At 37.3% G+C, this 144,179-nt stretch overlaps 1 protein-coding gene across 3 annotated transcripts; it reads left to right on the top strand.

The window, feature by feature from the left end:
• The first annotated feature begins 27,145 nt into the window (after positions 1-27,145).
• On the top strand, positions 27,146-107,834 carry MAP9 (microtubule associated protein 9). 3 transcript variants are annotated; one of them, XM_027866949.1, is made up of 15 exons: positions 27,146-27,369; positions 30,649-30,817; positions 32,009-32,093; positions 33,078-33,392; positions 38,900-39,132; positions 43,648-43,759; positions 45,712-45,926; positions 54,087-54,142; positions 55,822-55,939; positions 59,889-59,978; positions 62,302-62,460; positions 62,646-62,791; positions 63,903-64,035; positions 104,648-104,699; positions 107,703-107,834. In XM_027866949.1, exons 2-15 carry the CDS (start codon positions 30,743-30,745, stop codon positions 107,708-107,710), a joined length of 1,797 nt encoding a protein of 598 aa, XP_027722750.1. In that variant the 5' UTR covers positions 27,146-27,369; positions 30,649-30,742; the 3' UTR covers positions 107,711-107,834. The 3 variants fall into 3 exon arrangements, with proteins under 3 accessions (XP_027722750.1, XP_027722748.1, XP_027722747.1); XM_027866947.1 differs by lacking the exons at positions 104,648-104,699; positions 107,703-107,834 and adding an exon at positions 79,390-81,410 and having other exon boundaries at positions 30,654-30,817; XM_027866946.1 differs by lacking the exons at positions 104,648-104,699; positions 107,703-107,834 and adding an exon at positions 79,390-81,410.
• Positions 107,835-144,179: the final 36,345 nt, after the last annotated feature.

The following is a 144,179-nucleotide window of genomic DNA, read 5'->3' as shown; positions in this document are numbered from 1 at the left end:
ATAGCAGGTATTGTCTCCATTACACATATGAAGAAACTGAGGTTCATATGTGGTTCAATAATTTCTCTAAGCTGAAAATGGAACTCAGGCTTTCTGCCTCCAAATCCAGCATTCTCTTCAACACAACCTTCAATCAGTTTAATCAGATTATCAATCTGTCCAGTCATTTAATCAGAATTTCAGCACAGTTAGCAAAGGAGGATCTCAGGACATTCACAAAGACTTTTTTTAAGAAGATTTATCTCTTTTTATAATTCACGTTTCACTTTTCCTTTTGAAAGCTGCTAATTCCTTACCCTCTAAGATACCTTTACACCTAATCTGCAAATATTTTATAGATACCTTTCTATATACGGGGTATCTCCCCACTGGAATGTGAACTCACTCCAAGTCAGAGGCTATTTTTGCTTTATCTTTGTATCCTCAGCACTTAGCACGGTGCCTTATCCATGGTGGGTGCTGAGTAAATGCACATTAACTGATTGATGGCAATAATCATATTGAACAGAAATATAAAGCATCTTTTTTTTTTTGTAGAGAGTTGGACTTTCATGGTACTGATAAAATCCCTGATTCCTGCCTCCCCCTGCCCCAAGGATACCCACTTTGGTATCCTTTCCTCTTTCAGAAACTTTGAGAATCGATCTCAATACAATTCAATGTATTAACAGAATTTTATCACTTCCAGCAAGGATGTGGGGACAGGGGAGAAGGAAAACAGTCCTAGTTCTCAAGGAACTCACATTCTAATGGAGGAGACAATATGACTATAACTATGTGCAAACAAGATACATAGAAAATGAATTGAAGATAATCAATAGAAAGAAGGCACTGCTATTGGGATAAGGAAAGGCTTCTCATAGAAGGTGAGATCTTAGCTGGGATTTGAAGGAAACCAAGGAAGGAGGGGTGGTGCTGGACGGAGGGCTGGGCATTCAGTCAAGAATTCTTATCTTCCTGAATTCAAATCTAGCTTCAGACACTTAGTAGCCATGTGACCCTGGGCAAGTCACTTAACCCTGTTTGCTTCAATTCCCTCGGTCATAAAATGAGCTGGAGAAGGAAATGGCAAATTACTCCAGTATCTTTGCCAAGAAAACCCCAAATGGGGTCACAAAGCATTGGACATGACTGAAAAACAATTAAACAACAAAAGGAAATTCAAGAAGTAGAGGGGAGGAAGGAGAAAATTCCAGGGCTAGTTTGGCTGATTTTTCCATTGTTGATGTCTTTAGTGCCATTTCTGCTTCATTGTATAGCACATCTGGTACTGTGTTATGAAAGCCCAAGTGGAAATGGTTCTACTATCACTGATGGGGGGCACAGTTTGTTATAATAATCTTCACAAACTTTTTCCATTTCTCATAGACACGTTAGGCGTTTAAACATTTGTTGGATTCACTTGAATCTGTTGAGATGGAGGGAAGAGAGTAATTAGAGAAATTGGGAAATAAAAATAAATTTGAGATTTTTTAAATGTTGTACCATGATCAAATATCTATACAACTACAGCCTTCTCCTACAAGTTGGCACTGTTTTAATCATAAAATAATATCTGCGAAAGGTTTTTTGCAAAGGTTTTTTACCTCTCTATCAAACTATACTTTCCAATTGACTTCCATTATATCATGGGAAAAGCTTTGGCCTCAAGATATAATGAAAATCACACTTCAGAAGCATAGCAATAATTTTAAGAAGCATTTGCCATTGAGCTTAAACAAATGAGCAGTTTACTCCCATGGAAGAAAAATTAATCAAATGAGCAATTGATCCTTATGATATTTGCATACTCTCAAGCGAACAATAATGTAAGCTGCCATTAATTTCCATTTTATTGTGTGTTCTCATTGACTTAATGGGCCATAAATGTGTAATTAGCTGCAATCTAGCCGTTGCTCCAGGTGTTCAGCAGAACAACAGTAACCAGAGAAGTGAAGAACAGAATGTTTTCAGTGGAGATGGAAGGGCTGTAGAGGGAGGGAACAAATTTAGCAAATGGTGGGTTCTATATTGTACTTAACAACAAAATAATCAGTGAACACAAATGGATATTTTTCTTGAAAAAATACATCCTAATATCAGTCAGATGACTCCATTATTAGTCTGCCTATATTACATTTTAGTAAATCGTGAGATAATGTATGACCGTTAAGTGACTGATAGGCACATATAGTGCCTGTCATGGATCTCAAAGATCATCCAAATGAAACCTCTCATTTACAGATAATGCAACAGAGGCCCAATTGGAAGAAGTGGTTTAGTAACTAAATAGCAGAACTGCAATTCAAACCTAGATCCACTAATGAAAAGATCCAACATAGCATATAGTAATAATTAAACCTGAGAGAACTTTGGAAAGCAATTCTTAGAGATTCTGAAAGGTATTCCCCACCCCTCCACCCCAGGCTTTAGGGGAAGAGGGGCAGAATGGATATATATGTATAAAACATATATATATATATACATATATAATGAGCTATTGTTCTAATTGATTTTGCCTGAAACTTCACTAAATGAAAATACTGAGAGTTAGATGGATTTGTATATGATTACGACTAATGTCAAGGTACCAGGCTTAGTATGTTTCATGGGTTGCACAGCCCAAGGTTTCTCTTGTCTTATAGACTTACATGGGAATATGTGTCAGATTATAGGGAGATAAAGATAGAGTAAGGAATATTATGCCCAGTAATTATACATTAATGTCTACAATAGCATCCTGAAATCAAAGGGAAAAAATCAGATTATTCATAGCTATTGTAATTCACAGCCCAGCACCACAGGTTCTTGGCCAGGCCAAAGATATCTTCAGGTTGAGAAGGCTGTTGATGTGAAGGTAGAGATGGCTGTGTGACTCTTGCCAGCTTTTCTCATTTTCCTCATGTGTAAAAAGAGAGAATTAGATGATCTTGTCTATAAGTCCAGAAATGTAAAGATGGCTTGCTCGAGTTCATGGAAGTAGTAAAGGACAGAGCCAAATTCTAATATTTCAAAGTTTATTGGTTTTTTTTCTAATATATCACTTCTAAGGTAGCTTTGAGCCATAGTGTCTTATGCTATTCTAAAATAGAAGCAGTGCCTTTTCCCCACTGTTACCTTCTTTTGAATGACAAAAGCTTTACCTGAGTTTTTGTATGATTAGTATGTTTTTCATAAATAAAAATTTGAATATTTCATGAATACACACATTTCTACTTCAAGTTGCAATAAGATGCTATGCTCATACAGATAAGATGGCTGCTTTCCTTCTTCCAGCCTCAATCTGATTACTTCCCTGTCCTTTTCTTTCCTCCCAATACAAAATAATGATTTTCCTCTATTCTCTTTTAGTAGAAAGAATTATTGGCTGTCTTGTAGAGCTATGTGTAGAGTTAGATAGCTGGAATATTATCCCAGGCACCAACAGTATGAAGGGGAAGAGGTCAATTCTCTCCCTTGGCTGTCCAGATATTTCAGACCATGTGACTTTATTTTTCAATAGCGTACACCATAGGAGTTGGGGGTAAGGTGGAGAAAATAAGTAAGCAGAGTTATAAACTGGCTAAGGATAGTGGTGAAAGGGTAAGTATGTCCATTTCCCACAATAATTGTCCCAAGTTACACAGGTAGTAAGTGGCAAGTGGCTAGGGCAAGGTAGAATTGCGACCTTGTTTTACTTGGGCAGTATCTGTTCAATCAAAATACTGCTCTTTCTCTAGGAAGCAGAAAGTATCTAATCTTTGAGTTCTTCAGGAGCTGAAGTGCCTGTTTCTCAGGCAACAACCTTGGTTGGAGAAAAAAAAACACGTCACTTCTTCAGAGAATCTTGGGCCCTGTCACGGGAATTCTCGGACCTCTTTTAGGACCACCATTCGTTGGTATTAATACGGTCTGCAGAAGCACAATCTTCTTCTCGAACAAGAAATTCTTCCCACAACACCAGTATTCTGCATTATCAACTGTTTCTGTCCTAGGGGAGAGAAATCCTTCTTATGCTTCTTCAGTTAAGAGAATATAAACAAAACAAAACACATGGGAATTTGTTTTATCTAGAGCACATTTTTTTTCTTCTCTTTTATGGGAATACCCAAGATTTCAGCAGCTGAAATGATCTGCTACTCAGAAGCAGTCAAAGAACTTACCCAGTTAAGGGCATGGTTACCTGCATTGTCAATAGACCTATTCACCTTTTTTTTTTCCCAAGAAGACTGTTTTCTACATATCCCCAAGGATTTCTTTTCTCTTTGTGAGTCCTTTGCTAGGGAGGTAACCTAGGGTTGCACAAAATTTCCAGAGGCATTTTTGTATCAACACAGAATGTCTAGATTTATGACGGTGATGAACAGATTAGAACCAACCAGGTACTATAATGAATTCTTACTGACCAAATCTGATCCCCTTTTCCCAGATCCTATCACTCTCAACCTATCTGCTGCATTTGGCACTGTTGATCACCTTGTCTTCCTGAATACTTTGTCCTTTCTAGGTTTTTGTAACACTAGTCTCTCCTAGTTCTCCTTTCTGACCATTCCTCTATCTCCTCTGCTGACTCAACATTCATATCATGCCCCCTAATTATAGGTGTATCTCACCTAGGGATATCCTATCCTAGTCCTTCTTTCTCTTCACTTTTAGTCTTAGTAACTTCATCAGGTCTCTCAGGTTTATCATCTCTATATAGATGTCATATATATATTTATATACATGTATATGTGTGTACATACATATATATGTGTGTATGCATGTGTGTATATGTAAATATACACATAGGTAGATAAGTGTTTGTATATATGCACAACGTGTCCCAAAAAATCTTAATGGGGTTTTAAGCTATTCAAACTATTAAGTTATTAAAGCTAAAACTAAACTGACTTTTGGAAAACCCTGTGTATACATACCTACACAATATAAATGTGTAAGTGTATGTGTATATATATATATATATATATAGTGTATATGTGTATATATATGTATATGTACATTTGGTAATAAATATATTTATAATATTTGTTATATTTAGAATTTAGAAATAAAGAACTCAGAGTTGAAGTCTATACAAAAGTGAAACCAATATGTCAAAATGTAACCTGCACATATATACATACTTAAATTCAGAAACAGATAAGAGCCCAAGAAGAAAACTTCAAAATAGAAAACCCCTGGGAAAAACAAAGTTACCAAATTTAAGCTAGTTGTAACAAAGAGTAATGGTGGGAGTGGGGGTGGGGTGGGGAAAATATTATTTATAATTCCAAGTCAGAGTTATACTGCAAATTCTTTGCTTTTCTATTCACATAACCTCAGTTACCCAAGGACTTGACTGGTCCCTCTGTGGGAAAAACATCCTCTGGCTACTCCCAAAACTTGCATATGCTACAGTATTGAATTCAGTCTCCTGCAAAGTAGAAAAGAATTTTTTTTAAATCAATGCTTGAAATCCTTTTACCTAAGTAAATGCTCAAATATTTAGATGAAGCTGTGATTTCACTAATAGATTCCTTCTAAGGATACAGATCACAAAACAACTGTGCCTGCTCACCCTATGCAATTTTTATTCTTGTCTTCCCATAAATTCCCCATAAAGGGTCCACTCAATATGTTAGAGATGTCCTTCATTTTGTCCTGACATCAAGAAGATACCAGTGAAACATCTGATAGTTTATCAGTCATCCCTTGCCCTTGTCATGTGAACAGCCTTTATTATCATAATTATTTTCAACCATACATTTTCCTAAGGCTATCCTTTCTTATTCTTATCTGGAGGTTGCTTAATTGTTATATGTTGTAGGCATCTCACACACACTACCTACCTATCATTTCTGTATAATACTATTGTCACACACATATGGTCATATATATTTATATACATACATATGTACTTATATATGTACATATATACTTAAATGTGCATATATGTACACACATAGTATTACTGTATATGTGTATAGAGAAAGGGAAAGAGGAAGAGGAAAAAGAGGGAGGAAGGAGAGAGAGAGAGATGGGGAAGAGGAACCTGAAAAACCAATTTGTGAATGAATGATGATAATTTGTAGAATAAAAATTTTTTATGGTTTAGTCATTTTGTGTTCAACTTTAAGAAGGCAGAATATGATATTAATCCCTAGCCTTAACAAATATGTAATGTTAAAAAAAACCAAATACGTAATGTTTCTTGACTGTAAGATCTCATCTCAGAATCTTAAGTTTTCAAATATGGATTTGAAATTCAAGTGTGTTCAGACAGATGGATACCACACAGGATTCCTTTCAATTTGGGGAACTGTTTGCCTTGCTTCTAAAATAAGATAATATGATTGGATGGAAACGTAAGACAAATTTCATTATGAGAAAATATAATGATCCCAGAATAATCTCCTTCAAAATTATATCCTACCATTATATCTTACTTCACCTATGGGTCTGTTTCCATATGGTAAATTATTTTTGTACACAATATTCCTCTCGTATGTTACTTATGGCTTTCTGAATAAAATTTAACCCTCCCAAGCACAGCAGCTAAGTTTTGAATCCTTTGCAATATCCTTCAAAAAACAAAACAAGATCTAACATTGAAAACTCTATGTTATATTTAATTTTTCACTGTAAATTTAGTTTTCTCAAAAACAACACCTGAGAATGGGTATTCAGGTCAATTATGATTTATCTGAAATAAACTGAATACTCTTCTCTCTGATTTTGATATCTCCTAATAGCAATTCCTTCCCTAACTGCTTTGTATTTGAATATCTTGAATCTATTATCTTTAAAATTATTCTATATATACATATATATGTGTGTACATATACAACATATGCATTTGTTGTCGCCCCCATTAGAGTGTAAGCTCCGTGAGAGAACTGTTTTAGTCTTTATATTCCCAGGGTCTATCACAGTGCGTGCAACACAGTGCTAATCTAATGAATGCTTGTTGACTGATTTGATCAAGGCTACTAACCTCACACATACTAAGAGCAAAGGGTTAGACAGAAAAAAATAAGAAAACCAAATAGAGTTTGTGAGCCGTCATGATCCTTAACAGCATATATGTGAAGTTTTGTGCTTTTCAGAGAATTTTACCATATACAATCCCATTTTATTCTAATAAATTTGTTTTTACCATAGAAGTTATTTATACTTCACTGATATTTCCATATTTGTGAATTTTTACAACCACCAAATCCAACAAAATTAGCACAGATATTGCAGAATAAATAATAGAAAGCGTCTTACCCTTTGATTTGCAACCCCAGCACTTAGCACAGTGCTTTGTATGTGGTAAGCACTTAATACATGTTTTATTCATTCATATCAATGACACATAAACTTAATACTTATTAAGCAGTAGAACACAAGTTCCTAGAATGCAGAGACTATTTTGTTTTGTTCTTTACAATCCTAGTGTCTTTCACAGAGTAGATAGTTATTAAATGTTTTTTTTTAATTTTTAAAAATTGTATTTATTTTATTTTTAATTTATGGAATAAAATAAACATTCCCATAACATAGTAGAATTACAAAAAAGATGACTTATATGACTTAATTGAATTTGTTGAATAAACTCACTATTTTCCTGTTTCCATTACTTCTCCTTGAATGGTATAATATCTGGTGAAGCCCCCTCAGGGGAATAAATTAACCCCGACCTCTGTTACCTTTCATACTTATGACTGTTGCGAGACTGCACCCAGATGCCTTGTAGCACATTCTGACTAAACCTGATATTCCACATGGCTAAAACCAGATATTCCATGTGGCTAAACTGGATGTTCTATGTGGCCAAACCACATATTCCACATGGCTAAACCGGATGTTCCGTGTGGCTAAACCAGGTGTTCCGGTTGTGCAAAGAGACCACTCTCCTCTAAGTTAGAATTCCGCGAATAGATTGTGCCCCTAATATACCCAGTCAACGGGTTGAGGGGAAGGGGGTTAGGGTAGGGACATTGCAGATAGAGTCTATATATTCTGCTTTACAAGACACTTGGACACACTCTTTGGCTGGTGCCATCTTTGCGTGGTCGATGAGTGTCCTTTCTCAAGAAAGCTGAATAAAGATTTTCCTTTTTGCTAAATTCATCAAGACCCTGTTATTAATTGAGCCGTACCCCACGCATCCTTTACATCTATTTTCCCTTCCTGTTTGCTACATACTTTTTACTGTTATTCTAACTTATATACTATTTACTTTTTACTCTTTTGGCTAGGTAAATATATAGTATTTTGCTTACTTTATAAAGTAATTTTAGCAACTAACCCCTTATAACTTCATAACTTTGTAATGATCCAGAATATTATTTATGCCAAAAATCTGCTGTAAATGATTTAAAAGTAGAAGGTACAGGGGAAAAGGTCATGGTATATTCTATCTTAAAAGAAGGAGTGGGCTGGTAAGTGTTTGACAAGAGGATATAAAAAATATATACACATTGCACACTTTCAAACTTAATCCACATTACTAACATTTTCTCCATTATTTTCTTATCTGGCCAATCAACAAAAAATAAACCAAGCCTTGATTTGTAATTTTTTTTGAACTATAATTGTTCTCACTGAAAATTTAATAATCGGCTCTCTCTAGCCAGTTCAAGCTAGTTCCAGTACAACACTGCTCAATCAGAATTAGCTTTGTGGGAAAAGAACTGGTCTGGGAGTCAAGGAATGTTGCTTGGGTGAGTCTCTGGCTGACTGCATGGCCCTGGGCAAATCATTTCAACTCTCTGAGGCCCATTTTCCTCATATATAAAATGAGAAGATAGGACCAGATGATCTCTAAAGTCTCAGCTCTACTAGTCTATGAGTTGTTCTCAATGAGGGCAAAACTACAATTTGAAAGTAAGAGATGTGAGCCATATTTCATCCAATTGTGGACATTTTCAGAATCCAGACTGTAAGAAAAAAATGCTAAAAATTTCTGAAAGACTACTCTTAATAGACAGGGTGACAAGGGGTTGCAGATTGGCCCTACTTAAAACTGCCACATTGGCCAGCTCTATACAGATGATAGAAGAATGAGTACCAATTTTGATGCCACAAGAAGTCAAGATACAACCGAAAAAAAATCAGAAATACCAATTTCCCACCTGCTCAAAATACTTCAGTGGAGAGTACTAGACATTAAAGAAGACAAACCACAAATTTACATGAAATGGGCTAAAGGCATGAATGCTGTCGTTATGTAGCAATACTGTATCATTAACACAACTGGAAATAGATCTTACCATTTATAGGAAAAAACTTCACACTGATTTTTGTTAATAGTACTTTCACCGCCAAGTAGCACAAAATACATTGTTACCCAGTGCAGCAAAATCATAAAAAAAAACTTGATCCCTAAGCCTAGATAATTAATAATAATAATAATAATAATGATATAGCTAATATTTACATAGCACTTTTAGCTTGTGAAGAATGTTATAAATATTATCTCATTTTATCTTCACAAGAAGTATAAGAGGGAGGTGCTATTATTAGCCCCATTTTAAAGATGAGGAAATTAATCCCTAGAGAGTTTAGTGATTTGTTCAAGGTCACACAGGTAATAAGTGTCTAAAGCCACATTTGAACTAATTTTCTGACTCTACGTCCAGGAATTTATCAACTGTACAACCTAGATTAAGCAAAATAGAGGTGATGTCAAGAAGCTAATGAAATCTGAAGAAGGATAAGTTGGACAACTTGGAATCATTTAAATCTTCACTTGAGTCAAACTTTAAAATTTCTATATAATAATGAAGTAGATGACAAAAAATGGCATTGTCTCAAATGATTTAAAAAAAAGAGATGGTTGTGATTAAACTGAAACTCCCTAAAACCCCTTTTAAGTTTGATGGCATAAATACAACTGGTATGCTGATTATAACAAAACAATAATTTTTTAAAAAATGATCTCTGCTACAACCATGATAAATGAACACACTCTTCTATAGTATTTGACAGAAAGAGTAAAATCATTTGAGGACCTAAACACTGCATTGGGCAGCCATTACTATTGGAACCATGAAAGGAAAGGCAAAGCTAGCAAGGAATATTGCTAAGGACAAGCATCAAACCCTATCGTGGAAGGATGGAATTGAGTTATTAAGGATCTTCATTTCAAAGGTATTGCAAGTTTAAGTAAATATCAAGCTAGTACATGATTAGAAATCTTGAATGCCATAGTGTCTAATTAAAGGCAACACCAAAAAAATGCATAGAATGGAATCTGGAAACAAAAGCATAGCAGAAATTCTAGATTCAGCAATTGAAAGCAAAAGTCAAGAGACTGAGGTGCTTCAAAAAGTCAAAACAATACAACAAACAAAACAAACAATTCAAAAACAAATTTTACTACAGTCTTGAGAAGTAAAGAATTAGAAGCAAGAGAGAACCCCTGAAGGAGGATGTGGAAAATTCCTGGTCATCTATAACGCCTCAAGAAGTCCAACACAATGAAAACAAAGGTTATATCAAGCAAGAAACAGGAAACATGAGCACTTCTTGCGTTGGTATTATACAATAGTCACATTTCAAGAGGTGACTCCCAGGGGGGTACTTGCCTGGATCCTCTATGTTGTAAAAGTCTCAGCCACACTACTCTGTTCCTTCTTGGCACCCAGACCCAAGCCAGTTACCTTGCCTAAATGAAAGAACCCTCCCTATTTCTCCTTTCCCATTTACCTACTGCTGCCTGATGCCCTGGAATGACTCTACCCTAAGGCTGCTTCAATTATCAGTGTGTCACTTTCTGGAACTTGGTGAGATACCCTCTGACTTGCCTCACCTTGACACCATGGGGATATCCACCTGGCCCCATGAGGATGATAAATTGCTGGAGCTCATTCCTCAGTGATTAGTATACTCCCACTGAATCATATTCTCCCCAATTCCAGTGGAAGAAGTCAATCTCGACATACCTACAAATACTTTGATAAGACACACGGAACAAGAAACATCAAGAAGAAGACTGTGATTGAATATGTTAATGAATTTTCTGGTATCCTGAAACTAAAACTGAATGAGGAAAAGAAAATATTTAAAGTAATCAACATCTATGCAGTATCTGTCAATGTTTTTATTTTCTTAATGAAATGGATCATAATGGAGTTGTAAAGTACCCTCACAAACAATGAGACATAAGGACTACCCTCCCTAAGGCAATATGGAAATATTAATATTTCCTCACCAAAAAAAGAGAAAGAAGTTTGACAAATATTCTTGGAACATGTGATAAGCAGGCCAAAAACCTACAAAAATACTTTTGGAACAAGTAGAAATCAGTTCACCAAACAATAATAAAGGCTGATACATATCATTGAATTTTTAAAATGTAACAAAGTGACTTACCTCTTAGATGAAGCCTATAAAACAGCTAGCATACAAGATTGGAATCAAGAGGATCTTTGTAGGTGATATCTGCAAGAACAAGGTCAGCAATATGTTGATAAGGAAACATCAATAAAAGGCTGATTCATGTGGGTTTGTTTGTGGAAATGGAAGTGCTTAGGATGACAATTCAGAACCAGGTCATAAATTACAGAAGAGTTATTTCTAAAGAACTTGGATTTAGTGATCGATGTAAATTATGCAAAGAAATGGTAGAAATTGGAACATGTCACTGAATGCTTTAAAATTTTGGCAGCTACCAAATATCTGGCAAGACACAACCTCATGGCAAAAATTCTGCATCACAGACTTACTATCTTTAATGGATTCACAAATGATAAAACTCCAAACTACAAACATAGACCTTAAACTATCCTGGAGAACTCAACTAATAACCTAAATTGAAATTGGATTGTTGTTACAGACTGAACCTTTGCCCACAATCATCCAGGCATAACATTGACCCATAAAAATCAAGAACAACATTTTAAATAGATAATCAGTATACCAAATTTTCATAATGTTCAAGCTGTATGGAATGGAAAGCTTTCAAAATACCAATACCTAGAAAAGATCAAAATCATTTGTGAACACAATGAGTTGTATGGCATCCCTGTTCTTATCTGCTACTGGAATTGTAACAAGGATGCTTTCAATCAGCCTACCAAGGGTAGGATTACATCTTAATATTTGTATTAAACTACAGTCATTTTGTCCTCCTGTGTGATAGTTCAAAAAACATAAAATATAAAACAATGACATGACTTTTCTCAGGACTGTTCCTATCTGAACCCTATCAAAAAAGATAGCAGTAACTGACATTTATTTTTCAAGAAATGGTTATTTCTCTCTTGTATTAGTAACTAATCATTGAATATGGACCAAGGTTTTTGTTCCTTTTCTACTTCCTCATCCATAAATCAACCAGTTTGGGAAATTTCTCAAAGAATTACCCAGCCACGATGGCTGAGGTTCAAGCAAAGACAGTAAAAGAAACTCTAATTTGAGGCTAATGGGTGCATTCCTGCTCATTGTGTTTGCTCAGATAGGTCTGGGAAAATGTGGCTCCTCCCTTTTGTCAGAGAGGTGATATGGAAATTGATGTCTCTTTAACCAAGATTTGGGTGATCCAAGTCACATACCCTAAGACCCTTGTTGTAATATAGCCCAGCCTCTCACTATAATATTCATTCTCTCATTGTTAACTAGCCAGAGTTGACTGTTAGCCTCAGGAATACCTACTCTTCCAAGGGTGTATGAACTGTGAGCCCATCAGCATGAGGGGTCTTTGGTCTAAGAGAGATGGTCAAATGATTATCCTTTAATGACCCACCATTAATAATGCTGGCATTATTAATAAAGTTATAAATTGCTCAGAAATTATGTCTCTCAAACTTTTTAAATGTCACAATATCCCACTTTAAGATACACAAAGCACTTGACATAATTTCATTTGAACTCTGGTTCCTTGTTAAGGTCATTTTATTTTTAAAAAATCAAAGAGCACTTTAGTGTGTTCCAATCATTGTTTCTGGACATTCCTTTATCACCTGGAAATGTAAACGTTGAAGCTTCAAATATTGCCTTTTCAGTACATCACTTAGTTGCCTCTTCAATAGCCTCCAAGTGTAAAAATAGCAGCCTTAGTCAGGGGACTAGTTTGCTCCCCTAGTAAATCTAATCCAGGTGTCATTTTTCCCCTTGGATGGGCATGAGGTTTTTCCGGAAACTAGAGCTTCCTGTAGAGCTGTGTCAGTCTTTATTCTCCTAGTTTGTACTGTCAACAGCAATACAGAAAGTCACAAATAGGAATGTCCATCAGTTGTATACTAATGACATCCATTTCATAGGAATAAGACAACACAGCAATAGAATACCGATGTTCTCTCAATTCCACAGAACGAAAGTGTGTTTCTTTTCCTCTTACAAGAGCTTAACTTAATCACCTCCTATTCTTTTGTTTGTTCATTCACCTAATGCTTATTGGGCACCTCCTATGTACATAGAACATGATGTTTGGCTACCAGTTTCACTTTAAATGTTGCCCTTTTGCCTTCCCAAAATCTTTATGTCAGGTTGTAGGAAAAAGAGTTTCCTGCAGTCATATCTATAATTAAAACTGAAGAAGGATGAGCCGTTAATGATGAAGCTTGTTTCTGAGTTTTACGTATTATCTCAGAGAGTCAGTCGACTGTTTTAGGGTCTCTGATATAGTCCATCATCATGCCAACTTTTCCACCTATGCATTTCAAGGGTTGCATGAGCATAAATCAAAAGTATACTATATATGTGTACCAGGTCAAACAGACATATGCAATATTAGTAATCTCAGGGACAAGCTAATAACTGTGCCTTTGCCTACTAAATGTGACATGTTCTATCTGTTCCAATTATTTTACACACCAGTTTTGCTTAACAGTTTTAAGGGGAAGTAGTATTTAGGGGCTTATTTTGGGTCAAAGTAAAATTTATCCATAAAATATTTTTAAAGAAAGTAGAAAGTAAAGTCCTGAAGAAGTAGATCAAGGTAGGGCAGGGGAAGAGTGAAGAAGCAAGGAAAAGGATGGGTTCACTGACACAAAATGTTCCCCGTGGAAGGCAGACCCTGTGGGGGGAGGGGGTTACAGTTGGGGAGCCTGGCAGACAGCTGGTTTGATAAGACAAATCAAGTGTTCAGAGAAATTATAGCACCTGGATGAGATGTGGTAGAACCTGAAGAAATAAAGCCGTTTAGAGGGTCAAAAATTAACCTAAGAGTTTTTCCTGTACATTTTATAGTTCCTTTTCTTCATTTTCTTTGGCCTTCCTTTTTACTTCTTTCAGATTAGCAAAACATGGAAAAGATACATATAACCATTCTGAAAGAATTATTTCTAGATTCAAACACATCTTTAATGGGTAACCCCTCATTAGTAGACGTTATAACCCAAGATCTGACGAAATCCAATCACTGTAATTTTAAAATCTTAGATTTATCCAATGAGATGGACATAAAAGTATACACAAAAATAAAAACAAAAATGGGTCAATGCTTCTCCATCCTCTCTTTGTCTCTGCCTCCTGGCTCTGCCTCCCTCTCTCCTCCCCTACCCCCGCCCCGGCTCATAAATATTCTTTTAGATAATTACTTCCATACAACATGTGTAACTTTATGTCATCTGTAAATCTGATAACCATACCAAGTATGTCATTATTCATAAATTAAAATGTTAATCTACATAAGACCAAGCATTTGCCCCTACATATTTGCCATAGGTATATAAGCAATTCCACATTATTCCACAGCCTAGGGGTAAATAGTCCTAAGTAACATGCTTCATCTATGTCTTCTATTTAGGAACTTGGAGAAATATTAATAATGACTAATGTGGAAATATGTTTTGCCTGACTATATATATATGTGTGTGTGTATCTATATACATACATATGTATATATGTATACATATATATGTAATGGGTATCCTATTTCTTGCCTTCTCAAAGGTTAGAAGAGGGGTAGAAGGAGCAAGAGAATGTAGAATTGAAAATAAAGTAAACAACATTTTAAAGAAATAATAATAAAATAAAAAATTCAAACCCATAAGATTCTCTTGTTCAACTCAGCCCCAAGTGGAAGGGGGAGCAGTGTTACTCTAGTAGAAGAATTTCTTTCCATGGAATTTCTAGCAAGTACAAAAGAAAAGTTTTTATCTGTCTTTTTATCCCCCTACCACAAGCTACTGACAAATAACCACCATTGAAATCTTCATATGTATAATTAATATGCATTACAGAGAAGTTCTGATCAATCAAAGTTTGTTATGAAACAAATCAAGAATTAGAAACAGATTAAATAGTAAAATCATGTAGAAAATACTTATGAGCTTCAGAGAAGATAGAGGATAGTTAAAGCTTCAACATCTTCTAATTGATCTCAAAGAGGCAATAACAGTCAACAACTTCATTCCTTTCCAGCCATTCCTATCAGATTTTGTTTTTCATAAGCAGTGATCATGGCTACTGGAGTCACCCATAAAATACCCAGACTCTATAGTCCAAACTCCTATCACAGAACACCTGCTAGGGCTTCTATCTTTCTCTCCCTTAATCATCATTGCACCACTGCCAAGGTTGTTGTAAGGATAAAATGAGATAACATAATGTGCTTTGGAAGTCATAAAGCACTATGTAAACAATAGCTATAATTATTATACACACGCATATATCTCAAAATATTCACGTTAGCAAGCATGGCAGCAAAAAAAAAAAGAAAAGAAAAGAAAAAGAAATAACACCTAATGAATGCAGGATAGCTGAATAAATCACGGCCTATAAATGTGTAACCTTGACTAGCTAGGGGTATTTTGCATGTTGCTTCCTGGGTATGATTTCAGATTGGAGGAAATAAATTTACTTAGTGCCTACGTGAAGGGCAGAGTTGACTTTAGAGAACAGAGATGTTTTTCACATTTTACTATTTCTAGAGAGAACATGCATGGTTACAAACTCTCTGTGGGACTGACTGCTGCGGTTGGGCAGAGGGAGGAGGAGAAATAGAGATAGACAGACAAATAGACTTTGGAAGGCAACATGTTAGGGAAGTCAACTCCTCAGCATGTCCCTGATTTCCAGCTTGCCTTCCTGGACACTTCCAGAACTTCCCCTTGGATGAGACTAGGTAGGGTCTTTTCCTCTCCTTTTCTCCATCCCCACCCCTCCCATGATAGATATCTTACTCTCAGTGGGTCAATTCATTCACTCTGACTTTCTGGTATATATTTTTATCTGTATAACTTGTGTAAATTATTTTATTTTTGTTTGCCGTTTGGTAAATAGATTACTCACTATTCACTATTTTTAAATTCAATTAATAAAAACCTACCTTTTCTCCCTCCTACTTTTCCTCCAAACTGAAAAATAAAACCCTTTAACAAATAGGTAGAGGGCAGCTAGGTGGCACAATGGATAGAGAGCTGGATTTGGAATCAGGAAGACTCATCTTCATGAATTCAAATCTGGTCTCAGAGGATTACTAGAGGTGTGACCCTGGGTAAGTCACTTACCCTGTTCGCTTCAGTTCTTCATCTGTAATAGGAGCTGGAGAAGGAAATGGCAAATCACTCTAGTATTTTTGCCAAGAAAACCCCAAAATGGTTTCATGGAGAGTCGGACACAACTGAAACGACTCAATAACAACAAATATGTATAGTCAAGCAAAACATATTCCAACTTTGGCCATATACCCCAAAAAATCTCAGTCTGTGCTCTGAATCTTTAACTTTTCTGTCAGAAGGTGGGCAAAATGTTTCACTATGAGTCTTCTGGAACTATGGTTAGTTGCAGTCATTGCGTTGATCAAAATTCTTAAGTCTTTCAAAGCTGTTTGTCTTTACAATGTTGTTATTGTATAAATTGTTCTCTTCACCTCACTCTGCAAAATCTTTCCTATAGCTCTTCATGTAATCACATGATTATTGTTGTTTTTATTACTAATATGTTCAAGTACATTTATAGCTTTTCTAACATTGAATCAACTCTGCATTCCTTGTATAAATCCAACCTATTGTGTAATGTGTTATCTTTGTGATATATTGCTAAAGTTGCCTTGTTAATATTTTACTTAAAATTTTTTTACATTGATATTCATTAGAGACTTTGGTCTATAGTTTTCTTTTTCTGTTTTGACTGTCCTTACTTTATATAATAAGACCATATTTGTATCATAGAAGGAATTTTGTTGCTCCTTTTCTTTTTTTTACAACTTTTGTAGTATTGGAATTAATTTTTCTTTGTAAGTTTTATAGACTTCCCTTGTAAATCCATCTAGTCTCAGGGTCATTACTATTTGTGATGGTCTTTTGTGTAACTAGCATTTGATGGGAAGGAATCAAGCTCAGAAATGCGAGCTTGGCATTTTTATTTCTCACCAGGCTATACTTTGGATGTCTCTGCCACTCATCCTGGAAGATCACTTGAGCCCTGAATTCACACCTTGGAAATGCCCTTCGGCCCCCTTGCTCCTGCCTCTGATTTGTTGGCCCTTCCCAGAATCTCTATGAAGGAAGGTGCTCAGGTCATGTCTTCATTTCTCACCATTCTTCACTTCAAACTTCTCTGTCATCTCCCCCTCCTCCATTATCTTTATCTCCCTCTTTCAGCTCCCCTTTATGTTTTGTCTTCCCCCTTTAGAAGTTAAGCTCCCTAAGAGTATATACATATAATGTATGTATATGTACATATGTATGTATATGTGTATGTGTGTATGCACACATTATACTCTATCAATTGATATATATGCATATATATATACATATATATTTTGCCTATATTTGTATTCTTAGCACTTTGCATGGTGCCTGGTACTTAATAAATACTTACTTAAAGCACTTAATAAATATTTACTGACTGACTGACTGACTAAATATCTCTTTGCCTTTAAGAGACAGTGACTTAGAAAGTAGCTTGAACCTCAAAAAAATTTATTCCCCTATACCAGCAATATTTTATGGGACCAGATAGGTGTAAAGTTCTGTAACCACCCCCACTCTCCCCACTACCATCACCTTAGGAAAATTGAGTGGCCTGCTTTATGACGCCTGCTCTCTTTCAAGCAGGAATCAAAATCTTCCTTGGAGAGAAGTCTGCAAGATTCCAGATATGTCTATCAACACCTCTCCACGAGCAGTAATTAGATGACCCATGTGGACATGCACATCTTCATGGGGCAGCACACTTCTACATATAAATTGGAATAGTGTTGTGGTGCAAGAATGACAAATATTGAAAATTCAATGAAATATAGGAAGACTTTTATAAAGTGATAACACAACGAAGAAAGCAGGATCACAGGAACAACACACGTAGTGTCTTTTACAATAGTAAAGCTTTATAGCAGTTTAGGTATAACATAAATGACAAAACTAAAACAAGTCAAATTTGGGTAGATTGTAATAAATATTCTTAGCCCCACAGACCCCATAAGGAAACACTCCCATTCTCTTCTCGAAACTGGGGTGGTGACTGCAGAGGTAAAACGATATATATATATGTATATATACTGCCAGACACGGTTACTATGTCAATTGGCTTTGTTTAAATGTTTTTCTTTTATTACAAAAAAGTGTTCAGAGGAGGTAGGGAGCGAGGATGAGAGTGTTAAGGGAAATCAGAGTACTCTAAAAACAATGTTTTTTTTGTTTTATTTTGTTTAGTTTTTAAAGCAAGAGGTCCTGAACTGTTCACACACACACACACACACACACACACACACACACACACACACACGCCAGTTTGCTGTTCAAATATTATGACCCTATATTCAAACTCTTTTGAATCTGAATAAGGTTGATCTCTTTTCTCCCCATTCCCCCTCTCCTACTTACCCAGCCTCAGATCCAAGAGATCAAAAATAAGGCAGAGATGTTCCTGTACCATAATTGTGCCCGGGGATTATTAGCCATGCAAGAGTTTAGTTCACAACTGTTGTTTTATTTTTTTTCCAGTCCAGGTGGAGAGACCCCTTTCTTCTTGTTGTTTTGCCCTAGGAATTTCTAGGGAATTTTCTTCTTCAGTATGGTCAGAGAATAAATGCAATTCAAGAGTATGGGGTTGCTTGGGACCAAATTGATCACACGTTCCACAAGTTACTGTTGTTAGTATGCAGGGAGGGTGAGACTGCTCTCTAAAAATATCCTGCCAATGGGGTAGTATTATCTGATTATAAAGGGAATTTCTGGCACATGACCTTTTGCCTACTTTCCCTGACTTTTTGGGATGTTGGAAGAGTTAATTCAATATAAAAATAAATGCCTGGATTATGCAGAGCTAATTTTTCAGGCCTCAGCATCATAGAAAACACAGGAGAACCATGACTTCTAAAGTATGGTTCTCTCAATTTTCTCCTCTGGTAGCCCACAAGGGTTCAGCTTCTTAAGCTGCTGGTCCTGATTGTGGAGGCTGCTTTCTCAATGGTCTCAGTTATCACTGGCCTCTTTTAGCTTTGCAACTGGAATCTGCTCCTGCTACGCTAAGGCTTTGCTCAAGAATTTGGGGAAGGCACCTGAATCTGCCAAACCCTAGACATAGAATAACTTGCCTCCCTGACGGCTCCAGATTAAGGGATGAGAAAAAATCCATTAACTTTACTATGCTTTGAGGATGAAGGCAGGTAGGAGTATAGGTTTCTGTTGGTAAACACTTCACTGAAGAAGCCTATTCTTTCCCTTCCTATTGAGCCTTTGGATAGGTATGATACTGCAAAGTTTCCATAGTGCCTGAGTACATCACAGTATGAATATGCCTTCTTCTCACTGAGCCAGACTAGTTATAATGATGCCGGTTGCCTTCCTCCTTTCCCTCCCACCCCAACTTCTATATATTTTTTAAAATTTATTTTATTTTCAATTCACAGAACAAAACAAGCATTTCCATAACACAATGCAATAAAAAAGATGATTATACATGAAACTGCAAATCTACCATGTACAACTTGCTATTCCCTCCAAATACACTATATACATACACATATATTTGTAAAATTATTCTATGCATACTTCTACTTATCAATTCTTTCTCTGGATTCAGATAGTGTCTTTCTTTATGTGTCCTTTATTTTTAATTTGTGTATTTATAATAGTCAAAATGACTTATTCATTCAAAGTCATTATTAAAACAATACTGCTGTTACTGTATACAGTGTTCTCTTGGTTCTGCTCACTTGTTCTTCATCATTTCACGCAGGATTTTTATGCAATCTTTAGGAATAAAGAATGGAAATGGATGGAGGGAAGACGTGGTTGAGGCCTTAGAACTTCTGTTGACAGCCCAGATTTGAGAATTTCATAACTAATATGATTATACTTCCTCAATTTCATCCATACCTAGGCTTGTAGGATGGATAAATGAATATATTGAAAATTTTGTCTTACTGATATACTATTTGCTTGGTTGGAAGAATACATCCCACAGAATCACCCTTAGCAGTTAGTTGCCCACTCCTTGGTTAGCGAGTTTGATGATCATTCCCAGAGGAGAAAGAAAAAAGCACCAGTCAGTCAGCAAGCATTTATTAAGTGCTAACTCTGGCCAGGCACTGTGCTAAGCTCTGGGCATGGTCCCTGCCCTGAAGGAGCTCACATTCTAAAGTGGGGGATATAATATGCAAACAACTATGTACATATAAGATACGGCATAAATGGAAAGTCATCTCAGAGGGAAGGCACTACCAGCCCGGGAGAGGCAGAAGCATGAGCAAAGTCCTCCTGCAAAAGCTAGGATTTGAGCCCAGTCTCAAAGGAAGTCAAACAAACTAGGAGACAGAGGCCCTAGGGAAGTATTCTAAGCTTGAGGACAGCCAGTGAAAAAGCATGGAGTTGGGAGATAGCTTATGGTGTATTACACACAGCAATCAGGCCAGTGTAACTGAATCATAGAGAGCCTGGAGGAGAGTCAAACATAAGAAGGCTAAAAAGGTAGAGAGGAAAACGTGAGGTTGTAAAAGTTTTAAATGCCAAACAGAGGTTTTTACATCGATTAAAAATGTATACTGAAAGTTATATTGATCCTGCAATAGGAAGTCCTTGGAGTATGTCGAGTAGGAGGGTAACGTTGTTGTACTTGCACTTCAAGGAAATCTCATTGGTAGTTGGGTAGAGGATGGATGGGAGTGGGGAGAGGATTTCTTCACAGGATGGGGCTACTGTTAGCTCAATGGCCAGAGATAGTGGTGGGAGGTTTGGTCTGGTTTTGCTGCTGCTTTCTTAGGGTATTGGGTGCTGTGTTACTTCAGGATTTGAGGGACAGGCTGGCCACATGCACAATTTTTCAGTGCCACCAAAGTCTGACCAGTAAGGGCAAAGTCTGTTTGATGCCCCGCCTCCCCCTTTCTGAGCGCCACAAGACCTGGGTTTAGGTCTTGCAATAGTGGACACTTGCTGGAGTCTGTCCCTGTGAGACAACTGGAAAGCGCTGCTGGCTTAAAGTGGCAGAACTGTAGAATTTCCTTTGGTCTGAGATGGTTGCCCTGGTTATTTTTTTGGACTAAATGCTGGAAATGAGACCCTGCTGTTTACCTGGGGTCTAAGCAACACTGCTGCTGCTGGAAAGCCACACTGTGCATAGGTCCCCTTCTCACTTTGCTCTGGATCTGTGACCCAGAAATGGGCAGCAGGTGAGAAAACTGCTAGTTCACACTTATCATTGTCCCAGTAGCCCCGTGTGGATGTTGGGGTGGCCTGGTCTGGATCTGTTTGCCCTGGTACACAGCCTCCCCCTGGGTACTAGAATGCTTAGCATGTGGTATGCTCTTGGACAGACCCTATCCACAGTGTCCACATACCTGCTGAGCTGGGCTGGATGAAGGACTCACTGTGACTTTTTCTGGATTTCCCCCATCATGATTTGGTCTGGTGCATTTTCTAGATCTGTTTGGAAGAGTTTGTGGAAAGAAACTCACCACATTGCCTCCTACTCACTCTGTCATCTTGGCTCCTCTCTCTGGATTAGATCATCTCTAGAGCCTCTTCCAGCTACAGAGCCTATGTCTCCTTTTTACTTGAAAATAAAGAGTTTAAAGAATTTCCTTTATTTTTCATCACTTTTTTTAGATCTCATAGATGGATGGCATTGTGCTGGGACCCTGTTTCACAAGTTAAATTGGCCTGATCCTTGCTGCTTTATTATCATATTATTATAAAACTATGTTCCATATTCTTTACGAAGGAGACAGAGAGACAAGAGACAGAAGACAGAAAAAGCCCAGGACAGAGCCTTAGGGACCTGTTTCTATACCTTTCAGTGACTTCTAAACATTTGTAGTAGAAAGAACATGGGACTCAGTCAGACTTTCAATGTGACTACTATTTAAGTTTCTTAATCTCACTGGGCTTCAGTTTTCCTGTCTATACAATGAGAATGTTTGTAGAAAACTGGTAAAGGTTCAAGAGATGAAAATTATTCATTGACAGCCAATCATCAAATCTAATCTGGAACATTCTCTCTGATACTTCATGGATCTGGAATTTCATCGATGTGGGCACTGCCATTAGTAGTGATCACAACATCTCTCTCCCCCTTTGAGCAACTTTCTTCCAAGCCCTTCCATCAGTACTCCTCAGGGAGTTCATTTAATGTGTGTGGGGGGAGGGGATTTCTGTCTATAGTTCTTCTGACATATTGTGAGTATCAGCAGAGCATGGTGGCTGTACACCACTTGCCCTTTGCTCTTGCTACATGACTAGCTTACCAATAGAATTATTTCTGCTTTCTAAAAACTAGTCTAGTTAACAACAGGCTGGTCACTAGTGATGAATTCTTTAGCCATAGTATTCCATAAAACATATTCCCTTACTTTCCAAAGTGCTGCTTTTGCTGCTGTTGTTGTTTTAAGGAATGATTGCGATGGCTTGAATAAAAGAATAAAGAAAAGCACAGGAAGAGAGAGATTATATGGATGTGCTATTCAGGAAAAGAAGGATTACTGTGAGTCAGTCTAAGCTTTTTATTAAAGGATATCTTTATCCCAGATAGAAGAAAAATTGGCAATGTTGCAGTGAATTGCTGTTATAAAAATAAATGTTTGACATCTGGATTCAATCTATGTAAGGAAAACATCATGTTATACTCAGGAACTGACAAAAGATAGTTTTAAGAGAAATATTCCTAATAGGAAAACTATCATAATAAAATACAAAATTGTTCTTTAATATGTTTCAATAAAATGACTGAAATAGAATCTGATTGGACAAGTTCATAGGTTCTAACTGTTCCAATTTAGCAATGTTTCAACTTTCATCCCACCTTGTTGCATGTCTTGGCAGCAATTAATTGTATTGAATTGTTATACTTGTCACCAAATGTGTTTCCTCAAATGGGTTCAAATGGTCTTTTTCTGCTATTAGTACTTCTAAATACAGAGATAAGACATCTTTGAAAATACCCATTTCATTCTTGATTTATTTTATCCTCATCAGTATATTTTATAGGCACACAAAGAACTTTCTGACCTAATATAAAATACTAGATAAAAAGAACATTTTACTTGTATGTTTTGGAGAATAATAATAGCACTTGTCTCACAGAGTTGTTGTGAGGATCAAATGAGATAATATTTGTTTTTTTAAAAAAGTGCTTGGTCTGGTATCTGGTACATAATAGGTACTATATAAATGCTCCTTTCTCTCTTTTCTTCTTTTAGAATTTTAGTGTTCCTGGAGACCCTGAGTAGTCATATATACATATGTGTATATGTACATGTATAATCCTGCTCATTAATAAAGCAACGTATCCTTTTAACTCACAGAATGACTAAATCAATAATGCATTTCACACATGGAGGTTATTGGTTTGTTGGGATTTTGGTTATATAAATATTAAGAAAGCTGGTGACATTTTTAAGTGTTCAGATATGGCTAATACATATAAGTACAGCATTCTCCTGTCAAGGAAAAACTGTTCTAATTTTTAAAACCATAACAAATAATTCATATGCAATTCTGTCTTTCAAGTAAAGTTTAAATATTAAATGACTGGTAGAATGGGTGAGAAGGAAATGAACAGTGAAGTAGTTACTCTCAGGTCTATGGCTTGGGTTGTAAATCCTTTGCTGCCACCTTGTGGGATTTAAGGATCCCAACATAAAGTTTTAAAGGAAATTCTAGGGCTTTACGAAAGGGAAGGGAACGAGCACTTATTAAGCACTCATTATGTGCTAGACATTGTACTAAACACTTTACAAATATTTCGATGGATCTTCACAACGACTCTATGAGGTAAGTAACATTATCATCCTTATTTTACAGTTGAGGAAACTGAGGCAGTCAAAGGTTAACTGACTTGCCCAGGGTCACATAACTAGTAAGTATCTGAAGCTACATTTGAACTCAGGTCAATTTGACTCCAGCATTCTTATCTACTGTGCCACCTAAAAGTCTGGAGTGGGGGGAACTTCTCTAAGAGAAGGTCCAGGTGGCAACTGATTTCATCATCAATAGACTAGACCAAATTTAAAGAGTAACCAGGTTTTAACATGAATGAAAAAACATTAATTAAAGTGTTTACTATGTGTCAGGCACTGTGCCAACCACTAGGGAGACAAATAGAAAACACAGTTCCTTGCTATGCTTAAAAATATAACTGGGGAAACAACAAATATTTGGGAGTGGTGGTCAAGGAAGGGCATATCTGGAGAATCACAGGGATAATGATTTAATCCATAAGACAGTTAGCTGATATGACCTTTACAGGAATACTGGTAGTATGATCATACTGATTTGATTATTGTTGATTGCTGAGCCCAGAACAAGATGAGGGTGGGGGGAGGGAGCTGGACAATGTGGCAGACTGTTTTATTTTTATCAATAATTGTTGCTTGACTTTCCATAGGTTAATCACCAAGTGCTAGTTTTTCTCCATGAATCACAACACAATTCTTGGCACTGTAGTAGGCACTCAAGATACAAATTTGAAAAAGTAAGACAGTCTCTGCCCTCAAAGAGTTTGTTTTCCACAAAGGGGAATATATGTTTAAAAATAGAATATATATTATATATCATCTATTTTTTAAAATAAAATAAAATAACAGATAAAGCATATAAACAAAATAACACTAATAATTTGGGAATAAAGAAGGCACAGTGGATACAGCACTGGGCCTGGAATTAGGAAAATCTGAGTTTAAATCCAGCTTCAGACACTAGCTGTGTGCCCCTGGGCAAGTCAGTTAACTTCTGACTGCCTCAGTTTCCTCATCTGTAAAATGAACTGGAGTATCTTTGCCAAGAAAACTCCAAATGGGGTCATGAAGAGTTGGACATAACTAAAACGACTTAACAAGAAATCAAGGGAATTAGTGGAAATACATTGGGTCCACTGGAGCCCCAAGGTGGAATTGGGTGCACAAAATCAATAACGTTTGGTGGGTCCAACAGCATCAGAGATTGCGGGAAGAAGAAAGCAGGGATCCTGGACCTGGGGACTGGTCCTGCTTCATGATAGATGAGGCAAGGGGAAGACTTGAGCAATTGATGGCGAGCTGATATTCGAACTCCCTGATGCTGGGAAAGGGGGTTTGGGGATATTACTGCTGGTTATTCTGAGTAAATCAGAGGATCTGAGTTGGATGGGGAAGCTTCTGGAGTCATTATAGGTACAAATTTACTGCATTTTAATCCCACCTTAGCCACTGGGTGGCAGTAGGCAAATCCCTTAACCTCATTTTACCACCTTTTCCCTCATAGCACAATACCTTTTTTTATACGTAAAGAAACTGAGAAACTTGCCCAAGGTTTTGTGTAGAATCAAGAGAGCTAGGTTTGAAATTAGGTTCTATCACTTACTAACTGTGTGTGTAAGTTTGAGAAGTCACATCACCTCTATGGATCTCAGTTTTCTCAAATAGAAAATGAGAAAATTGGAAAAACTGAGGTCAAAAGTACTTTTCAGCTCCAAGATTCTGTATGGCAGAATGCAAAGAACCAGGGTGGTGAAGGGATTGGCGATCATGCTAATTTTGGTATCAATTGGGATTATTTAGCCCAGAAAGGAGATTTACAGCAGACTTTATAGCTGCCTTCAAACACTTCACTGACACAAGGTCTTAGAAAAAGGATAAGGTTTGTTTTGTTTGTCTGAAAAGGAGAGGATTAGAAACCATAGGCAGAAGTGGCAAAGAGGGAGACAGATTTGATGTAAGGGGAAAAAAAATTAACTATATAAAAATGGAATGGGCTTTCCTGGCAGGTAGTGTTTTCTGTACTTAAAAACAAATAAACAAACAAAAACAACCCCCCTCAAAAAAAATGCCTAAGGAGGTGGTGCAGTGAACCTGATGGTAGAGCACTGGACTTGGGAGTCAGGAGTCAAATCCAGTGCAAATTGAACCTCAGGCATTTACCAGATGTATAACCCTGGGTAAGTCACTTAACCTTTGTCTGCCTCAGTTTCCTCACCTGTGAAATGGGGAAAATAATTGCATCCACCTTCCAGGGTTGTTGAGAGGATAAAAGGCAATGATTTTATTTGCAAAATATTTTGCAAACTGTGAAGCACTATATAAATGCTAATCATTATCATCATCATCATCATCATCATCATTGTGCTGTAGAATAGATTCTTGCTATTATCCTATGATGATGACGTAAAGTAGATTACTGGATTATCGTTATTACTATTACTACTACTGCTGCTGCTATTATTATTATGCTGTAGAATAGATTCTTGCTGTCATCCTATGATGATGATGATGATGTAGATTAGCTGTTTGGATTATTATTATTATTGCTATTACTATATTATCATTACTACTATGTTGTAGAATAGACACTTGCTGTCACCCTATAATGATGTAGAACAAATGACTGGATTATTATTATTACTATCATTATTATTATCACTATCATTAATATTATCATTGTTGTTATTGTTGTTATTATTATCACGCTGTAGAATTGATTCTTGCTATCGACCTGGTTAGACCAGAAAATCCCGAGGTCCCCTACAACAGAGGAGACCCGGGCCCACCCGGAGGCCGCCCCAGCCCAGACTTAGCACCGCCCCTCCCGACCTCCCTCCTCCTCTCTCTCCACCCCTCCCAACTGAGGCAAGGAGGCGGGGCTAGCGTCTCCCAGACGACAGATTCTGAACTAGGAAGCCAAAAGGAGGAAGAGGCTGATTCCCTCCCTTCCAGCACCAGCTACCGTGACATCACTTCCTACGTCAACCCCGTTTCCCTGGCAACGACCCGGGATAAGAAAGACCTGGTGGGCGGGAGTATTGAGGAGGGGTGGGGAAATTGGGGTGAGCGCGAGGCCGGTTGTTGTGAGTTCACTTCCTCCGCTCCGCCTGTTGCGGAGCAACTGGCTGCTCCCACCCTCTCTCCCGCCTCTACTCTGCGGGGAGAACTCAGTCCAGCGTGTGCCGCAAGGCCAAGGCCAGCGTTGAGCAAGGCTGTGGGGAGAGGGGACGACCTCCCTCGGTCCCTCACACGGACTCTGAGCCTCACCCACCCACCACTCCCGCACCTCAAGTCAGACCTGGGAGCCACCGCGGGACTGGGTACGCGGCCCGGGACCCCGGCCTCGCGGGATCTCTGTGGCGGGGGGGACTGGCGGCCCGGGAGACACCCAGTGCTCTGCACCCCTTAGAGCGCTCCGTAACCGGGAGCTTCTGTGGTTAGGTGGTGGGCTCGGGTGGGGGACTAGATTGGCGCCCGGGATGTGTAGACCAAATGCCCAGGACAGATGCACTGAGCTTCGGATCTTCAGGGTCCTCATCTGCAAAATAGTCGGTACACTCCTCTCCCAAGGTTTGTTGTGAGGATCAGATAGGAGCATGGTAGAAATGCATTGCTCCCCTTTCTTGGGCCTGTGAGTTCCTAAATAGGAAGAACTCTGAAGAAGAAAATCCTTTTACCCCTGCATATCTGCACCTGCTTGACCACTCAATGGAATTGCCTGAGGCACTGAAGTTCTAGGACCTCCCTTCCCCGCCCCGAAAAGTATGGGAGGCGGGACTTAGAGCTAGCTGTGTCTTATTGGCCCCGAAGTTACTGTATCCACGAGATGCCCCTCTGCTATTTTCATTGTTACCCAGAGCACACGAGGATCTTGGAGGTCATCCAATCCAGCTTAGAGGAAGAAAGGGGGGCAGCATCATAAGATGGAAAGAGCACTGCTTTTGAAATCTGAGTTAAAATCCCACCACTACCATTACTTGTCCTTGTGAATTTGGTCGAGTCAGTCTCTGGGGTTCAGTTCCTTTATCAGCAAAATGAGGGAGTGTATTAGGCTATCCTGTTAAGTCCTTTTGAGCTGTAAGTCTCATGTCCTATGAAATCCAGACACAGAAAGGGACTTGTCTAAGGTCACAGAGTCAGGTAGGACAGGCCTCAAACCAGCTAACAAGTCTTAGATGCAGAAGTTTATCAGATCATACATTGAGAACTGGAAGGAATCTCAGTTTCAACTCTCATGTTTTTTTGGTTTTGTTTTGTTTTTTAATCAGTGAGGAAACTGATGATCAGAAAATTCAGATGACTTCAAGATCACACAGGTAGCATTTATGAGAGCCAGGATCCAAAATCACTTAATCTTTAACACTGTCTATTCCAAGCAATACCTGAACAAGAATTCTCTCCACATCATTTCTAACAAATAGACATCCAACCTTTCATTTGAATCCATTTCCTCTGATTCCAAATGCAACATTTTTCCCACTGAAGAGATTACTTACAGCATGACTAATAGCTCACATTTATATTGTTCCTTAACATTTGCAAAATTTTACATTATTATCTCATATGAACTTTACAATGACACTGTGAGATAGATACTTTCATTTTCTCCATTTCATGGATGGGTCAACTGAGTTTCAGAGAAGCTAATGATTCAGTGAGGGATTTGAAAACATTTTTTCTTGACTTAAAATACAGCAGAGCAGTTATGCCAGTCTTTTTCTCTACTGAGGCCCAGAAAGTCAAGTGATTTAAAACTCCCAGGCATAAGATTATAGAGTCATAGATTCAGTGCTGGAAGGGACCTTAGACATATAGAACAACCTTTTCCTTTTATAGGTAAGGAAATGAAGGCCCAGAGAGGTGAAGTGATGTCTAACTCCAAGTCAAAGGATGATAAATAGGGTTTTTGACATTGAAGGGACTTTGGAAGTCATCTAGTGCAACTCTCATTTTATCCAAGGAAGAAATTTGGGGTCCCGAAGAGTAGAAATGACTTTTAACTATTTTAGTAGCAGCCAATAATAGAGATGGCTCCTCCTTATAGGAGGGTGCCCAGTAGGGCTATTAGTACAGTTAAGAATTAGGCATAATGAGCTTTTTTTTTTTTCCTGGAGGTAGTGGATATTGGAGGTATTCAAGTAGAAGTTGGATGAATGCTTGTCGGAGATGTTATATGACAAAGTAATACATTGGAATAAATGATCACATAGATCCTTTCCAGTTGCAAGTCTATGAGCAAGGATCTTGAAGGTATTCAGAGCTGGAAGAACTTTGGAGATCTACTCCAACCACCATTTTATGTGAGGAAACTAAAGACCAGAGAGGGGAAGTCACACTTGCCAGAAGTCACAGCTAATAAATGATAGAACTTGCATTAGAAGCCAGGTTTTAGAATAACGAGTATTAAGTGCCAGAAGGTATCAGATAATTTAGTTCAGTGAGGAAGAACCGTGGTCAAGATAAATAAAATGATTATTAACTCATCATCGGATTTAGAACTGAAAAGGACTTTGAAGACTAGTACAGTTTCCTCATTTTGCAGAGACCCTGCAGCTCAGAGAGCTTGAGTGACTTTCTCTAAGATAGTAAGTAACAGCTGAAACTGGAATTTAGGTGTTCTGACACCAAGTTCCAGCATTCTCATCTTTCCACCCTATGTTTAATGGGAAAGATGAGTAAACTTTCTGTTAAAGGTTACTTTTCTGTTCCTATCTGCAGACCCCTTACATTTTAGATCTTTTGTCTAACACATTTCATAAATGATAGGAAATAGAATGAAGGATTTTGAAAAAAAGTAATATCTTAAAGATTGTGTTTGTCTTTCAAAAGACCTGGGGGTAGGTGGGGGTGGTGAGGAACATTACCTTTTGTGTTGCCCTAGAATTAAATATTTCACATAAAAATTTTTATGTCAGTCTTTCACAATTAAGAGTATAAGGAAAGAAATACTGTTTTGCAGTTACAAGTTCTACTGTAGGTATAGTTCAGTGATTTATTATTTCTGTATTCTGTTGTGGGGCATGAATTAGAAAGGGGATCATATTAGATGTAATGTAGGAACAAATTTTAAATCCCTTAAACAAATCTAGTACTTTAGTCCACTCCTCCTTTTCTAAAGAATTGGTTTAGAGTTGACTTTTTATTATTTTTAAGCCTTTGTAAGAAGGCTATAGATATATTATTAAAATATAATTTTGTTATTTTTAATTATGTCAAAGGGAGGCAGCATTACCTAGTGGGTAGACATCTAGTTTTGGCATTAGCCGGATTTGGTTTCAGTCCAGCATCTAGCATGTACTAGTTATGCCACCATGGGCAGATCCCTTAACCTCACAGCGTGCCAGGCAGTTCTCTAAGACCTAAGATTCAGTGATTAATCCACATTGGTGAAGGCGATATTTCCCACTAAGAATTCCAATACTAGGATTTTCTTCCACTTATAAAATTACGGGTCCAGACCAGAAAAATAAAAAAGATTGTCAAATATAAGTATGTTCCAAATTTTCAGATGAAGTTTATATATAATGTATGTATCAACTGAACTAAAAAAATGTCTCAAATCTAATTTTGCTCTTATCTCCCTATATTTTAATTCCCAGCATAGATTGAATCAACATTCTCAGTACTGGCATTGTGTTAACTTAAAGAAGAAAAAAACATTAACATCTATATTTAACCTATTACAAAATCACCATGTCTGATGAATTGTGTGGCACTGTTTTGGCCTATTCCAAGAGTCCAAAAGTCGCCACAAGAACTACTTTCCAGGTAAAAATAAATTCAGTTATTTTAAATTTGTATTAAATTTATATGTGAAACAATGAAAAAGGGATGATAATAACTTGAATAGACTATGGGGAGTGTTTCAGCACAAGGGGTAAAACAGACTGTAATGTTTGACTAGCAGAGAGCTGGCTCAGGTTCCTTGAGGATATAAAGCTGATAAAACAACTGATGGCTTAGCAGCATCAAGGACTGTTACCTCACTCCCTCCTCAACATTTGCTTGGTAGGGAATGTGACAGCATTGCGGGGATTGATTAGAGTTAGCTAGGACCAGGGTAGAATGATTTGTTAAAGGGACAGTTATGAAAGGGAGGTGAAAGAACCGTGGAAGAGGAGGATGATAAGAATTATAGCTACTATCAAAAGATAAGGAAAAGTTAAACTACAGAGGAAAGTAGGTCCAAGTATACTCCTACTCTGCACATAACTCAAAACAGGAGTTTTAGGAAAGGTTTTTAGAACTGAATAATAGCAACATGATGCAAAGAGGCGTAAGCAGAAATAAGAGGGAAACTGTAGCAGATCAAGGAACTTCGTATGAGTGAATTGGGGTTAAGGGGTATAATAGTAGAATGTCTTGAGCTACAGAATGCTTTAGTTGAAGTAAATCATTCATCTCTGTGAAACTCCCCATATTCCAATACAGATACACTTATAAAGCTGCATCTCAGTTTTGGTTACCTTCAAGGTGGTCTGAAGTTGTCACCATGAGTGGTGTTTATATGGAGGAGCATCCTTATTTGAATTAAGAAATTCATCTATTTTTGTAGGTATTTGTTGATTATTTTGGCTGTAATATTACTTCCAACTATAAACATTTAAAATATTAATGAATTAATATTTACATCAGGTTTCTAAATACCTTTTTTACATAAAGCTTAAGGATCTTGTTGCTGATACCTAGTGATTTTTAAGTTTTCTCCAATGTAGTTCACTGCATCTGTGGACTAAGCCTTTAAAAGCATAATATCCATCAAGTCCATATCTGTAACAAAGAGACAAAAACTCAAATTTCTTCCTGAGTTTAGAGCAAGTTGGTTCTAGCTTCAAGCCCAAACTAGAAGAAATTTATTGGAAAAGCATCTTTTGTTCTAGGAACAAATTTATATAAAAGAGTATCTAGATATGAGACCTTCATATTTGAAAGGAAACTTATTGAATTATATCATTTCAGGATGAATTACAGAAAGCAGTTTCAGCTCGTACAGCTCGACAACAAAGTGAAGATTACTCAGATGATTTTGACAGTGATGATATTGGTATGCTAGTCAATAGAAAAAAATAGTCTCCTTCCTCTCTCCCTTCTTTGCATCCAAGCTACAAGAATCTAAATTACACATAGAATTATGCCAATCTAATTGAACAACATAGGCTTATCCCTAACATTTTGCTAAAGACCTTCTTCTGATTTTCTTTGACGTTTTAATGATCTTAGATATGTAGTGGGGGGGGGAGTGTAGAGAAAGATGTTTGCTCTGAGGCTGGAGGGCTAAGAGGCAGCTGAGAATTCATCTGTTCAATGTTGTAATCCTCTCAAGCTAAAGGAAAAGAATTTCCAAAAGGTAAATATATATTCCTACACTTGGAGTGATAATCCTTGAGTCTTTTGAACCAAATTTAAACAACAATTTTTGTAGGAAAGGTAAAAATGATCAGGCCAGTGAAATATAAATACTGGTTTTCAAGTTTGTTTTAATATTTATACATACCTGGCTTTACCCAATAGAATTGTTTGTGAATTTAATTTTTAAGAATTGAAAATTATTTTAAATGTACTATAGGACATCACTATTTTTAGTGATCCTGTAATATAAAGGTATCAAACTTGCAACCAGTGGGTTCATGAGGCCTACATTCCTGAAAGCAGCTGAACCAAATTAAAATGTAATTGGGAAGTATTTAACAAAAAAATTAAACTAATAGTAAGCCCTAGGTAAGATATTTTAAAACTAAGTCAATATATAACTACAGGGATCCTCCCTTACAGATTAGTTACCTGTTTCTATTTGAGTTTTGACACCACCACTGTAATAAACCTTTCATGAATTGTGAAACTGCCATAAGACAGCTGAACACCACAAAATTGAACTTGCTTCAGTGGGACAGATTGGTATTGATTACCATCATTTTCTAATCACTGAATCTTGTTTGCTTTTGAGGCTAATGTCTTGTCACCATGGACTTTTTTGTTTTTGTTTTTTTTAATTGCAGTGTAAGCATTGAAGTTCTTTTCTGTTTCTCAGGTTCTTTGGGAGATTTTTCTGACACATCAATAGATGAAAAGTCAACTAATAAAAATCTTACTAATGAGTTTCATGTGTCAGATGATGAAGAAAAGGATTCTCCAAAAATGACTTTTTTGAAAACTAAGACAACAAACAGCAATGTAACAAAAGATTTAACTACATTTCCCATCAAAACAGAAAAAGAAGCAGGACCAGATACTTTGGAGGGATTTGCAATTAATTCATCGAAGCCTCAAGGAAAAGATCAGGAAATTGAACAAGAAGAAATGAAAACAGTATCTACGCCTAAGCTAGTCAAATTTGTATCATCAGGTACCTCATTTAGTTGCTATTTCTAACTTAACATTTCAGCTTAAAGATTTGTCATTTTGTCAGCATGAACATCCCTGCGTTGATTCACATTGTGACTCCTTTATGCCTTTGGGTTGAAACATTTATCGTCTAATGGCCAATTTTCTGATCATAAGCATTTCCAAACTTTGCCAGTCTGTTGTTCAAATAATAGACAATCAGTGACACAGTGCATACATGAAAGGACCTCCAGAGCTCGTGCTCTGAATGATCTTCAAGAACCCAGGGTCACATTTGCACTGTTATGATGCACTGGAGGCACCCTTCAGTGGAGGAACCAGAGCAGAGGATTAGGACACAAAGGAGCAGCAAGAAAAATAGACCACAGAGCATGAGAGAGAGAGATTATAAGGTCATGAAAGACCATGAGAATGTAGTGACACAAGCCAATGGAAGAAAAGTTATCAAGGAGAGAATAGTTAGCAGTACTATATATTGCATAAAGTCAAGGAAAATAAGGACTTGAAAAAGGCCATTGCATTTGGTGATACAGACTTTGGAGATGGCAATTTCAGTGGAGTAGAATGAGTGGTGATGAGAGAAGATGAGAGAATAAGGGATTGAGAGTAATTGAATGAAAAAGAAGTGGAGGCAGAAATTCTGAAAGTTTGTTAGTACAGAGGAGAAGAGTGATCCAGGTCAAAAGAAGGGTTTATTTATTTAGGATAGGGGAGACCTGAGCATATTTTTAGAGTGGGTTGAAGAAACCACTATAGAAAGAAGTGAATTGAAGGTGTATGAATAAGGGAATGAATGGAAAGCATTTAGTGGGTGCTTATCGTTCTGTACTGTGCCAATCACTGTATACAGAATGCTGGGCATACCAATTCAAAAGTGAAATTGTTTCTAAACTCCCAAGAGTTTTACATTCTGTTAGGGGGTGACCACACATATGAGGGAAGAGTCACAATATGGTTAGTGGAGTAATAAGGGAGTAGATGGACATAACCTTTCCAGAGTCAGTATTGACATTGATTTGGTTATGGTTCCTAGACTGAGAGGTAGATGAGAGTTTGGGGAACCAGAAAGAGAATGGCACCACAACAGGGAGGAAGCAAGAAGATGATCCAGGGGAGCAGGAGGGGAAGCATAGTCTGGTGGTCTGGGCAGGCTAGGTAGAATGGACAAAGGGAGTTTGTGCCTCCTGACAGGACAGGTTGGCCTTTATATATATTTTGTATGTGTGGGTGTGGGGGGGGTGTGGTTTCTCCCTGTTAGAATTTAAACTCCTTGAAGGCAGAAAATGTCTCATTTTTGTGTTTGTATCCCCAGATCCTAGAACACTGACTGGCACAGGAACTTAATAAATGGTTTTTCATTCATTCGTTCATTTGTAGACTGTGACTTCAAAAAGCTTATGATCCAATTGTGGAAATAAGACCGGACTGAGTGAAAATCAGAGGCAAATTGTGTTGTATGGACTGCGTAATAATAGATTAGAGAAATGACAGCTCATGGAGGATGAGTGAGTAGTTAAGGAAAACTTCATGGATGAAATCAGAACTTGTGGATCTATTCGGGTTCTGACCTGTAAAATGATATAGAATTGGATTAGATGGTCTTTGAGGTCACTGCCATGCCTTTTATGATCCTTATGAGGTGGATAGGATTCAAAAAGGAAGTCTTGGGTCTAGGCTGTGTGTGTGTGTGTAAGTAATCTGGCTTCAGATGTTTACTGGCCACATCACTTAAGCTTGGATTTATCTCAGTTTCCTCTACTATAAAATTAGGATGATAGGGTTGTTATGAAGATCAATAGAATTCAATAGAATATTAATATTTAGAAAACACTTAGCACAGTGCCTGACATATAGTAGGCACTATATAAATGCTTATTTCCTTCTCTTCCTTTTCCCTTATTCTATGACAGTAAGGAAACAAATCCTATTGAAGTGGAATATGAAGGAATTGGAAGTCATTTGTATAGACATGTAGATTGCAGAAGACCTTAAATGTCACTTGAGAATTTTGGTAGTCTGGATTAACATAGCATTGGCTTGATGTTTTAGAAAAAAAGTCTGGTGGCCTTTTCTGGGGTGGTTTAGAGGACAGAAAAATGGAGTAGAGAGACACATTTAGGAAACTGTTGTAGTAATGTGCTCTCTTAAGTGTTGGAAGGCTCAAACTGTTTTGTTAACAGTAAGAATGAAAAGCTATAGGAAAATCGGTAAGAAAGTCATGAATTGAATGCATCATTTTTTTTTAAGAAAGTACTTACAGTACTTAGGAGTTGAAGACTAGAAGGAACTTTATTTTATTTTTTAAGAAAAGTTCACTCATGTTATTGAATAAATAGAGTGGGAAGAATTCAGTGGTGGGAAATGGAAGAGAAGGCTGTACTTTTGCTACCTTTGTTTGCTTCCTAAATTGAGGCTTTTGTCCCCTGCTGCTCATAGCCACGCTATGGCGTATCTTCATTGGCTCTGATTAAAGCCAAGAACTATGTCTGTTAAAAAATTCACTTTTTGAATAACATCTCCCCTTTCCAAATTCTTTTTTGTTAAAAACAAAGTATAATACAACAAAGGCATTTTAGTCTTCTGATTTGTAGTTGGGGAACCTGATGAAATTGAGAAGATTGCAGCAGCGGCAAAAACATCAACAACAAAAAAACAAACAAACCAAAAAAGTAAGACCCACCAATAAAAACCACCAAAACTATATTTCAGGAAATGATTTTAAATTTCTCAGTTTGGCTTACCTTTCCTTCTTTTGGCCATCTGTCAGCCACCTTTGTTTCTGTTTACTCTCCTGACCCTTTAAGTGCTCTGAAGAATCTACAATCTACAATTATTTAAAACACTCCTAATTACATTTTAATTATACAAATTATTGTATAAAAGATAACTTAGGGTATGCTCCATGCCAGTCAAGGATTAAATACTGTGGAAAATAATTAACAAACCAAAGTACCTACACTATAGTATTCAAGATTTGGCTGTGGCTAGAGTTGTTTAAGATTAATTTTTTAACCACAAGATGGCAGCAAGATCTAAGTGGCAATACTGTAATTTTTAATATGGAGTAAGAATGGCATGTTAATTAGTGTTTCAAAAAAACAAACATTTTAAATCTGTGTTTAAATTTAAATGATTTTTACTCATTTAATTGTACAACATAAACTTATTTTTGTATTGTAGTTAAATTCTACTATCATGATTATCACTGAGGCAAGCTGGCAGCAGGGGAAAGAGTGGGCCTTGGAGTTGGTCAGATCCACAGTGTGACCCTAAGTAAAGCTCTAAGTCACAAATGATGTCAATTTTAAACTCCATTTAATCCCTATTGGTGAAAGGAGTTTTTATTACTTATTTATACTGATAAAATCATAGATCTTTCTTCCCTTCCCTTTCCCCCACAAAAAAAAACCTACTGGAGAATATATTCCTTTTTATAATGGCATTTTTCTTAGAAGTAGCAAATGTCAAAAACCTATATTCCTATGTTGTAGGAGGAAAGGTGAAAGAATTTATGCCCAGTCTTTTGTTAGAGTATTAGCAAGTAGGGAAAAATGTTTTGAATTCAGTGGGAGCTATTATGTACATGCCCCTGTCTCCTTTTCTCCGTCATGTTCATTTACTTTTATTCCAATTAATTGGTTTTGTCATTTGAGAGACTAGATATGTTTGAGATAGTGAGTTTATGGGAGCTCGAGTAATTAATACTTAATGTTTAAGGAAAAGAACTAATAATCTTTTTCTACCTACATCATAAATTACATAAAGTCAAGTACTCTAGTGTTAAACAAATGAGAATTAAGGACTCACACATTGGAGATATCATGTTATGTAGGTTTTTTCCTAAGAAATATTAATTAAATCAATGAAACACTTGTTACCATGGGACATTACACTATTAGGGAAAGATCTTAAGTATGATAATATTAGTCATAATTTCATTTCATGCTTCAAAGTTTACAAATTACTTGCCTTACAGCACTTTTGGAAATGGGTTGTATAAATATTATTATCCCCATTTTATGCATGAGGGAAGTTAAGAGGCAGAGGGGAGAAATTACTTACCCAGGGCCATATAGCTAGTAAGTATCAGAACAATATGAGAATGATTCATTGTAGTGAGTCTCTCCATTTCTGCAGCTCCTGTCTTTTGTACTACTAATCCCTTTTCCATTGGTTAATTGAGGACAGATACTTATTTCTCCCAGCCTTTTCCAGGATGTACACTTCTACTTCCTTCACTTGTTCCTCATGTAACATGATCTGAGCCCTTTTACCATCCTTGCTCTCCTCTTCAGATTGCCATTGTCAGTCTTTCCCAAGATGTACTACCAGAAGTGAATGTCATGCTTCACATTCCAAGAACAAAGTACAGTGTAACTGTACAGTGCCTATAATATAGTTGATTATGTTATGAAATAAATGAACACACACATATATTTGGTCCAGACCAGTGATCTCATTGATGTAGAGAACTTTTAAAAACAATTCTCTCCATTTATTGAAATAGGATCTTTGTCTGTAATTCTTCTGACAGTATGTCTTACAAAGTCTCCTGGAACCCCAAGAGGTCAAGTGACCTATCCATAGACACATAGCCAGTATATATCGGGGGCAGGGCTTGGTGATTGCAAGGCTGACTCACTCTGTCATGCTAACACTCATGAAAGAGATTACACTTTTACCTTTGACCATAGAGAAAACAGCTTTGTAAATGACAGATGCGCGTACACATATATGTATGTGTGTATATGCATACATACACACATATATTCACACATGTAGTGGCGTTGCTAAAAATTTCTTTGTCAACTGAAATCCCTTTTTCCCTGCATTTTTAACAAAACAAAAATAAAAACAATTCCAGTTTAGGTTTGGAAAGCCCCCCCCCTTTAGGAAACTAAACTTGATCAAACAAATCACTTTGTGCAATTAGTAATAATTTCTAGGATGGTAGTGACTAATGAACTCATTTTCACTGCTCCCTAAAATGCAGTTATCTTCTGTTCTTCTGAATAGTTAGTAGTGGTCTTACTAAAATGTTATTTTCAACAAAAATAGACCTTCGGTACAGTTTAGATTTTTTAAAAAATTAATATTAGAATATGAGTTTAAGATGAATTTGCATTTTACAGGCAGTTGTCACATTTTCCACTGGTTGTGTCCAGTATCTCATTTTTAAGTTAATTGTTTAGAAGTCAGATAATGTTTTCCCTGAAAGAATTGGATCCAATTCTGGTCACTGCATTATAGAAAGAGAGGTAGTGAAAAACTCTGTCCAGGTAAGGGCTGCCAGAAGGTAAAAGGACCTAAAACCGTATCATGTGAGGATCAGTGGTAGCTGAACTAAGCATACTTGTCTCAAGAAGACTCAGATATTTTTGAATATCTAGTATCCAGGTGATTAGTGAGGAAATTAATTTTTTTTTTTCCTGGGATAATACATCACTGACACTGAGCTCTGCTATTTGAAGTTTGTGTATCAAATTGAAGTATTTTATTTCTCAACAGAAAACATCAGCAACCTTGAAAAAGATACTGATGTTAAATTACCTTTACCACGGCTAAGAGGCATCTTAAGAAAGACTAGCCATGTGGGTGATAAAGATATACTAGAAGAAGAGGATAACCCTGCTTTTGCCAAAATACAATTTTCACGTTCTGCACCTTCATCTCTGATGAGGCTGAGTAGCAAAATGTTAGAAATTGAGCAGAGAACTCTCTCCGAAAGCCCCAAGTCTGAGGTAACTACCGTATCTGAAACATTGAGTCTTGTTCTTGAATGTAAGCCTTTGTATCTGATCATCATTATTCGAATTTTATTATATCAGATTTATCAGTTGTCTGTATTATTAATGACAAAGAAAGGGCATGGAAACATGGTGTTACGTAAGTTAAAATTGAGATAGTTCCATTGTACAGACAAATGTATGTGTTTTTGGAAAATGACTATTGGTACTCTTCATTTATTCATTTTTATCAAATATTCATTGAACACATTGTATGTCTGTGCTACTCTGAGGGGTATAAAGATGCATAAGACATGTATTCTACCTTTAAGAAATTTAAAGTCCACATTGTCTTACATAAATTGAAATGAACTAATAATCCTGAGAAAGACCTTTGTTTAAAAAGACCACGGTCTCCACTGCATCTGGGGCCATCTCCAGTCTTCCTGATCTATATGCAGATGGCTCCAGAGGAGAAAGTGAAACCAGTGACTTTGCACAACCCTCCCTCACCTAAATCTGGTTCCCTTGCAAAGTCATGGCATGGCCTTGGCCTTCCTGATATGGGCCTCTACAAGAATGAAGGACGAACAACAACAGCAAATAAAATAGTTCACTTGGAAATCTATCCAGACTCGCCCCCAGCCCCCTGCATTGTTTTGATAGTTCATTTGCTGTTTGTTCAATTTCTCTTTCTTTGTTTTTTTAAGATCTCTATATTTTGTTTTTGTTAATTTTTGAATTTTATAGGTAATCATTATTTCAATTCTCAATTTTTCTGGCATATAATTTTATAATGATTCTTTTTATTTCCATTGTCCATTGTGAATTTGAGCTGATTCGTTTTTGCTTTTGGTTATTTGATGTTCCTTTTAATCAAATTAGCTAATGTTTTATCAGTTTTTATTAGATTTTTATAAAACATCTTCTGTTTATGCTTATCACTTTTGTAGCCTTTTTGCTTTTTGTTTTTATCAGGTTCTCTTATTTTTCTCTTTCTGGGTATTTTTAGTTTTTTTTTAATTACATAGTTCATTAATGCTCTCTATTTTATTAATATATGTTTTCAGAGCTATAATTTTTCTTCTGAGAACTGCTTTTGCTTCACCCAAAAAAACTTGGCATATTTCATTGCTGTCGTTCTCTTTTACATATTTATAAATTGTTTCTGTGATTTGTTCTTTGATACCTTCAGTGTTAGGAGTATCATTACTTAATCTCCACTTAAATTTGTATTTTACATGAATATCCCCTATGTTGCTTCCTAGTTTCATTATGTTATGGTCTATAAAGGACCATGTGTACTTTATGTATTTATGATTACTTTGTGCTCTAGCAGATGATTAATTTTTGTAATGGTTTCATGGTATATAAAGAAATACACGTATTCTTTTACTGTTTCTTTTCAGAAATTATGTCATTCTTGATTTATGAAAAAAGCAATAATTAAAGGGGCATTGCATTACCAATTACTAAAACAATTTATTTTTAAAGTAATCATCTTCAAAACTATTTGATACTAGGGGCAGCTAGATGGTTCAGTGGATAGAGTACCAGCCTTAGAGTCAGGAGGACCTGAGTTCAGATCTGACCTCAGACACATAACCCTTACTAGCTGTGTGACCCTGGGCAAGTCATTTAACCCCAATTGCCTAAAAATTAAAAAAAATTAAAATTAAAATAAAAAAAAACTATTTGGTACTAGTGAAAAAATAGAAAAGTAAATCAGTGAAACAGACTAGATAAGCAAAACCCAGGAATAAGTAACTGCAGCATTCCAGTGATTGAGAAAGATGATAACACAAACTCAGGGAAGAGACTCTTCCCCACAAACTACTTGGAAAAATTGTAAGGCATTGTGACAAACATTATCTTTACTTAGCCGTAGATCTAGAGATGGAAGGGACCTTACTTAGGCGCTCTTTAATCTATCCCCTCAAAATACAGATGAAAATACTGAGGGCCAGAGAGGTTGTGACTTGCCTGAGTTCGCACATCCATGCATGTGCGAATGGCAGGGCCAAGATTTGAACCCAGGCATTCTGACTTTTATACCATATACCACAGTAAGCTACAAAGTGCCTGTTTTTTTAAAAAATTAAAGGAGCACATTAGCTGGGGCAGGAGGATAGGGAAGAGCAGGGAGAGAAAGAAGGGAGAATTCTTTACCAAACAAGGGATAGACACGGCAAAACAATAAAGTAGACAATCTTAATTACATAAAATTTAAAAGTTTTTGCCTAGTAAAGTCAGTGTAGCTCAAATAAGGAAATACTGTTGATTTGTAAAAATATGTTTGAATATCTATGATAAAATCCTGATATCCAAGGAATATAGTTAGAGAATATAGATGTAGAAGGAATTTGCACAAGCATAAAAAAATCTAGATGTTTCTTAATTGGAAAATTAGTGATCAAATCTGGGGCGGTCACCAGTCATCCTGATCTATATTTTGCCACTGGACCCAGATGGCTCTGAAGGAAAGAGTAAGGCTGGTCACTTTACACAGCCCTCCCGCTCTTAAATCCAATTCACTTGCAAGTCGTTGTATCACCTTCGGGATGTCATGGTCTTCTCTGAGAATGAAGGACAAACAACAAAAGTGATCAAAGGATATAACTATTTTCAGAAGAAGAAATGCAAATCATGTGGGATCAAGAGGATGAACAATGCCCATGACATTGTTAATATTGAACTTGGATGGTTTCTAAGATGTCTATTGAGTAAAGGCTTTGCTAGGGAGTTTCCCAAGTTTCATTAAATGTTGTGACTATTACTCCTTTCTGGTGACCCATGTAAATGCAAATGATGATACCAGAAGAAACTTAGGAAGGATTTTGAGGGAAATATAAGACCTCAAGACATGTATGGCACTTTAATTACTACTGCAGATTGACTATTCCTGGAATGTACCTAATAAAGTATACTCAAAATATATTTGCTTATTTGGAATCATGCTAATAAAACAAAGTGACTAAATTATCCATTCCCATTGATACAGAGATCCTATTTCTAAGTATATACTCCAGGGTCAAAGGCCGAAAGGTCTCATAAAAACCATAATATTAAAACAAAACTTTTTATGGTAAAAAACTAGAAACAAAGGAGATTCCCGTTGATTCAGGGATTCACTAAATTATGGTCCTTGAATTTAATGTAATGTTACTGTGTGTAAGAAACAATGACTATGAAGAATTCAGAGAAGCAGGGGAAGACTTATATAAATAAGCAGTAACCAGAAATAGCCAGAACCACATACACACATACACACACACACACACACAATATATATGTATGTATGTATGTATATATGTGTGTGTATATATGTGTGTATATATATGTATATGTATACACACACACATAATGTTTACAACAAGGTACATGGAAGAACAATAGGGTGAAACAACTCTGCAATTATATTGACCAAGACTAGCCACATGAAAAGTTAGAAAATGTACTTTCTCATTGAAATGTGTAGAGGAGAACTGGACGGGTATGAAATATTGCATATAATCTCAGACAGTTAACATTATTTAATTTTGCAGGACTTTTCTTTTATAAAATCTTTGTTACAAGGGTTCAGGGAGAGGGATAGATATTTGCAAATGAATATGATTTAAAAACCAAAGGTATCCATAACAAGACAACATTTTTCAAAAGAGAATTGCATGTGATTAACAACCACATGAAATCTTCCTTCAAATTACTAATAACAGAAATGCAAATGATTTCATTTCACAGCTATCAGATTTGCAATGAAGTCTGATTTGGAAGGGCTGTGGAAAAACAGGCACACCAATGAAGTATTGGTAGAACTGTGAATTGGTCCAACTATTCTGGAAATTAATTTGGAATTATGTGAGAAAATTCACTAAACTGTTCATAATCATTGACTTAATAATTCTTCAATTACTCTTATACCCCAAGAGGGTCATTGGCAGAAAGGTCTTATACACACCTTTCTGTGTGTATAAAATACTTTCTGTGGTAGCAAAAACCTGGGAGCACAATATGTGGCCATCCTTTGGGAAATAGCTGAACAAATTGTCATATGTGAATATAATTGAATATTATGCTGCTATACAAAATGACAAATATGAGAAATTCAGAGAAACAGGGAGACTTAGTCAAAGTGATATAGAATGAAAAAGTAGAACCAAGAATACAACATATAATGTAAATGATAACACTGAAGGAAAACATAAATTCTATAATGATAGTTCTGATGAATTGATAAACTCACTATTCTCCCTCTAGAGAGGGTGTAGAATTTGGTATATACTATTAAATATAGTTGCTTTATCAGTCAACATTGCTTAAATGTTTTTCTTTATTACAAAGAAAGATAAAGGGGAATGTTAGGGGGCTATGATATAGTGTAAAAAATTTTAAAGCAATGTTTCAGCTTTTTTTTTTTAAAGTAAGTATAAAGAAAATCAAAGAACTTGGCCTGTTACGATAATTCTTTGGGGACGAAATAATCACAAACTAGACTCAACTAAACTTACCTCTGAAATATTGTTTTTTAAGGGTCCATGGTTAACAAGCCCACGAACATCATTAGCAATTCCTCACCAGCTATCAGATCCTGAAAATCTTGGAGACTACCTTTTCTCTCCACCAGTAGAAAGATCTAAAAAAGGTATACATAATTTTTCCTATTTTTATTTTATTTGTTCTAAAGGACAATTACTTCTAGGACTTCATATTTATCATTCAGACCTTAAAATTTAAAAGAATTTCAATTAATGAGCTACACAAGTACAAAGAAATATTTACTGAAATAATATAAAAATTAATTTTGTTAGGTCATAACTTGGTTTCAAATCACTAATAGATAGCATTCTTTCTCAGGATATTGTGTAATTGTAGGTTTTTATTTCATTCATAATTTTTCTATGTGACTGAGACAGCTTAATCTCACACTAGGTCACTTGGTTTCTGGATTTTCCTATTCAGAATTGAATATTCAAGCTCCCACAATAGCACAAGGACAAGATGAACCTTGAAGTTTGAAGGAATAGATTAACATCATCAGAACCATTTCATACTGGGCTAGAAGCATTGTTATTCCTAAAACTCTTGAGTTCAGGTCCTGCACTGTCTCCATCAGGGTCTGAGGAACAGTGGTGATGATAGTGGATTGTCTTGCCTGATATGTGCTGCCTCCTCTCTCCTCCCCCTCCCTCTGCCCCAGCTAGGCTGGCTCTCTTGCCCTGTGAAAGGCAGTGGGATGTTGTTAGATAGTGGGGATAGCTAGTCTCTTCTTCATAGGATCTGTCTCCCCAGATCATAGCTGTGAGAATTGGACTGGAAGTAGGACTGATTGTCGGGTATGGGGTTGGGGTGGGGTGCTACCGTTCCCAGGGTTTTTGTGTCTATCTCCCTGTTGGTGACCTATTGCTAGTATTTGATCAGCAGTTGTTGCTAGTGGTGATGAAGGCCTGCCTTCATCACAGTGATCTCTCCCTTCAAAGATGGCTGTGGAGGCTGGGCTGAAAACCAGTCTAGTAGTTGTAGAGATACTGCTCTTCCCACAGCTCTTGGGTTTGGGATTCTAGGCCATCTCCATAAGGGTCCAGTGGAAGATGAGGTGGTGGTGGTGATTTGACTTGCTTGATGTGTTTGCTCTTGTCTCCATCTTGGTGCTCTGCTGCTTCAGCTAGGTTTGCTTGCCTGCCCTGTGAGTGGCAGGCGGTTAGCAACTAGTTCATGGGGTTGGCTGGCCTCTTTTCCGCAGGAGAGATATGTCTCCTTATGTTATGACAGTGAGGGCTGGACTGGAAGAAGGAAAATTATTACAATGTATTTCTTTCCACCTGTCATCTTTTTGCTATAATGACATAAAACCATGCTTTCATTTTGCAAACATCAGTCATGTTGCTTTGATTGGTTGTGATTTGTTTGTGTAACATCTAGACTTACAGATATGACCACTGCTGACATTCTGTTTAAGTGCTAGGTTCTTGTCTTGGTGTGCCACTCTTTAATATGGGTTTCAAAACTGAACTGTTTAGTTAAAACTGATCCCCTCCAGAAGACAACAATAGCTTTTGAGCCTTGGTAGCTGTCTGAGACCTGTAGTTCTCCAGTCTATAGCTGACAGCAGACCTTGACTCCAAATAAAGATGATAACCTTTAAAACAGTAAACGATGACTAAACTTGAGAGTGGACCTTGGGACTTAAGGAGAGAGCTCACATAGGAAAAAAGGGGAAAGCCTAGAAGGGTTTAAACCCACAGATTCTGTGGCAGGAGGCATTGATATTGTACTTTTGTGCTCTTTTACCACCATTCATAGAATACTACCAAGGAGCCACCAAAGATTTGCTAGAGCTCTTAGAGACAGAATCATTAGAAACCATAAGATATTTCTTCCTATTCATTCGATGTGTTAGATATTAATTTTCAGTTGGTATTCTTTTATAGATTACTTTTAAAAACTACTTAAACTTAATACCATAGTTATTTTAATCTATTTTACAAGTCAAAAGGGATAACAAAAGATCTTAAGTAAAAGAAGGCAAGTTAATTTCTTGCCCAAATTATTGTTTCATAATTTATTTTCAGTCATATTTTTCCATCTCAATTACAGATCAAGAAAAAATAGTAGATGAAAACCATAATATTATGAAATCAGAAGACAGTAACAATAAGTTTTCCCCTGCAGAAGAACTAATGGTGAGTAATACTTTGGAGAAAACAGAACAAAGTCAAGAAACCATCGATGAGCTTGAAAAAAACATGAAGAAATTACAAGTGTTTGTGGATGAGGATAGAACATCTGTCATTTCAGATGCATCCCTTAAGGTATTTTTAAAAAAATCATTTCATTTAGTTTTTCTTTTTAAAACTTATTAACAAGTTGGGTTTTTTTGTTTTAGTGTCTGATTGCATACTCCTGAAATGCCTCTGGAAATTTCACCTAGTTGTGGTTTGACATAACGTGATTATTACTATTCAATTCAATTTAGCAATTGTATATGTTCACCAAATACTGTGCAGAGTTCAGCTTAGATAAGCCATATTGCCTGCCCTCATGGAACTTATAGGTTAATAGTAGGAAGATGTAACATATAAACAGTTTACCTATACTTGACTCTTTTAAGATTCTATAATTTCATTAGCGTGGGTACTCCTTTCTCTGATGTAGAACAAAAGAGTTGCTCTTATTAAAATATATTTTTATTACTAAACCAACCTGGTAAAGACCCTTTTAGAACTTAGCTAGGATAGATAGTCCTCAGATCACAGATTTGTTTTTTATCAGTCCTCTAACTGAAGCTTTTCCATCTATATAGGATTGTCAGAATTTGTTCTCCTTTGGTTTGGTGTTTGAAAACTCAGGGTCACCATACACAATGAGGAATATAAAGAAGACTTTAGCTAGTGTTACTCAAACTAATAAATACTAAATGCCTTAGAAAGGTGTGGACAAAGTGCCAAGTGAGGACCAAGTTGAGACAGGAGACAGCTAGGAGCTTAAAGATGCTTCATGGAAGAGTTTACTATATCCAGTGGGATGTTCACATTAATTAAGATTTATGATAAATGATATATAACCTAAAGTTTTGTAAAAAAACAACAACAACAACAACAACAACAACTTTGAGATACAAAACATGCCAGAAATAGTTCACAGTTGAAAAAATTATTTTACTTAGGAGCTTCTACTTTATAAATAACTAAACACATTTGGAAGTGTCCTAACTGATTTAATGATTAGGAGAACCATTGACAGATTGCTATTTTAATGCTTTAGAATTTTCATTCTGAACATGTAGATAGAGTAAAGCACTTTTTAAAAATAAAAATTGTCTTCTGAGAGTATAAATTATATTTGAAGTAATTTGAATAAGATCATTAAATATGAATTTTAAAATTATTGCATATAGTTATTACACATGTCTTCATATGCTGTTATTATCATTTCATTAGAACATATTCATATGGATACTAGGAAATACTGATATTTAGTAGATCTTAATGAATAAAATTTCAGCAGTCTGTACCCACATTCTGAGTTCTTCAGACAGTTGAGATTTTGCCACTTTAAGTAATAAAACTGTTATTTTGTTTTAGATTGAAATATTTTAGCATATATTACATACGTCTCTACCTTCTAAAACAGAGTGTACTGAATATATTTTAACCTTTTCTTGATTGTTTCATCATTAAGAAAATCAGTTCTTGGAATATACTGTAATAAATGGATGCTACTGGGGCCTTTTGAGTTGTGTGGAGCTATTTGTCCCTAGATTGATAGAGCATTTATTAAGTGCTTACTGTGTGCCAAGCATTGTACATAGGAATAAAATACAAGCAAAAAGAAAGACAGTCCTTGTTCTTAAGGTGCTTCCATTCTAATTGGAGAAAACGGTGTATAAAAGGGAGTGGAAAAAGTGGGAGAAATACCTGAAAAGAGGGATAAGTATAAAAGTTCAGAGTCAGGAGGAGCTTGGCCGACTTGTACACTTCCTTAAATGAAGGTCCCAGGAAGAAATTCACCGGAGTAGTATATCAAAGGGTTAGAGGTATCTCTAGGGGCAGAAATCAGCTGGGACCAAGAAAATCTGGTACAGAGCTGAAGAGCAGTGAGCATGGCTGACCTTGGCATTTCCTCAAATGTAAATGCTAGGGAGCAACTCACCAGTTTGAGGAGAGAGCCACAGGACAAAAGCATGTCTAACATGAGAAGGCAGCTGGAATAGAGGTAGAAAAGCTTGGATACTCTTGATGAGAGTTGGTTGGGCCTGGCTGGCCTGAGAATTTCCCTAAATGAAGGCTTCAGAGAGAAATTCATCAGTCAAGGAAGGGACCACATCTCCAAGGTGAGAAGACAGCAGGGGTAGAGGTGGATAAGTCTTGAGTGTGGATCAGACCCAGGAGAACAGTGAGCAAGGACAGTCTGGGCGCTTCCTCAGTTGAAGTTTCCAGGCAGGAACTCACCAATCAGAGGAGGGGGGCACAAAGGCAAAGGCATCTGCAGAGTGAAGAACATCCCTGGAATGGAAGTAACAAAGTCTAGAGGGTCTGGATCAGAGCTGGGAAAGCAGTGAGCGTGTATGACATGGACACTTCCTCAGATGAAGGCTCCAGGCAGGAACTCGCCCTTCAAAGGAGGGACTTCAGGGTAGAGGTGTGGAATCTGGAGAGCCTGAAGCAGAGCTGGGAGAGCATTGAGCACGGATAGGCTTGACCCTTCCTCAAAGTAAGGTTCTAGGCAGAAGCAATAGAAAGAAGAGATTTTAGGGGTAGAGGCATCCCTTGGGTGAGAAAGCAGCTAGAAAAGAAGTGAAAAAGTCCAGAGTGCCACCAGTGTGTTCTTGTGTGCACTTTTTGCATTTTGTCTGTGTGTATGTATGGGGGAGTTCTTTCCTTAAAATCAGCTCTATGCTGTTTCTCTTCATGTCAGTGTACCTGCCCATAGCACCTCCTCTCACCCTTTGCATCAACTTTGGACCTAGAAACCAGATAACACTAGCTTCATATTCTGCAAACTTTCTGAGTACCAGTTGCATGCAGAGCTAGGTGCTAGTTCTAGGTGTTAGGTGCTCAAGGGTGGAATGGAAGTAAAAGGAGGGGAGACATTTAGCTAGTCCTTGCTTTCATTGAACTTAGAGCTTAGTTGCTGATTAGAATTGTGTATGAGTAAATAGACTCTGAATTGGGAGCGGGGTGGGCTGAGAGACTTTTATGAATTAAGTGTGTAGTCCATGCATAGACTTGATGGGATCTATTTTGTCTGCTCCTGGGCTTTTATTGCTTAACTTCCTAGATTTTCACTATTTTCTAAGTAACCAAGGTTGTCAGATATCTAAATTTCACATATTTGAGGTTTTTCTATAGTCACTATACAATTTTCGGTTGATTGTTTTGATGGTAAGTTAATTTATAGATTTAGCATCAGAAGCTTCTTATTATGTTAGTCCCTATTTTTACTTTTCCCTGCTTTCTTTTCTCCCTGATCTCCTGTCTGTTTGTCCCTTCTGCCTACAATTTTAAATCCCACATTTCCATCAAGGGCCTGGTCAAGACTTCAAGACCCATCTCTTTCAAGAAGGTGACTAATTTGACCCTACATTGTTTTCTCATGCTTTTCATTTGCCCAGCAATTACAATACAGAGTTTGTACCATATGGTCATCTCCCTTTATATGTGATACGCCTTATTATTTGCCTTCCTGACTTCCAAGTGCAGTTTTATAGTTTCCTTAGGTCAACGAATGAATTAATAAAAACATTTATTAAATGTCACCTACTTTCCAAGCATTGTGCCAAGCCTTGGGGATGAAAACACAAAAGCAAGATATTTCTTGCCCTCAAGGAACTAATAGAGAAATCTATGTATACTTTAAAAGCTTTATACTGGTCTAAAGCTGCACTAAGCTTTTTGGAACACTTTGTATAGAGCAGTTGTGGCCAGGAAAAGGAATTGTGCTCTGGAAAGTCACAAAGATGGTGGGTGAGTAGGACGATAGCACGATCCATTAGCACACCTCCAGAAGCCATGGTGGTGGTGATTAGATTATAGTTTTCAGAGTGAGAAGTGGAAAAGTTAATAGAAGAGGAGCACTCTCAGGGGTGAGGGCAGAAAACAGTCCCAGTAAGTGTGTAGTCCTGTAGTCTAAGTCCTCGTAGGAATGAATGATCTCCAGTAGTCTGTTGGAGGTTAGAGAAACCACAGCATCACCAAGCTGGACAATGGATAAGGACTGAGGGTCTCAGAAAGTCCAAAGCTGAATGGCTTAGCTCCTTTTAGCCTTAGCCTCTGATGCAGCAGCAGTAGGAGAGGGAGTCAAAGACTACTCTCTCTCTCTCTCTCTCTCTCGCCCTCCCTCTCTCCCTTCTTCCCTCTCTCCCCCTCTCTCCTTTTCCCTCTCCCTCTCCCCCCCCTTTTTTTTATGGGGGAGAAGCTTAAATGTTTAATGAGTGAATGAATCCTCATAAGTTCAGGACAGTAATATATTCTTATTTGACAATTTGCTTTAAATTTCTGAACCAGTATTTTATAGGTTTTATATAGTGTCTGGAGTATTCAACTCCACAAATATTAAGCACCATGAATAAGGTGGAGAGGACATGGGATTTATAGTCAAACAACCTGACTTTGCTTTTCAGTTCTGCAGCTTAGTGCTTTTGTGATCTGGGGTAAGGCACAACCATTCTGGGCCTGCATTTCCTAATCTGTAAGGTGAAAGGGGTTGGGCTAGAGGACTTCTAAAATCCCCTCCAGCTCTACGAACTCATTACAGAATACTGTCTTAGATACCAAGAAAGATAGAAAGAAAAGTAAGACTACGACTCTGCCCTTATGGCTCTTATCAAGGTAGTAGAGGGAATGTGACCAGTTAATAATTAATCAGTAATCACCAGGCATTTATTGGGTGCCTACCATGTACCAGACACATAGCTGCTGGGGACACAAGGACAAAAATGAAACATTCCTGACTTCAGGAGAGCTTACATTCTATTAAATGACACAATGTATACATATGTAAACATATTCAAAATATGCAGAAAATAAATGCAATGTAATGAGAAATACTAGAAGCTAAGGGGATCACGAACAACTTTATGTAGATGCCTACACTTGTGCTGAGGTTTGAAGAAACCTTGGGATTTTAAGACCTAGAAAAGGTATGGGGGAGTGCATTCCAGGCCTGAGAGACAGTCAGTGTAAAAGGCCCAGAGGTGGGAAATGAAATGTGTGTGAGGACTAGAAGGCCAGTTGATTGGATAGTAGAATTATAAATGAGAGAAATGTGTAATGGGATAAGAAGAAGGCAGGTTGGCACCACGTTGTGAAGGGTTTTAAAAATCAAACATAGGAGTTTAAGTTTGCTTACAAGGCAATAGAGAGTTGATGAAATTTGCTAAGTAGAGGAGAAACTTAGTCCTGTACTTTGGAGAAGTTATTTTGGCAGCTCCTCTATGGAGCTTGGATTGGAAAAGAGAGTCTTGAAGCAAGGGGACTCATTAGGAAACTCCTGAAGGTAGTACAAGTGAGAGGTGATAAGGGACTCAGCTGGAAGGCGTAACTCTGAGTGGAGACAAGAGAACAATTATATTTCCACATTATTTGAGAATCGTAGGAAGAAATAAACAATCACTCTGGAGAAAGTTATGCTTTAAGCTTAACTAAAGTGATTCATAACCTTTGTTGTGTCATGGACTGCTCTGGTAGTCAGAATGAAGTTTTTAAACATATAAAATGAAATATATAACATTATAAAGGAGATCAGTTGTACTGAAATACACTCATTAAAATATTTTTAAAAGTTCCTGGACCCCAGGTTTAAGAACCTCTGTTGTGTAGAAGGTGAATAAGAATTCCTTTCAGCTCCCAGCTTCTTCAGAAGGTCTGTCTTCCTGAGAATTAAGTTGATTTACAGTAATAATTTCTCAGTTCTTGGTGTTGATTTTCATTTTCGTCTTCACTTTGTGGTTTGGTGCAACAGATCATGTTTCATTATGGATTTGAATGATCTTTGAAATGCTTTACCTCCCCATATCCATAATTGTTTCAGTATGTCTAATAATCATGGAAGTGTACTCTTTAAGTGCTGCAACATTTATATAACTTAACTTGAAAGAAAGTTAAAAACATAGAATTAAAAACACAACAAAGGAGTAATGAAGCAAGTGTGTATGGTTTGAAATCCAGTTACTCAACTTACAGAACCATCTAAAGATGGGAAGACCAGGTCAGGGTCAGATTTTCCAAGTCAGTCTACTGTCAGTAGAAGCACTGACACATGACCATTGCTGTCACAAAACGAAACCGTAATTAAAATTATTTCTTGTTACAAATAATTAGCACACACCACTGTTGATCTAGGAGTAATCTGTGTAGAGATTATAATTAAACTAATAGGAGCAGATGAGTCAATCAATAAGCGTTTATCGCATACGTACTATGTTCCAGGCGCTATACTAAGCAGCGGAGATACAAAGACAAAAGCAAAAATATCTTTGCCCTCACGGAACTTATTGTCAAAGAGAGTATATTAGAGACTAATCAGAAATTGTAAAGAGAGAAGAGGGCTCAGGAAAGAGCCTTGGGGAATATCTACAGTTGCAGGGCAGAACATAGATGATGATATAGTAAAGAAAATATAGAAGGGGCAGTCAAACAGATAGGCAACTGAGAAAAAACTTGTAAAAATCTACAAAGGAGCCAGTACCCATTAAGAGAAGGTAGTCAACAGTGTCAAAGGTTGCAGAAAGGTCAAGAAGGATGAGGATTAAGAAAAAGCCATCCAGCATATCGATTAAAAAATCATTGATATCAGAAGGAAAAGGTCTTTCTGTCAGAAGACAGATTATAAAGGATTTAGAAGTAACAGACACAGAGACAATGAGTATTGGTAGTCTTTTTAGACATGTGAGAAAGGAAGCAAAGATGGTAATAGCTTGAAGTGGTGATAGAGGCTAGTGAGGGGTTTTTTTTTTGTTGTTGTTGTTTTTTTGTTTTTTAAGGATGAGGAGACTTGGTAATACATGTAAATAAGGAAGGAACCAGTTAGGAAAAATTGAAAGCTGGAGGGGTGGGATGAATGAGGGGAGAGGGAATATACTAGAGAAGACTAAAGGAGATGGGATCAAGGGTACATATAGAGCAATTGGCCTTGGAAGGAGAAAGGTTACTTAATCCTCAGAGACTGGATAAAGGAGGAGACAATAAGAAATGACCTCTAGAGGGTTGTGAGATAAGGAGAGAAAGAAGTTCTTGACAAATAGTCTCTAGTTTTTCAGTAAAATATAAAGTGAGGTCCTCATCTGAGGGTGAGGAAGAGGTATGTGGTCAGGGAGATAGGAAGAGATTATAGAAATAGGAGGGGATGGGGACAGGCAGTTGAGGTTAGATAACATAAATTGTTATGTTCAACAGCTCCTGTATAGAAATAAAGAGGATTTGGGGAGTAATACAGGGTTGAAGTTTAGCAAGGCCATGTGGCCATCAGTAGGGCAAGGGAATTGGGGAGTTGGGATTGGAGAAAGTATTGGAGAAACTGGTTAATTATAGAATAAAGATTGGGAAGGGAACAAAGTGAGGTCAGAGCAGTGGTCAGATGACCTGGAGAAAATTTTGAATTTGGTAAAGGGATTAAAGGTAACAGTGAGAATAAAGAAGAGATTTAGGGGAAGAGTTAAACATTAGGAGAGTTTTTTTTATCATGTAAGTGAATCACATGTGGTAGGTAGTGAGATCAAAGATATGTTTGGCTAAGGTGGACTGAATAAATAAGTCATGAGTCATGCAAATAAATAACTAATACAAAAGAGAATGTGAAAAGATATGCAAGAGAAGTATAAACCAAGTGCTATGTAAAGTCACTTATAATTTTCATTATCATGGTATATAATTTGCATCATTCTAACACTAATAATGCATACAGTACCTTTAGAATAAAGAAAGGCTATGTTTAGCCAAGTGTACCAGTTACCGAAATAAAAGACCTAAAAATGGAAGCTTGACATTTATTTGTATAGAGATATGTCCCTCGTTTCTGACACTGTTTCTTGTTAGCAGAAAGCAAGGGATAATACCTTTCAAGTAACATTTTCCCAGTCTTCTTGTGGTCATCAGCCAGGTTTTTACCATAGCCTAGAGCATAAGATACCACTACTTTCAGCTAAAGGATATGAACACTAGTTTCCCAGTACTTCTGTTTCCAGGACCTCATTGTTCATGTAAGTGATTGTTATGTTCTAGTAAGGTAAAAAACATTTGGAGATTTGTTAGAGCTTTAGGAGTGTGTTTAGAGGGTAGAATTTGGCAGTGGCAGAAAGTAAAGCTCATAGAGAATGTAGTCAGATGAATTCAAGCCAGTAGGTTGGGGGAATGTAAGTTACACATTTCTCTTTTTATATTTGAAATATTATAAATAATTTTCTTCTGATTTCTAATCATAATTAAGAAATAATTATGTAGCTGCCTGTACAATGTATTTTTTTCTATTAAAAGAAAAAAAATGAAGATAAGAATTTGAAGAAAACATCTAAAAGAACAAAACCAAGCAGGTAATAAAAATGTAAATATCTCATTTACACATTGGCATTCTAGCAAAGTTGACTGTATATTTTAGTTTTGTGAAGTAAACATGATTGTCTCATTGACTTTCATTATAAAATCAGAGATATGTTCCTATAGAGAACCATCTCCCAGTAGAAAGTAAGGAAAACATTTTCATAGTTACTGAAGTACCTTTTTGTTATTGTGGTACTGAGAGTGATTTTATAGCACTTTGTGTGCTCCAGGATTGCCTTTCTTGAAGTTATATTCCATCCCATATTAAAATTTTGAGTAGGAAAGGACTTTAGAGAGCTAGTCTCCTAGCTAGTCTCCATAGGCCTGATGAATTCAGAATAAAAATAATAGATGCTCTTCTCCCCACCCCCAAAATATTCCAGTGGTAAGTTAAGAGGATAAAGGCCCTTAGAACTTTAATGACTACAAGGGCAACAAAAGTTTCACCACATATCCAGTTCTCTTGGTCTCCTTCACATTTGTCATAACTTGCTTTGCTATGTGTATGTAAAGTACAATGTTGTCTCATTAAAGATCTCATCTACAAAAATTTCTGTCATCTAGTTGCCATGGGAATGAGATCGTAAGTTGAAATAATCAGAGTAGCAGAAGTCTGCATCCCTATATGGGGCTGTTTGCTCAAATTGACATTTATAAGTCATTCAAAAATGCATAAATAAATCACAGAAAAAATGTCAACATTAACAAAGGAATTCTAGCCATTTTATGTTTCTTCTTAAAGATGTCATAAGTAAAGTAGAACTCTCTCCCAGTTCTCCTCTCTTCCCCCACCCTTCTCACCCAACAAGTTCATATTTGTTTGAAAGACTGCAAAGGATCTATTGTTTTGTCAGAAAGGACACCACTTCATGTGGAAATACTCTCCACTCACACAAATCTGTGTCTTTGTAGATACATTCTAAGGAGTTGTTTGAGGTACATAGAAAGGGTGAGTGACTTGCCCAGGGCCTTTTAGCTAGTGTCAGAGGTGGGATGTGAACCCAAGTCTTCCCGACTTGAAGCCCAGCAATCCTAATGTCTACTCTGCCATGCTTTTCTCAACAATTCATTACAATAGTACACAAATATTACCTTTTGACTTTACATCCAAATGAATAATTTATTCTAGCCAGTGTGGTTCCAAATTTTCATGACATTATAAATAACTCAATCAATCAGTCAACATTTGCTATGTACCTACTATGAGCCAGGTACTGTGTTAAGTAATGGGTATACAAACAGGTAAAAGACAAGCCCTGTCCTCAAGGAGCTTACAGTCTAATGGGGGAAATAATGTGCAAATATATATGAAGCAAGCTATAGACAGGATGAATTGGAAGTAATTAAAAGAAGGAAAGCACTGGACAAGATGTGTTAAATCCCCAAATTCTGCTAAATTGGAAGTCTTCTAACTAGGAAATGCCTACCTTACCCCAAATCTGTTTTGTTTAGTTAATCTAAATTTTGAATGCATGATCCAAATAGAGCTACCTTAAGAAAGTATTAATTTTGTCATAATTAGGCCATTTTCATGCAAGACATTTAATTTTCATTGACTATAATAGATACAAATTCTGACATTCTGCAAACTAGAATTGTATAGTTTTATTTTGATCCTTTTGGATCTTTTAAAATTGGTGACTTTTGAATTCTTAGAAAAATCTCCTTCTAGGAAAAAACCTCTGCCTACAACTGCATCTTCCCAGTACCTGGGGACTTTAAAGATCTTGGAACAGAAACAGATCCTAGAGCTTGACAAAGCCGATTCCATACGGGCAGCTGTTTATCAGGTAAAATAATAATGACAATGGACATCAGAATATTTAGTTTTTCAGAAGAAAAAATTAACTTGGCAAGGACATATGTGTTGATTTTTTTCAGAAAAGATTTCCATTCACACTTGATGAGCAGCCAGAATATTCACTAGCCACATGGCAAATTGAAATGATTATTTTTTTTAGAGTGACTTTAACTGGGCAGAGGAAGGAGGAGGTATCGAGAAGAAGAACCCGAAAATATATCAAAATACATTACATTTTAATGATAAAGGAATAGATTATTGTCATATACAATCTACATGAGTCTCTACTTCAAAATTTGTGTCAAGAAAGTATACATACAGCTTTTCTAACAATATATCCTAAATTAAAGTTTCTCATATTTCATGGAAAAATCAAGTTTCATAGCTTATCAACAATTCTAAAAAGAAATTTCCCTACTTTTTGGTGTAGAGCATTCCACACTTTAAGGAACCATTGGGATTTCAGAGATAGAAGTGTATTATAATTCATTTAACTATAAATTGACACTATATTCCTTCTATTCAAAAAAAAAAGACTATACATATATATGTATATATATGAAATATGTATGTTTTTAATTACTCTCTACCTTTTTTTGTAGCACTAGCTAAAACATTCCACTAACTAAATTACATAGATTGGGGTTCTAAATCTTTTTGTGTTATGAACTCCTTTGACAGTCTAGTCAAGCTTGTGGATCCCTTCTTAGAATAATGTTTTTAAATACATAGGATTACAAATGGAACTAATTATATTGAAAGAAAGAGGTAATTATTTTCCCATTCAAGTTCATAGACATTGTATAATTGATCCATCTGTGGATTCCTAGGTTAGGAACCTTTGATATAGACTTAGCATCTACTTGAGGTGAACTAGTGTCATCTTTTTCTTTTCATCTTACAAGGGGTTTGTTTGAAGTGACATTGTAGAATGTGGAAACCACTCACTGCCATGCTTTCAGGGGTAATTAGAATCTATTAATATGGTATATTTAAACAGTTGGTATTGCATACACAAAAGATTAAAATGCTAAAAACTCAAATTATGTTCAGATATTTTCAAACTATCCTGATTTAAAATATACTGATAAAAATGTACTGATTAAAAAAGTTTGAGGTGGAGCCAAGATGGTGGAGTAAAGGCAGGGACTCTCCTGAGCTCTTCCCCAAACCCCACCAAATACCTTTAAATAATGATGACAAATAAATTCTAGAGTGGCCGAACCCACAAGAAAATGGAGTGAAACAATTTTCCATCCCAAGACAACTTACAGGATTGGCAGGAAAAGTCTGTTGCACCAAGATGAGAGAGAAGCAGTCCAACACAGGCCGTGACAGCACGTCACGGGTCCCAGCAAACCAGGAGCGGGCTTTGGAATGACTGAATCAGTGGCAGCAGTGGCAGTTTCCAGACCTCTCAGCCCACAGACAGTAAGGGGATTGGACAGTGGATCAAAGTGAGATTTATAGGGTTCTCTTTGTTGGCACCAGGGACAGGACCCTGTTGTATTGCCTGTACTTGGATCTGGGTCGCAATCCTGGTTCTTAGTCCCAGAGCACAGAGGAGCACTAGCACAGCAGAGCTGGTTGCCGCAGGGAAGCGGGGACCTGGTAGTCACAGTTCCAGGGTTGAAAAGAGTGCTTGTGGTCAGTCACAAACCAATGCACAGTACAGGAGAGTAATAAACACACCTCTCCCTTGATCATACCACCTTGGAAGACCCAAAAACTTACAGTTCCCCAGAATTATCTCTGAACACAGCTACACGTAAAACCTGAAGTTTGGAACAATGCCCCCTCCACTTGGGAAACAGAGCCCCACTTTAGCATATAGTTAAAAGTCAAGAAATAGGCTGAAAAATGAGCAAACAACAGAAAAAATTCTGATCATAGAAAGTAACTATGGCAAGGTAGACCAAAACACACAGTCAGAAGAAGACAACAAAGTCAAAATTCCTGCATCCAAAGCCTCAGTGAAAAATATTCATTGGTCTCTGGTCATGAAAGAGCTGAAAAAGGATTTTTTAAATCAAGTAAAGAGAGATAGAGGAAAAATTGGGAAGAGAAACAAGAGTGCAAGAAAATCATGCAAAAAGAGTCAACAGCTTGGTAAAGGAAGTACAAAAAAAAAAGTACTGAAGAAAATAACACGTTAAAAAACAGGATAGGCCAAATGGTAAAAGAGGCACAAAAATCCAATGAAGAGAAGAATGCCTTGAAAAGCAAAATTGGCCAAATGGAAAAGGATACATAAAAATTCACTGAAGGGAACTCCTTAAAAAGTAGAATTGACCAAATGGAAAAGGAGGTACAAAAGCTCACTAAAGAAAGTAATTCCTTGAAAGTTAGAATTGGAGAAGTGGGAAGTAATGACTTTAGGAGACATTAAGAAATAATCAAACAATCAAAAGAATAAAAAAAAAATAGAAGAAAATGTGAAATATCTCATTGGAAAAACAACTGACCTGGAAAATAGATCCAGGAGAGATCAGTTAAGAATTATTGCACTACCTCAAAATCATGATTAAAAAATGAGGCTTGACATCGTCTTTCAAGAAATTATCAAGGAAAACTGTCATGATATTCTAGAACTAGAGGGTACAATAGAAATTGAAAAAATCCACCAATCACCTCCTGAAAGAAAAATCCCCAAATGAAAACTCACAGGGACATTATAGCCAAATTCCAGACCTCCCAGATCAGGGAGAAAATACTGCAAGCAGCCAAAAAGAAATGATTCAGATATCATGGAGCCATAGTCAGGATAACACAAGATTTAGCATCTTCTACATTAAAGGATCAGAGACCTTGGAATATGATATTCCAGAAGGCAAAAGAGCTAGGATTACAACCAAAAATCACCTACTCAGCAAAACTGAGTATAATCTGTCAGGGGAAAATGGACATTCAATGAAATAGAGGGCTTTCAAACATTCCTGATGGAAAGACCAGAGTTGACTAGAAAATTTGACATTCAAATACAAAATGCAAAAGAAGCAATAAAAAGGTAAACAGGAAAGAGAAATTAAAGGGATTTGATAAGGTTAAACTGTTTCTATTCGTACATGGGAAAATTATATGTATAATACCTAAAAACTTTCTCATTATTAGGACAGTCAGAAGGAGTATACATAGACAGAAGCAGAGGTGTGAGTTGTACGTGATGGTATGATTATCTAAAAAAATTAAGGGATGATGAAAAATGCACTGGGAGAAGGGGAAAAGGAGAGGGATGGGATGAATGGGATGAATTATCTGACATAAAAGAGGCCTGAAAAATTTTACAGGGGAGGGGAATATGGGGGAAACAGGGAGGGAAGCATATAAACCTTACTCTTATTGAAATTGGCTCAAAGAGGAAATAATATACACACTTAGTAGGGTGCAGAAATCTGTCTTACCACACAGGAAAGTAGGAAGGGAAGGGGATAAGAGAAGGGTGGGGGAGCTGATGTAAGGGAGGGCAGTTTGCAGGAGGTAAATGTCAAAAGCAAAACACCTGAGAATGGACAGGGTGAAAGGAGAGAGAGAGAGCGAGAGTAGGATAAATGGAAAAATTGGATGGAAGGAAACACACAGTTGGTAATCATTACTATGAAAATAATTTTTATAATGAGTTTCTCTGATAAAAACTTCATTTCTTAAACATATAGAAAACTGAGTCAAATTTATAGAAATAGAAGCCATTCCTCAGTTGATAAATGGTCAAAGTATATGAACAGGCAGTTTTCAGACAAAGTAATCAAAGCTATTTATAGTCACATACCTACTCAATGGGGGGAGGGAGAGAATTTGAAACTTGAAATTTTTTTTAAAATGTTAAAATTATTTTATATGTAATTGAGAAAAATAAAATATTAAATAAGATTTTTAAAAGCCACGTTCTTTTGGGAAATCTTGAATCACATGGTTTTGTTTTGTTTTTTCCCCTTTTATAGGATTGGCTTGTAAAGAAAAATTTATATTTGCAACAACTTCAAAGGATTAAAAAGAATGAAGCTGAAAATTTAAGAATACAAAATGAACAGGTATCTAGAAAAATGTATAATGAAAGAAATAATGTAAATGTAAATTTTATAATTATAATAATTAAATCAACTTGTGAAAAGTATCCAGTTTTATGCATAAGTTATGGATAAAGGCACTACTTTCTATGTGCTTAGAGATGTGTTGAATACCTCTGCTATAATGTTAAACTTGGACAGTATTAGTTCTAAGAATAAAATCAGCTACTTTAACTTCCCATCATTTAATAAAACATTTTCCCAATTCATCATAAGGCTTTATGTGCTTATCACTAAGGGCAGATTACATGATTGAGATTTGACGTTTGTTTTATTGAAGTACTTAAGTGCTTTTTGGATCACCTCTAGAACTATGCTTAAGTTGTAAAACAGCAGAGTTCAGTATTTTGTAGAGTCGCCCTCAAAAAGGCAGGTCTACTTTAGAGGTTTCAATCCACATCTATGGGTTCTTGTTGATGTGCGCCATTGTAGTTGTTCTAGAAGACTTTTGTTGTTTAGTCATTTTCAGTCGTTTCTGACTCTTTGTGACCCCATTTGGGGTTTTCTTGGCAGAGATACTGGAGTGGTTTGCCATTTCCTTCTCCATCCAGCTCATTTAACAGATGAGGAAACTGAGGCAAGCAGGATTAAGTGACTTGCCTAGGGTCACACAGCTAGTAAGTGTCTGAGGCCAGATTTGAACTCAGGAAGATGGGTCTTCCTGATTCCAGGTGCTCTCTGTACTGTGCCACCTGGCTGCCCTTCTAGAAGACTAGCACACTGAAAATAGCTGCAAATTGATTGCCTCTCCAAGGTACTCTAGAAAGTTCCACATTATTCCCTTCCTTTCATGGAATATAAGCCCTAACAGATGAGTGCACCTGAGCAAGCGCAATGTTCAAACATTTGTTAGGTGCGTAAACTCTAGTCCACTGTAATACAACAAGTTAATAAGTCCTGCATTTTTTTTCTATTTGAGGTCGAGACTATTAAGTAGCAGAAAAACATCTAGGCAGGCATGAAGTTGTTAGAAGTAGGATAACTGAGGTCAGTCTGGGAGGAAATTTCTGGGCTGAGGGGAGCAGCTAGAAGCCAGGTCAAGATCAAGGTTGAGTGAAGTTTGGGAATGAAGTAACAAGACTAGAGTTTGAACACACTCAAACAAATTGTAGATCAGAACCAAGAAAGTAATCTGGAATTAGGACAAAAGTCATTAAGACATAAGATCAGGGAGGCAAACTTCCCTGGTAGGGAATGGGGAGGACACAGAAAGGAAAGTAGGAAGTATAAACCAGCAGTGTGGACATCATTGGGTCAGGCGTCCACTGAACTCCATTGTGGGTGGCAAAGGACCACCACAAGGAGTCAGGGTATAAGAAGCCAGGACCCAAGCAAAGAGAGTAGCAGTATGACATAGGATAAAAGCTAGGTAAAAACTGACAACAGACACGGGATATTCAGGAACAGAATCAGTCCAGGGAACTTTATATAATCTTCCTATGATGGGTGTTAGGTTCTGTCTTGCTTAAGTCTCATAGGTAGAATGACATAGCTCAATTGGGAAAATGTACTTAGTACCAAATACCAGATTGTATGAAGATAACTTCCTGGAAAATGGTTTTCATTTCAACACTCCACAGACCATACCTCAAAATCTGTACCATGTCACACAAATTTTAATTACCCTCTTTTATTTGGACCCTATTTTGTGCCTGACTTACACAATAGTTATTAAACCAATAATTTAGCATTCAGTCAGTTGTGATGAACATGATATTAAAATGCTCCCAGTATGTCACAGCAAATAGAGAAGCTTAATTTCATATGAAGGTAAATGAAGTAACATCATTTTTTTGTATCCACTTACTTAAGTGTTTATCAGCATGGCTAAATAGCTTAGTCACTTAGACTTCCTAGTTACCTTCTTAGCAGTGAGATTGCACATAATGCTTTTGCTCCTCACTCCCATATGTACATAGGTATATTGCCATTGTCATAAACTATACCCACTGACCTCTTTTATTATTTATTCAATATTTTCAAATATTATTTAGCATGCTACTTACTATTTATTTCAACAGAAATTCAGGGCTCCCATAATTGAGATCAAGTTCAGTTTGGTCTTTGGAACATTTTTTTATGCTGTTAAGAAGTATGTCAAGCTATAAAACATACAGATCACTTCTCTAGTAATTGACTTGCCATAGTCATTTAAAATTAATTCCTTATTTAAAAAAATTGTAAGTATGACAAATGATAAAAGTCATATAAAATGTATACATTTATCTCACCCCAATCACTTCCTTTCCTCTCTCCCTTCCTTCTTCCCCCCCCCCCCCAAAAAAAGAAAGGAACCAAGAAAGAAGAAGCATTAGCATCTTTTGAAGCCTGGAAAGCCATGAAAGAAAAGGAAGCAAAGAAAATGGCTGCAAAAAAGAAACTTGAGGAGAAAAAAATGAGGCGAATTGAACAGGAGAATGCTGAGAAGAAGGGAGAAGCACAAAAAGTAATGAAAAAATTATCTTTCATGAGATTCAATTTTAGTCAGACTTTATCAAAATTAATGATTAAAACTTGTTATCACACCACAATTGTGTTTTAGCACATAGAATACATTTTGGGAAATAAAGACTAGGAAAAAGTAAGCTATGTCATGTTCAAGGAGTAAGGAAATATTTCTAATCTTTTTAGGCTTTTGAAAAATGGAAAGAGAAAAAATTGAAATATCTTAAAGAGAAAAACAAAAAGGAGAAAGAATATGAAAGAGCAAAGAAAAGGAAAGAGGAAGAATATCATGCTGAAAAGATAAAAGACAATTTATCAGCACTTGAAAGATGGTAAAGTCAATGATTAAATATTTTAATAGCTTTAAAATATTTTAATATTTCAAGAATCTATGATCTTTTCATTTGACAGTACTTCCTCCACTGATGTGGATTCCAGTCCCTCTCTGTCTCTTGATTGACCTTCAAGGGTAACTGACACCAAAAATTGAATCACACTAAAGCCAGTCTAGTAAGAATCTTCTTTACATTGCACTGCTCGTAGATCCCATAGATAAAACCTTACAAAGAGATGCAAGGAAACTCTTGAGATCTTTTAATTCCAACCCTTTCATTTGATAAAGGAGGAAATTTGTTCAAATGACTTGGTGGGTCAAATAGGTAACAACTAGGAGAGGTGAAATTCACACTCAAGTCCTCCGACTTCTGCTGGGTCTTTCTTCTGCACTACGCACATAAAAGAGCTTCCCTTCTGGTGTAGCTTTTGAGAACTTGTCATCCCCATACCATAATGTGGCATCAGAGGGGGTCTTTGATGAAAAGCTAAGTTTTAAAACTCCTAGGTAATAAATTGATGTAGTATCATGTTGTGAGAAGAGCACCACATTTAGAGTCAAGCACATTTGGCGCGTATCCTGGCTGGGAGGTTTACTCTCTATCTGGTCTTGGCCAGACCAGTTAATCTCTCACAGGTTTACTTTTTTCATCTGTAAGACTTTTAGTATTAATTCTTACAATACCTAATTCCCATACAGTGGTGTTTTGAAGAAAACATTTTATAACTCTTAAAGCACGATGAAGAGGCAGCTCAGTGGCGCAGTGGATAAAGCACCGGCCCTGAAGTCAGGAGGACCTGAGTTCAAATTCGGCCTCAGACCAAACACTTGACACTTACTAGCTGTGTGACCTTGGGCAAGTCACTTAACCCCAACTGCCTGAAAAAAAAAGCACAATGAAAATGATGAGGTATTACTATTTCAAAGTTTAATAGGTTTTGTTATAAATTCTTGATTTCAAACAACTTCATTAAACATGTATCTATGTGTATGTGTGTATATACATTCTGTAAATATATGACAAGGCAAATGAAAAGCAAGGAAAAATGTACTTTGGAAATTCTTGTATTCTCCTTGTAATATTTCATTCTTTTATCCTATAATAATAGGTATGAGCAGAAGGACTTTCTCATCAAGCAGAAGATGAAACAGAAAATAAATGAAAGAAAAAAGCAAGAAATAAGAAGAGCTGAAAAAGAAGATAAAGATAAATTGGCTGTTAGTGAATATGAAAGGTGGCTGGTATGTATTCTTTAATATACTTCTGTTTTGTTTTTTTAATAAGCACATTTCTCAACTTATCACTTATAATCATGTATCATGTCAAGTTAATAAGCAAGTGAATTTATTAATAAGCATTATTTTTTCTAGCATTGTAATTGGTATTTTGGAATGTGCAGCTTTACTTAACGAGTATTTGCCTCCTATGCATTTCTACATTTATTAAGCACTTAACTATATTTATGTGCAGTTCTAGGGTGGGATGAGGTGTGGGGTGGGATTTAATATGATGGGGTCTTAGGTGAGCTTGCATTCTACCTCAGTTGGAGGGTAGGGGCTGAGACATCTACAAAGATAATAGGGTTATGTGACTAGAGTATATTGGAGCCAAAAACCAACCATCCAGGCTAAGTGTTCTCAAGAAATTTGAGAAGGAGAAAAAAAAAATATGGATTATGTTACAACATACAAGCAGTTCCCATGTGTTCCCTCGGGGAACACAAAGATGAATAAGGGACAGTATGGTTGCTGGGCTCAGGACAGGCATCATCATAGAGAGCTGACACTTGAGCTAGGGCTTAAAAGATAAGTAGGCCTTTGACATAGATTGAGGGAACTGGAGTTGAAGTTGAAGGCCCAGGATGAGCAAAGGTACACTCCACAAGGGGAGTCCACTTTGTTTGGCAAGCAGTAGAGCCTAAGAGTACAAAAGTAGGTTGGAGCCAGATCACAGCCTTTTTTGGGTGCCAGTCTAAGAAATTTGTACCATTTGGTACTTGAGAAGCTAGAACAAGAAGTCAAAGACTGCTCCAGGCTTTTGGGCCTAGATGGTGATCAAGATGATGGCAATGGCAATAATATCAATGGAAACTCAGAAAATTTGAAGTAGAGAGACTGAGGGGGAAGATATGTCCAGATTAAGATATGTTGGGTCAGGGACACAAAATACAGCTATCCAGGAGTCAAGCTCAGGAAGAGAGGTTGGAGCTAAGGATATGGATTGGGGAGTAATCGACACAGATGTTGAAGCCAAAGGAATAGGAGAGGGGTTTTTTTTGGTTTTTTAGTTTTTAATGGCATAAGGAATGAGTGTAAAAAGAAAGGAAAAAGAACCACCAATAACAGCAACATAAAAAATACTTATATTGAAGAGATAGGAAAAAGAGACAGAGATTATTCAAAAAAATAGTAATAGTAAAGAATATTTAGAGCTAGAAGAGATCTTAAAGACCATCTGTTATTTTAAAATTAAGAGTAGGGAAGTGCCATGCTCATGGGCACATGTAAGTAAACCAGAGGCACGATCTGAATTCAGGTTCTTTAACTGCAAATCCAATGTTTGATCACCTCTACTGTTAGCAATAATATTAACTCTAATGGAACATTGAATCTTCTAATCTGGGGTTAGGGCCAGGAAAGTTCAGGGTAACTGAAACTAAGGAAACAGTTTCACGTAAACTGTGATCAGTAGTATCAGATGATGCAGGGATATTGAGATGGATAAGTATGTTGAAAAAGCCATTGGATATTCTGATGTGGAAGGTTGTTACCCTTGAAGATAGCAATTCCAATAGAGTGCTGGAATAGGAATGCTAGTGATAGAAGCCAGATTGCAAAGGATTGATGAGTGAGTGGGTTGTGAGGAATTGTAACTAGCCAGTGGAGACTCTTGTAGACTATGCCATAAGGCAGTTCAGTTTGAAAGAAGATGATGTTAGCTTGATGAATTTAGGGAAGAATGTTTTAGGATAAGTGACACTTTTGCATAGTTGTAGGTAGAGGGGAAAGAAGAACCTGTGGAGAGAAGATTGAATATTTGTGGGAGGGTAAGAATAATTAATGAAGTAGGGTGCTTTAGTCCCATTTCAATCATTTCAACCATTTCTTCCTGGATTTCCCATCACATCAATCTAAATATGTCTAAAACTAAACATCTTTCCTATCTCTGTGAATAGTAGCAACCATCTTCTCAATCACTTAGTTTCAAGACCACAGAATTGTTTTAAAATTTATTCCATACTCCTTATTGCTAAATCTAATCAGTTTTAAAATACCATCAGCAATTTCTTCAAAATAGATTCTTTTTTTCATCAAAATTTAAACCTCATTCTTCTTTCTAGAACTTGTTTTTTAGAACTTCATTCTAAATGTTCTTCCCCTTTCATTCTTTTATCCAAACTTTTAAATTAATATTCCAAAAAGGCAACTTTGATACTACCCTGCACAAAATCTGCAGTGGTTTCCCATTTGATTTTGAAGTAAAGTATAAACTCCTTAGTTTGAGATTCAGAGTCCATTGTGCTCCAGAAAAATAAGCCCTTTTGAGATTAATCTTCCACTACTCTGATCAAAGATACTTATATTCCTGCTGAACTGGTCTGTTCACTATCCTTCTGACCTACTGTGTGCTTTACCCTGTCAGTACTTTGTTCATGCTACCTTGAGTACCTCCCCACCATCTCTCCAGATCCAATTTCTGTATATCCTACAGGGACCAGGTCAATGGTCTCCTCTTTTGTGAAGCTGTCACCTCTGATTATCCTAACAAATTTTATTGTTGTTCAGTCATTTTTAGTTATGTCTGACTCTTCATGATCACATTTAGGGTTTTCTTGGCAAAGATACTAGAGTGGTTTACCATTTTCTTCTCCAGCTCATTTATAGTTGAGGAAGCTGAGGGAAATACGGTTAAATGACTTGCCTGGCATCACAAAGCTAGTAAGTGTCTGAGACCAGATTTGAACTCAGGAAGAGTAGTCCTCCTGACTCCAGGCAGGGCACTCTATTTACTGTGCCACCTAGCTGCCCTATCCTAACCAAAGCGACTTTTATTCCTTCTGAATTCCTGAAGCATTTAGCACTCACACCATGGGCAACCATGATCCCATTAGCACTGAGCACAGTGCCTTATACCTAGTAGATATCTCATGTATGGCTGTTGAGTTAAATTGAATTACTAAACTGTAAGCTCCTGCAGGGCAAGTCTTATTTCTTATGCATCTTTGCATTCCTACATCAGATAGTTAGAAAATGTCTTCATGGAAGAATGGGAATTTAAACAGTACTTTGAGTGATAGATAGGATTGGGGTAAGCACAGAAGAAAGAAAAGGAAATTATATTATATTATATAAATTATAAATTATATTATATTATATTCAGAGAACAGTATGAATGCAAGGACAAAGTCAGCACCTGCTGTTGTGTTTGTGAGGGGATCGCCTTTGGGAAAGGAGAGATAGTATTGAAGGAAGGGTCCAGGATGCCATCATCCCTCCAGGCACCAGGATCACACCACGGAGGCCATCCCCAGCTCCCCAGTCTTATTCCCACCACATACCGAGTCAGTTTCCTAATCTTGTTTCTTTACAACCTGTCTTGTCCCCATCCCTGCCCTCACTCAGCCACCACTCTTATTTAGGCTTTTATTCTCTCACCTGAATTTTATTTCAGTTTATATTTTATTCAGAATTTTATTTCTCCTAATTGGTCTCCCTGCCTCAAATATCTCCTCATTCCATATATCCTTCATACAGTTTCCAAAGTAGTTTTTTTTTTCCTAAAGCACACATCTGAAGCCATTCCTTATACAATAAAGTCCAATTGCTCCCTCAAGGATTAAACATAAATTCCTCCATTTGACATTTAAAGATCTTCATAATCTTCCCCAAACCTCCCTTTCTAGCCTTCCTGAATTTTCCTTCCTTTTCATGCATTATGCTGCCCAGGCAAACTGAACTTAGTGTTCCTAACATGCCATGCTCATTTTGCTTACATGGACCTCTCTACCAGCTGAATGCACTCCCCTGCTTCCTTCAATATTCAGTTAAGGACTGTCCTATTCAGGAGGACTTTCCTCATCCCCACAGTTCCTGGTGCCTTCCTTCCCTGAAAATCAGCTGCATTTACATAGTCATATACTGTCTAATAAGAATTTGTAAATAAAGAATGTAAGCAGTTCTTCTATACCTGCCTTATTATATTACTATCTCACTTATCCACAGGAGCTCTTCCAAACCTTTTCATCCCTTTTCAAACCTCTTATGGCTTCCCATCCCTCCACCCAAGCTGAGAACTTTGTCTTATGATTTACAGAAAAAAATTGAGGCCATTCACCATGAAACTCCTCTTCTCCCTTCTTCCCCATCTCATGTCATCCCTACACCTTCAGTCACTATCTCCTGTCTCACATGATGAGTTAGCCTTACTCTTTACCAAAGTCAACCCCTCTGCCTGCTCATGATCTCATTCCGTCCCATCTCTTCCAACATATTGCCCCTTCTGTTATTTATTTTCAATCTATCCTGTATAATGGCTCATTCCCTACTGCCTACAGATATATTCATGTTTTCCTTATCCTGAAAAGGAAAACTTTCATCTGATCCTTCCATCTCTGCTAACTAGCATCCTATATCTCTTCTGCCTTTTGTAACTAAACTCCTTGAAAAGGTTGTCTACAATAGGTGCTTCTGCTGTCTCTTTTCTCACTGTCTTCTTAACCCCGGTCTGTTTGGCTTCTGACTTTATCATTCCACCAAAAGTGCTCTCTCCAAAGTTACCAGATCTCTTAGTTGTGCAATCCTTCCTTATTCTTCTCAACCTCTCTGCAGCAATCACTCTTTCCTCTCTAGGTTTTCAGGACATCACTCCTAGTTCTCCTCCTGACCATCCCTTCTCAGTTTCCTTTGCTGAATCCCCATCTAGATCACACCATCTTAAGAACCTAGGAGCCATTCTTGACTCTTCACTATCTCCCACCGTCCTTATCTAGTATATTGCCAAGGCCTGTCCATTTCACCTTTGCAATATCTCTCGTATGCATTCCCTTCTTTCTTTTGACACTGCTACTGCTCTGGTTCAGGCCCTCATCACCTCATACTTGGATTACTGCAATAGCCTGCTGGTGGGTCTGCCTGCCTCGAGTCTCTCCCCTTTCCAATCCATCCTCCATTCACCTGCTAAAGTGATTGCCCTGAAGCACAGGTCCAACCACATCACTTCCCCTCCCCACTCAAAAATTCCAGTCATTCCCCATCATTTCCAGAATCTAATACAAAACGCTTTGTTTGAGATTCAGAGCCCTTCCTCTTGTCTTTCCAGTCTTCTCAGACCTTACTCCCCATCATGTCTTCTTTGATCCAATGACCCTGACCTCCTGGCTGTTCTACAAACAAGACACTCTAACTCTTGGCTCCAGGTATTTTCTCTGGTTGCCCCCCATGCCTGGAACACTGTCCTCCACTGTGACCTCTCTGGCTTCCTTTAACTAAAATCCTGCCTTCCGAAGCCTCCTCTAACTCATCTTAATTCTAGTGCTTTCCTTTTCTTAATTATTTCCTATTTATCCTGAATATAGCTTGTTTGTACATATTTGTTTGTTTATTGTCTCCCCCGTTAGATTTTGAGCTCCTTGAGGGCAGGGGTTGTCTTTTGCCTCTTTTTGTTATCCCCATTGTTTAGCACAGTACCTGGCACATAGTAGGTGTTTATTAAATGTGAAGATTTAGGAGTCATCTGCATAAGATAATAGAAGCTGTGAAAATTCAGGAATTCACCTCAGGAAATTGGTGGTGTAGGAAACAGAGCAGAGGACCAATGGCAGAGTTTTGGGGAAAGCTCCCAGTTAGAAGTTAGGAAGATGAGAAAGTACCGTTAAATATATAGAAGTTACTGTAGAAATGTAGAAGAGATCCAGAATCAGTAGTCCTCGAAAGAAAATTGAATAATTTGGTCATAGCATATGGAAGGGATTGTAGAGAGCATCAAGTCCAACCCTCTTATTTTATGGATGAGATCCAGAAGAGATAAATAATTTTATCAAGGTTACTCTGAAAGTAATTAGCAGAGCCAAGATGGAAGTATAGACCTTCTGAATGCTAATCCATTGCTTTTTCTAGTATACTACGTTGTTTTTCTTATGTAACCAGTTGATTAGTTCATCCATCACCTTCAAAACATCTATTTGTAATTATATACTATTGCTATTTTCATTACTCATTGTTCTCTTGAAAATGACCAGATGGTAGAAACAAAATACTTTTTTATTGTGCTGTGTCTAAGTCTTACATAAAAACAGCTTGCAATATTACTGTGCAGTAAAGATGTAGGGAGTTTGAATACTTATTTTCATTTGGGGATATATCAAGGGCTTTTTAGGAAGATAGCTTTTTGGTTTTTAATGTGAAGGAGGGATGTCTTTTGAAAAATCTTCACTTAGAGCAAACTTCAATAAATGTAAAAAGTATTTCAGCTCTTGCATAAAACAGCTTATACTACAATTGTCAGCACTGTAAGATAATAGAAGGCAGGAAGAGCTATAAAGTAATACTCTTAAGGACAGGTGGCAAATACCATCCTGGCAGAAGTGTCTTGAGAAAGCTATTGACCTGCAGAAAAGCATTAGATTATATCAATATAACAAAAATAATAGCTGCCATTTTTATATATAGCACTTTGTTTTGCATAGATCCCATTTTATCCTCACAACAAGCCTGAGAGGTGGGTGCTATTATTATTCTCATTTCACAGATGAGGAAACTGAGGCAGGCAGAGGTTAACTGACTTACCCAGAATCATACAGCTTAGTAAGTAGCTTAGGCCAGATTTGAATTCAGGTTTTCCTTACTCTAGACCCAGCACTCGGCTGTACCACCTTGCTGCTTATAGAAGTAAAGGATTATGTAATTTATTCAGGATCACATAGGTAGTAAGTAGCCAAGGCAAGTAAAATGGACAAGAGATCTAAAAAGTATCCACACAAAAACATGTAGCGTTAACAAAAACACAGGATTAATCACCTCCAAGCCAGCTATAGAAAGACTAACACTTCCTTGTCAAAATGGAAAAAAAGATTAATAGAATTTCTGAGAGCACATGATAAACAAGTTAAAGTCTTACAGAAATACTTTTTGGAACAAGCATATATTACTTTGCCAAACAATAATGAAAACTGACAATACTGTATTTGTTAACAATATTGTATTTGCATTTGTTTTGTATTGTATTGTATTGTATTTGTTAACTATAACTGAAACATGTTTAACCCCAGACAAAGCTTGTGAAACAGCTGATATCCAAATGAAGAATCAAAGAGTCCTCTTATAATATTCATATAAACTCAGCCAATATTCTGACATATGTCAAACAAATGGCTGTTATTTTTTTTTATTTTTTATTCATTTTGAACTTAAATACAAAAAGACAAAAAGGAAAAAAAACATTACCATCTACCATCTACACAGCACAACATAAAGAGAGAATTCAATATAAAACCATGCATTTCTATTTCAGATTGTTTACTTTTTTTTAAACTATGTAAATAAATACTACCCATTGTTTTCAAAGCTACCCTGCTTTTCTATGCTTCCTTCCCAGTTTTCTTTTGTTCTCTGCTATGCAATTTTAATTTTTTTTTTACTCCCCCCTTCCCCTACCTTAAAGAAGGCTGCAATTAAAACCATACTTTGAATATTTCCATTTATCAGTTCTTTCTCTGGAGGTAGATAACATTTTCCTTTATAGGTCCTTTGTAGTTGGTTTGAGTATTTATGATAGTCAAGATGAATTAGTCATTCAAAGTTGTTCTTAGGACAAAATTTCTTTTACTATGTACATCATTCACTTGGTATTGCTCATTTCACTTTTCATTGTTTCATGCAAGTCTTTTCATGTTTTTCTAAACTCAACCAGTTCATTGTTTCTTATAGCACAGTAGTATTCCATCATAATCATATACCACAACTCGTTTAGCCATTCCCCAGTTGAAGGGCAACTATCATTTTAGCCACTCCAATAGATGCAAGTTGATATATCAAAGTTGTTTTAATGTGTATTTCTCTAACTAATGATGATTTAGCATTTTTTCATATGACTATATATAGTTTTGATTTCTTCATAAAAAAGTTGCCTGTTCATATCCGTTGACCACTTATCAATTGGGGAATGAGTCATATTCTTATAAATTTAACAAAGTTCTTTACATATTTCAGATATGAGACCTTTGTGTGAGAAACTGTCTAAATTTTTTTTCTGGGTTTTCTGCTTTCCTGCGAATCTTGGCTACATTGGTTTTTATTTGTACAAAAACTTTTTAATGAGTGAAAAATTATTACACCTCTCTTTCTCTTGTTTATACATAAATTATTCTCCTATCCCTGTCTGATAGGTAATATGTTCCGTGTTCTTCTAATTTTTTTTTATGATATCTTTCTTTCTATCTAGATGTTATATCCATTTTGACCTTGTCTTGGTGAATGGTTTAAGATACTGATCCATGCCTGATTTCTGCCAGACTGCTTTCTAGCTTTCCCAGCAATTTTTACCAAATTCTTATCCTTCAGATTAAAAACCTTTATATTTATCAAACAGAAGCTTACTATAATAATTTATTACTGTGTATTATATATTTACTCTCTTCACCACTGATCTCCTTTCTATTTCTTTGCCAGTACCAGATAGCTTTGATAATTACTACCTTATAATATAGTTTAAGATCTCATGTTGCTAAATTTCCCTCCTTTACATTTTTCATTAGTTTCTTTGAAATTATTGACCTTTTGTTCTTCCAAGTGAATCTTGTTATTTGTTATTATTTTCCTTTTTTTTATTAATTTATTTTTAGTTTTCAACATTCACTTCCACGAGATTTTGAATTCCAGATTTTCTCCCCATCTCGTCCGTCCTCCCACCCCAAGATGACATGCATTCTAATTTTCCCCTAATCTGCCCTCCCTTCTATCTCTCCCCCGCCTTTTCTCATCCCCTTCTCCTTCCGTTTTCCTGTAGGGAAGGATAGATTTCTATACCTCATTGCCTGTATATCTTATTTCCCAGTTGCATGTGAAAACATTTGTTTTTAAAACTTTGGATTCCAAATTTTCTCCCTTCCTCCCTCCCCACCCACCTTCACTGAAAAGTCAAGCAACTCAATATAGGTTATACATGTGTAGTCGTGCAAAACACTTCCATAGTAGTCATGTTGTGAAAAACTAAGTATATTTCCCTTCAGCCTGTCCTGTTCCCCGTTTATTCTGTTCTCTGTTTTGACCCTGTCCCTCCTTAGATTGATTAATCGATCAATCTATCTATCTATCTATATATATGTATATATATATGTATATGTGTGTGTGTGGTGTGTGTGTGCATATATATATATGTGTGTGTGTGTGTGTGTATATATATATATATATGTGTGTGTGTGTGTGTGTGTGTGTATATATATATATATATATATATATATATATATATATACACACACATATACTTTTTTTTCCCTCCAACTACCCTAATACTGACAAAGGTCTCATGACTTACAAATACCATTTTCCTATCCATGCAGGAATGTAAATAGTTCAACCTTAATAAGTCCTTTATGATTTCTCTTTCCTGTTTACCTCTTCATGTTTCTCTTGAGTCTTTTATTTGAAAGTCAAATTTTCTTTTCAGCTCTGGTCTTTTCAGCAAGAATGCTTGAAAGTCCTCTATTTCACTGAATGCCCATTTTTTCCCCTGAAGGATTTATACTCAGTTTTGCAGGGTAGGGGATTTTTGGCTATAATCCTATCCCCTTTGCTCTCCGGAATATTATATTCCATGCCCTGTGGTCCCTTAATGTAGAAGCTGCTAAATATTGTGTTATCCTGATTGTATTTCCACAATATTTGAATTGTTTCTTTCTGGCTGCTTGCAGTATTTTCTCCTTGACCTGGGAACTCAGGAATTTGGCTACAATATTCCTAGGAGTATTCCTTTGGGGACCTCTTTCAGGAGGTGATTGGTGGATTCTTTCAATTTCTGTTTTGCCCTCTGGTTCCAAAATATCTGGGCAGTTTTCCTTGATAATTTCTTGAAAGATGATGTCTAAGCTCTTTTTTCGATCATGGCTTTCAGATAGTCCAGTAATTTTTAAATTCTCTCTCTTGCATCTATTTTCCATGTCTGTTGTTTTTCCAGTGAGATATTTCACATTGTTTTCTATTTTTTCATTCTTTTGGTTTTGTTTTACAGTGTCTTGATTTCTCAATAAAGTCACTAGCTTCCAATTGCTCCGTTCCAATTTTTAAGGAAGTATTTTCTTCAGTAAACTTTTGGACTTTTTCCATTTGGACAATTTTGCTTTTGAAGGCATTCTTCTCCTCATTGGCTTTTTGGACCTCTTTTCCATTTGGGTTAGGCTATTTTTAAAGGTGTTATTTTCTTCAGTATTTTTTGGGGTCTCCTTTAGCAAGCTATTGACTTGTTTTTCATGATTTTCTTCCATCACTCTCATTTGTCTTCCCAGTTTTTCCTCCACTTCTCTTAACTTTCTTCTCAAAATCCTTTTTCAGCTCTTCCATGGCCTGGGACCAGTTCATATTTTTCTTGGAAGCTTTGGATGTAGGAGCTTTGACTTTGTTGTCTTCTTCTGGTTGTATATTTCAATCTTCTTGTCACCAAAGAAAGATTCTATGGTCTGACTTTTTTTGTGAGGTTTGCTCATGATCCCAGCCAATTACTTGAGTTATAAACTCTTTGTTAAGGTAGGGTTGTGCTTCCAGTGTGGAGAATACTGTCCTAAGCTTTGCTGGTTTTGTGCAGCTGTTTTCAGAGATACTTCTAGGCACCTGTAAATTTTCAGTTCTTCCAAGGTGGTATGAAAAGGGACGAGGTGCTTAGTTCTTTCCTGGCCTGTGATCTGATGACCACAAGAACTCTTTTCTGCCTTGGAACCAGGAGGAGGATTTCCTCTCCACCACTACTACAAGCTCCACCACACCAGCACTCATCCTCACCCCAGGATCACCACCCAGAACTGTGACCCAGATCTAAGCACGGGCAAAGCATGAGAATCCTGCCTCAGCCCCGGCAAAGCATGAGAATCCTGCCTCAGCCCCAGCAAAGAGATCCCAGCAATCCCCCTCTGATCAGCCACTTGATCCCTCCTCAATCTGTGGGCCAGAAGCTCAGGAAGAGTCACCACCCCGGGGGCAAGACTGGGGTCTAGAGCTGAGACCACCACACCACTCTCTCACACCGCAGACACAGACTTTTCCTACTTACCTTCTTTGGCGTTTGTAGGTTGAGAAGTCTAGAAACCGCCACAACTGGCTAGGATTTTGTATTCTGAGGGCTGCTCCAGGTTCTCTGAGGCCTGTTCTGCCTGCACGCCAAACTGCGCTGCTCTCCCTGCCTGGCGCGATATACCTTGCTGATCAACCAACCTGGCTGTCTTGGACTGGAAATGTGTTTCACTCTGTCTTTTTGTGGGTTCTGCTGCTTTAGAATTTGTTCGGAGCCATTTTTTACAGGTATTTGGAAGGGTTTGGGGGAGAGCTCAAGCAAGTCACTGCTTTCCCTCCACCATCTTGGCTCCGACCTATTATTTTCCTTCTTATTGTTATTTTCTGAGCTCTGTCCAGGCAAACCTTGGGCATTCCTCTCCACCCCTAACATGACTACGGCCCCAAGCCACAGTGTCCCACAACTGCTCTTCTTCCCTGCAGTCCCTCCTAGCTGTAAACCTCAGTTCATTCCTCTGCCCTTGAACTGAAACCAGGGATTCTGCTCTCCTGGAAGTGCCGACAACCTGCAGGATCGCTGCCCCTCTGCTCCTGGGCATGTGCTCACTCCTCCTCACCCATAGCCACAGCCTGGGACCACGTCTGATTAGCACCACTGGGCCTGGCATTATGAGACACCAGAAGGTCCTTCACTGTTTCCCTGCTCAGTTGTCTGACCCCCATACTGTCTGTAAGGTGAAAGTTTCTGCTGTGAGGCTGCCTCCCAACCCAGCCGCCCCCCAAGGCTTGCTATTTGTTGATTCAGCAGTCTTCCCAGAGATGTTTGCTCTTCACTCTTTCCCAAGGTCCTCTCAAGTTGTCTTAAAATGACAGCTGCTTTACCCTAACTTTTATTTATTTATTTATTTATTTATTTCTGCCATTCGGCATTCACTTTGAAGTGATATTCTGTCTTGTTTTGGGGGGAAATTTGGAGAGCCTGGTATTTTCTGACCTACTCCACCATCTTCAGATGGCTGAGTTATTCATTTTTGTTTACAAAAGCAGGTGTTTATGATAGCAATTCAGTACTAGGCCATTACCACAAGAAATTATGGTAAGGTTGCCTGTACTTAATGCAAACTATGCAAGGAAATAGTAGAAGCCTTGCACACCTCACTACATCATTGAGAGCTTAACTAGTAAACTCTATTAGATCTGAAACATTATAGACAAAACCATTGTCCACAGCTACTCAGACACAGCATTGACAAAAACTTGGTAGATGGCACCATGCAGAATATTCATAATCGTCAAATAACAGTGAATGAAAAACTTATAAAATGTAGACACACAGTGGGAGAAGTCAAAAATATGTGTGAAGAAGACAAGATACATATCATTACAGTGATTCTTTCTGCTACCAGGGTTGTCCTTGTGATGTCATCACTTAGTATCCAGAAGATGAGCTTACAACCTGGTAATTATCCGAGGAAACAGTGGAAAATCCTGTAACACATCACTGAAAGCTATAAAAATTTTGCATCTATCAAATAAATACCAGCAAGATATGTCCTGGTCTCTAGATTTATGCATCAGAAATGTATGTCTTTTATGGATGGTTAGATGATAAATCTCTATAAAACAAATGCATTCCTCAGAATATCCTATATAGTACAACCAATGAACTGTACCGGTGCTGAACAATCTTCATCAACCTCACTATTGTACTGATTTAATAATTGATTCATAAAAAAGGAATAGGTTTTGCCATCCTAAATGCCCAGCCAAACTACATGGAATGAAAAGTTTTAAAATATATGAAGTTGTGGCTGTCCTTGTTGTCCTGTCTGCCAATGGACCAGTACCAAGGATGTTTGCAGTGAGCATATAGGGAATAAGCTATTGCATCCTAATACAATTACAAACAGCATTTATTTTATCCACCTGGGTCAGTAACCTGCAGAACACTGAATGTAAAGAAATATTAAGATAATAACTTGTATAAGGGCCATTTCTACTTGAACCTCATCAAAAAAAGATGAGAATAAAATAATGATTATTTTTGTTAGCTGTTTACATAGCTCTTTAAGATTTGCAAAGTGTTTTGTATGCATTATCTCAAGTACGTGCTGTTATTACTCCCATTTCTCAAATGAAGAAACTGATGCTCATAGAAGTTAGTTCACTTGCAGCCACACCACTAATAAGTATCTGTGCTGAGGTCTTCCAGAAAACAGACTGAGGTTTCCTTTAATCCAGGTCCAGTGGCCTACTATGTTACACTCCCCAGGAGTGAGAGATTGAATATAAGAGAGCAAGTAGATCATCAAAAGGGCAGTTTCTGAGAGAACACAGAATCCAGGACACAGTTAGAGGGGTTGGCTTTGGGAAGAAGACTACAGCAAAGGAAGAAATAGTCGGGGATGGCATAAAGCCCTTCTGAGAGATGAAATACAGAAAAGGAAAGGACTCACAGAACATCATCTTTTATACAGGGTACTTGCTTCTGCTCTCCTGTCAATGAGACTTTCTGGCCTCATGGGAAGAAAGATTTAATTTATTTATCAGGCGGCACACAGGACACAAGGGCAGATGACACAGTCTAATGAGATCTGCATACTTGTTTCACCTTGCTGTTTATTCTCTAGACTCACATGTCTATTTCCCTATGTTCTAGGCTGTTCCCTACACCATACCTCACTACTCTTCTGTATCGTCATCCAGCCTTTCCTCTAGTCTTCTCTAGGAGCTTACATCATCTTTTGTATTTCTTCCCTATATCCCCACTGCCTTCAAACATGTTTGGGTTATTATTAATAATAATTTTAAAACCTGTGTTGACCCTGTCAAGCTATCATTCAACATCTGCCCTCTATTTCATTGCCAAATACATAGTTATTTACCCTCCCTGCCTCTATTTCCACACAACCCATTTATCAGTTCTTTACAATTGGGCTTCTGAACCCACTTCCCTACTGAAACGGCCCTCTTAACAACTGGCAAGTGCTTTGCCCCATAGCAGGCACATCAAAAATATTTGTTGAGTTGAATTGGATGACAGACTGTATTACAGATGTCCTCAGAAAATTGCAGTTAATTAGCATTTTAAATCATATTTAATCTTCATAACCACCTTCTAATATATGTATACAGTTTTATTCTGTCTAGTTCTAGCTATGTAGCAGACTTTTTCTTCTCCTGAATCTGACGTTTCTTGATAGTAAATTAGGTACTCAAGGAAGCAGATTAGCTCTTTGCAACCCTAGGGTACTGTTTAGCTTATCAAGTACTGGTGAGATCATTGTTTTAGCATCACAGTGTAGTTAAAAGGGTAGTTAATTTGATCAACATTGGAACATTTTTGGATAATAAGAATGTTTTCAACATCATAAACAAATACAGGCAGGCAATAGCATTTTGTCTAAATGAAATCAAATTTAAAAATAAAAGGAAAATACATAGATAGGCATAGATATATAATATATGTAAGTATATAGTTTTATATATGTATGTATATACATAATTTAATTAGGTGAAAAAGCAAAATAGAAGTTTTAGAGGATATATAGATAAAGGCTATATGGATAACCAAAATAAAACATCTCTTTTTCATCTGATTAACTTATCATACCTATATATCTTATATTACTTAGATAAAGATTTATTTCTCTTTTAAATTTGATTTCTTCTGGAAAAAATGCTCTTTTGTATGTACGTCAAATGTAATCTATGATATTTACCCATTTGATGTTTTTTCTTCATTCAAATATCTTATTGTGTATCTTGTATATAGTTTTATTTGATGAAAAAACTTCCCATTTCTACCATATATACCTTAAAAATGTCTACCCATCAGCAGAATTGTTACCACCCTATCCCTCTGTGAAATGGACTTTTAAGTTCAGAATTATAATGTAGTTTTTTCTTTTTATTAAAATAAAAACAGCACACAGACCTTTCCCTCCTCCCCACCTAGAATAAAAGATAAATTTTAAACTTTTTATTAGTTGGCAAAATTTATTGACAAAAAATTTATACATTTAACCTAAATCTCTGCTAATTAGCAATATTCCATTGTAAGTTAGTGTGTAGAGCAGTAAACTAAGCCTCACAGTTCATCAATGTTCAGTTCCTTGTATTTTGCCAACCTGAGTTTGAGCCATGCCTCTACCACTTACTAGCTGGGACAACTTGCACATCACTGAATATCTCTGACCTCTGCTATCTCATCTTAAAATGAAAATTCTAATACCAGCATTATGTGTCTCCCAAAGTTTTTGTGTAGGTCAAAAGAGATAACATAGGTAAAGTAATTTGAAATTTGTAAAGCACTTTATAAGTATAATTATTAATATTACTACATTATAAAATAGTTACAGCCTTCTCTTTTATTTTTAGGAGAAGAAAGAAAAAAAAGAAAAACACGAGAGAAAACAAAAGAAGCATGTTGTTCTTTATACATCTGAATCATTTCCTCAGTGGAATTCTCCAAGAAAATTTGCACTAACAAAAAATTGAGAATTCAACTTCCAATCCTGTCCAATCTTTATTTAACAGTAACCAATTTAAAAGGGGTTTCGGAACATACTTTGTATATTTTATTTTTAGAATGGAAATTCTATTTAAATTGCAATTCCAGAAGACTGTTGTAATATAAAAGGTTGTTTGGAGTTTAATGATCAAAACACTATACAGGCTATAAATAAGCAGGTTGCTTCAAAAGCCAAGATGTAGATTCTTTCCATTTATACCAAAAAAAAAAAAAAACCTTCTATCATGTCCTTTAAATTCTTCAAAATTAGGTGACTTTAGTCTTGGTGAATACGTATATCTCAGATCCCTTTATGAAACAGAATCATTTTCAAGGTACTATGATTATCGAGATGCTATTTAAATATGTGAATTGATAGTACTTTTAGGTTTATTTTTTTCATATTTATTCACTGGAAAATATATGTAACATTCCCTTTATCTTAAAGCTATTATTTTTGCACTGAAGAATTTTGGAACTATGCCAAGTTAATTTTTGGTGAGTGGAGATAGTACTCTATCAAACTAATAATCCTCAAATCTTCTCTTTGAAAAAAATTATCTTGCTATTTCCTTTCATTACCCCAAAAGAAACACAGTTTTTGAAAATAAGTGCACTTTAACACCTCTGTTCTAGGTTCAGGTGACAGTCACAAGTACTTTTTAAACTCTTCTTGTTCCTTCCAAACTCTCTTTCTTGTTCCATGATTACAGCAGAAAGTCTAAGTGCTCAATAATACTATAGTATTGTCTTTATTCATTTGTCAAGAAAATTCCACAGGATTTCAAAGACAGCACCATTAATATTTTCCAAAAAGGCAGTAAATTTGACAATGGCAATTCTTGTGCCATCTTGCCTGGTCCTCCTTATGACTAAAGGCATGCATTTGAAAGCTAGATGGCCATGGACATGTGTGCAGGGGTTGGCAATAGAACCATCTTCCCCTGCGTACAACCCTTTGGATGCATTAGCACCATGGGGTTTTTTGTTTTGTTTTGATCTTTTCTTTTTTAACTAACCAAGCTACCTAGAAACAGATGAAATATAAGCACTCAGAATTTGAGTGTTGCTTTGGTCTACAATGGAATACATAGAAAGAAATGGGAAAATTGTAAAGTCTAGCCAGATTTTGGTATTGAATCAGCCTTATAAAAAGTATTTGGACTCTCACAACCAAAGAGCAAGTTTACTGTTCAAAAAAATTCACCATGAAGAAACTGGTGGTTTTTAAAATGATGTTGCACCCATCCAATGTAGTTCTTACCACTAGTGGAATGAAGTTTGGATTTCATAGAGTATCAATTTTATTCAGCCTTTATACAACAGTGTTTGACAACATGGCAGCTTAGAAGTTGCTCTTGGGCTGCAGCCTTCCAGTAACACTGCAGATTAAAAACATTATTCATCCTTCAGACTGTCACCTAGGAGTTTAAGACTATACACTGATAATTTCATTCATTCCACAGGATGTGTGAAATACTTGCAAGTTCAACAGCACTGTTCTGGGAATTAACAGCATGTTTTAAGGAAGAGAACTTTTTTTTTTAACTTTAAACCAGAGCAATCCTGCATCTGGTGAAAATGTTTTATCAGTAATATCATCTGAAAGATATCACTGGATTCTGAAAAGATCAGCAAGTAACCAGAAGCTAGCTTGTTTAAGAGATATACAGGAAGTCTGTGGTGCCAGTGTGACAAAGATTCAGTTTCAGCGTGAGCAGTACGTTCTGTTTGGGGCTGTGAGGCTTTCTTTTTGTCTGTGAGATTTCATGATTATAGTGACATACTGGAGGCTCAACATTCAAGATTTGCATAACCTTCCTCAAAAGTTTTGTATTACATGGGTAGACTTATCTTAAATACTTGTATTAAACATGTATCTTTTTCAGTTGCTTGGCCTCATTAATAAATATTAAAACTTCCATTTTCTGTCAAGGGCACCGCCGTCCCCCCGGTTTCCTAGGTTTGTAGCCTGAAAATCATCCTCCGCTTTTTTACCCTCCCTCATTGGCCAAATCTTGTCAGTTCTGCCTCTGCGACCTCTCTCCTGTTCTCCATCCTAACGTAGGCCCTCACCAACTCCTACCTAAATTACTGTAAACAGCTTCCCGGTTGGCCTTCCTGCATATCCCATCTCTTCCCTTTTCAGTCAGTCCTCTGCGGAACTTCCAAAGTGATATTCCTGAAGCCCAGTTCAACTTCCCTGCCAGAGTTACTTCAGCAGCTTCCTGTCATGTGTAGGATGAAATAGCCTCCTGTTAGGCTAGAGCCATACTGTGAAGGGGGACATTAAATGTCTCTTTCCTAACTGACTCCATATTCTTCATTCCAGACAGATGGGTCTAATTGCTAATCCCCTACATGTCGTTCCATCTCCCCCTTGCCTTTTGACACAGGTGCACAATGGTTTCTATTCTCCAGCTCCGCCTCCCAGAAACCTTAGTTCCCTTTAGGCCAAACTCTCGTCCACTAACAGTTGTTAGTGCTTTACTCCCAACCCAAAGAAATTCTTTTCTGTTGTCTGTATTTTGTATTCCCTAAGTAGAATGTTAGCTTCTTGAGAGCAAAAATTGTTTAATTTTTATATTTATATCCCCAGAACCTAATATAATGCTTTGTACATAAATGCTTAAATGGCCTTTTGAATTTAGTTTAACAGATTTGAGTGAACCTCTTTTGACCACTTTTGTCTGTGTGCCTGTGATAACCTAGACAGGCTCTAAGGCTAGATACTGTGGCATCACTGCACATCTGGAGTGAACAGAGGCTGTACTGCCCAGAAGCTGAGGGCATTTAGGGGACAGGGCAGAACTTTACAAAAAGAAAAGTTCTTGTTTCTTAAGGATCTTTCTGTAGTTAGAGGAAACCTTATGGGGGTGGGGGAACAGGAAAGCCCATACTCTTACAACTCACTTCCATTATGGAGTTGACAATTTATTCTCATTTAAAAGTATCCTGTGCTTGAATTATACAGGTGCAGCAGCTTTCTTCCCCACAGTCAGAAATAAGCCAAGTTAGGGGAAAAAACATGCAGAGCTAATATTTTCTCTCAAACCCTCAAAAGAAAATAAAATCTAATCTTTTATTTTTTAGCCTTATGACCTTTTCACATTATTTGTGAAGTAACAATTCTTTTTGTCAATTCAGCTATAGAGACAATTTGCATATTAGATTTTTCTTCATCCAATAAACTGCAAACATTGAGTGTCTGCTCTGTGTGAGGCACTGGCCTAGATTCTAGAGGAGATACAAAGATAAATGAGATATATGTCCCCTGTCTTCAAGGACCTTAAAATCAAAAATGTGTATTTGCCATAAAAGGTGAATAAATAGTAGTATCAGTTCAGGTAAGGTTGATTCCCTTTTTAACTGAGGTGATCAGGAAAGGCTTCGTGGAAATGAGTGGCATTTGATGAATCACCTCTCACTAATGAGGCACATTTTTATTCAAATATTCTAGTTAAACATGTATGTTTATAAAAGCATATTTTTATCATAAGACTGCTTACCTTGAAAATAAATTGCTAAAGTAATAACTTTTAAAGAAATGAGAGGATTATGACAAGATTACCAGAAGCTGTAAGTTAACACGAGGCATAACAATGGATGAATGGAAACATTAATACTGAGAAACTACACGAACTATTAAACATATCCAGTGTTCCATAAGTGCCAATTGAGGGGTAATGAATAAATGCATACCTAAAGCATCTATATATGACACTTTGGATTTTAAAGAGCCTTGCTTCAGTAAAAATAACAGAAAAAAAAACCTGATATAAGTTTGCGGTCATATTTTTATTTCACTTCTAAAATCAGGTATTTTCCACGAACACTAGAATTATATGGAGTCTGATTTTTTCCCCTAGCCAAACCTATGGCAAAATATTAAGCTAAGTATCCAGATTTCTGCCATCTTTTCAATAATATTTTACAGGGACTCTGAGTTCCATATAGGTACTGTTTAGTGCAGTATTATAACTGATGACTTTTTCCTTTCAACAATGACTTGATTCCTACTCCTAGTTAGGTGATCAGATATCCACTCTACAATTAAAGAGGTCTTTCCTTTACCCAGTTTTCACTGCCATTTAGAGTAGGGGCTGGGCAAGGACTGAGATTTTGCTTCCTTTTGGAGGACAGGGAAGGATTTGTCCTGGGATGGAAAATGTCAAAGGGGTTTGTTGTGGAGGGAAATGGAAGGTAAGGTGGTATGCAGAAATGACCCCTAAATTAGAACCGAAGATCCTCATGCTATAACCCTAGTATGACTGTGTACAGAGGGTGATGTACTAATTTTTTTGGTTCAATTTTCCACAAAGTAAATATAATGTTTTAAACCTGTCTGTTTTATAGATGTTATATTAAAGAGAAAAGAATGTAGAATGTTATTCATATGCTGATATTTATAGATTTATTTATGGTATCTTCCAGGACTAAAATTCTATGATTCAGTGAATTGAAATGTATATAAATTTGTACAAAATCATAATATTGTATGTTAGACAAAAACCATACAATTATCATACTGATTAGTTCTCCCCTCCATCCAGTGTTTAGGAGAGATGTTAGAGTATATTGATGGGTTTTTTGTGGAAGATGGGTGCTAAAAAATGCATCTTATTTTAGTGTTATTGATTTACTCTGATGCTTAATTTATCAAAAGTAATTGCCAAAGGATATTTTACTTCATTATGTAATAATATTGACTATACATGTATTAAATGCAAAAAAAAAATCTTTAAACAAATCTTTAGCACTAAGGTTTATGTTTAACTTATTTTGGTAGAGAGACTCTTTGTGTAAATGTGTCCCTGAAAATTTACTTGCATATTGTGTAATTTTAAATGTACAAGAGGACCTTGATATTTAAGGTAATCCTATTGTGAATACTTCTTTCAAGTGGTCGTTCTTTCCTTAATTATGTATAAGTAATTTTTTCTATATATAGAGTTTACACAATGTATGCACCTTCATGTATATAGCTATGTATATATCAGACAGCTCGATGACTTGGTGGATAGAGTGCTGGGCCTAGAGTTAGGAAGATCCAAGTTTAAATCTGGCCTCAGATATTTACTAACTGTGTGGCCTTGGACAATTTACTTATCCTCTGTTTGTCTTAATCTTCTGGAGATGGAAATGCCAACCTACTCCATATCTTTGCCAAGAAAATCCCATACACAGATCCAAAAGCAGATCCAATGAAGTAAGAGTTCCTTTAATAATGGAGGAAGAAGGGAGAAATAGTGATGGCTGGTGACTTCTTGCAAAGGAGTACTGAGATAACTCCCTGACAAAAGCTGTATAAATACAGAAAAAAAAAAGTTTTCTATCCCTAAAGCATGAACATGAACATGAAAGAATACCTCCAGAGACTTCTCAAACCTCATGCCCACTACCAACTCCTTGTTAGCTATGTAGCAGAGAAGATACCATTAGAAGAAGTTGAGGAAGCACATATAAGATTCAAGAAGTCCTGGTAAGAAATTAGAGCCCTTCTGGGTGCAGGGGTAGTTTATCACTGCTACCAGTTGAAAGTAGTAGAGTCATAGGAGAGAGAAACTTGGAAAGTGAGAAGTTGGTTAAGCAAATGAAGTCTGAGAATGAGATTTGACTTTCTAGATCATGCCTTAAAATTTAGGTGACATTACATATTTCTTTCTCTGAATTCCATGACCATTACCCATCTGCCTCTTCCTTTTGCCCCTACTGACCCTTTTGTTCATTGATGAGTTCTTTCTGGAATCTCCATTTTGAGGTAGAACCCAGATCAGCCATCCCTCATTCTCTGAATTTTACCACCAGGACCTCTTAGAAGAGATCCCAAAATGAAAACTCCCAGGAATATTATAGCCAAATTCCAGAACTTACAGATCGAAAGGAAAATATTGTAAGCAGCCAGAAAGAAACAATTTGAATAATGTGGAGCCATAGTCAGGATCACACAAGATTTAGCAGCTTCTGCATTAAAGAATTCTAGAAGGCAAAGAAGTTAGGATTACAACCAAGAATAACCTAGTCAGCAAAACTAAGTATAATCCTTCAGGGGGGAAAATGGATATTCAATGAAACAGAGGACTTTCAAGCATTCCTTGTGCAAAGACCAGAGCTGAATAGAAATTTTGACTTTCAAATACAAGATTCAAGAGAAGCATAAAAAGGTAAACAGGAAAGAGAGATCGTAAGGAATTTAATAAGGTTAAACTGTTTACATTCCTTCATGGGAAAATGATACTCGTAACTTTTAAGAACTTTCTCATTATTAGGGCACTTAGAAGGAGTTGAGTATGATGAGGTGGTATCTAAAAATTAAAATTGAGGGATGAGAAAGAGGAATGTACTTGAAGGAGAAAGGGAGAGGTAGAATGGGGTAAATTATTTCACATAAGAGAGTCATGAAAGAGTTTTTACAGTAAAGGGGAAGATGGGAGAGGCAGATGGGAGCATTTGAATCTTACTCTCATAAGAATGGCTCAAAGAGGGAATAATAGACACATTCAGTTGGGTATAGAAACATATCTTACCCTCCAGAAAAGTAGGAGGGGAAGAGCATAAGAAAAGGTGGTGGGCTGATAGAAGGGAGGGCGGATTGGGGGAAGTGTAGTCAGGAGCAAAACATTTTTGAGGATGGACAGGGTGAAAGGGGAGAGAGAGTGTGTGTGTAGGATAAACGGGGGAAAACAAGATAGAGGAAAATGCATAGTTAGTAATCATAACTGAAAAAAAATCTCTGATGAAGGCCCCATTTCTCAAATATATAGAAAACTGAGTCAAATTTATAGAAATAAGAACTATTCCACAATTTAAAAGTGGTCAAAGAATGTGAACAGGCAGTATTCAGATGAAGTAATCAAACCTACAATCTTATATATAAAAACTATTTTAATCACTATTGATTAGAGAAATGCAAATTAAAACAGCTCTGAGGTACCACTCCACACATACCAGATTGGCTAATATGACAGAAAAGGAAAATGACAAATGACAAAAAAAGGACCTGAATGTACAAGAATATTTATAGCAGCTCTTTTGGAAATTGAGAGGGTGTCCATCAATTGTGGAGTGGCTGAGCAAGCTGTGGTATATGATTGTGATGGAATACATTGCTATTAGAAATGACAAGCAGGGTGCTCTCAGAAAAACCTGGAAAGACTTACATGAACTGATGCAAAGTGAAAAGAGAAGAGTGTATACAGTCACAGCAATATTGTATGATGATCAACATTGAATGACTTAGCTATTCTCAGCAGTACAATAATCTGAGACAATTCCTAAGGACTTATGATGAAAAATGCTATCCACCTCCAGAGAAAGAACTGGTGGAGTCTAAATACAAATCAAAACATTTTTTTAACTTTCTTTAGTTTTCTTGGTTTTTTGGGGGGGAGGAGGGAGGTTGTGTTTTCTTTCATAACATGACTAAGATGGAAATATATATGACTGCACATGTATAACCTGTGTAAAATTGCTTACTTTCTTCGTGAGTTGAGGGGTGGCAGGAGGTAAAGGAGGGTGAGAGAGAACTTGGAACTCAAAGTTTTAAGAAATGAACATTAAAAAATGTTTTTACATGTAATTGGGGGAATTAAAAAAAAACTAATATAAATATTCCTGGATGTATAGGTCCTTTTCCTCTGTCTTTGATCTGTGTGTGTGATAGGATCAGTCTTATTATAGCTAGAGGAAAGACTATATACAGTTTAATAACTTTGGAGGCATAGGTGAAAATTGCTTTCCAGAATGGCTGAACCAGTTCACAGTTCTATCAACAATGCTCTTAATGTACCTATTTTTCCACAGCCCTCACTACTTTTCTAGGTAAAAATTTTAATAAATGTAAACACAATCCTATACTTGTATCTAATCAATTAAACCACATTTAATTGAAGACAATTAAGTTGTGTCTAGAGAACAATTTGTAAGGAAAAATGATTCAGTTGCATTCCTGGACTTCATACTCAATATGAATCAACATGTTGATAAGGAAGACAAAAAAGTGGATGTATTCCTACAGGCATAGTATCTAGAATGAAAAAGGTAGCCATCCCATTATATTCTTCCCTGATTAAAGACTATATTAAGTATCACATTCAGTTCTGAGCATCATGTTTTAGGAAGGATCTAAACAAATTGAAGTGCATCCAGAGAACGTCCCCAGGATAATAAGAGAACTAGGACCATGACATATAAGGAGCAATTGAAGAAAAACTAGGTCTAGAGAAGGAACTTTTTTTCTCTTCTAGTATTCAAAAGATTGATGCAGTTCTCTAGATCTTCCTGTTTGTGGATGCTATTATGTTCATTGCATCAAGTCCCAGAATACTACAGAACCTCCTAAGTAAGATCCACAACTTCTTCAAAAGAGTTTGTGCTAACTATTCAAATAGATAAAGAATGCTTATTTTCTAAACTATTACATGCAGTTGCATTGCTAACTCATATAGCATGTCTATCAGCATATGCATATATGTGTGTATATACATATATTTCAATACTATGTATGTTCATATATATTTATTTATCTATAATTAAAGAGGAGATGTGTGAACTGGATTCCTCTAAAAATTGTTCACTGCCTAAGTTTCTCCCTAAAACATATTCATCATTTTAGAATCATAAACTTCAGATTTAGAGCTACACTGGACCATCTAATCTAACCCTCTCATTTTATAGAAAACTGAGACCCAGAGAGGTGACTTGCCCATGGTCACACAGGCAATAAGTGGCAAAGCTGGCGTCTGAACCCAGGCCATTTGACTTCAAACTTAGCCCCTTTTCCATCAGTCTTCTTCCATTGCCATGAGTCATGGAGTGCCGCTGTCTCCAAAAAATTAAAATTGTGGGCCATCCAAATGGGGCAATGAAGAGGTCCACATGAGTAGAATGCAACATGTTTCCAGTGAAGGATTGCTCAAGAGAATGGTTATCATTGGAGAGACATATGATTATAAAAGGACCATTTGAGAGGGAAAGAGTAGCCTTAGGGAGATGAAGAACTTTGTAAAGAATTTTGTAAAACCCACTTAAAGTACTTAATTGTATTTGGTGAAGGTGAACTAGCCAAAACACAACTCTTCCAAGGAACTATTTATAAGTATTCTGGAATATTAGCCTATGAACTGATTGTAATCGTTTTATGATTCTCTGTTGCTCAACATTCTCTTTTCTGAATGACAATAAAACTACGTATTCCAAACTTGATTCAAATTTGTACTGAGTACCTTTTCCTCTACTTCTCCCTTACTGGGGAAAACCCAGAAACCAAAAATAGAAATATTCCTCAGAAATATGAGGTGGGGGAGGAATGAAAGCCATGAGGAGCGTAGTTCTCTTGCAGAGGAGACAAGAAACCCCAGAGCAATGAACCCGGGTTAAATGATGAAAGCAGATAAAAGACAGGAGTTGATGAAGGCCATGAGCTCAGGTGACTTCAGCCTAGCACTGTCTGGTTATCTGCTGTGGTCAGTATGAAATTCACAGCATGAAACAAAGAGCTTTGAGCTATTGCTCCAGCACTAGAAGATGTCGAATCCCAATATTTAGAAACCTCTATCACTGCAACAACAGCCCTTACTGAAACCGTAGCTCCTAATGGTCGTAAGTGAGCTGTTAACCTTGGCTAGTCTGGGGAGTAATCAGATTGCTCACACAAACTGATCTCTGTTTCTGGTTATCTTTCTGTTTACATGACGCCTGTTATTGTGGTATTTAAGCACTGGTATAGACACACTAGACTAAGTTCATTATCCTTGAAATGGGAGGAAATCCTTCCTTTCCCATTTCCTCTTGGTTGTAACTACGAATTAGCGAAGTGTGAAGTATGAAAGGTGTCTTTCATCTCTCAGATTCTTCAGTCTTGAAGCTGGGGGCAGGGGTGTGGAATCCAGTGTGCCAAGTCTTTTCAGTTGCTACAGAAGACTGTGCCACATTTATGAGAGTTGAGGAGGCTCTCTTAGGGACATGCCTTTCTTCCCACGTCCTTTTCCATTCCGCTAAAGATATAGACAACTATGGAGTGTCTGCAGGAGCCCAAAGAAAGTTACACCATAATCCTTAGATACCAAAGAGATTAGAATGTCTAAAAAAACAGGTTCAGAGTTCTTTGCTGCCAAGTTTCTTCATTTAGGTTTTGCCCAGAGTGTTATGATCAGATGAAAGAACATAAGGAGGAAAAGGGTCTCAGACTTCTTGTGTGTCTGAAACCCATACTCAAAGCATACACGTATCCTATTTTTGAAGCCCTCTGGGCAAAATTCCAAACATTCCTCTATAATTGAGTCTAATTATTATTAATAATAAACTCACATGTCTATAGCACTTTAAAGTTTTCAAAGTATTTTCTTCACAGCTGTGTATATCATTATCCCCATTTTATAGATAAAGGAACTAAGATTCAGTAGTTAAGTGACTCAACCTGGATCAGTGGTTAGGAAGTGGCAAAGGTAAGACTTGAACGCAGGTCTTCCTGATTCCACATCCACCACTCTATCCACTATGCCGTGCTGCCTGTCACAGATCAGATGAACAAACACTTGAAACGTTTTGTGGCAGTGATTTAGAAGGAGCATAATTTCTTTATGGGAAAAGAAGAAAAGGGGAGGGGAACAAGTGAATGAATGGACAGGTGGAGAAGCATTTATTAAGCATCTCCTGTATTCCAGGAGCTGTGCCACGTACTGAAGATAACAAAAATAAAAGAGAGAAAGTCCTTGCCTTGAAGGAGCTTTCATTCTAATACTGAGACGCAACACATTTGGGGAACGGTGGCCACAATGTACAGTTTTTATCTGAGGAGTCACAAGCAGGGGAGCCTTTATAATATTCCATACCTCATGACATGAGATATGCCTCAAACCCAGGTAGCTGGTGGTGAAATGGATAGAGAGCAGGCGCCCTGGAGTCAGGAAGACTCGAGTTCAAATCCAACCTCAAATGCTTATTAGTTGTGTGATACTGAACAAATCCCTTAACCACTATATGCCTCAGTTTCCTTATCTGTAAAATGGGAATAATAATGGCATCCAGCTGGACCTGGAGTCAGGAAGACCTGAGTTCAAATCCAGCCTCAGACACTTATTAGATAGACAAGCCCTTTAACCTCTATTGCCTTTGTTTCCTCATCTGTAAAATGGAAATAATAATAGCACCTAGTTCTCAGAGTTGTTGAAAATCAAATAAGATATTTGTAAAGTGCTTAGCATGGTATTTGGCATATAGTTGGCACTATATAAATTCCTACTCCCTCCCTCTCTTCCCTCATACCCTTTCCAGTAGCAATAGTAGCATTTATTAACTTGTAAATTAAATTTATTTTTTTAGGCAATTGGGGTTAAGTGACTTGCCCAGGGTCACACAGCTAGTAAGTGTGAAGTGTTTGGTCTGAGTCCGGATTGAACTCAGGTCCTCCTGACTTCAGGGCCAATGCTCTATCTGCTGCGCCACCTAGCTGCCCCTATTAATTTGATTACTGTCCTCAGAATAGGAACACAAGCTGTATGTAGTGGAGGAGACATGGGGTATGGGAAGGGTTGCAGGAGAGCAGAGGGTTAGATGCACACTCTGGGCAGGGCCCATTTCCTTGGCGGATCGCTGCATTAATTCTATGGGATCACCCTTAGAACAGGCCAAATGACATCCACAAAATGCTGTGTGGCATCTGAGAGAGGAGCAGTCTTTATTTGTCTGCTCAAAAATTATGATTGACTTTTAGAATCATCTCATTCAACTCTTTGTTTTATTAGTGAGGAAATTAAGAAGCCTACTAATATTAGAAGTAGATGAGGTCCAAGACTTGGCAAAGTGGGCCCTACCCCGGGGTGTAGTTTTGTCACCAATAATGGTATATCCTAAAATAATATTATAACTTAAAGGTGTAAATGCTTACTTTACCCAGAGAACCAAGATTAGCCCAGACACAAGAGGGAAGGGGTAGTCATGGAGATGTTAACAAACAAAACATATGCTAGGCTAACTCAGATTTCCTTCCTAACAAGAGTGATCCTGGGTCTCACACCCTATTCAGCCAACTTTAAAACCTTGCACATCTTCCCTAAATATGCCCTATGTTTGATCTGGTTACACGTCCCCTGACACTATGTATTTGTGTGTCAGTGAGCTCAAGATTAGGAGGTTGGAGGTAGGTGTTGGGGAGATATTTTCTGTTGCTAGTTTTATTATGATATGATTTCATTAAATATATTTGAATTAAACTTGGCCCTTTGGCTAACTAGCAAAAAATATATACATTGGTGAGGGTTTATGAGCTATGTTTTAGAGAAGATTGTGACCTCAGAAATACCTAGAAGCCAGGGGAACTTTCTGGGGATTCATGGGTGAGAGGAGTGTTACACAGAAGGATGCCATATTGTAGGGCTTATCTGGGAGTCATCACTTTGGATACCCTACATAGATGCATTGGAGAAATTTTCCTTGAGTGTTTATTTTGTTTGTTTTCAGGCTGGGATTAGATGATAATAGCACCCAGCTCTCAGGGTTATTGAGGATCAAATGAGATCTTTGTAAAGTGTTTGGCAGAGCATCTGGCACATAGTGGGGCTGCCTCTCCTCCCTCACACTCTTTCCAGAAGCAATAATAGTTTTAATTTCATTACTGTCCTCAGAATAAGACCATAAGTTATATGTAGTGGAGGGGACATGGAGGTTTTCTGATGTGCGCATGCTTTAAGGAAAGGTTATTTTTAAATAACTCTTGGGCCATTGTGTGTCAAGGTATCACTGCAGTATTGTTTATTGTTATAATGATTGAGCAGTGGGTAAAAAAGCAAAAGAGATGTTAAACCTGTCCAAATATAGTGTGTAGCGATTCACCTGGAGCCACACAGATAAGCTAAGAAAGAGAGTCCTTCATGATGCAATTTAGAGGACATAGAAACTCCTTTGGCTAGTAACATGGGTAAAAGAACACTAACTTTGGGTCTGGGTTCAAATCCTACTTCTGTTACTATTTGTGTGACCTTGGGAAAGTCCCTAGACCTCAGTTTCCTCATCTGTAAAACTGGATGGGGTTGGACTAGATGCCCCTGACGCCCCTTCCAGGTTTAGATCTAAGAGCCTATGATACCATATGTATTTGAGGAGAAGTGATTATAAACGATACAAGGAATCAGATTAAACTGTGTCTGCTTTTTATAAGTTTTTGTTGTTGTTCTGTTTTTTTAGTCATATCCAACTCTTCATGATCCCATTTGGGGTTTTCTTAGCGAGTGTGCCATTTCCTTCTCCTGCTAATTTTACAGACGAGGAAACTGAGGCAAAGAGGGTTAAGTGACTTGCCTGGGGTCACACAACTAGTAAGTGTCTGAGGCCAGATGTGAACTCAGGAAGATGAGTCTACTTGACTCCAGGTCCAGTGCTCTATCCACTGTGCCACCTAGCTGCCCTTCTATAAGTTAGCTGAAGAAACAGATTATTCTAAATTTCCTGATAAGATAACATTGAGGGTGAATACTTGAAAATCAATCACCTGGCTCTCTCTGAGGACAAGGAGATACCACACTAAAGTCAAATTCCTCTTTGTCAGAGGTGGATTAATTAAAGACAGATCAACATAACTGGCACTTACTTGAGAGACATCTGTTGGATCCCGAGACCTTTGGAAGTCTCGGTGAGTAGACCTCACTATTCCAATCTAAGAAGTTTCTCAGGTGAGGACCCATTTCCATCTGAGGAGGAGCCATGTGAGTCCTAAATAGGCCATGGTACTGAAGGACATAGTAGTGGATGGGCATTAAGTCACAAAATATGGCAGCCAATGGAAAAACTTTAAGATATCCAACACTTCTTGTCATATCCTTGCTAAAGTCAATAGAGCATGAGGTTATTGTGCTGAGATGTTTGCAGAAATTAGAGACTCCATTCCACAGAGCAAAGACACTTCAGTAAGTTAATGTTCAGACCCTTCATACCTGTCGTCATGTAGGAAAGAAGGCCTCTGATTTTGTTCCACGTGCCAACAGACTGCTTTATATACTCAAAGGAGTAGTGAAGACAGAAGGCTGTGCGTTACAAGTTTATAAGTGACCAGCTGTTTAATGGGCACCATGTAATATTAAAGATGCTCCTGTCATTGCAGGCATGAACTGGATATAACCATCTATTGCAGAGAGAGATATATCCAAGTCATGTTAGAATACAAAGACCAAGGTATGCAGCAAAGTAAAGCAAGTTTGATTTGTTCTAGAGAGTCTCCTCATACATAAGACATGGAAGCAAGATGAGAGAGTATCAATGGTCAACCCAGATTCTGAGAGAGGAGCTCAGTGAAATCCTGATGGGAAATAGAAATGGTGTCTTAAACCATTCCATTCATGGAGGCAAAGGGTCAAAGGACCAAAGGTCACACAAGAGCCTGATATAAGAAGTACGCCAGCAGTGGACAACCTGAGAAGTAGGATGGCGTTCTGTTATAATTATGGAACGTATGAACACACAAAGGCGGTATAGCCTCAAGAAAGAAGGGCAGATTTGGTGTGGTGTATAAGAAATCAAAATGAAACTGGACTATCTTTAAGCAAAGAAGATGGGGTCAGGGTCAAAAGTCACTGAAGACCTCAAAAGGCCTAAAGCTGACCTTATCAGTAACCGTGTCTTTTCCGCATGGAATAATGGGTCCTCATGCAGAAGATGTAGAATTTCCTACTGTAATGAGTCAATGGATTCCAAGTAATCATTGTATTCCCTTCATAGTAAAAGAAACATTTGAAAAAAAAAATACTTCCATAGCCTGGGCCACCTACATGTGCTTTTGAGGTTTCCTTAGAAGTCATGAGTGTTAACAAGAAAGTAAACCCCTTGGTTGTGGCATATCCAGACCCAGTCAACATCTTTACTATGTCAGTGTTGCTGATTGAGATCAACTCCAGCGTATTCCCACTACTAATAGAATACTGGCCTATTCTCTTTCTAGGGTTGCCTATTCTGTCCTCATGCCCTGGTTCACACTGAAGTTGGGAATACATTATTGTTTCCTATACTTGGTATGACCTTTCTCCTCCCCTCCCTCAACACTTTTTTTTTTTTTGCCAGTTGAATTGCTGCATATCCTTTAAAGTTAAATTCAAATACCACATATTAAACTTCCTGAACTGAGTAATGACTTTCCCTCTTGGACATCACACAATACTTTGTTTTGTACCTCTCTCACTCTGAAACACCTATCCTGTTATGTTGCATATTATAGTCATCTGTGTTTTTGTCTTACCGCTCTATGAGCTCCATGAGGGTAGAGATCATTTCTTACCTAAAGTTTGCACATGCCCTAGCACCTAGCCTAGTTCTCCACTAAAAGGAAGTATGTAATATACATTATTAAATTAGAGAAGAAGGGAAGGAGGGAGAGTGGTTTTAATGACATAGGAAGATTCATAATGCCAAAGTCCCAGTATAAGGAAACATAAAGTGCATCAGACAGTAAAGCAAGCCCTCTTTATTGAGGGAATATTTTTACAGTATGAATGGTAGTCATACAGGATGATGGAAACAGGTGGAATTAGGCTCACTGGGGCCCCAGAGGGAATGGGGTATCCCAAAGTAAAGTAAGGTGGATTTTTATCTGGGTTTAGCAGCATCAGGATTAGGCATAGAAGCAAAGAGACTAGACTTGGGAACTGCTGCTGATTCATGGGGAAGGTGGGGTGGTATCAAAGCTCCCTGATAATGGGAAAGGGGCTTTCCATTACCCCAAGTGTTACTCTGACTGGGTGACTAAAGGGTTTTGGGTTTTCCCAGCTTTTTGATAGGGTGGGGTGGGAAGGAAGGAAGGATGAAGGAAAGAAAGAAGGAAGGAAGGATGAAAGGAAGGAAGGAAGGGAAAGAAAGGAAAGGAGGGAGGGAGGAAAAGGAGAGAGAAAGAAAAAGAGGAATGGAAGTAAAAAAGGATATAAGAGCATTATTTATTTTTTTCCAGAACCTAGAATTTAATCTTATGATAACTACTAGAAAAACATGTTTGTTTGAGGGTACATTTAAACTTAAGTACTTTAAAATTGAACCTCTTATTTCCAATATACCACTAAGAACTTCCCAATGAACTAAAATGTTCCAATAGAATAGCTGGAACACTTTCCACTAGAATGCAATCCAATTCAGCAAACATTTATTAAACAGCTGTGGTCTGAAGTGCTAAACACTGTGATAGGAACTTGGGATACAAAGTCAACAACCAGATAGGCTCTGACCTGAGAAGGGTTTTGTTGGGTGGTGGAGGGAAGGTAAGGAATGCATACAAAGTGTATACAGACATGCAAAGTAATTGGGTGAGATGAAGAAAAGCCTCTTGTAGGATGTGACACTTCAATGCACCCGCCAACAAGCGTTTATTTTGCATACTATGTACCGGACAGAGGGGATACAAAGACCAAATGAAAGAATCCTGCCCCTAAGGAGTTTATAGTCAAGTGACAAGTGACGACGGGTACATACCAAATATATCTGTAATCGATATAAAGTGATGGGAAGGAATGGGATGCTTGCAACGGGGGCCAATTGGAAAGGCTTGGGGTAGAAGATGAGGCTTGAGCTGATTAAGGAAACCAAAATTTCAATTTCTCGTCTTTCCCCTCTGTTCCACGTGATGAAATGGCCTTATTCCTTACCAAAGCTAAACCTCTGTTTGTTCAAGTGATCCCATTCCATCTGGTCTCCTCCAACAGATTGCCCCTCTGTCATTCCCCACTTTGTCACTCTTTGTCAAGCTCTCCCTCTTTACTGGTTCATTTCCTGTTGCCCCCAACTCCCTCATCCTGAAATAACCCTCACCTGATCCTTCCATCCCAGCTAATTATCACCCTATATTTCTTCTGCCCTTTGTAGCTAAACTCCTCTAAATGGTCATCTAGAATAGGTGCTTCCACTGTCTCTCCTCTCACTCTTTTCTTAACCCCTTACAATCTGGCTTTCAACCTTCTGATTCCACTAAAACTTCTCTCTCCAAAGTTGTTAATGACCTGTTAGTTGCCAAATCCAATGACCTTTTCTCAATTCTCATTCTCCTTGACCTCTCTGGAGCCTCTGACATTGTGGCTCACTCCTCTTTGATACTGTCTTCTGTCTAGGTTTTCAGGACCCTTCTCTATCCTGGTTTTCCTCACACCTATCTGACCACCCCTTCTCTGTCTCCCTTGCTTGATTCTCCTACAAAGGAAGCTTTCAAACTCTAGGTGGTTCTCAAGATTTTGTCCTGGATCCTCTTCTCTTTTCTCTCTATACTACTTCACTTGGTGATCTCATCAGCTCTCATAGATTTAATTAGCATCTCTATGCTGATGATTCTCAAATCTACCTTTTCTGCTCCTCTCTGCTGATCTCCAGTTTCACATCTCCAGCTACCCTCCAGATATCTCAAATGGAATAGTCAGTAGACATTTTAAACTCATTATGTACGAAACAGAACTCATTATCTTTCCCCCTAACCTCTCCCTACTGCAAAGAACATAATCATCCACCCAGTCCCTCAGGCTTACAACCTAGAAGTCATACTGGATTCCTCACTATCTCTTACCCCCCTCCCATATCTAAACTGTTTCATAGGCCTGCTGATTTCACCTCTGCAGCATCTCTTGAACATACCCCCTTCTCTCCGGTAACACTGCCACCACTGTGGTACAGGCCCTCATAACCTCATGCCTGGATTATTGCAATAGCCTGCTAGGTGGGTCTGTCTGCCACAAGTCTGTCTTAACGCCAGTCCATTGTACATTCAGCCACTGATGTGATTTTCCTAAAATACAGGTCAGATCATATCACTCCCTATCTCCCACTCAATAAACTCCAGTAGCTTCCTACTGCTTACAGGAGCAAATAAAAAGTGCTCTACTTATCATTCAAAGTCCTTCATAACCTAGCCCTCCCTTACCTTTCCAGTCTTCTTAGTCCTTACAACCTGACATGTACTTTTTGAATCAATGACACTGTTCTCCTGGCTGTTCCACAAATAAGACACTCCATCTCTTGGCTCCAGGCATTCTCCCTAGCTGTGCATTATTCCTGGAATATTTTCCTTCCTCTGCTCTGATTAATGACCTTCCTGGCTTCCTTTAAGTTCCAACAAAATTTCCACCTTCTACACCTCTTAATTCAAGTGCTTTCTCTCTGTTAATTAGCTCCAATTTATCTTGTATATAACTTGCTTTGTATATATTTGTTTGTATGTTGTCTTCCCATTAGATTGTAAGCTCCTTGGGGGTAGGGACTACCTTTTGTCTCTTTTTATATCTACAACACTTAGCACGGTGCCTGGCACACAGTAGGTACTCAATAAATGCTGATTAACAGCCTGGGCAAAGTCACAGAGGCAAGAAATGGAATGCCAAATGTGAGAAACAAGACGAATAGTTTGTCTGAATCTTTCCAAGTTCTATGTGAAGGACAATGACATGTAATAAGATTGCAAACATAGGCTACAACCTCTACAATTTGGAAAGAAATTTAGATATCAAACAGAGGAGTTTGCAGTTGTTCCTGGAGGTACATCTGGAGTTTGGGACAGGTGATTGGTGTGGTCAAACTGTACTTTACAACAATTGCTTTGGTACCTCTGTGGAAGATGGATTTGAGTGCTGAGAAAGGCAGGAAAGGAGATCATTGAAGAGGTTCTAACAATAGTCTAGTAAGAGGTAATGAGGACCTGAGAGGAGGGTGGATGCAAGAGATATAGAAACAGAAAATGATTTGGCAACCCATGGTACATGTTGGGTGAGGAATTGAGGATGTTGCTGAGATATCAAACCTGAGAGATGTGATGGGTGAAATCAGAAATAACTGAGGAAACAAAAGTTTGAGCTTCCAAGCATATTGATTTATTAAGCAAAACATGCCAATTGCATAACAAATTGGGACCAGACCTCCTCAGTTTGTGGAGACAATTTTTATGCATTAAAAGAAAATAATTAACAAGATCTAAACCAGGCTACGAGCTTAGGTAATCTTATTTCTATTGAAAGAAAGATCAGGGGCTTTCTGAATTGGGAGGAGGAGAGCAAACAGGAGCTATGCCCTAAAATCAGAAAAAGAGGCATTCCATTCCCCCTCCCAAGTGTCTGTATTCGATCAAAGAGACAAGGAAATAGTAACGGATTGACTAGTATCTGGCAGTTTTCAGATAAGATATATGAGCTGCTTGAGATGTGTAATTGTGAGAAAACTCCTTGCATCAATCTTTGGATCTGACTGTGTTTCTGATCAGCATAACCTAGGTCCTGTTGCTTAGAAACCCCTAACTAAAGAGAAGAAAGTTTTCTCACAGGACAGAAACTAGACTAGACCCATAATTTAATAGAGAGGGAACTGAGCCAGATCCAGAATTGAATCACAAAATACAGTCAGTGCGATTCACTCAGTTCCCATACTTCTCTCAGAGGCTGGAAACCGGGAGGTGCCCTCAAACAGAAATAAGGAAGTTGGAAAGATGAGTAGGTTTGGGGCATTAGATAATGAGTCTTCCTTTGGAATGCCTATGGAACATACAATTCAAAATGTCCTAAAGGCAATTGTAAAGGTGGGACTGAGGCTGAGAAGAGCAAAGGACTTAACCTGACCTGCACATGTCAGTGTGATATGGAAAATTACAACAAAATGAAAAAGAGATTAAAAGAACCAGTGGTAATGGTGGGGGAAAGAAGATGTTTAAATTATACAAAGGGAGACTATTTTTCCTAAGGCAATTATGTGGAAGGAGGAAAGAGAGCTTCATTAATAGCCCACAGCTCGCCATTAAAAGAGACTACTTAATTTCCTTTGGGGCAGGGCAGAGGAAAACATTGCCAACCTATCCATAAACCTTGTTCACTTCTTATGCCTTAATGGTAGATAAGAAGAAAGCTCTTTCTTCCATAAACTCTGTAACCAAGCAATTGTTTTTTCCTCTTTAACCTGTTAATCTTCAAAATGCAATATATTTCTCAGAAACTTAATAACTAAACAAACAAGCCTGGGTCTATCACTAAGCATTTTTATGCACAGAAGAAAATCACACAAAATGGACCATGTAGAACTCCATCAAGGATGTAACCTGTTAGGGAAGAAGTTGGCTTGAGCCACCAGTGGCTGGGGGAAGGAAGGAAGGATATGGCAACCTTCATGGGTTAACTATTTATTCTTGCTAAATGCAAGCTGAAAGATTGCAAGGGCTATCAATGCCCTCAAAATTTCTTTTCCTTAGGGCAAAGTTCTGATAATCTTGGTCTAGTTACAACTCTGAACTAACCTTAAAGAATAATAAGAACACACATGGACATAGTACGTGTATGTCTTCATATGGTAAAATGGTATGGATGATGTCCATTGATCCATGCGTAAATTGGATTTAAATGAGGCAGAGTTTCACAAAGTCATCGGCCTCACTCTCTCCTTCAGAGTCATATATGCTCTAACTAAAGACCAAACTAGCTAATGGCCAGGCAAAGGAGGAGGGGGAAGGAGGAACCGTTTAGAAAATCCATGCATTTTACCCTTATTTTACACCACTCCCCCATCCATACTTTCTATTCCTGGCAAAGTGGATGACTTGCTCTTCTATGGTCATTTCATATTCTCTTCTGCTTTCCCAGGCCTAGAGTGTTCTATGCCCTCACCTTTACCTCTTGGTTTTTCTGGCTTCCTTCAGAATTCAGCTCAAATCTCACTTAACAACAGGAAACCTTTCCTGGTCCTGGCAGCTGCTAATGCCTTTCCCTCCAGATTGCCCTCCATCCATTCTGTATTTCTCTGGTGCCTAACTAGTTATCTAGGTGCTGTCTCCCCTAGGAGAATGTAATCTTGAGGGCCTCCCTTTGTTCCTGCTTATTACAGTGCTGGTATATTGTAAGCACTTAATAAATGCTTGTTGAGTGACTGACTGAACCTTCTATGACTCCAGATGATCACTATGTTTTTTTTACCTTATCCTGATACAAGAGGATGCAGCAGCAGCAGCATGATAATGATAATAATAAATAACATCTATAGAGAGCTTGAGAGTTTGCAGAGCACTTTACAAATATGATATCATTTTGTCTTTATAACAGCCCTGAGAGGTGGCAGCTATTATTAGCCCCGTTTTACTGATGAGGAAACTGAGACAGGCCGAGCACCCACTACTTTCCTGGATCATCATTTCCAGCTACTCATCATTCTTCAAGATGAAATCAACTCAGACACTCATATTTCCTCAGCACCTCCTGCCCCTGGGAGCCTTTCCTCTCTCTGGTTGGAGAGGGCAGGAGGTGGAGGTCCTCCCTATTCTTCCTCCACTTAAAGGTGGCATCCAGGGAATTTTCATCATTAGTTATTTTTCTGGACTTCATCATCTCTAGAAACTCATCATTCTATAAGATGAAATCAACCCAGAAATTTACACTTCCTCAAGTCATTCCCCACTCTTGCTGTATGATTTCATCACACCCCCAGACCAGGCGATTTTCTTCAACCCCATTTTAGCATGTGTTGTCTCCTCCATTAGATTATGAGCTCCTTGAGGGCAGGGACTGTCTTATGTCTTTCTTTGTACCCCAGTGCCTAGCACAGTGCCTGGCACAATAGGTGCTTAATAAGTGTTTATTGACTATACTGATTCTGATTCTGGCAGAGTCACATAGCTAGTAAATGTCTAAGGCCAGATTGGAACTCAGATCTTCCTGCCTCCAGGTCCAGCTGTCTATCTACTGTGCCACTTATGGACCCCTAATAAGTTCACACAAAGAAATTTGAGGAGGGAGATAACAGTGATAACTAAGAACATCTGGAAAGGCTTCACAGAGGAAGTGGCACCTGACCCTGAAGGGAAATAAGGATTCAGAGGCAAATTTGCTAGAAGAGTACACTTTAGTCATGGTGGGGTGGGTGAGGTGTCACCCAGGTCTGAAGCTTGGCAAGAGTAGAGGACAATTTATAGCTGCTTTAGTTAACAATAGGGTCAAGACCGAAGGGAAGATATTGAGTCCAAGGCATGGTAAGGGATCAAAGTGTGTAGGCAGGGGGGAGGGACTGAAAGTTGTATTGAGGCTGTACAATTGTTGTATGTTGTTGTTTGTCCTTCGTTCTTGGAGAGGACCATGACATCAGGAAGGTGATGCTATGACTTGCAAGTGAATTGGATTTAAGTGAGGGAGAGCTGTGCAAAGTCACCAGCCTCACTTTCTCCTCTGGAGCCATGTGGGTTCAGTGGTGAGATATAGATCAGGACAACTGGAGATGGCCCCCAGATGTACAATAGGCTTAAAATGAATGAGTTTAGAGTAGAGGGGACAATGAAAGTTTATAATCAGAGTGAGGAATTCCAGAGTTCAATATCATTAAAAATAGCACAGTTATGGGTGATGGTGAGATCACCCTTAGAGATGGACAAATATGGAATGTTGAAGGTCATAGAAGTAGGTTTATTCCTGGGGAAAAGATTTTGTCAGTATGTTTTCTCCCTCCAAGGATCCAAGTAGCAAGCCATGTTCAATGTAGTCGATTATCTTTAAGAGTTTCTATAGCCAAAAATGAATTGATTTTGGTATGTCTCTATAGAAGGGGACACCTGGAGATTTTGTATAGACCACTAACTAAATTCCCTGTGCGTTTTAGGAACCACTGAAGAAAATGTGGATGCCTTATGTTGTTGTATGAACCTATAGGAACTTTATAGGCTTAAATTCAGTCTCTGAGTATAGGCCCAGAACAGGGAAAGGCTTTAGTAGAAGGAGAAGAAACTAAGTGCCCCATCCCCCTACCACACCAAACCCAGTGCCAATGTGTTTTGACACATGGTACCCAACTTGCTTCACATGCATCAAGTCAAATTGGATTCATTCAGGGAAGGTCACATATGCCCTCAAGGCTGCAGGTTCCCCACCCCAGTTTAGTTTCTTCTGTGATGGTGAGGGGCTGATGTGTTCTAAATCCCTATAGAGAGATCCTCATATGTTCTGGGAAGCTCTGTAGGGATGAGGTTTCCTTCTGAAACAGAAAGTTTAATTTTTCTTGACTTTTTTTCCTCTACTATACTTACTTTGAGTTAGGAAAGACCTTAGAAATCATCAAGACAATCATTTTATAAGTTCTAGACAAGCAATAATCTCTTATAAATAGTATGAAATGTTCCTTGTTTGTTGAATCTCTGCAACTCTTTATTTGGAAGCAATAGTGATTTCTGCCAGTTTGTGTGGGACTGTCCAAGATTTGTGCCATGTTGAATGTTCTGACTCTTTCCTGTGCAACAGCAGTGGGGAGAACATGAAAAGTCAATGCTTGATGCTCCATGGTACTCTAGAGGATTTTCTGGGGGATTCTGGATACAGATGATGTATTTAAAATATACCCCAGGTGAGAAATGTATAATGGCATCAATGAGGGCTTAGCCCTCAGAGCTTGCACAATATTCCCTGATGATTGTAATCTAAAGTGTGGCACTTTGGCAAGCCAACTTTTGGGCATGAGTAATTGAGGGTCTAATGCTATGTGGTAATGGAGAATTTCTAATTAATTGGCTTCAAAGTGAGGACTAATGACAGGTCCAGAACTGAATTCACATACAAAAGGATCAATGTGACCCTTCTTCATCCTTTTCAAAGTTTCGTTTTCCCTGGTTGCTGTTGTTTTTAATTTTTAAAAGTTTACCTAACAATTGAAAGAAGATTGAATTAGGATACAGTGATTCAGATGGACACAGTTCTCCTCTTCTTTCATATCTGTCACAGTGGCCATGCCAATTTAGAAAGCTCTATTGATTCCTATAGCAGGAGGGATTCTGCAAAGCCTGTAGGGTCCCCTCTACTCTTCAGCTGGATCTTTTAGGCCACTTTGAACACTTGTACTTTGGTGCTACAGATCAATCAAGTCTTGAGGATAGATGTGCTTAAAGAAGAAATCAGCCTAGCCGAGGTGAAGCTACAAGAGTATGGATGGTATAGCTTAAGGGCAGTGTAGGAGACCCTAGTGAAAAGAGTACTGGTCTTAAAGTCAAAGGACCTGAGGTCAAGTCTGAAACTCACTAGCACAAATCACGTGATACTCTACAAAATTTAGAGTATAAATGTGAGTCATTGCTATCCATCTCTGAGTCCTACTTTCCTTATTTGAAAAGTGTAGACTATACCTCCTCTTTCTATCTTACTTTGCACAACTAATGTATAAACATGTTACACAGACACACAGACACACACACACACACACACACACACACACACACACAGGAAAGAAGTGATAACAGGGCTCACTCTGTCCATGGGCAATAACAAGAAGAGAGAATCCTGGCATGCAAAATAGTTCAATTATGATTTGTCCTTTGTTCTTGAAGAGGACCATTACATTAGGAAGATGAGGCCATGACATGCAAGTGAATTATATTTGACTCTCACACCCTTATTCTTACCCGCTTCCTGCAGAATACTCAATAGCTCATTGAAGAATACCTGAGAATAGTTTATAGACCTAGCCATTGGTAAGGGGATGAGTTCTTTATTAACATAAACATTCGATACCCTTGTCAGAGCCAAAATATTGAGGCTAGATAGACCATCAGATATTATTATTATTATTATTATTATTAATCTTACCCCATTTTGAATTAATGAATCAAATCCATGCTTTAGTACTTCATATGGTGATGTGACTCAAGTATGAGCATATATCAAGCCTCCTAATTGATCAATAGCAACATTGAAGGTTCTATGACCAACTTCTTTAAGATTATGTCATTGAGTCTCAAATTAATTTTTATTCTTAGCTTTAAAGGTCCTTTATAAAATATATTATTTTATTATGGTCTATAAAAGATTCATCTAATACCTCTGCTTTTCTTCATTAATTTCTGAAGTTTTTATGCTCTAACTCATGTTCAACTTTGGTGAAGGTACCATGCACAGGTGAGAAAAATGTATATTCCCCTCTATTCCTATTCAGTAATCTCCAGAGGTCTAGCATATCTAACTTTTCTAAAATATATTCAGGTCCCTAATTTCTTTTCTCCTCATTTTTTGGTTTGATTTATCTAGGTTTGAAATGGGATAAATTGAATTCCCCCATTGTTTTACTGTCTATTTCTCCCTTTAAGTCTTTTAATATTTTAAGAATTTAGATGCTATGCCATTTGGTGTATATATGTTTAGCATTGATATTAATCTCTTGTCTTTGGTACCTTTTTAGCACTGTCTGCTTTCAAGTGAGCAAAAATTACTATGGGCCACCAGATGTGGAGGTAGGTTTTGGCTGCTTTATCTCTCTACTCAGCTGTCATATGTCCCTGAATGTATGATGACAAATTGTTTTGTATTTATTCTTTCATGATTTTAGGTGAGTGAGTATCTGGAGATTGAATGGGCCGAGATATGACTCTATGAGCTTAAAAAGTTCAGAAGAGCTGTGAGGGTTCATACTCAGCTGTCCCCTGTGGACCTATCTATTACTGTAAGTTGGAGTTGGAAGTATGAACCCAGAAGTGATTCACGTTTATTATATTAGTGTGGATGTTTCTTGGGTAACAGACATATAGTGTATCACCTGACATTTTCCTAGTTTAGTAGAGACCCTGCCAAAGTCTGTGCTCTGCTGAAATAACCTTCAAGAGCTAATGGTTAGCTCTGTGCCATAGTAAGATATCAGAGGAGGAAATGTCCAATTTAGTTGCATTTACCTTCACTAAATCCAATCTTATGCTGCATTAAAAGCAATGTAGACCAGGTTCGTTATGCTATGTGGTGGTTGTCAGATCAGATCTGGAAGACTAAATTTCATTTTAGGTATCTTATTTCAAGAGGGACACTGGCAAATGAAGACATTAAGAGGAGGCTAACTGAGACAGTGTGAACATTTGAAACCATGACATGGGAGAATTAGGTGAAAAATCAGAGTATGTTTAGTTTCTGGATAAAGGCTTGGAGAGAACATTTTCAAGTGTATGAAGGACTATTATATTTAGAAGAGGAGCTAAACTTGTTTTGGTTATCCCCAGAGGGTAGGAACCATAAGGAAACTAAACAGGGTAACTCTAAGGAGAAACTCTTCAACAATTAACAATCTTAGGTAGTGAATTCCTTGCCACTGGAATAAAAAAAAAAAGAAGTAAGATAGAGACTGTTTGGTAATGCTGTTGAATCCATTTGTGTTTCAGATAGAAATTGGAATGGATTCAGATTCTTTTAAACTTTAAGTTCTATTATTCTTCTTAGCTATTAAGCACCTACTCTATGCTACACAGCGTGATGGTCAGTGGGAGAGATACAAAGGTAAATAAGACAAAGGTCTTGATCAGAAAGTCCTAATTGGTCAAAATTAAACAAAGTTCCTATCCTAATCCATCAGTTTGGCAACCACAGATTCTCAGTCAGAAGGGAGCTCAGAAGTCTTGTAGTCAAGCCCAGAGTTGAATAGAAATTCTCTCTATTACATTCCTGATAAGTAATTATTTAGCCTGTGCTTGAAGATGAGAGTCAGGAGAAACCCACTGCTACCCAAGACAACCTATTTCTGTTTCAAATAACTCCTGTTCTTAGATAACTCTAAGTAGTACATGCTTTTCAGCAAGGTAAAATGTGCCTCTTTGCAAATTCTACCAATTACTCCTAGTTCTTCCTTTTGGGGCCAAGCATAATCCATGAACCTCTTCATCATCCTAGCCCTCTGACTGTCCCAAAGGGCAATGGGAAGACACATATGGCTGCTTTAAGGAGGCTGAAACATGTTACCAATGATGACTTATTATAAGTGAGCAGTGTCATAGAAAGCACCAAGGGCACATATTACTAGAATAGAAGATAAATCAGCCATGTAGAGAGACATGGGAGGCAACAGAAAAATAACTTGCCTGAAACCCTGGTTGATATACATGAAGCATTTTTTTAAAAAAATTAACAAGCATTTATTTTCTCTCCCTCCCACACACTCCCCCCAATTGAAAAAAGAACAAAAACATTGTAACAAATACACAAAGTCAGTCACCTAGCATTCATTATTCATTATTATTTTGAAGCTATTTGTCTTTACGATGTTGTTATTGTATAAAGTGTTCTCCTGGTTCTGCTCACTTTACTCTGCAGCAGTTCAAATAAATCATCCCATATTTTTCTAAAATTATTCCTTTCATCATTTCATGTAATCATTCAATAAACATTTATTAAATGCCTACCTATATATCAGGAATTATATACTAAGTGCTAGAAATATAAAGAAAGGTAAAAAAGATGGTCCCTGGTCACCAGGAACTCACAGGCAGAAACAATGGGCAAATAATTATGTACAAATAAGCTATAAACAGAATAACTTGGAAATAATAAACAGAAGGCCCTATGATTAAAGGGGATCTATAAAGGCTTCCTGTAGAAGGAGGAATTTTAGCTGAGATTTGAATGAAATCAAGGAAGTCAGGAGGGAGAGATAAGGAAGGCGAGCATTCTTGGCATGGGGGACAGCCAGTGAAAATGCCCAGAGTAAGAAGATGGAATTTCTCGTTTGATGAATCACAAAGACTCCAGAATTAATGTGTTGCAGAATGGGGAGGGGGACGGGAAACTATTTTAGACCTATAAGGGATAAGAAGAATGGAAAGTTAGGGGAGAGCTAGGTTATGAAGGGCTTTGAATGCCAAACAGAGGATTTTTCATTTGATCTTGGGGTGATAGGGAGCCGCTTTATTGAGAAGGGTATATGTGTGTGTCTCTGATGGTAATTTATGTTTTATCTTAGAGGTAATAGGGAGTTATTTTATTGAATATGGGGGCAACATGGTCAGGTAACGATGGTGATGAAAGTGTTATTTATATAGTGTCTACTCTGTCCCAAGCACTTTAAAAATATTATCTCATCTGATCCTCACAAAAATCTGGGAAGCAGACGCTATTATTATCCCCATTTTACAGATGAGCAAACCGAGGCATATAGAGGTTAAGTGACTTGCTCAGGGTTATATAGCTAGTAAGTGTCTGAGTTCAGATTTGAACTCAGGTCTTCCTGACTCCAGGCCCAGCACTTTATCTACCTAACTGCCCCATAGACCTGCACTTTTAGAAGATCACGGAGCTACTTGTCACAGGAGACCAACCAGTAGGCCATTGGGATAGATCAGATGTGAAGTGAAGAGGACCTGTACCAGGGTGACAGCAGTGTCAGAGGAGAGAAGGGGGCATAATTGAGAAAGATATTATAAAGGAAAAACTGATAATAGAATTTCGTTAACTCATATGTGTTCATATCTCATATCCATCAGATTGGTAAAGAAGAAAAAAAGACAAATGTTGGAGTGTCTGTGGGGAAACAGGCACATCAACACACTGCTGGTGAAACTGTGAATTGCTCTTTCCATTCTGGAAAGCACTTTGAAGCTGTTCCCCCAAAGTCACTGAGCTCCATGAATACCAACACTAACACTAGGACTCCAAGGAGGTTTTCAAAAAAATAGGTAAAGAGCTCACATATACCAAAATATTTATGATAGCACTGTCTGCAGTGGAAAGAACTATAAATGAAGAAAATATCCACAAAACTATGAAAGAACTAAAGGAAGATCTCCAGCAGGTTGGGTACGTTCTCTGTAGAGATTTATGAAAAGTCACGGGCGAGGATTGTACAGAATTAAAAATAATGAATTGATGATGATTTGTACTGAGAGAAGACATACATTCATTGATGTCAGTTTACTATTGAGGAGGAGGGTGTATGGAAAAGGAGGTGAGAAATCATGGAGTGGGAGGGTTTAGATTTGTGATTTTTGTCAGTAAAGGGAATTCTTGGTGTAAAAATTCCTTCCATTGAATAAGTCAGCAAATCATCTATAGCCCACCGATTTAGAGAGCTACCAATGTACTTAGAGCTTACATAACATTCCCAGGGCTACATAGTCAATATGTCAGAGGACAGACTTGACCCTCGGTCTTCCTAACTCCAAAGCTGGTCCAAGATCCATCTCTCTTTAATGTAATTAAGTAATAGAAGAGAGAAAAATTTTATCAGCACAGACTTTTTCTCACAGAATCTTCATTTACAGCCTATGAAATACCCAGATTCTACAGAAAATAGCTTAGGAAAGTAACGAGCTAGATTGTTTCTAATTGATTTCAGTCCAAACAGCATTTGCTGAATAACACACTGTGCTACTATGCATTACTTTTTTTTAAGAGTCTATATTGTTGTGATAAATAAAATAAAAATTTATTTAAAAGCACTACTTAATTCATAATAGCCCTTCATTTTTATGTGTTTTTCTCAATCAGCCGATACTAATAGTATAAGTATAATTTTTTGCCAATTATAAACTGCCTACTTCAGTTTTGTTTAAGCTTTGCCTGGAACTTTCTGAATAGCAGCACCATCTAAATAACATTTTTTAATGTAAATATATGAAAGGTAAAAGAAAAGAACTATTATTTTCTGGGAAAGTCTATAAATTGAAGTGAACATTAAAGCTATAGTCCCTTTTGTCAAATGCAGCATGTTGAAAAAACTTAATGGAATTAAAAATTCGTGTGTAAATGATAAGGGGAAAAACTGACACAATCCTTTCTTTCATGCAATCTATATTTGATGGGGAATGGATGCTCTGCATAAGGGGTGAATACAGCATGGCTATGTCCTTGGTATACTGAGCTCATATGCTCTAATGCCCTCACCAAACTAGATCAGTTAACAAAAGTAAAAAATTCTCATGAAGTCCATTTTCTTCCTTAAGCCAAGGTTATCAAGGAGTCTGGGAAATTGGAATGGGCTGCATAAGAAAATAAAAAAATAAATAAAAACAAAGTAAAGAATTCATGGTTTTTGAAAGGCAAGAAATTTGTATGATGGTAGGTTTCATTAAATTTTGTCTTCACCATAACCTCTCTTTCCTACTCTATAGAGGCCCCAGTTGTTTTAGGTGATTAACTGAGGGAAGGATGGTTAATTGGCAAGACCACTTTTCATTATGAGTTCAATCACATCAACTAATATAAAAGAGTCCATAGCACCAGTGCAAACCAAGTAATTATTATAACCGTTTAACCTCCACACTTGGGTGCAATAAACTGCTTCAGTCTCTCTCTCTCTCTCTCTCTCTCTCTCTCTCTCTCACACACACACACACACACACACACACACACACACACACACACCCTCTAGACAGCAACGCCTGTTTTATATTGTGACAGGAGTGACCATTAAATGGTTAGTCACAATAAGGAAACTTTCTATATTTATTATGGATATAGCCAATTAATTAGCAAAGAACTCAGCAAAAAAAGGAATTCTCATTGAGATGAGCCCTGGCAAATGTTTCTGTGGGTGCTGCTGAGAGTTGGCACCACTAAAGTCTTTGACAAGGTCAAGTTGTTCAACATTTGAAACTAATAGGATTTTATCAGTGGAAGTGACATTGAAGATGATACTTTACCATCTATTTTGCTCTGTACCCTAAGGACCATGAGACCTTTGCTTTCACTTGAAGCCTAGCCCTTTTTCATGTATTTTCTCCCCAACTCGAATGTAAGATATTTGAGAACAAGAACTGGCTTTACATTTTTATTTGTATCCTTGGTGGTTAACACAGTGCTATATACATAGTAAGCACTTAATAAATGCTTTTTTATTCATTTATTTACTAATTCACCTAAAGTAGATCTGACCAGGTAAATAAGTTTTTAAAATATGTGAGAAGCCTGTCTTGAAAAGGTGGAGGACTATGGGTCTACAATATATCTACTGTCAGACTCATCAATGCGTTTATTAATTTTGCTGAACTGTTTCTTTTAACATCCGTTTTTTATTCTTTGCTCCAAAGAATGGCTCACTGGCTAGGGAAGGGAGCTAAGACATTCAGAAATGAAGGCAATGAGAAAAAAACTATATCAATACTTATTTTTATTTAATAAAGAAAGGAGAAAAATTGGAGTTAGACAACCCAACTTCCTATCTGTGGGACCTTGGACAACTATGACCCAGTCACTCCCCTGTTCCAAAAACTCCATTGGTTTCCCATTGTCTTTAGGATAAAATACAAACTGTACAATTTAAAGTCCTCCGCAATCTGAGTCCCTCCTGCTTTTCCAGACTTATTTCCTAATTCCCTTTTGTACATTCTGTCTTCCAGATAAATTTACCTTTTTCTGTTTCCTGAAATTAATAATCAATCACCCATCTCCAAAATTTTGTAGAGTGTTTTCTGTACCTAGTTTGTACTTCTTCCTTAATTATGTCTCAGAATGCCGTACTTTCATCAAAGTGCAGCTCACATGCTGCCTGCCACATGAAGTGTTAGTGAGTTCTCATTCTTCAGACTATCTTATATTTACTTATCTCTGTATATGTCATATCCTTCCTGTGGAATGTAAGCTCCATGGGGTCAGGGAATTTTTTTCTTTTGTCTTTGTATCCTTGGTGCCTGGCATACAGTACATACTCAATAAATGAACCCTCTCCATGTTCCCATTAGGAGTCCATGGAGCATGTTTTCCAGATCTTTTCTGAAGGAGTTGAGGGGGCGAGTGAGATTGTCAATAAATGCTTATTCAATTGAAGTCTCTATTTCTCTGAGCCTCATTTCCCTTATCTGTAAAAACAGAATATTAGACTAGATGATTTCAAAAGTCCCTTCCAGCTCTAGAATTTTGATGATACAGCTAAACTACAAAAGTGTTTGAAATACAGTATTTTAGAGTTACAGAGTGTTAAACATACATTGTCTTAGCTGATCTTCACATCAAAGGAGGCAGTGTGGTGAAGAATCAAGATCCCTGGATATGGAGTCAGAAGACCTGGGATTAAATTTTGACTCTGCCACTTGTGTGACCTTGGATACTCAACAATTACCATGTGCCTCAGGCAACTCCCTAGGACTTCATAGAATTAGCATTTGAAGCCCCTTCAGAAACCATCTAATCCAAACCCTTCATTTTACAGATGGGGAAAATGAGCCCCAGAGAGATTAAGTGACTACCCAAGGTCTCACAGGTAGTTGGGAGGATTTGAACCCAGATTCTCTGACTCCAGAGTCAAGTGAGTACCATGCTGCCTCTAGACTAATCTATTAAGGCACAGACAGGTTGTGATCTGCTGGGATGGGGCACTCCCCACTCTGATGAAATCACAGATCCTTTGTGTATTTCCATGGATGTGGATGTGCACTTGGATGTGTGAAGTTTTTTCAGCAGTGGAGCACAGGTTCTAGACAAGTTTTAGAAAGCTGAACTAGCTTTGAGTCCAGAGTGGACAACCTGTTATATGTCTGTCACCTATTAAAGCTAAGGTTGGAGAGGCTTATCACCAAAAGGAAGACCACAAGAAGATGGATTTTTTTAATAAAGTTGTCTTAATGTGTCTAGTGAAGAAGCATCCAATCTGATGATTGTAACCCTTTCCAAGAGTCATATAAATTTAGAGGAGGAGGGAGCCTCAGAGTTTATCTATTCCAAACCTCTTCTTCTATAGTTGAGGAAACTGAGGTCAATTACTCAAGGTTACACAAGAAGTGAATGCTAGAGCTAGGATTCAAAGCCAGATCTTTGGACTCCAAATCTGGAACTTTTCCCACTATGCTACATTGCCTTGAAGTTTTGAAGTTAGTTCACTTGCCTTTACAGTTTTCAACAGAAATAGATAAGATCCCTAAAATGAACAACGGCACTAGACTAGAGGTCAGAAGAACTGCCTCTGCTTATCTATCCTTGGGCTTGAGTGATGACCTCTGAAGGTATGCAGTGATCCATGCCAATTAGCTCCCAAACTCAGAGCTTTATTTGACCAATAAGTCTTGTGTGTGTTTGAGTGGGTAGGTGGGTGTGAGGTGTAACCTTGCACCTTTTGTTGTGGAAAATGCCCACAACTAGATTGTCCCCAGCCCTGAAATCCTCTTGAGTTGAGCAAGCATTTACAGCCAGGCCATCAAAGGATCATTTTGTGCAGACTCCACAAGTCTGAGATTGTTAATGTGCTTGTGTGAGATTCTAAGTGACTATCAGTGAGAGTGGCACATGCCCTGCATAGAACAGTCTCTGAAATGTGTAACTTGGCTGAACATTTTGCATAAACATTAGCTGTCCTTTCAAAGGAAGAAAAAAATAAATACCATTATAATTCAAATATGGTGACTTCCTTGCCAAGAATTTATTTAAAAAGTCAATCCAAATGGCTCTGGGACCATTTTAAGATATATGAATAAGTACCATTAAGCTTTCCAGTAATTATTTTTTTCTGGTTGGGGGGTGGAATTTTGGTTTCTGAGAATCTCCACTGAGCTATAGTTTCCCTTATGTTGCATATAACAGCATAATTACTAATTTCATTTCTGTCTTTCAAGAAGTTTTGATTCCTTTGTTCTGCTCTCAGCTCCACCATTGACACAGATTCCTCTCCCTAACCTAGTAGATAGTCCTTGAGAGTTACGTGAGAATAGCTTTTTGTAAAGGCTAACGGGGTGATAAGCCTCTCTGAATTTAGCTAGGCCAGATCACAGAGAAGAGACAGAGAGCCTTTACCCCTTCCAGAGATCATAATCAGTTACCATGAGCTTTGAGAGCCCACCATCACTCCCATACCATAATGAGGTCTTAGAAACTTTACCTGAGGACATAACATTACCCTTTTAAACGTGTATAGTAAGCAAAGTCTATAATATGATCATATTCATTAAACATTCACAATGATGCCCCACCTAACATTCCACCCTCGCAGTCCCCCAATTCCCAATCCCCTCAATGACTCCTCCATTCTGCTGCAGCCATGGACAGTGATGGTCCCACTTTGGATAGCAATATCAAAAAACTCTGGCATTTCTCCATCCAACCATTAAATCCCATCATTTCATCTCTTATATGTCTCACTCCTCCTAAACATATTCTTTGCCCTCATTAAGACTTTTAATCCTTCTACCCCTCAGAATAGACTCAGGCCATTACATCTGCTCCATTCTTCATGTTCCTCCTTTCCTAAACTTGACACTATAGTTAAGCGACTCAACTCTACACTGTTATCTACTCTCACATCTCTTGCCTTTTCCTATTTCTGCTCATCTATTGCCAAATCCCAGGTCTGGGTTACTCCCACCATTTGCCCATGCTGTTCCTACACCTGTGTTACTGACTGGAACTAGAGAAAACCACTCAAATGATTTAATTTACTACAATACAAATTTATATTATCTAATTTCAACTAGAGCAGCTAAGTGGTACAGTGGATACAGTGATGATCTTGGAGTCAGGAAGACATCATCATGAGTTCAAATCCAGCCTCAGACACTTGCTAGCTGTGTGACCCTGGGCAAGTCACTTAACTTGTTTGCCTCAGTTCCTCATACATAAAATGAGTTGGATAAGGAAATGGCAAACCACTCCAGTATCTTTGTCAAGAAAACCCCAAATGGGATCACAAAGAGTTGAACACTGAATAACAACAAATCTCACCCTGGCCATCAATTCCCCATCACACTCCAGATTCCAAATTTCTTCTTTCCTCAATTTTCTCATACCTCTCCCCTCCTTCAGCTCCTTAGATGAGGAACTTGTCTCTTTGCAAAGACAATTTAATCAATTGACATACCTCTTCTCTCCTCTTTGTCTCAAAACCCCTTAACTTCTGCCACTCACAACTCCTTTCTTCCAGTCTCTATTAATGAGGTGGCCCCTTTCCTTGCCAAAACCAACCCCTCCACATGTACCCTTGGTCCCATTCCCTATTATCTTTTCAAGCAGATTGTCCCTCCAATTGCCTATTTTTAATCTTCAATCTCTCCCTATACACTGAATGCTTCCTAACTTCTTTCAAAAATGCACCTCTCACCTACCCCTTAAAAAATGAAAACAAAAATCTTTATTAAAGTCATACAATTAGTGAGTTTCAGAAATAGCCTCTATACTAGGATCAGAGATTATTCTCCTAGCAGCCCACTCATCAGCACAATGTTCTCCAAATCTCTGACCTCCAGGAATAAGGACCTTGCCTGCTTAGTTCTATGGTACTTATGCCAGGAGTGGCTAGCTAAATGAATAGTTCTGACCTATCTTCTACAGTCCCATTCTGTTGTTGCCTATCCCATGAAGTAACACAGTTAAAGATTATCATTTAACCCACCTACTATTTCTAGCAATTTATCACCTTTTTTCTGCCTGGGGAGACATAACTTTTTTTTTTAAATAAGTTTTTATCGATACCTTTTGTTTTTCACACCATCATAGTTTTTCCTACTACCCTTCCCCCTTCCCATCCTTGAGAGACATCCCATGACAACTAGTATTTTTTAAAGATTAAAAAAAGGGGGAAAAAGAAAGAGGAAAAAAAACAACCTAACAAATCAATGCATTGAAAAAATTGGAATATACGTGTAGTGTGCAGCACCTGTGAACCTCCTACCTCCATGGAAAGGTGGGTTGGAGGTGTCCTCATATCTCTTTAAGTTGTGTTTGATTTTTATAATTTTTTTAAATATTCATTTTTTATTTTTTTCTGTTAGAGATTGTATTTTATCCAAGGCCTTTCTGGCTCCAAAGCCAGCTCCCTAGTCACTATTTCATGCTGCTTATCATAATATAATCTGTCATAAATGAGCTAGAGTTTTCATTTTGCCTTCACATATATTTGAAGTATTTTCTATTTTCTCCATGTTGAAAACTATGTAAATTAAATCTACTTAAATTCAATTGTGGACCTAGAATATATAATGATAAAATTTTAATTAGGAATAATGTCCTTAATCATAAATATATTTGCACTTTATTCCTTTCCATCAGAGTTTAAAGTGAGCTCATCTATTTAAATGACATCTTTGAAAGTATTTCATAATACTCTTAGGAGAAATCAAACCTTAAATAGGACTCTAGTCATGATTTCTGTTCTCAAGTACATAAATTCATTTTGCTTTTCATTGGTCTATATATCATAATAATTTTGTTTATTTCTCTGTTTAGTTTCATGCTACTGAGGATTGATACATCTGTTTATATAATCAATCTTGTACACTAGGGCTAAACTAGATTTTAAAAAAAGATCTTCAATAGTTACACAATTGATTTTGTTGTATTAGAAAGCTCCTTCTAGCTGTTAGAAATGTTTCTGCAACCTCAGGATGTCTTCTTTAGAGATCTGCAAGAGAAAGCTTACATGACCTCCTCTTAAGGATTCTATAGAAGTGTTTCCCTTCAGGTAAAGATTAGAATAAATGATTTCTGGGGTCCTTTCCAACTCTGAGATTCCATGATTTTGAAATTAACGAAGAGAGATTTCTATTTTATCTAATTGAAGGGAACTATTTTGGACAAGAGAAATCTAGCTCTTGCTAAGGGGATCAAGGGAATTCCCTTACTGAGTTTGATATGATGAGCTTAGAATATGGGGTGAAAATGTCTGGGATTTTAGAAAACACTCCTCCCTCTAGAAGAGCAGCATATTCATAGCTTCTGTTTCAGAGGACAAATATTACTCCTGATTAGATCTCTGAGATAAACACAAAGTGAGTTGACTGGTTTGGAGCCACCTCCTAGGGATAGGTTCCAATGCTGGGGCTTTCTCCAAGATGATTTGGTTGAGGAGAACTCTAGAGAGAAGTACCCTTGTCAAAGAAATCACCTCTGTACTGGCATAAAGGAGAGCTGACAGACAACTTTCTACCATTTTTTCACTTTTTCCCCCATCTTTACTCTTGTACTTTTCTTCTGGTATAAAGTGAGGTGACAGAAAGACAATAGGATTCCTTCTTTCCAATCTCTAGTAGTTACTAATGCTGCTTTTCCATAGAAGTGTATGGCAAAATCCATGCTTTTGCAGAAATTCCAGGACCTTGAGTTCTTAGCTCTCTTTTCTGCCTTTTGGGGCATAGTTTAGAGGCCAGATAACTGAGAGTGGACTTTCCCAGTTCCAAGAGTTAGAAAGAGTGGCCTTTCAAGGGATCCTACAGAAGCACATGCAAAGAGGAAGATATTTGATTCAAGAGAGGAGATTTTATACCAATGTTCCTAAACCCAAACATTACATGAAAAGTAGGGGAATTTCCTGGACAGCATGATCCTGGAATCTAACCTTCTGGCAGAAAAGAGAGGTTTCTTGGGTAGTACAATCTTGAGGGGGTGGTCTTAGAAGAAACCCCACATTTCAAATTTCAAGAACCTGGTCCCCCAAAGAGAAAAGTAGAGTTCCTGCATTGTTGGCCTTTTATACAGAGAAAAAGATGACCCATGTGGCCAATAGTTGGAGGATCAAACCATGTCTTGGGGGAGAACTATGCTTTACCTCCTGCTATCATAAGATATTGAACATTCAGCCTGAAATTATGTATATGCTTTTGGGATAGGAGAGAGTCCATATTACTTGGTAGCACCATAAGTTTTAAGGGGAAATTTGGACCCTAAGGGAAAGGTGAGGATTCATCAAAATGTTAGATTGTTGCTGGTGGCACTCATAAGGTCAATTCTCTTCTGAGACTAGAGGTAGTTGGCACAGGGGATAGAGAACTAGGCCACACAGTGCTAGCCGGGTGACTCTGGCCAGATCATTTAACCTCTGTTGCCTCAACTGTAAAATGAGGATTATAATACTACCGACCTCCCAGGGTTGTTGTGCAAATCAAATGAGGTTATTTGTAAAACATCCTGGCATGTAGCAACCATTTAAAAATGCTTATTTCTTTTCTTTCTAGTTCATAGACTCCTATCAATGCTTTATGTATTTTCTATACTTGTTGGGATCCTGTGAGTACTTTCTGTCTTTTTTGTTTACTAAAGTTTCTCTTTTACCCAATATTAATTTGTAGCCTAGAGAGATGTACAGGAGCTGGGAACTTTATTATCCATATTTGTGGAAATCTAGACCCAAGCTACATAAAAACTATTTTTGGAAATTTCTCAGAATAAACTTGGGGAAGGGAGGTAGGGTTTAAAACAAAGAAAACTGACCATTTGGAGGAAGCCTCTACCATCAGTCCTGATGCACATACAGCTTTGAAGTACTTGGAGCACAAATTATACTCTCAATCTTTGTGAAATTAAAATTTTTGACCTTCACAGAATCATAAAAGAATAGAGAACCATCAGAGGTCATAGTTTGCAAGATCTATGAATGTAGAAAATATCTTATACTCCCCTTATATTTCTGGAAGAAATCACAAAACCATACTGATTGGTTTTACTATATATTTATTTTGTCTAATCTCAAGTGGATAGCTACAGGAAAATGTCCTATTTCCCCTTAATTGATTTGATTTGCAATTCTTCTCATCTCTTCTCAAGTCTCCTATAACATCCTCACCCCAGTTTTTCAGTTGATGACTTCCCCTCATATTTCACTGAAAAAAAATTGAAGCCAGTCACTGAGATTTTCCCCTTCTCACTGCTACCTCAAATAACTTGCATCCGACACATTCCTCTTTACTCCAGTCTCAGATGAAGAGGTGACCCTTCTCCTAACTAAAGCCAATCCTTCTATATATACGTTTGATCCCATCCTCTCCTGTCCTCTCCAGAAGATTACTCCAACTATCATCCCTACTCTTTCTGTCACTTTCAATCTCTGCCTATCTTCTGGCTCCTTCCCTACTACACACAAACAAGCCCATGACTCCTCCATCCTTAAAAACAAAACAAACTTCATTATACTCGACTATCTGAGCTAGTTATTGTCTTATAACTCTCTTCCCCTTTCTTCATGACTCAGCTCCTTGAAAAAAATTGTTCACGTTCCTGGTCACCATTTCTTCTCCTCCCACTCAATTTTGAAACCTCTGCAATCTGACCACCAACACCATCATTCAACTGAAGCTGTTCTCTCCCAATTGCCAATGATCTTTAAGTGGTCAAATCTAATGGCTTTTTCCTCAATGCTGATCCTTCTTGACCTTTCTGTAGCATTTGACATTGTTGCTCATTTTCCCCTTCTGGATACTCTCTCTTCTCTGGAATTCCATGGCACTGCTCTCTCCTGGTTCTCCTATTTACTTGACAACTTACATCCTTCTTTGAGGTCCTACATCCATGCCACACCCTCAGGGTCCCCTGAGGCTCTGCTCTGAGCACTCTTCTCTTTTCATTCTGTAAGTTTTAGGTGGTGATCTCACAACCTGACATGGATTTGATGATATTCTCTATGCAGAAGATTTCTAATTAAGCATTTCCAATCCTGTTCTCTTTCCTTGGCTCCAGGCTGTCACCAACAACTGTCCTTTGAAACTCAGATTCAATCTTCCATAGGCATCTTAAATTCAACATGTGCAAAGCTGAATTCATTATTTTTCCTCTCAGACCTCCTAGTTTTCCCAACTTCCCCTTTACTCTCTAAGACACTACTATCCTCTTATTTTTTTAATTTCTTTTTTATTTTTATTTCTTTTTAAAATTAATTTATTATTATTCATCAACAATCACTTTCATATTCTTTTGAGTTTAAAATTTTTCTCCTCCTTCCTCCCCACCACCCTCCCCAAGACAGTGCACAATCTGATATAGGCTATACATTTACATTCCTATTAAACATATTTTCACATTAGTGATGTTGTAAGTAAGAATTAGAACCAATAGGAGGAACCACCAGAAAGAGGAAACAAAACTCAACAGAAGAAAAAAAATAGCAAATAGTATGCTTCAATCTGCATTCAAACGCCATGGTTCTTTCTTTGGATGTGGATAGCATTGTCCATCACGAGGCCTTTGGAGATGTCTTAGATCCTTGCAGTGCTGGGAAGGGTTAAGTTTATCAATATTAGTCATTGAACAATGTGGCTGTTACTGTGTGCAACTTTCTTCTGGTTTTGCTCACTTCACTCAGCATCAGACCGTACAAGTCTTTCCAGGTTTTTCTGAAGTCAGCCTGTTCATCATTTCTTATAGCACAATAGTATTCCATTATATTCATATATCACAACTTGTTCAGTCATTCCCCAATTGATGGACATCCTCTCAATTTCCAATTCTTTGCCACTACAAAAAGAGCTGCTGTAACTATTTTTGTACATGTAGGTCCTTTTTCCATTTGTATGATCTCTTTGGGATATAGCCTTAGAAGTGCTATGGCTGGGTAAAAGGGTATGCACATTTTTATACCCTTCGGGCATAGTTCCAAATTGCTTTCCAAAATGGTTGGATCATTTTACAGCTCTACCAACAATGCATTCTACTATCCTCTTATTCACCTAGACTTATAACCTCATGGTGGTCCTTCACTCCTCACTCTCACTAATTCTATATATCCAATCTGTTGTCAAATCTTTTTGTTTCTACTTTCATATCTTTCGTATACATCCTGCCATGTCACCCAGCCATCACTCTAGTTCAATCTATCATTATCTTGCCTGGAATATTGAGAGAGCCTTCTAACTGGTCTTCCTATCAGTCTCTTCCAGCTCCGATCCATCATTTCCACTCAGCTACTGAGTTGACTTTCCAAAAGAGTAGTAGGTATGACCCTGTGACCCTTCCTGCCTTTCTTCCCATTAGCTCCAGTGGCTCTTCATTACTATCAAATATAGACTCCTTTGTTTGGCATTCAAAGTTTTTTAGAACCCGGCCTTTCCCTAACTTTCTGGTCTTCTTACAATTGACTACCTTACATGCAATTTTACAATCTATTAACACCGGCCAACGTATAGTTCTCTAACAAAATACTCCATCTTGTATCTTGCTTTATGTGATATAAAATTACTATAAGGCCCTGAGTCTTTGACCTTGTTAACCTCCATGTCCCTGGTGTCCACCTACAGTGCTTTCCAAGGGAACAATCTTTGCATACTGAGCTGTTCTTAGTGGAGATCTGCACCCATACCATGACACAATATACTAAAATTTTTTTTTAAAATTATTGCCTTTTTCGAATTACATGTTCCTATACTCTCTCCCTGGTTCCTGTAAATTTCCTTATTTTGCATAGAGGAATGTTCTTAGCATGTTTGTAGCTACTCCTAGAGAGGGGCTCAGCTATTCCTAGTCCCCTGGAAAGCCCCTCTTACAGGTGCTAAAAGGGACCCAACTATTTCTAGCTTTATTAAGAAGTACCTGGGAAGCCCCTCTTACATGGCTCAGCCACTTGCAGCAGAATGGACATAAAGACTCCTGAGGATCATAGATATTTCTCAAATTGGGGAATGGCTCAACATTGAGCTGACTACACCCCTCTCCTTATGAGTATGATCATGTAACCTTGCTATTTTTATGTTTAGTGCTTTGGTGCCTCTAAGACAGCTGGTTATGTTCCAGCTTGGATGTCAGGTCCAGGTACATAGTTCCTTTCCTTATCTTCCCCTGTCAATAAACCACTTGCTGAAGCATCAGTCTATTGTGTCAAGTTTTCATTTCATGGGAATATTGAATTCTGACCAGACTTTCCATGACACTTGTCTGTCGCCCACACCTGGAATGCTCTACCCTTTATCCCAATTTCCTTCAAAACCAGCTCAAATCTTATGTATTACCAGATGCCTTTCCCAACTCTGCCCCTTACCTCTACCCCAGCTGCTAATACTTTCCCTTCTCTGATCACCTCATATCAGCTTTGTATAAAAGTTATATGTACCTACTTATTTATACGTTGTCTCTCTTATTAAAATGTAAGCTTCTAGAGGACAGGGGCTGTTTTTCCTCCCCTTTATTTGTAACCCTAATACTTAGTATCTTGCATGGCTCATAGCAGTACTTAACAAATGTTTGTCAACCTACTTACAACTCCTGAACCCAGATCTCCTAAAAAAGCTCCAACAAAGTTTGAAAAATGTATTAGAAGGAACAATGATTAAGAAAAAACAAAAGTAATGGTGGGATTATTGATTAAGTCAACCCCATTGTATTTAAATTAAGTTTTCAGATGGTCACTCTATCAATCTCAAACAAAGGTCTTATGTGAAAAAGTGTGAAGTCCTTCAAACCATAGTGATGTTTTGTAAGAATTTTGTAAGAATTATGTTGAGACAGACCAAGGAAACTTGACCCTGGCCCATAGGTCTTCTATAAATTATTAAGCTAAACAGAGCCATTTGAGAGATTGAAGCAAGTGTGGCATTCCAATATACCTCTGAGAAGCAAAGGCATAGAAGGCCAATGTGTGTAGAAGCAAGGGTTATTGGTTCTATAGGCCTCTTAGTGCAAAAGACCTATGATGAAGGAAGTCTGAAGAAAAGGTTGGCTCTTTCCTCATTTAACTCTTCCCAGTGCCTGTCTATCCATCAATATTATACATTACCCAAATGACCTAAATAGGTCCAATAAACTAAATTTTGCCTCAACCACAAAAAGGCCAGTAGTTAACTAATGAGAGAATTGAGGGGATTAGGATAGCAAGTGGTTAATTGTGGAAAATGAGTGAACCACACAGACTCCATCTCATGACTCGGTTCTAGAGCCAGCTTGGTTTCTATTCAATTATGGGTCTAGTCCAATTTTTGTCCTATGAGAAAACTTTATTCAGTTGTAGGAATTGAAAGAAAATTTTCTTGAATTGTTTGAACCTAACCCTGCAAGGCTGGGAAGCTGAACCACATCTACTTACTGCTTATAGCCTAAAGTCCTAAGTTATACTGACCAGAAATCCAGTAAGATCTGAAGATACGTGGTGCAAGGAGTTGGCTCGCAATTATACTTCTCAAGCAACCCATATGTTTTATCTGAAAACTAGCCCCATAATGATCAATTAGTTATTGTTTCCATGTTCCTTTGATAGTTTATAGACACTTGGGGGGAGTGGGCCATCTCTTTTTCTGATTTCAGGGAATTGCACCTGTTGACTCTTCCCTTCTGCACTTGGAACATCCCTAATCTTTCTTCTAATTAGAAACCAGATTGCCTAATGAATTGTTTCCTTTTAATTAGTTGGTCTTATTTGATTGTTTTAGATGTTTAAAAATCTGTGCTCCCTCCCCCTTTTGGAGTCCAGCCCTAAGCTAAGGAAGGGTCCTGGTTTTGATTTGTTAGGTAATTGGCATGCTTTGCTTAATAAATTGAAATGCTTGGAAGCTCAAACCTCTGTTTCCTCAGCCATTTCATCTTTTACTTGCCATACAAAAGAGAGATATAAATGTAAAATTCATCAGAAAATCCAACTTCTACCTATTAGGAATAATCCTAACTGGGGGCTTGGATGATTATGATTGAACTCATAACTTTTCATCTAAAATAAACTCTCTGAAGCTGAAGAGGAGAGAACCATATGAATCTTGAGGACTATTATAACATCCTTAGGCTTAAATAGACTAATTATTCTAACAGGGTGTTACACAAAAAGAAATAGCTATAAATTCCTCCATCTAATCTGGAACTTCACAAGAATATTTCCAAAAGCCTGTGGATGCTCTGAGCTGAGACTACCTGAGGGAGACATAAGGCACAGCCTGCTCTAGAACGACAATAGAAGAAAGAATGTGTACAGCCTTTGGACAGTGTAGCACAAACACAGGTCCCAGGAGTCACTAAAATAAACAGAGACATCTAATTGAAATCTCCCAGCACCATAGAAATGGATGGAGCTAACTGTTGGTTGGAGATCAAATAAGCATAAGGAGACAAGAATGTGAGAGACCCAAATCTGACTCAACCAGGAATTCCTGTAGAGGGCAAGGATTAGGCTTAGCTGCCATCTCCAGATCAACAGAGGCAGTAACACCCAATCTGGGAAGGAACTTGTAAAACAAAATAAAGAAATACGTAGGGTTGAGAGAAGCCCAAGAGGTAAACCAAGAATTATAGGATCATAGATAGAGATTTGGAAGGTGTCTTTCAAGCCATCTAGTACAATCCCCCTTATTTTACAGATGAGGAAACTGAAGAAAATAACTCCTTAACAATTTCAAGTGGAACCCCAGAGAAAAGAATAACTTAGCTACAAGGACTACAAAAAAAATGGCTGGAAGAAATGAAGCAAAAAAACTTGAAAATGAAATTAGAACTGAAGTAAGAGCTTTGGAGATGCAAACTTGGAAGGAGAATATATAACTTAGAACAGAATATGGAAAAACTTATACCAAGCAGTGCACTTCCTTAAAAGTAGAATGAAGCTACAAAAACTCAAAAACTCCATGAGACAACAAATCAAAATATTGAGAACTTAGAATAAATAATAATAAACTTAAATAAATAGAATAAGTAAGGTATCTTCTATTAAAAAAAATTTACCTGAAAAGCAAGTTGAGAGAGGATTTAAAAATCTTCATTAGACTCCCTGAAAACTATTTTTAAAAAGAATCACCTTATTATATTTAAAGTAATCATAAATGAAAACTGCCCAGATCTATTAGAACCAGAGAGCAAAGTGAAAGGAGAGAGAATATACTAACCAACTTCTGAAAGAAATACCAAAGGAAAAATCATAGCAAAAATGTCATTAATAAAAAAAAGCTAACAAGGACCTACATTCAGGATTATATGTGGAAATACTACAACCACTATATAAGAGAGAAAATCTAGAAAAGTAATACTCCAAAATGCAAAAGATAAAAGCTTACAATCAAGAATAAGTTAACCTAAAAAGTTGAGTATAATCCTATAGGGTTAAAAAATAAATCTTTAAGACAATAGAGGACTTTTAAACATTTCTGATGAACAGAGCAGTGCTGGGAAGAATTTTGGAAATGCAAGCACAGGATATAAGAGAAACCTAGAAGGGTGAATATATTTGGGCAATGGAAAGGTATTGGAAGATGAAATGTTTACATTCTAAGAAGAGACAAGTAGTCCTGTAACATGCTATTAGTTTTCTGGGAGTACAGAAAGACAAACACAGAGACTTGGATGTCTTAATTTGATATTGTTGATTTTAAATAGAGGGAAAAAAAGGAAAAATAATGTACTAGGAAAGAAATTAGGAAAATAACAAAGAACTTATTTGTTATAACTGGAATGTATGAGAAGAAGGGAATCCAAACAAAAAGGAGAAGAAGCAACAACATCTCATGAACTTCGTTCTTGTCTTGGCTGGGCAAAGGAGAATCAAATAGACAGACACATAGTTTGGTGTAGAAATACTTGAAATTAAAGAGGAAGGAAAAGACAGTAATAAGTAGAGTAAAGAGGGGGTTTAAGAGGGAAGGTAGACTTGGGAGGAAGAAATAGTTATAAGCTAAATAAACTTTAGCTTCAGAGTATAAAGGTGGAACAAAAAGGACAGAAACTGCAAGAACCATTGGTCAAGATAAAGACTCAGTGAAAAGAAGAGGGGACATAAAAGTGGAAATGAATAATTTTAATTATAGAATACTAGTGTTTTAAGTTTAATAAAGTGACAGATATAAAATAAACCCACATAAATCATCAGTTTTTATATTAACAACAAAGCAAGTATGAAGAAACAAAAATCCGTTTTAAATAATTACGAATGTAGAAAATATCTGAGTGTATTATTACAATACACACAGAGAAGTTTTATGAATACAATTATAAACACTCTTCATAGAAATAAACTAAGTACTTCAATAATTGGAGAAGAATTAATTACTCATGTTAAGCTATGCAAATATAATAAAAATGTCAATACCACCTACATTCATTCATAGAGTCAGTACTATACCAATCAGTTTATAAAGGGATTACTTTATAGAACTAGATAAAATGGTAAAATTCATCTAGAGGTTAAGAATCTCAAGGTAAATTATAGAAAAAAAGTGGTAAGGAAGTAGGAAAAACAGTATACTATCTCAAATTATTTTACAAAGCAGTGTATTTGGTAAAATAAAAGGATTGACCTAAATATCCTCTGTGGCTTACCCACTCTAAAATCCAACTCTATCTCTGATATCTAAGAGAAAAATAAATTATTGCCTTAATCCTTTTAGAGAGATGGGGCTGATTCACAAAAGATGGCATATTGAAATAACAGAAAGAAGGAATGGCATTGAGATTTTATCCTCATTCAATTAAATTTTAAAAAATACTTTTAGTAAGTCCCTATAGGGTGCAGACCTTGTTTGGTACTTTAGGATGTACAAATTGAGAAAAGGCATAGCCTTCAACCTAATGAAATTTAACAGTACAACAATAACTAGAACAGAAAATGAGAGGTACAACATCTTATGTGACATTCAAGTAGGGAACAGTCATTACCAATGATGAGAATCCAGGAAGACTCCTTGAGGAGAGTCCTTTGAACTGGGCTTTAAATTTGATGGAAATTCAACAGGGCAGAGGGATGAGGGTTAATTACTTCCAGGCATAAGGCAAAGGTATGGAGGTGGAAAAGCATGGGGCATTATATAAATCTGCATAATTTACCAATTGGTGCTTCAGTTATGTGGTACAGTAATTAATTACATTAGTGATTTGTGGTTACAGACAAAAGTGATGTTTATCAGAAGAACACACAGGAACATGTACATTCCCAACCCCACTCCCAAATTTCAATCAGCAATATAATCACTCTGGGCCCTAAACTGGTAGCCATATCAGCCTACCTTCCTGCCTCTATAGTAGAGTGGTGCAATATCAATAGTCATTGGATTCTCCATCTATACTATGTACTCTAAAGACATCCATGCATTAGTCCATATATTGAAAAATGGCTTGAGAGCCCTCAGAAGCTAAGAGGAAAAGTATCACAGTAACACACACGTGGCTTTTTTTCACTAAAGTCTCATGAAACAGGGAATTTGCCAAAAAGTAGCATGATAACAGAATATAACCAAGCCCAGTGACTCTAGTTGATGATTTTATCATTGTCTTACATGGTGATATCCTCCCTGAGGTGCTCTTATACAGAGTATCTTTGGAGGAGGCAATAGCTCAGGATAAGTAATATGTATTTGCCATAGTTGGGGGTGTGGAGCCAATTTAGGACCCAGGTCTTCTGAATTAGTCTAGTGATACTAATCTACAAGTGTGTATTTGACCAAAATACAACATGCATGAAGGAGAGTAGTATATGATGAGGCTAAACAAAGCTGATCCATTAAATGTTGCTCTTTCTTTCTTTCTTTCTTTCTTTTTTGGGAAACTGATGAAGCTTTTAAGTTTATTATGATCTTGGCACCTAGTTAAAAATGATTTATTAAAATAGAATACGATAAAACTAACTCCTTCCCATATCCCACCATTTAAAGGAGGGGCTTTCCTTCATATATAGTAGAAGCCTATTTACCAGTGGTCTTACATTAGTATCTTGGGTTTTGTTTCTTCCTTATAGGACAATGTCCTATCTCCCCCTCCTCTGAAGGTGAGTTGCACTCGATTTGCCTCAGGTGTGGTTTGCATTGGTTACAAAAATTCCTAGTTATGACTCATTGGACTTGGAGTTGGGGAGGCCTGGTTTCAAAGCCCTTCTCCAACACTTACTAGCTGTGTGATCAAGCCCAATAAGCTCTCTGAGCAACAGCTCCCTCATCTATAAAATGAAGGAAACTTTACTTATGGCACCTGCCTTGAAGAATTGTAGATAGGGTAGAACAAATGAGATAGTATATGAAAAGTACTTTATAAAGTTCTTATATAGAACTTGAAATTCTCTACAAATGTCAACTATTATTCTAACATAAATGCCAGCTGTCATCATCATTATTATATAAATAATGATTACTGCAGATTGTTATTTTAGCATAGCAATTTCCTTCATGACATAGCCTTTATGTCTTCCATCCAATGCTTATTACTGAGTAATTTTTATAGTTTTTTTAAATATGGAAGAAGAAGAAAAAACACATAAGACAAGTTGCAAGAATTTCATACAAAAGTTTAAAATGTAAATCAATTGTCTTAACAAGAAGACAAAAAATGCCTTTAAGTACCTTGGTCAGCAAATACTCATTTGCCAATCAGAGAGAATGGCTGTCAGTGGCAAACCCCCTCTAGTATCTTTGCTAAGAAAACCCAAAATGGGGTAACAAAGAGTCAGACATGATTGAAAAATGACTAAATAATCATCTAACCAATTCGCATCAATTAACAAAGGGATATACTGAGAAGATATAGCAAGAAGTACAAACATTCCTTCCCCACCATCTAGTAGTGTTCTTCTCATACCCAAGTTATAGCTGGAAAAAGTGGGCTAAAACTTCCCAGTCCTTAAAGTGATTTTCCTAAAATACAGACCAAATCATGTCAATCCCCACCTTACTTAATAAACTCCAGTAGATTCCTATTGCCTCCAGGAGCACATACAAAATACTCTGTTTGGCATTCAAAGCCCTTATAATCTAGCCCACTCTTACCTTTCCAGTCTTCTTACACCTTACTACATACCACATACTCTTTAATCCAGTGACACTGACCTCCTGGTTGTTCCATGAATAAGACATCCCATCTCTTGGCTCTGGGAATTCTCTCTGGCTGTCCCTCATGCCTGGAACATTCTCCCTCTTCTGTTCTGACTGCTGGCCTCCCTGCCTTCCTTTAAGTCTCAACTAAAATCTGACCTGGTACAGGAACCCTTTCTCAACCTCTCTTAATTTTAGTGCCTTCTCTCTGTTAATTGTTTCCTATTTATCCTGTGTATAGCTTGCTTGGTACATATTTATTTGCATTTTGTCTTCACATCTTTTTCTTTTTTTTTATCCTCAGCACTTAGCACAGGGTCTGGCACATAGTAGGTACTTAATAAATATTTATTGATATTGAGATTAATAAAATTTACAGCAGTTTTGACAAAGCCTTCATTCTACCAAGGTCATTTTCAAATGTAGCATAGCCAATTAGTAAGTTGCTATCATAACCTCTTGACTGCCTTCAATACACTTCTATTTTAGCTCAAACTGGGATTATGGGGACTTCATTTCTCAGTAGACTCAGCTGTCTGCAAAATCTGGCATGGATCCCAGGTTACAGACATCTAGTGCCTCCTCTCCTGACCTTTCAAAGCCCATAAGATTGCAATCTAGTCTAATTCTCCTTCACTTAAGAACAGAAAACTGACACAACAAAGAAACAACAATGGGCCCATGTGATCTCAGTGGTAGTCTGGGGTCAGGGGAGAGAGATAACAACCTAAGACCTCTCTTCCTACCCAGAGGCTTTCAACAAGCCTCACTGGAATGCAGAGGGGAGAAAAAGCCTCAAATCATCTGGTTCTGGCTTCTCGTAAGCAGTCTCGGTTCTGACTCAGCAGCTGGTTGAAAGGATCCTCTCCTCTATGTGGTAACCAGTAGAGAAACAATAAAAGCACATGCTCAGAAGTCCATATGGGGATTGCCTTAGTAGAAATGTTCTGGAGCCCTTGGAAGTATAGCATCAGCACAACAGGTTGAGCATGGTTGTAAGGACAAAGCTCTCATTGGCCAATGCCAATGCACAATTATGTTAGCTAGCAAGATAGTTCCTATCCTCAGGGAGTTTACACTCTAAAAGGAAAGACAACACATTGGGGGGAACTGGAGAGTTCAGGAGATGGTATGCCAATGGGGCAGTCACTGGAGAGGAGAGAGAGAAGTCTTGAGAGTGGGTCTAGGCAACAGTGAGGTGAGCATGCCTTGAGCCCCTCCTGAAATAATGGTCCAAGCAAAGGACTCATCAGTCAGGAGAGGGGGTCCCAATATGCAGGTTCTCTGAGGAAATGTTAACAACAACATTTAAATAGCATTTACTATATTCCAAACATTTTGCTAAATGATTTATACATTTTATCTTATTTGATCCTCACAACAACCCTGACACATAGGGTCTCCACTTTCCAGTTGAAGAAACTGAGGCAAACAGAGATTAAGCAACATGTCAAAGGTCACACATCCAGTTAGTGTCTGAGGTAAAATTTGAATTCAGATCTTCCTGACTCCAGGCCTCTATCAATTGCATCATCCAGCTGCCTACCAGTGGTAGGAAGGCACCTGGTGAGGAAGCAGAGAAGTCAAGGAAATGAGTCAGTTAAGAGTAAAATTAGCATAGTTGGGGCCCCTCAAGAAAGACAAGATGCACCCTAGGGCAAATCCTTATAAAAAACTAACCTACTTCAGGATCACAGAATCTCTGAGTTAATTAGAAGGTCTAAGCCATTATCCAAATGGAATTTAGCTACCCTGCTTCTTTCTGGTTTCAGAATCTTTTCTAGCCATTGTTACTTGGAATTTTTCTGAGGAGAAAAAAGGATAATTCTTATTTTTAAAACATTCAGCAATTGTGAATTGCTGAAGGATTAAAATAATAAATGTGAAACAGCATGAAATTGAAATATTTCTCATTGTCATTGGAAAATAATTCTTTCTCCACCAGCCAGTAATTGCTACTATTTAGCATGAATCATTGCCTCAGGAGGAGGAACTAAGTTTCTAAGCTGTTGGCACCAAAAATCACTATTTCATGTGGACTGTTTTCTTAATATAATTAATTTAGAAATTATCAGTTAACCTTTGGTTTTATTTTTATTGTGAAATACATAAGAAGGTCCCTACCTGGGTAAAGATGAAAGCACAGACTAGAAGAGCAGTGACCATATTCTCTCCCAGTATCATACCATCTTGGAAGCACCAAAAACTTGCAGACCCCCCAAAACTAACTCTAAACCTACAAGCATAAAAAAAGCTGAAGATTGTGACAAGTGCCCATCCCCAGGTGAGCAGAGCCCAACTTTAACATAAAGTTCAAAGTCCAAAAAAATAGACTGGAAAAATGAGCAAATGAACAAACAAAAAAAAAGAGTTTGACAATTAAAAGCTACTATGGTGACAGAAGACGAAGACAATCAAAGAAAAAGACAACAATGTGAAGACAGCTACTAAAAAAATCTTCAAATGGAATTCTAATTGGACCATAACCCAAAAGGAATTTCTGAAAGAGTTAAAGAAAGAGATAAGCATGGTAGAGGAAAAATTGGGGAAAGTAATGAGTGATATAAGAGTGATATGAAAAAAAAAATTAACAGCTTGGTAAAAGAGGCACAGAAAATACTGAAGAAAATATACACCTTAAAAAACAAAATTGGCCTGGTTGTCAAAGAGCCACAACAATTCACTAAAGAAATGAACTCCTTAAAAAGTAGAATTTGCCAAATGGAAAAAATAGCTAGAAAGTGAAAAAAAATAGTTCCTTAAAAATTAGAATTGGGTAAATGGAAGTTAATGACTCCATGAGACATCAAAAAAAAAACCCAATAAAACAAAGTCAAAGGAATGAAAAAAGAAGAAAATGTGAAGTATCTTATAGGAAAAACAACTGATACGGAAAATAGATTGAGAGATAATTTAAGAATTATTGGACTACCTGAAAGTCATGATCAAAGAAAGACCTTTGACATCATATTTCAAGAAATTATCAAGTAAAATTACCCATATATCTTAGATGCAGAGGGCAAAATAGATGTTGAAAGAATCCACTGATCATCTACTGAAAGAGATCCCAACATGAAAACTCACAGGAATATTATAGCCAAATTCCAGAGCTCCCAGGTCAAAGAGAAAATACTTCAAACAGGCAGAAAGAAACAATTCAATTATCATGGAGTCACAGTCAGGATCACACAAGATTTAGCAGTTTCAACATGAAAGGAGTGGAGGGATTGGAATATGACATTCTGGAATGCAAAGGAGCTAGGATTACAACTAAGAATAACCAACCCAGAAAAACAGGGTAATCCTTCCAGGGAGAAAATGGATATTTAAAAAGAGGACTTTCAAACATTCCTTGTAAAAATACTAGGTAGTGAAAAGAGTTGATAGAAAACTTGACATCCAAACATAGACTAAAGAGAAGCATAAAAAGGTAAATAAGAGTAATCATAAGAGACTCAATAAAGTTAAGTTGTTTACATTCCTATATCAGAAGATGATATATGTAATTCCTAAGAACTTTATCATTATTAGGGCAGTTTAAAGGAGTTTACACAGACATGTGTATGGGCATGAGTGTGTGTCAATTATATTGGGATGATCTTAAGAAAAAAAGAAGAACACTGAAGGGGTAAGAAAGAGGGATGCATGGAGAGGAAAATAGGGAGTGGTGAGCAATGCTTGAACCTCATTCATCAGAATTGGTTCAAAGAGGGAAGAATATATATACACAGTCAGTCATGTATAGAAATGTAACTTAATCAATAGAGAAATAGGAAGGGAAGGTGATAAGAGAAGGGAGAGGGGATGATAAAAGGGAGGGAAGATTAAGGAAGGCAGTGGTTAGAAGAAAAATAGATGAATAAGGTCAAGATAAAAAGAGACAGAGAGAAGAACAAGAACAAGAACAAGAAGAAGAAGAAGAAACAGGGATGAAAGGAAATACACAGTTAGAAATCATAACTGTGAATGTGAATCAGATGAGCTCACCCATAAAATAGAAGCATATAGAAGAATGGATTAGACACCAGAATCTAACAATATATCATTTACAAGAGACACACTTAAAACAGGAAGACAGACAAAGAGTTAAAATGAAGAGCTGGAGCAGAATCTACTATTCTTCAGCTGAAGTAAAAAAAAAGGCAGGAGTAGCAATCATTATCTTAGACAAAACAAAAGCAAAAATAGAAACTATATTTTGTTAAAAGGTACAATGGTCAATGAAGTAATATTAAAAAATTTTACAGCAGGTTTCTCTGATAAAGCTTCATTTCTCAAATACATACTGAATATAGAACTGAGTCAAATTCATTGTTTAAAATAAGAGCCGTTCCTTAATTGATAAATGACCAAGGGATACAAACAGGCAGTTTTCAGAAGAAGAAATCAAAGCTCTCTATAGTAATATAAAATGCTCTAAATCACTATCGATTAGAAAATGGAATTTAAAAGAATTCTGAGGAATCACCTTACACCTATCAAAATAATAAATGCTAGAGGAGATGAGGGAAAATAGGTACACTAATGAACTGTTGGTAGAGTAGTGAACTGGTCCAATCATTCTGAAGAACAATCTGGAACTATGCCCAAAGCGCTATAAAACTATGCATACCCTTTGACCCAATAATACCTTTACTAGGTCTGTATCCCAAAAAAATCAAATGAAAAGAAAAATAAAACTTTTAAGTATAAAATATTTGTAGCAGCTCTTTTTGTTGTGGCTAAGAATTGTAAATCAAGGGGATGTTCATCAATTGGGGAATGGCTAAATAAGTTGTGGTACATGATTTTGATGGAATGCTGTTTTGCTATATGGGAAATGATGAAGGGGGTGCTTGGCAAGTCCTATATGAACTGATGCAAAATGAAGTGAGAAAAACCTGAGAGAATATTGTGCATTGTAACAGCAATTTTGTAATGATGATCAATTGTGAAAGAATTGGCTACTCTGATCAATACAATGATCCCAAGCAATTCCAAAGGACTTATGATAAAGAACTCCTGAGAGAGAACTGATGAACTCTGAATGTAAATTGAAGTATAATTTTCTCACTTTGTTTTTCTTGCTTTTTTAAAAAATATGGCTAATTCAGAAATATGTTTTGCATGATTTCACATGTATAATTGATATCATATTGATTGCCTTCTCAGTGGGTGGGGAAAGGGTGGGAGGGAAGGAGAGATTTTGGAACACAAAATTTAAAAAAAAACATTAAAATGTTTTTTTAAAGGAACTAAGAAAGTATAACTGCTGATGATTAACCTTCTAAATGATTCAAATCATAGTTTTTTATGAAGTTTTTTGAGCATGAGGCCATGACTGAAAAATATGATTTTCATCCATGCCAATTAAAGAAATCTACATATCTCACTGATCTGAGAACCAGGAGACCTGGGATCTAATCCTTACCTCTTTACTTTGCAGAGTGGCATTGTAGATTAAACCCTGGATTTCGAGTCAGGAGATCAGAGTACAAATAATACACCTATTATTTGTATGACCCCAGTTTCTTTCTCTGTAATATAGAAGTAATACCTGTATTGCTCCCTGTCATATCAAAGTGCTTTACAAAACTTAAAGTCCTATATAAATATCAGCTGTTATTCTTATTAATAAGTAATTTTACATCATTTCAGCTTATGGTCCTTAGCATCCTCATCTATAAAAACAGATATTTCCCTTATATAATTGCTAATGTAGCTTTTAGCTCTTACATACTATGATTTTGTGATTCATCAATGTCCTAGATAATCCATACCAGGTCAATGGTGACTCTCTCAGAGTGAGGTGTCAGAATAGGTCTCTCCATGTGGTGGAATAGGCACTCTCTTGTGTGTTTCCATGTGTATGTGAATGCACATGTGAGCTTCCTAAAAAGATTGACAATGTACAGGACAGATCACTAAAGTAAGTTGTATTGTGTTGTAAAATTGCTATTTTTGTTTCCAGAATGCATCCCAGTATTATGTTGCTCTAGGGATTTAGTAAAAGAAAGGAAGTGTAGCTATTCCCACTGTCCTACCCCTACTCAACTTACCACTCTATCTACATTTGTGTTACAGTCCACTCTTGATCAATACACACTAATGGGGAAAAAAGATAGAAAGTGAAACTCAGTTTCAACTATTAGATTCCATCTCCTTCATTACATGAGGCTTTCTAGTAAAGAAGACTGCAGAACTGAAGTTTGAACATCTTGTCTGTATTCTGACTCTTTTACTTACTATCCATGTGTGACCTTGTGACCTAATGTTCTTAGACTCAATTTTCTCATCCATAAAATGAGGTTAATGTTTGTACTATATACTGTTCATGTGAAAGAACTTCGTGAAGCAGTTAAATACAAAATACAGCACTCATTACTATTAAAGCACTAGAGAGCATAGAAATAAAGGGAATATTGCTTAAAATGATAAGCACTATCTATCCAAAACCATAAGCAAGCATTATCTGTAATGGGAATAAGCTAAAAGCCTTCTCAATAAGATCAGGGGTGAAGCAAGGATGCCCATTATGACCACTATTATTCAATATAGTATTAGAAATGTTAGCCATCACAGTAAGAGAAGAAAAAGAAATCAAAGGAATTAGAATAAGCAAAGAGGAAACAAAATTATCACTCTTTACAGATGATATGATGGTATACTTAGAGAACTATAGAGAAGCAATTAGAAAACTACTTGAAATAATTAACAATTTTAGTAAAGTTGCAGGATGTAAGATAAACTCACATAAATCATCAGCATTTTTGTATGACCAAAAAAGCCCAGCAGCAAGAGATAGAAAGAGAAATTTCATTTAAAATAATTGTAAACAATATTAAATACTTGGAAGTCTACCTGCCAAGAATATGAACACAATTACAAAACACTTTTCACACAAATAAAGTCAGATCTAAATAACTGGAAAAATACCAATTGCTCATGGGCAGGCTGAGCCAATATAATAAAAATGATAATTCTACCTAAACCAATTCACTTATTCAGTGCTATATCTATCAAACTACCAAAAATTATTTGATAGAGCTAGAAAAAAAATCAAAATTCATCTGAAGAACAAAAGGCCTAGAATATCAAGAGAATTAATGGGAAAAAATACAAAGGAAGGTGGCCTAGCAATACCAGACCTCAAACTGTATTATAAAGCACTAATCATCAAAACTATCTGCTACTGGCTAAGAAATAAGGTGGTGAATCAGTGTAATAGATTAGGTACACAAGACACAGTAGTAAATGACCATAGTAATCTAGTGTTTGATAAGCCCAAAGACCTCAGCTTTTGGGATAAAAACTCACTATTTGGGAAAAAAACTCCTGGGAAAACTTGAAAACAATAGGACATAAACTAGGTGTAGAACAACATATCACAAAATTCCTAAAAAGATTGACAACGTACAGGACAGATCACTAAAGTAAGTTTGTATTGTGTTATAAAATTGCTATTTTTGTTTCCAGAATGTAGCACAGTATTATGGCATGATATATGAATGAAATGCAATACTATTGTGTAATAAGAAATTATGAACAGGCAGATTTTAGAAACACCTAGAGAGACTTGTACGAACTGATTCAAAGTGAAATGAGTAGAACCATGAAAACATTGTACACAGGATCAGCAACACTGTGTGATGATCTACTCAAAAAACACTATTAAAAATTTTAAAAAAATTAATAGTCAAAGCAACTTGCAACCAGGAAATATTCATTCCCAAGAGGTAATTAGTAAGCAGTCTACCAACAGAATGTAAGCTCCTTGAAAGTAGGGACTGTTTTATTTTTAGTCAGTGAGCTCCTGAGAAACTAGTATAGTAGGTGCTTAATAAATGCCTGTTAATAAGTTGTTCATCCTCCATTCTCAGAAAGGACCAATGACATCACAAGGGTGATGTCTTGACTAGAGTATGGATTGGATTTAAGTGAGACAGAGTTATTAATAAATAATAATAATAATAATAGCTAGCATTTCTATAGTGTTTTCTTCACAAATTTTAAATAGTATTTTATTTTTCTCAATTACATGTCAAGACAACTTTTAGCATTCATTTTTATAAGATTTTGAATTCCAAATTTTCCTCCCTCCCTTCCTCCCATCTTCTCTTCCAAAAATGGTAGGCAATTTGATACAGGCTCTATATACATGTGCTATCACATAAAACTTATTTCCATATTAGTCATAGCTATTAAAGAAGAAATAGATCAAAACGATTAAAAAAACATGAAAAAGACTAAAATAAGTGGAAAAAAGTATGCTTTGATCTATATTCAGAGTCCATCAATTCATTGACTGGGTGTGGATTGTATTTTCCTTCATGAATCTCTTGTACTTGTCTTGGATCACTGTGTTGCTGAGAAGAGCTGAGTCTTTCATAGTTGATCATCATACAATGTTGCTGATTCTGTGTACAATGTTTTCCTTGTTCTGCTCATTTCACTTTGCATCAGTTCGTATAAGTCTTTCCAGGTTTTTTCTGAAATCTGCCTGTTCATCATTTCTTATTGCCCAATAGTATTCCATTACATTCATGTGCCACAGCTTGTCCAGCCATTCCTCAGTTGATGAATATCCCCTCAATTTCCAATATTTTACTACAATAAAAAGGGCTGCTATAAATATTCTTGTATATGTGGGTTTTTTTCCCTTTTTTATGATCTCTTTGGGATAATGACCTAGTAGTGGTATTACTAGATCAAAGGGTATGTACAGGTTTTTTTGACATTTGGGTATAGCTCCAAATTGCTCTTCAGAATGATTAGATCAGTTCACAACTCCACCAACAGTGCATTTGTATCCCAGTTTTCCCACATCCTCTACACATTTATCATTTTCTTTTTTTGTCATATTAGCCAATGTGATAGGTGTGAGTTGGTACCTCAGAGTTGTTTTAATTTGCATTTCTCTAATCAGATGTGATTTAGAGCACTTCTTCATAAGCCTATAGATAGCTTTGATTTCTTCATCTGAAAACAGCCTGTTCATATCCTTTGACCATTTATCAATTGGGGAATGGATTGTTTTCTTATAAATTTGACTCAGTTCTCTATATATTTGAGAAATGAGGCCTTCATCAGAGACACTTGCTGTAAAGATTGTCTCCCAGCTTTCTGCTTTCTTTCTAATCTTGGTTACAGTGGTATTTCTATAGTGTTTTAAGGTTTGCAAAATGCTTTACAAATATTGTCTTTTTATTTTCACAATAATGTGAAGGGTAAGTGCTATTTTTATCCCAGTTTTACAAAGGAAGACACTTCTGAAGCAGGCAAAGTTTAAGTGACTTACCCAGGGTCATATAACCTGTAGAGTCTGAGGACAGATGTGAACTTAGATCTCCCTGACTCCAGGTCTAGCTCTCTACCCATTGTATCACCAAGCTGCCTAGAAGCTTACACAGAACAAATTTAATAAATAGCTGTTGATATTAACCCTTTCAATATGTATCTATCTATTTATTTATTTGTTGGTTAGGCAACAGAGTTAAGTGACTTGCTGAGGGTCACACAGCTAGTAAGTGTTATGTGTCTGAGGTCAAATTTGAACTCAGGTCCTCCTGAATCTAGGGCCAATGCTCTATCCACTGCAGCACCTAGCTTCCCCTAACCCTTTCAATATCTAATATCTTTAAGGATGAAATGGGGAATTCTTGTTGGTGAATGGGATTAGGGCACTGAAATTCCACATCAAAGTTGAAGTAAAATTTGTAAAAAAAAAAAAAAAGAAAGAAAGAAAGAAAGAAAGAAAGAAAAAAGAAAAAGAGGACAATTAAGTTTGGTGGAAGAGGGATCTTACAAACATCTTATGTGCTAATAGAAAAATGTTTGCTGAATGAAGTCTGATAAAGAGATTATGGCAGAATAGGAACAGCACTATATGGGGAGTCAGAGGACTTGGGTGTTTTCAAATCCTGACTGACACTATTCATGTGACCTTGGGTAAGTTACTCCATTTCTTGACCTCACTTTCTTCATGTTAAAAAGAAGAAAGTAGACTAGATGCCCCTTCCAGCTTTAAATCTTTGTTGTTCTATTGTTTTTAGCCATGTCTGACTCTTTGTGACCACATTTGAGATTTTCTTGGCAAAGAAAAGTGGTTTGCCATTTATTTCTCCAGTGGAGGAAACTGAGGCCAACAAGGTTGTGACTTCCCCAGGGTCACATAGCTAGTAATTGTCTGAGGCCAAATTTGAACTTGTGAAGATGTCTTCTTGATTCCAGGCCAGGCACTCTATCCACTGTGTCACCTAGCTGCCTGTGATTTTTTTTTATAGTAATTTTTTATTTATTTTTTTGTTTTCAACATTTACTTCCACAAGATTTTGAGTTCCAAATTTTCACCCCATCTCACCCCTCCCCCCACCCCAAGATGGCATGCATTCTAAGTACCCCTTCCCCTAGTCTGCCTTCCATTCTATCTCTCCCCCCCTTCTCTTATCCCCTTCCCCTTCAATTTCCCTGTAGGGCAGGATGGATTTCTATACCCCATTTCCTGTATTTCTTATTTCCCAGTTGCATGTGAAAACATTTTTTTAAACATGTGTTTTTAAAACTTTGGGTTCCAAATTTTCTCCCTTCCTCCCTCCCCATTGATAAGGCAAGCAACCAAATACAGGTTATACATGTACAGTCATGCAAAACACTTCCATAGTAGACATGCTGTGAAAAACTAACTCTATTTCCTTTAATCCTATCCTGCCCATCCATTTATTCTATTCTTTCTTTTGACCCTGTCCCTTCTCAGAAGTATTTGCTTCTGATTACTCCCTTTCCCAATCTGCCCTCCTCTCTATCATTCCCCTACTCTCTTGTCCCCTTCCCCCCCTATTTTCCTGTAGGGTAAGACAGATTTCCACACCCAATTGAGTGTGAATGTTATTCCCTCCTTAAGTCAAATCCTATGAGAATAAGATTCACTCATTCCCTCTCACCTTCCCCCATTTCCCTTCCCCTGTAAGAGCCTTTACTTTTCTGTTTTTTTTTGTGGAATAATTTACCCCATTCTACCTCTCCGTTTCTGCTTCTCCTAGTATATTCTTCTCTCACCCCTTAATTTTATTCTCCATATATGACCCCTTCATTTTCAACTCACCCTGTGCCCTCTATCTATCTATATCTATATATATGTACATATAATTTTTTCCCCTCCAAATACCCTGATACTGACAAAGGTCTCATGAGTTACAAACATCATCTTTCCATGCAGGAATGTAAACAGTTCAACCTTAATAAGTCTCTTATGATTTTCTCTTTCCTGTTTACCTCTTCATGTTCCACTCGTGTCTTGTATTTGAAAATGAAATTTTCTATTCAACTCTGGTCTTTTCATCAAGAATGCTTGAAAGTCCTCTATTTCACTGAATGACAAATTTTTCCCCTGCAGGATTATACTCAGTTTTGCTGGGTAGGTGATTCTTGGTTGTAATCCTATCTCCTTTGCTCCCCGGAATATTATATTTCATGCCCTGCGGTCCCTTAATGTAGAAGCAGCTAATTTTTGTGTTATCCTGATTGGGTTTCCACAGTATTTGAATTGTTTCTTTCTGGCTGCTTGTAATATTTTCTCCTTGACCTGGGAACTCTGGAATTTGGCTACAATATTTGGGGATCTCTTTCAGGAGGAGATCGGTGGATTCTTTCAACTTCTATTTTGCCCTCTGGTTCTAAAATATCAGGACAGTTTTCCTGGATAATTTCTTGAAAGAGGATGTCTAGGCTCTTTTTTTGATCATGGCTTTTAGATAGTCCAATAATTTTTAAATTCTCTCTCCTGGATCTATTTTCCAGGTCAGTTCTTTTTCCAATGAGATGTTTCACATTGTTTTCTAATTTTCATTCTTTTGGATTTGTTTTATAGTGTCTTGATTTCTCATAAAGTCACTAGCTTCCAATTACTCTATTCTAATTTTTAAGGAAGTATTTTCTTCAGTAATCTTTTGGACTTCCTTTTCCATTTGGCCAATTTTGCTCTTTAGGGCATTCTTCTCTTTATTGGCTTTTTGGACCTCTTTTGCCATTTGGGTTAGGCTATTTTTTAAGGTGTTATTTTCTTCAGTATTTTTTGGGGTCTCCTTTAGCAAGCTGTTGACTTGTTTTTCATGATTTTCTTGCATCACTCTCAGTTTTTCCTCTATTTCTCTTACTTGCTTCTCAAAATCCCTTTTGAGCTCTTCCAAGGCCTGGGACTGATTCATATTTTTCTTGGAGGCTTTGGATATAGGAGCTTTGTCTTTGTTGTCTTCTTCTGGTTGTATGTTTTGATCTTCTTTGTCACCAAAGTAAAATAATATAGGCTGACTCTTTTTGTGCTGCTTACTCATGATCCTGGCCAATTACTTGAGTTTTAAACTCTTCATTAAAAAAAAGTCTGCTTTCAATGTGAAGAGTGTATTGTCCCAAGTTTTGGGGGTTTGTACAGTTGTTTTCAGAGGTACTTCTAGGGACCTGTAAATTTTCAGTTCTTCCAAGGTGATATGAAAAGGGGCAAGGTGTTTCCTCTCCACAACCACAACAAGCTCCACTGCACCAGCATTCTTCCTAGCCCCAGGACAGCCCCTCAGAACTGTGACCCAGATCCAAGCACTGGTAAAGCAAGATATTCCTGCCTCAGCTCTGGCAAAGAGATCCTTGCAATCCCCCTCTGATCAGCCACTCGATTCCTCCTCAGTCTGTGGGCCTGAAGCTCAGGAAACAGTTGCTGCCCCAAGGGCACACTCGGGACTAGTGGCTGAGACCTAGCTCCTTTCTCACCGCAGTCACAGACTTTTCCCACTGACCTTCCACGTTGTCTTTGGTGTTCCTGGGTTGAAAAGTCTGGAAACCGCCACAGCTGCCTGCGATTCAGTCCTCTGAGGCCTGCTCCAGGGTTGCTGCAGGCTGCATGCCCACACTGCACTGTGCTCCTCTCCCAGCCCAGCGTGATATACCTTTCTGATCAACCATCCAGGCTGTCTTTGGCTGGAAATTTGTTTCACTCTGTCTTTTTGTGGGTTCTGCTGCTTTAGAATTTGTTTAGAGCCATTTTTTTAGGTATTTGGAGGGCTTTGGGAGAGAGCTCAAGACAGTCACTGCTTTCCCTCTGCCATCTTGGCTCTGCCCCACCTGTGATTTTTATAAAGGTAGGAAAAAAAAAACATCACAGCCAGATTCGGTATTCAGTAGGAGGACTCAGATTTCTTCCTATGAAACTCAAAATTCACTTGGCAAATTTAAATGCAAAAAAGACTTATTCTCTGTTATTGAATTGAGAAACTACTTCTGGACAAATAAAAGGGAAGATATGGAAGAAAACACATGCAGAAAATGGCAGAAATAAAAATTTTCATGAAAAAGTCATTATTTTCTTTCATAAAGGAAATCATCTATTTCAGAGTGAACAATTATGAAAATGTACATAGTCCCTTCTCTGTAGCTAGCAGTTGCCTTATGAAAAACATAAGACTGAAATTCTATTGCCAATAGACTGTTCCTCCCATTTGTAGACACTAATATTTTCCAAATGCCATGGAGCATTTTCTCTGGGCTTTTTGTACAGAAACCTCCCACTAGTGAATGACAGTATTTACCTACCTTGTTGGAATAATCCATCTATTTGTCAAACTTACTGAATATTATATGAATCTGGGCTATACGCCTTGCTTAAATTTTCTCTAATAATTAACTATTGCTTAAAATTTTTCCTTACATCAAACTTAAATCTGCCCCCTGCCACTTACTTATTGCTCCTAGTTGACCCATTGGGCCAAGCAGAAAGTCTAGGTCCTCTTTCATAAGACAGCCCTTTACATACTCAGAAATGGATATATTGCACACCCCATCAAGTCTCCTCTTTATCAGGCTTAGAATTCCCAGTTCCTCCACTCATTCCTCACATGGCATCTTGAGGCCCTTCATCATCCTGATTGCTTTCCTCTCAAGCAGTGTCTGTTATGATAGGTTGTTTTTTTTTTTTTCTGAAATAACAGACAGTGAGGCAAGAAGCATTTATTAAGCCCTTACTTTTATTCCAAGTCCTGTGCTAAGAGGGATACAAATACAAGCAAAAAGGCAGTGCCTGCCTTCAAGGACCTTATATTCTAATGGGTGAATATCACATACAAAAGGAAGTAGAAGGTTGGGGGTGAAATACACACATGTTGGGGCCTGGTATCAGAGTCCAGGAAGTCAAAAGTTAAGCCATGAAGGGAGTGAAGGTTGGTCAGCCTAGTCTCCCTGCGACCGCCATTTCGGCAGGGAGATGTTGTTGACAGGATATATATATATGTGTGTGTGTGTGTGTGTGTGTGTGTGTGTGTGTGTGTGTGTGTATATATATAAATATATATACATATATATATATATATACATTTTTTTTTCCTGAGACTCTGCCTTATAACCCTTCCTATTTGTAACTGCTATTTTGCCTTTTCCCCAAAGGATCCTTTGGCTTTTTGCCATAGACTTGGGTTATCATAGATATTTTTATTAGATCAAGACCAAAGAAGTGGCTAGCAAGCCAGTCTTCAAAACCCAGTAAAAGGTCTGTCTTTGCACATTCTCTGATCCTGCCTGACTATCACTCCCTGATCCAAGTTTACCTACTCTTTGACTTGGAGTGAGAAAATTCTTTTTTGCCCCAATCACGTCCTTTGTGATCCATGTAAATCATCCTGGGAAATTCACTTAACAAGATGAAAAGAAACAGTGTTGAGGGTCACCCTTGCATTCCCCTACCCTCAATAAAATTGATGCCTTTGCTAGGCAAGCAATAATAATAATAGCTAACATTCATATAGAACTTAATATGTGCCAAATAACATGTTAAGTATTTTACAACTATTATCCCATTTGATTTAATCCTTACAACAACCCTGGGAGGTAGGTGCTATTATTATCCCCATTTTACAGATGAGGAAACTGAGGTTATGTGACTTGCTGGGGTTCAAAAGCTAGTAAGTATCCAGATTTGAAATCCAGTATTCCAGACTCCAGGCCCAGCACTCAATCCACTGCAACATGCCTCTCCTATTTGGGGGCTAGTTCCTGAGGCTGACCAGGAAATTCTGGCGATGTCAGCTCTGGTAACAAATGACCAAAGAGTCACAGAGGTTTTGCAACCATTGGTAACTCCAAAAATACCAAAGAGCTCATACAGGTTATAAGCAAAAAGTTTTATTCCACTGGGGAAGAAAAATTAGATACATGTCAGGACTTCCTCTAGTAGGAAACCCAAGGCAGTAGGGCTAAACCTTGGTTTATATATTTGTAGCTAGACAAAGAATCAAGCAGTACAGTGCAGCAACAGTAGTGAGACATAACAGTAAGAGTGAAACAAGGTTGTCTAGTGACAAAAAGTCCATTCATAGCAGGGCTTTGTGTCTGGGCCTGTCGGTACTTACCCAAGCTCAGGGACCACCAATTCTGTGGTTTAGTTGTAGTAATGTTCACCCAGAAGGTGACTACAAAGGATTGTTGTTGTGTCAAGCTCAGGGCACAGCTTGCTTGCTGGGCCTTAACTCTGGAAAACAAGGTGTTTCCCAATAGTAAAAAGAGAGAAGTAAAAAGAGAGGGATGGTCCTGGATCCCGACATTTCCTCTTTTTGGTCAAAGGCAACAGGTCTGAAAGAACCTCTCCCCTTCAGGCCAATAAAAGAGAGGCAGCTATAAGCCAAGAAGCCATGAGAGGCCAGTTGGGCCAGGGCTAGATGTTGGGTTGAAGGACAATTGTGGGCTTAGGTTGGTGAGCTTAGGGGTTAAGATGGCAAATCTAACAATTTGTTAGCTCCTCCTCATTAGCAATGATGGAATGGCCTTGACAGGTCCTGTTGGGGAAGTATGTCCCAGGTATCATTGAGAAAGTTCCAACAGGGAATCGAGGCCTTGGTGATTGGGCACGTAATAAAAAGGAAGAAAAAAATCAACCCAGGACAATATACTCAGCCCTCATCTGAAATCTTGGGACAACTGTCTTGTCTGGGTGTTTTTTGCTTCTAGGTCCACACTAGATGAACCTTGAGATTCTCAGAGGATTCTGCTGTTCACTCAGGAGCAGAGGCTTTCTTCAGATGATCCAGGAATCCACACGTACAAGTTTGGCAGCTGTGGGAGTAGTAAGAAAGGGGCTGGTAGGAGCCCTTAGAAGCAGTGATTGATTAATCAGTACAGGGCCAGTTTTCAGATAAGACAATATGGATTGCTTGAGATGTACAATTACGAGAAAACTCCTTGCAACAATCTGGATTTGAGTTTCTGCTCAGCATAGCATAGGTCCTTGGTTAAGAGTCTCTAAACAGCACATGAAGATGGTCCAGTTTCCCAGCCACGCAGTGCTAGGATCAAACAATGCAATAAAATCTATTCCCAATTCCCACAATTGAATAAGGTTTTCTCACAAGACAAAAATTGGACTAAACCAGTAATTGAATAGGTACTAAGTTAGTTCCAGGATTGAGTCACAAGATAGAGTCAGTGTGTGTTTCACTCAATTCTCACTATTAACCACTTGCTGTCTTAATCTCCTCAATCCACCATAAGCTAAATCTGTAAGATTTTTCATAAATTCTTAATCATAATTACATTAAGTCAAGTTACAGATAAAACTACTTAGAAGGCTCA

This window comes from Vombatus ursinus, unplaced genomic scaffold (genome assembly GCF_900497805.2).
Source record: "Vombatus ursinus unplaced genomic scaffold, bare-nosed wombat genome assembly UNPS02014784.1, whole genome shotgun sequence".
NCBI lineage: Eukaryota > Metazoa > Chordata > Mammalia > Diprotodontia > Vombatidae > Vombatus > Vombatus ursinus.
Note: the sequence above shows the minus strand (reverse complement) of the source record. Positions and strands in the feature narration are given on the sequence as shown.

Coding starts and splice junctions, on each gene's coding strand:
- MAP9 (XM_027866947.1), top strand. CDS start 30,743: ATGTCTGATGAATTGTGTGGCACTGTTTTGGCCTATTCCAAGAGTCCA. Junction 39,133..43,647: donor CCGAAAGCCCCAAGTCTGAG/GTAACTACCGTA, acceptor TTGTTTTTTAAG/GGTCCATGGTTAACAAGCCC. Junction 43,760..45,711: donor AGTAGAAAGATCTAAAAAAG/GTATACATAATT, acceptor TCTCAATTACAG/ATCAAGAAAAAATAGTAGAT.